This window comes from Balaenoptera musculus, chromosome 5 (assembly GCF_009873245.2).
Source record: "Balaenoptera musculus isolate JJ_BM4_2016_0621 chromosome 5, mBalMus1.pri.v3, whole genome shotgun sequence".
Lineage (NCBI taxonomy): Eukaryota > Metazoa > Chordata > Mammalia > Artiodactyla > Balaenopteridae > Balaenoptera > Balaenoptera musculus.
Genome location: NC_045789.1, coordinates 88,904,434 through 89,048,612, shown reverse-complemented (window position 1 = coordinate 89,048,612; position 144,179 = coordinate 88,904,434). Strand labels below are relative to the sequence as shown.

Genomic DNA, 144,179 nt, shown 5'->3' with positions numbered 1-144,179 from the left:
GGGAGCTCACCACCTCATGTGACAGCCCATTCCATTTTTAGGCAATTCTAATTACTAGGAAGACTCATAATGTGCTATTTGCCAGTCAGATGCACCTGCTATTTTCATTACAACTTCATACACCCTGATGAGGCTATCATTAAGACATCCTCAGCTGAAATCCTGACTCCATTACCTCCTGGACTTACAATAGGTCCCCAACACCATTGCCAAATAAAGTCCCCCCAGAACATCAGCGATGCAGACAAAGTCATGAAAGGGATGTTGATTGCTGCTTCAAATGAGTCTGGGATAGGTGATTAACTCTTCCTGAGAAAAGGTTTTTCTGCATGGGATGTATTGTCACTCGGGACAGAGGTATAGCATATATTGCAAAAGTTTAAAAATAATCAACACAATTCCTCGGTTAATTAAAGCGCTGCAAAAAACAATGAAAGCTGATTTTTGTACTTCTCCTTCTTCCTGGTTTTCAGCTTCTTTGGCAGTTTTCTGTTGAGTTGAAGGACAGTCAGCTCTAAACAATGAAAAATGAGCTAATGTCGCTAGCTTCCTGCACCATGACATTACTGTAAGATCCAACCGCTAATAATGGTGATTAAAAACGGATAATAATTAAGAAGGGGGTAACAAAGGTCTTCTGAGTGTGGGAGCTGTGCTCATCTGATTCTCCACGGGGGAAACAAAATACGTTTATGTGATTGTGCAAACTGCGGGAAACTGAAAGATGCCAGGGTCAGAAGAGCAATGCGGCTCCTGTGGGATTTCAGGTGGCAAATAGGATGGAGAATCTTAACTTTAATGAAGATAACAAAAATCACATAATTAACACACACTGTTAACACCTCATTAGTCTCCCGGGGCCTAAGTTATGCTAAAAATAATCAACACATTTTACTTAAATAGGGTGTTCCTACAGGTGATTGTGAAGGCTGCCTTGGCCATAGCAGAATGGGGCCATGGCTCTGCATGTTCTTCAGATGCTTTAAAGCAGGGCTTATCTTCATACCAAGGAAAGGATTATTAAAAACATATGTGGAATTACAGAGTGGAAATGAATGTGTTATGAAGAGCCTCTCTGACTCTGAGCCTGACTCCAAAATCTTGCATAACCCTATTTCACAACCCAGGTCCCTTAAGTCAGGGTTGTCTCATAAACGAATCTGCTGGGGGGCATTGGTACTGGCTACAAGTCAAGCTGTAAAAACAGGCCAGTTTTGTTCAGGGCCTTCTCTTCCTTGCGACAGTCTAAGCATGAAAACTCCTAAGCATTAGACATTTGCCTCCACCTAATCTGGTTTGGCCCATGACTGCTATGACCAATGGAATTTGGGGGCAGTGACGTTACAGGATTCTGAGCCCAGGCATTAAGAAGGCCTGAACCTTTTGCCGTGCCTTGAGCTCCCAAGTAAGAAGTTGGAGTAACCCAATCGGAAAACAAGGCCACATGGAGAGGCCTTGGAGGATGAGTCATCACGTGAAGGGCAGTCACATGGAAGAACACCCGGGGCTCAGATACCCAGCCTTGTTGCCCACTGACAGCAGTACGAGAGAGAAGCCAAGCGAGACCAGTAGAGGAACTGCCAGCAGCCAATCCCCAGCCAACCCACTATCCAAACCACCCACGAGACATGATAAAATGGTTGCTGGGGTGCATGCCGCAGGGCAATAAATAACCCAGAGACCTCCTCTCTGCCCCTCCCCTTGACAATGCCCCTGCTCACCCGCTCTTGAGCACCTCCCTGTGCATTTCCAAGGTATCTTCGAACGCATTTGGGAAAATCCTCTACACGTGTTCACACGTGCTCACGGAAGCAGTTCTCCCATTTCTTGGCAAAATAATCTTAGTCACTGGAATTCTTGGAGATGAGACAGCAGACTTCGTTGTCAGCTAAGAGAGAAATGCTAAGTTGCTCTTGCTTTTGTTTTCCCACTGTGTAAAAATAAGAGCACTAATATCCACGTGGGATTAAATAGCAAAACCCTGGGCTTGAGGGCTGGTGGCGCTGGTTGCGGAGAGGGGTGAGAGTCATCGGTTAATTATGCAGCCCTGGACATCTCCCTAAGTTTTAGAGTCAGTGATAGCTCTCCAAGGGGATTTTTCAAGTAATCCTCAACTTGAAAGCTCTTCTGTTCCTGTCAAAAGTCAGGGCAGATAGCAAAACTGCTCCTACTCACTCAGTGAAGATTGGAGCTTGCTCCAGAGAGTGGCAGGGAGGCAGAAAACAGCCATATAGCTCTGATAGACAGAAAGCAAAACAAAGAATTTTGTGAGCGTATTGAAGGAACATTGAACAGACCTGTGCAGTAGCCTTATCACTAGCAAAGCTAAAGTTTTAGAAGTATTTTTTTTTTTTACTTCCTCACGTCCCAACATGCTATTGTAGAGCCAGATGGCAAACAAAATAACATAAACACATAAACAGCAAAGCCAGATAAAAGAATATCCCTCTAAATTCAATCTAACAGTTGTAGAAGTATTGTTGACAAGACTCTGTACTTTGATTTTTAGAAAACTTATATTGAATAAATAAATGGACGGATAGATGGATCGCCGGATGTCCATGATGGGCAGAGAGAGTGCAATGTGCCCACCAGCTCTTCTAGAGGGAAACGGCCATATAACATTGTGAGACCCAGAGAAGGTCTGTGAATGGTGCAGAACCAGTATGATGAGAAAGGAAGATCTGGGTGAAACATTTCCTTTAGTTGCACCTGGTTAAGGTTTACATCACTCCCTTCAGGTAAGGAATATACAAGACTTTGTTGTTGTTTCTAGTCTGGGTCCTCTTTATGCATGCTTAAGTTAACTATAAGTAGTTAATTCCATGGAATGAGCTTGGTCCCTCTCATCTAATCTTCTTGCTGTCTTTGTAAAAAAATTAAAGAACCTCCTTAGTTTCTTAAAGAACGACAGATAAATATCTGAACTAGTGTTGCAGTCATTGTGAGCCGCCTACCTAATAAACATTCTCTTCCTTCTTAATAAGGAAAATTCAGTTTTGTTAGGGTAGCAGTATGTTAGGCTAAGAACAGTTACTTTGCCAGATTCCCATGAATCTAGGGATGCCCTGTGATACATTTCTCGCCATGAGACATAAATTGAAGGCAACTGGGAAACCTGCCAGTGCTGTCACTGGCCCCCTTCTCCTGAATCAGATGCACATCTGGAGGTATAAAAGCCAACTTGCAGCAATGAGGCAACAAGCATGAGGTCAGAAGTCTACGCACTGCTGATGAAGATGGAAAGGAAAGATGTGAACGCCCTGAGCCCGAAGGTAATGGAAAGCCACCCTACCAGTTGTGAACTTTTTGTTCCATGTGACAAACATCTAAATGTTTAAGCAAGTTTTTACCATATTTGCAGCCAAAAGCACTCTTGGCAGTTACTCTTGGGTTGATCTGATTGAAAATTACAGTCTGAGTTCTAGTGCCCAGAGTAGGTTAGGGAAGAAGCAGTCTTAATTGGACATTGCCTGAATAAAGGGCAATTCCTTACAGGGTATGGTACATTGTATTAGTTTGGGCTACAAATAAAAGAAACTCCTGACTTGCACTAACTTATATAACAAATCACAGAGTAGAAAGTCCAGAGGTAAAAAAGACACAGGTGAAGAACCATCACAGCCTTAGGAGTCCAGATTATTCCATCTCTCTGCTTGGCTATCCTTGGGGAACTCCATGTGCTAGTCGAAGTAGATTAATCAGGAACTATCCTTGGTGACCCCCTGAACCCTGTTGGGTAGAGTTAGATACTCGGACAAAATGTATGCCTATTAGAAAGGAAAAGCAGGGATTGATAATCATAGCAAACCAAAAGTGTCCACGACACACATGCTGGATAAATGCTTTGCAAGGTGTGGAAAGTCCCAAAGTACGAAATGATGATGATTCTACCAGCCTAGTGCCAGCATTGGTTTGAATACATTCTTCTGCTGCCACTTGAAAAAAAAGAGGGCTTGTTTTCTTGTCCATTCAGCTAACATTTATGGCTTCCAACTGAATGGTCTGATTCATTCATCCCATTTGACTGGTCTCATAACAGGAAGTAATTAAAATATCCCAAGGGATCAAACAGCCCACTTGTAAAATTGGAATATTTGAAAAAACACAAACAATTCCTTCCTTCTCTTCCTCCCAACTAAACCACCTTCACTGGTGGTATCGCATAAACCCAAACTCTGTTTAAATGAAAAGAAAGAGATTCCAGAGTTTGTTTAATAACAAGACATAGTCATGGATGCTTATTAGAAACAGTCTTTTTTCAGTGTGGAGCTAAGGTTCTTAAGAACTGGCACCTCACTGGGAATAGATGTGAAAACTGAGTGAAGGATCACGTGATGTGTAGGCAGCTTCACAGGAGTTCATTTCTCCTCAGAACACCAATCTGCTTGTGCGTAATCCACTGTGGTACTCAGTGTGGCATCCGTCGGGGAGAACAATTCCTAGTGCCGGGAACCACCTGCCAGACATACAGAATTTTGACAGAGTGGCATCTGTGTTTTCCTTTGGGGAGCTATGTCTTTCTCGTTCTCCCCATGTGGTTCTGGTGGTGCTGACCCAGCTCCTGGTAGGGGTGGGCCTATCACACAGTATTCCATCCTCATCCAGGCAGCAGCTGGTTATTCTGCTAATGTTTACAAATGTCTTTGCTTTTCAAATTTATTGAAGTACAATTTACAAGCAGTAAAATGCATGGTGTTTGACAAACATAAACTCTCATGTAAGCATCCCATATCGATATATAGAACATCTCTATCACCCCACTTCCATCATCCCAGAAAGATTTCTTATGTCTCTTTGTAGCTGATTCTGACACACATCCATACCCAGTGCCCCTTAACTCCCATCCTAGGAAGCCATTGTTCTGATTTCTATGACAATAGATTAGTTAACCTGTTCTAGAACTTCATTTCAATAGAATCATACAACATGTACTATTTTGTGTCTGGCTTCTTTCACTCTGGGTACTATCGTTGACATCAATCCACGTTGTTATATGTACTAGCAGTTTATTCCTTCTTATTTCTGAATAGCGTCCAATTATGGAAATACAACACAGATGATCTATGCACCTGCTCATGGACATTTGTGACGTTTCCAGTGGAACAATTATGAATAAAGTTCTTATGCATAGTCTTGTATAAGTCTTTGTGTGGACATGCATTCTCATTTCTCTTAAGTAAATATCTAGGAATGAAATTATTGGATCACATGTTAAGTGAATGTTTAACCCTATAAGAAACTTCTGAAGTCTCTTCCAAAGTGGTTCACCATTTTACACTCTCACCAGTAATGTAGGAGAGTTCTAGCTACTCCACATCCTCATCAACATTTACATCATCAGTCTTTTTCTTTTTAGCCAAGCATATTGAAGCACAGTGACATTCAGTTGTGGTTTTGTTTTGCATTTTCCTGATGACCAATGAAGATGCTTATTGGTCATTTGTACTGAAGCACTGGTTAAATTCTTTGATCCCATTTTTTAAACTGGGTTAGCTTTCTTCTTATTATTTCATTGTAAGCATTCTCTAAATATTCTGGATACAAGTCCTTTGACAGATATGTGTATTAATAATATTTTCTCCTGGTCTGTGGTTTGCCTTTTCAGTTTTGTAAAGGTGTCATTTGAAGAGCAAAAATTTTTAATTGTGATGAAATGGTATTTGTCCATTTTTTAAATGATTATGCTTTTTTGTTCTACTAAGCAAATTTTACCTACTTGAAGGTCACAAAGATTTATCTCTTATACTTTATTAATAGAGTTTTCTAATAGGTCTTGAAGTCAGGTAGTATAAGTCTTCTAACTTTTTTTCCCCAAAATTATTTTAGGTATTCTAGATCCTCTGCTTTCCCGCATACATTGTAGAATCACCTCTTCAATTTCTACAAGAAAGTCTGCTGGGCTTATGACTAGAATTGCATTGAATCTGAGATAACTGACATCTTAACAATACTGTATTTTATAACCCATGAATATGAAATACTTGTATATTTAGATCTACTTTAATATCTCTCAGAAACATTTTGTATTTTTGTACATTTTAAGGGTTGAGGTATTAAAATCTTTTTCTAAATTTATTACTGAATATTTTATTCTTGATGCGATTATAAATGGTATTTATTTCATTTTCAATTGTTTATTGCTAGTATATAAAAATCCAATTTATTTTTTTTACTGACTTTGTATTATGTGACCTTGTTAAATTCTTTTACTATTTACTTTTTTTAAACTGTCCTTGGAATTTTCTATGTAGACAATCAAAATGTTTGTATAATGTTTACTTTCTTTCTCCTCAATATCCATGCATTTTTTCTTGTCTTACTGCACGGGCAAGGACTTCCAGTACATTACTGAATGGAGGTAGGAAGAGCAGGTATCCTTGCCTTGTTCCCAATCTTAAGTGGAAAGCAGTCAGTATTTCTCCATTACGTACGCTGTTACCTGTAGGTTTTTCATAGCTGTCTTTAATGAAATTGAGGAGGTTCCCCTCTATTCCTCAGTTGATAAGAGTTCTTATCATGAATGGGGGTTGGATTTTGTCAAATATTTTTCTTCCATTATCAAGATAATCATGTGATTCTTCTCCTTTATTCTGTTAATGTGGTGAATTACATAAGCAAATTTTCAAGTGTTAAACCAATCTTGCATTTCTGAGATAAATTCTACTCGGTCATGATATATTTTCCATATTATATATTTTCTGGATTTGTTTTGCTAATATTTTGTTGAGGAAGTTTTCTCTATGTTCACGAAGAACATTGGTCTGTTAGGATTTTGGTTTCTGGTTTATGCTACTCTCATAAAATGAATTGAGAAGAATTTTCTCCTCTATTTTCTGAAAGAGATTGTGTAAGAGTGGTATTACTTCTTTCTTAAATATTTGATATCTGTTTGGTAGAGTTCACCAGTGAACCCATGTGGGCCTATACTTTTCTTTGTGGAAAGGATTTTTACATTACAAAATAGATTTTTAAAAAATGTATAGGGCCATTTAAACTATTCTTCTTGGGTCAATTTTGGTAAGAAGTGTTTTTCAAGAATTTTTCTAGTTTATCTCAGTTATTGAATTTATAAACATAAATTTGTTCAGAATATTTACTTACCCTGTTGATAGCTGTAGGATATGAAGTGATATGCCCTCTTTCATTTCTTATAACGGTAATTAGGATTTCTCTCTCTCTTTTTTTAGTTAGTCTTACTAGAACTTCATCAATTTCATTAATCTTTCCAAAGTATCTTCTTTTGGCTTTTTAAACTTTCTGTAAAGTTTATCTTGCAATTTCATTGATTTCTGTTCTTTATTATTTCTTTCTGTCTTCTTACATTGCTGTGATTTTTCTAGCTTCTTAACATTTAAACCTTTCTATTTTTCTAATATAGTTATATATTTTCCTCTAATAACTGCTTAGGCTGCATTCCACAAATTTTGATCTGTTGTTTTCATTACGATTCACTTGGAAATATGCTCTAATTTCCTTTATGGTTTCTTCTTTGACTCATGGATTATTTAGTGTGCCTTATTTAATTTCCATATATTTGGGGTTTCTAGATATCTCATCGCTATTGATTTGTATTTTTCTTTCATTGTAATCAGATAACATAGTCTATAAAGCTTTAACCTTTTAAAATATAATGAAACCAGGATAGACTAGGATATGATCTATCTTGGTGAAAATTTCATGTAAACTTGAAAAGAACATTTATTCTGCAATCGTTGGGAAAATATAACTTTAGTCATGTTGGTTGATAGTGTTGTTCAGATAATCTATATGCCAACTGCTTTGTCTATTTCTTCTATCAATTAATAAGAGAGTATGTTAAAAAATGTCCAACTATGATTATGTACTTATTTATTTTTCTCTTTAGTCACGTTTTTGTTAATGTATTTTAATGCCTTGTTATTGGGCATATAAACATTTAGCATTATTGTCTTCCTAGTAAATGTGCCTTTTATCATCATGAAATGTCCAGTTGCTGAGATTATCTACAGCAATCATCTTTGTCTTGCCATCTACTTTGTCTGACATTAATATAATCATGCTCGTCTTATGCTTACTGTTTGCATGGTAAATCTTTTTTCATCCTTTTACTGCCAATTTATCTGTATCTTTATATTTGATGTATATCTCTTACAGGCAGTAAATAACACTATTGAGCCATCATTTAAAAAACAAGAAATATCACATAGAAATGTGAATCTCTGGCCTCTCTTGAGATCTGGCAATAATAGGTAGCATTCCCATAGGCAACGTATGGTTGGGCAGCTGCTGCCCCCTATAGATTCAGAATGTTCTCTCCAGTCCCCACCCTTCTCCAGTGTTTCCCAGACACTGGGGCTGAGTTGCCATGTTTTAATGGGCTGTTGCTGTATTTCTCATAGAAAAGAAATATTTTTTCAGGCAAATATCTCCACTAGAATATGAAGACAAAATGTAGATAGGAAGGTTGTATGTTTAAAGACAAAAAGGAGATAACACGTACCTGGCCCACTTTATTCATGATGCGGCCTGTCTGGCTCCCGTAGGTGCCTGAGTTTTCAATTCCTGTTGTAGTAAATACTTAAGTTCCGTTTGAGATGATATAACTTTGAGCGTTAGAAATTCAAAAAAGAGAGGATGGTTTCAGCCTAGACATAGGCATTTTCTTTTACAAATGGCTATTCTCTCCTAGTAATGCATTTTAAAAACAATGTCAAGTCTATACTAGTATGTATATAATAAATATATGCTCACAAATAAGCAGATAACTTTATTCTGATCAATAATACCCAACAAGAAAAATGCTCTGATTATTAAAACACATCTCCATAAGTAAAATAAAGTAGTTGAGCCAATAGTTAGATCCCAGCTCTTCTGCCTTGGCCTTGAGGGAAATGGGCCAACGAGAGATAAACTCCTGCTTCTGATGCAAAAGTTTTGTGGAGAAAGACCAGTGTGAAAAGCTTCTGATGCTAAGATGGGCAAAAGCTGGAGACACATTCAAACAGTTCCATGCTTTGGTCCCCAGCTGGGGCTGCCAACAGCTCCTATTATATCCCCACTATAAGGAGGATGTCTTAAGACCCAACCCTACTCCTTCTGTTCTCTCCAAGAAGGGCAAGATGGATCCTGCACAGCTGGGCCTGGGCCCAGAAGAACAGTCAGGAGGTTGACTGCTTTATAAGATTGCTCCAAAATCCCGTGAAATGAAAATCAAAGTATACTATTAGGGCCCTAACGCAGGACCATCTAATCTTCCAGATGGTGCTGCCCCTCTGGATTTATCTCTGGGTGGCCTTGGTGGGTGATGGTGGTTTGGAGGCTGTGATGGGAGTTGCTACCCACTCCATTTGAGACCGTCACTTAAGAAGGGCCAGAACCCTACTGGATTCATTTTCTAAGTGAGACACATGGCTGCTTCTCTATTTTCCTCCCTGGGCTTCAAATCTGAGGCTTCTTGAATTCTGTCAGCATTTAGACTTCCTAATTCCTTTTCTAAAGTAGAGGCTGAGACAGAGGACCTCTTCTGTACAGTTTCTTCCAGCACCAATTATCTATAATCCTAGGAGTAAAGAATATTATATCACTTCTACCCCTAGATTCTATTCTCTACATGTTGCAGGTTTGTGCGTTTTGTACAAGCTCCCTGGGGGTTTTCTGTCCATCTTCTTTTGTTAGTTTGGTTGTTCTGAAGGTGTGGAGAAAAGGAACAGCGCCAGGCTGGCCATCTGAGCGCGGAGAGTTTTTCCTCCTCCTGGTGAGGTTTCAGGGTGTGTGTCTGAAGAGGCCAGCAGGGCAAAGGTGAAGAGATGGTCTATGAAGCCTCAGAACTGGTGAGGTGGAAGGTGACCAATCTGAAGGCTCAGTAAACTGGGCTCAAGTTCTTCCTCTGCACCTAACAGGTGTGACACTGGACAAGTCAATTAACCACCGTGGGTCTCAGTTTCGTTATTTGTAAAATATGGGAGTGACATTGGGGAGGATCTATGGTCCTTCATATATAGACCTCTTCAAATGGATTAGAAGCCACCTGAACTAAGGCTGTGATTTCTACATCTTCACAGTCATGATGCCCAGTGCAGAATCTGGCACATAATTGTATCAGTTAGGAATGAATTTGGCTGCTAGTAACGGAAACCCACTAATAGTGGAACACATTGAGGTTATAGTCTCCTGTTACAAGAAAATTACAACTGTACTGCTATTGGTTAAGGTGCTCAGTGAGACACTTTCCTTCCCTTTAGATTTAATTTTTTAATTTATTTTTTCAGTGGAGTTTTTGAGGACCGAGGTTCTTTCCTTCTTTTCCCCTTCATCCTGTGCATGTTGGCTTTTGTTCTCATTCTCACCGACTACAGTCCCAAGGGAGCTGCCACATTGCTAGGCATCAAAACCATGTTCAAGACAAGAGGAAGTGGAAGCAACCTAAGTGTCCATCAACAGATGAATGGATAAAGAAGATGTGGCACATATATACGATGGAATATTACTCAGCCATAAAAAGGGACGAAATTGGGTCATTTGTAGAGATGTGGCTGAACCTAGAGTCTGTCATACAGAGTGAAGTAAGTCAGAAAGAGAAAAACAAATACCGTACACTAACGCATATATATGGAATCTAAAAAAAAAAAAACAGGTCATGAAGAACCTAGGTGTAAGACGGGAATAAAGACACAGACCTACAAGAGAATGGACTTGAGGATATGGGGAGGGGGAAGGGTAAGCTGGGACGAAGTGAGAGAGTGGCATGGACATATATACACTAGCAAATGTAAAATAGATAGCTAGTGGGAAGCAGCCGCATAGCACAGGGAGGTCAGCTCGGTGCTTTGTGACCACCTAGAGGGGTGGGATAGGGAGGGTGGGAGGGAGGGAGACACAAGAGGGAAGAGATATGGGGATATATGTATATGTATAGCTGATTCACTTTGTTATAAAGCAGAAACTGACACACCATTGTAAAGCAATTATACTCCAATAAAGATGTTAAAAAAAAAAAAAAAGACAAGAGGAAGGAGAAAGAGGCAGCACCAACCATTTCTGTCTCTTTTATAATGAAAGTAAGAGCCTCCCCCAGAGCCACATCAGGTTATGTCTCATTGGCTATAACTGGGTGACATGACCACCGCTAGCTGAAAGGGATGCTGGGAAAGCACGTGCCTGGCTGTCCAGCTTCTATAGTGGGAGGCAGCAAGAAGAGGGGTCAATAGGGCCATTGGGTCAACAAATATTTTAAGATAAATACGACTAGAAAGTAAGCTGAAAAATGCTTCTCTTTTCCCAAGTGGAATGTACCATGTAATTATTTTGAGGAAAGAAGCGCTTCATTGGATATGCTTTTAAATTATTCATACTGCTGTTTTGTTTTTATGTGGCAAAACAGGAATGACCTACGTGTTCTCTCACAGGTATGGGCAGGAAGTGGAGCTAGAGGCAGGGTCAGAGTTCGTGAAGAACTTAGCTTGGAGGGATTTCACTCTGATGTTTTCCTGAGAGAATACTTCGCACACACTCACCTTATGATCAGAAAGGCATTGCTTTCGTGTGCTACAATTGGTCTTCTCCTCACATGGCCAGCCAAGTGCAACTAGTTGAGAAGTTCCTGGTTCTGACTGGTTTCCATTACCTTGTGATTCATGCACATTTGAACAGAAGGGTGACACATTCATGGTGAAAAGGAAATTTCCCAGAATGTGGCATGGACACAGAATGCAGTCTCTCTTCTTCACTGAAGCGCAGTGCTATTAACACAACGAAAAGGTGCATGAAAATCACTTAACAAGTGCCCGGCATGCAAGAGGCACTGAATACATGTGAGATGGTATGATTTTATGACTGTTAATAAGAATGATGTTTCTTTTCTCCCTGCCCACCTTGCCAATAGCATCTCCTTTTTTCCATATTACCCTGACGTGTTTGGACAAAATGATAGGATCCAAGATTGAACTACACAGGTCCCTGGTCCCACTCCTATTCTCTGGGGGCTTCTGAGAGAGCCTCAGGCAGGCAAGACACGCTTGAAGTTTTCTCAGGTATGTCTGAAGTACTCTGGTTGGATAAACTGTCATCACACAGAACCTGGCCTTCTAGGGATGCAACCTGCAACCCTAATTGTTGCTTTCAAAACTTTCTCCTCATGGTAACCGCTTTATTTCCTGGTAGAATTTAATCCTATCAGTTTTTTGAACACAATGAAAAGGAAGTTATTTACAATGGATATCCCTGCATAAAAGAACTACCAAGTTCTCTAGTAGAGATCTCTTCTATACAGATAGAAGTGCTTTTGAATGCATCTCCTAATAATGGCTGATTTACAATGTTTGCTTGATTTTCTGTTGTCTTATACATTAACACTGGGGAAAGAACAGAGGTCAGTGTAGGTGTCTTGTTTGCAAGGCGGTCACTGATGTTACAGAGATAACTGTGAGGTGTAGACTCATTTGTTGTTTCTAACTTTTCTTTCATCTCTCCTTTAGACTGGAAGGTAATAAAGTGTAATGATTAAGGGGCCAGGATTAGGAATCAGAGAATCTTGAGTTTAAATTTTGACTTTGCCATTTTATAGCTCTGAAACTTTGGGCCTATTACTTCTTTTTTTTTTTTAATTGAAGTATAACTGACCTATTATTCAGAAAGAATAATTATTCTCTCTGAACCTCCTTTCCTTATCTACAAAGTGGGCAAATTAACACCCATCCCACAAAATTATTGCAAGCATTAAATAAAGTGTTCACTTCCCAGTGCAGAAAATGCAACCCAAACAACTTAAGCAAAAAGAGAATGTATTTGACTCACATAATGAAAACAGAGTTTCAGGTACAGCTGGATCCAGGGGCTCAAACACTGCAATTAAGTCCAAATTTCACTCTACTTTTATTCCACTTCCCTCCATTGGCCCTATCCTCAGACAGATTCTCCCTTAGGGGCTGAAATAACTCCACTCTTTCTCCTCCAGTTTCAAGTCCACTGGGAAAGAGAAGATACCTCTCTTACAACAGTCCCAGCAAAAATGGCATTGAATCTCACTGGCTCTGAATGGATTATCCCAGAACCAATGCAATGTTATGACTGGTCAGGAGCCCACCTCTGGAGCAAGGGGTTCATCAACACCACTTGCATGGACTGAAAATGCAGTGGTTTCCAAGCAGGAAATTGAGGTGCAGTTGCCAGAGGAAAGGGCCATGCATGTTGGTGGGGTCGGGTGGGAGAAAAAGCAAATTTCCCCTAGGATGCCATAAAAAGGAAAGTGAATATGGACTTTAATGTCAATCCTAGAATACCATAATGGAGGAAATCTTCCTTGGCCCTTAAAAGAAATAAAATTAGGTTAAGTGAAGAAAGTGCCACTGGATACAGTAGTTACAAACAGATATAATGATTACTTCAAGAACTGAATGAAATACAGATTTTTTTTAGTTGGATGAAAGATTCACAAAGAGAAACCAGATGTTTCAGGGTGGGGCAGAGTGGCCGGCAGCATCTGGAACTCGGAAAAGTCATTAGTCAAAGGCACCTACGCCCATCAACAGAATGCAGAGAGGCATGGGTTGAGCTGACGATGCCTGAGTTCCCAGCGAGCCAGAAGGCCTGATGTCGGGACACAGGGCTGGAGGCTCTGAGTTCTCAGAAGTCTCCACCTTATCTTGCGAAATGTCTGCCCCAGGACAAAGATCTTTAGTTTTTCTTCCTGCCGAGTAGAGGTTCCCAAACCTGGTTGTACCCCAGAATAATCAGCTTTCAAAAAGATGATTCCAGAAAGCCCTTGCTGGCAATGGATTCACTCAGCCTGCGATGGTGCCTGGAAGTCTAGATTTTGAACAAGCTGTCCTGCGGCCAGGACTAATGTTTGGGTCTTTAGGGACCCTGTCCATCTCTCCCCAGCTGCAGTCCCCACTCTGTAGTGGATGGATCTGTTGACACCGCTGTTCCCCCCCCCCCAGAGTATGAACCCCAAAGGGCAGGGGCTCTCCCAGGTTTGGGTACCAGCACACAGTGGAGTGAGCACCCACTAAGCATTTATTGAAGGAAGGCTGGCAGGCAGACAAGCAGGCAGGCAAGCTGCCTTTTCCCATGTGGACTTTTCTGGGGAAAAAAGCTCCTTCTGGAAAGAGCTGCTGTGATTGAGAAAAGATCATGGCCGCAAAGGAAGAAAGGGCCTTGGGGGAGGGAAGGATTCATGGTTCTCTCAGACCACACTCTTTTAAAAAAGACTCTTCCATAACTTTAATAAGGAAGCGAGAACAGGATGCGCGTGATAACGTCTGGGGCATGGGGTTAGCCTCGCCTCCCCATTTTACAGATGATGAAACAGAGGCACAGGGAGTTGGTCCAGGAGCACGTCCTTAGGAAGTGACACAGCTGGGACTCCGCAGCCTGAGTCCCCACCTGCGTCTCACCTCTCACAGGTGTGGCCTCACAGTTCTGGAGGAAACATCACGCATATTTGCGGGCGTCCATTTCCATCTTAGATGCATCCAGCAAAAATAAATCAATAGCTGAGGAAATCAGGGGAGAGCAAAGGGCCTCTCAAGAAAGAGACCATTGTACATGTCTCCAAACAGGCTATTTTCGGTCTACTTTTTATTCCCCTGCTACACCCTGAAGGTCACTTGCTACGTCTGCACAAACCAGTGAAGTCACGAAAAGGAATACTTGGCTAGGGAACGCGGGGCTGTGGGGGGAGGTGACAGAGCTGGAGGAGGTGAGGCAATTCCACAACAAGGACTGCCTGGCCGGCTTCCCTCCCTAAACCGGCCCAATGACCTTCTTTCCTCGCGCTGACCACTCCCCCGAGGCTGCCCTGCACGGCCACAAACAGCCCGGGAGTCCGCTCCGTGTTCCTGCGACCGGCTGGCGGCTGGCTGGCGGGGTGCTGCTCCCCAGGTCCCAGGAGGGAAAGCTCTCTTGGAAGAGCTGGAAAGGTGAGTGCGAAGTCGCGGTTCATTTCGTTCTTCTCCGAGTGTGCTTATCGAGTTTGAAACTGGGGCGGGGCATCCCGTCTCTCCTAGGAGAAGGATATGATCATTTTCGTGGGAGAGAAACACGCTTCTTGACAGAGCCCAGCTGCTGTAAAGCAGGGGAGTGGGGAGGCGGGGAGAGGGGTGAGGAAGGCAACGGGGGAGGAGAAACTGACTGGTCTCGGATCTGCTGATGCCAGGCCAAGAGGCCCTCAGCGTCCTCCGGGTTAGAGAAAAAAGAAATCTGGAGTGAGGAAGGCGGATGTTTCTGGATGTTGCCTGGCATGGGTGGTGAGGAAATCCACCTGCTTAGGGGAGGCACAAAGGGAGGGCCTGGCTGGCTCAGGCGCACAGCCGGGACCCCTTCTCGGAGGGCACCCAGGCATTAGAACACACCGGAGCCTTCGCGGGGGCCTCAGCCTTCCCAGACCCGGACCCAGGAAGGAGGCACCGGCTCGGAGGCTTGCTTTGTCCCCTGTCTCTGATAACTATGTTCTCCCCTCTGGACCAAGCGGGCCCTCCAAACAACACTTGGTCATCCACAGCTCACACTGAGTGAGAGACTGAGCCAGAAGGGTGAGCCTTGTGCGGGCGGGCCTTGAGGGCTCGAGGTGAAAAGCTTAAGACCCAAGGAGTCAGGGTTTACCTGGGATTTAAGAAGAATTCTCTTTTTAAGAGAAAAACATCTCCTTCAAGTGTTCATTATGACCCAAGCATTCTTGGAAAAGAAAGCTTTGTGGACACATCCAAAACAATCTGTCTTTGCTGTTTGTTTTTAAGGAAATACCTCCCAATCGGCAGAGCCCTCCTGAGGGCCAGGACCGGTTCAGAAGGAGACGGGTGGTTGGTGATGATGGAGACCTTGAAGCCAAGGTCTGGCCTCAGGGATGCTCCTCCATTCCCACCCCCACTCCCTGGGGCTTCAGCGTAGTAACCAGGCCACATCAGAGGGGGTTCCCTTGATGTCACTTTCTGGACTTCTCCTCCTACCTGTCACTTCTTCTCGGAGCCTTTCCTGGCTACCTCCTCCTCCCACGGCTGCAATAGCATCTTTCAGCTGATGGTCCTGAAATCCCTATCAGCAGTTTCTCTCTGATAGCTAAGAGCTGCCATTTACTAGGAATTTTCTATGTAGCAGGCTCTGGGCTAAGTGCCTTGATGAGAGCTGTTCAGTGTGGTGCCTAAACCTTGGGCTTGGAGCAGACCACACCTTTTTCAAATCCTGCCTCAGCTATTATTGAATGTGTAACCACAGGCAAGACACTTGCCTTTCTGTGCCTCAGTTTCCTGCACTTTAGAATGGGCATAACAATGCACCCACCCCAGAGGGTTTTTGTGAGGCTTAAATGAATTAACACATGCTAAGTGCTTTTAACAGTGCCTTCACGTGTGTTCAGTAAATGCTGGCAATTCTAATTGTGTCTTTTAAGCTCACAGTAAGACTCCAAGGTAAGTATTATTATCTCTATCTGCGGATAAGAAAACTGAGGTTCAGAGAGGAGGGGGAGCCCAACTAGAGTTTGCAGTCCAGCATTTTCTCTGCTACTCTGCAACCAAAATAACAATTATGCTAACTCTTAAAGAGTAAGTAAAGTGGCAGAGTCAGGCTTCAGGTCCAGTGAGTTCCGGAATCCATTCTTTTAATCACCACACTAGACTGCCTTTCTGTAATGGTTATGGAAAGAATAAACACTCAACCCCAGAATTTAATTTTAAAATGGCACCTGCTTGGGGGTCAGAGAAGGCCTTTGAAAGTGCAGTTGACCCTCAAACCAGCTCTTTGGAGGTAGCATTGATCCCTGTGGGCAGACTGAAAAATGTGAAAATAGCCTGGCATCTCATATCTCGTTTACTCCTCCTGGTGGCCCTTGGTGGTCTTACCAGCCTTGTTTTACAGCTAAGAGAGAGTCAGTAACTTCCCCCATGATATTGCGGTTATGCAATATGGTATATGTGTCTCACCATAAAATTCCTGGTTGGGTCCCAGAATCTTTGATGGAGCTTAATCAAAACAAAGCAACTCATGCCCACTGAATCAGAATCTCTTAGGGTGGTGCCTGGGCGTCTGAATTTTAGGAACCAGAATCTGATGTGCAGCCAACACTGAGAACCCCTCCCAGTTACACTGCCTCTTCCAAAGGCCAGAAGCCCCATTTACAACCATCTGCTGAACATCCCACCTGGGATCTCGCATCTCAGCAGGCTCGGGTTGAACTTGCCCTCTCTCCCTTCTTCTCGGGGCCTGGTACCACCATCCATCACCCAGTCTCCCCTGCTGGGAACTCAGTCATCCTCAACTCCTCTTCCCCACTGCCAGTGGTACCCAAAATATCTCCTGTATCCATGCTGCCTCCACCTTGGTAAAAGCCTTCACCACTTCTGGTCTGGATCGCCGCTACTGCCTCCTCACTCATCACCCTCTGACTACCTCTATTTCTCCGCTGTGTCTCCATTTCTTCTTGTCCTTCTCCCCTGTCCTCTCCATCCCCCAAATCCAGCCCACATCCTTTCTCCTGCCAGACTTAATGAACTAAAAACTATCTCAACACTCACTTTTCTGCTTAAAAACTTCCACCAGCACTAGCCTCCTGGCTAATAACCACACACCTTAGCACAGAAAAGCCAGCCCTTCCATCCCTGGCTCAGCGTTCCCTCTTCAGCCTTGACTCCTCTCTGGTGGCACAGGCCATGTTCCAGCCACACTGAATTACCCCATCCCCAAAACGAACTGTGTCCCTTCACAGCCTGTGAACACATCATGTTGTGCCTCCTGCATGAAATGGACTTCTGACCTGGCTTGGCTGAAAAACTCCTACTTGTCTTGTGGGACCCTTAAAAGTCACCTCCTCTGGGAAGCCCTCCTGGAGTCTCCCAGGGAGATGGGCACTCCTTACTCTGTCCTTCCCCAGAACAAGGCTCCATCTTCAGTTACAGGATGACATTGGAATGATCTGATGACACATCTGTCTGTCAGTGAACTCCTCATTCAACATTCACATATTAAACATCTACTGCCAAGTGCAGGCCCAGATGCTGCAGATACTGATGAATCAAACTGAGTTTCTAGCTTTAGTCTACTGAGCATGGCAGAGAAGAGGGGATAGGGCACTCCAGAGAGAAGGCACAGCAAGTGCAAGAAGCGCGGCAGCAAGCCTTATGCTGCCTGTGTAAGAGAGGATGCAGAAAGAGAGCAGCAGGAGATGAGGGGCAGAGATGAGGAGAGGGAGGAGATCTGGAAGGGCCATGAGAGCCTCCCTCATGTATCCTGAGACAACCCCCCACCCCTGGGCCAATTGTCCTGGACTCCCCACGCTATGGAGATGGGACTTGGGAGGACCATCATCAGATTTGTGGCTCAGAAAGATCCTCCTGAGTTTCTTGAGATTATGTGCCATCCATCTTTACAACCACAGCACCTAACGCAGTTCCTGGAACGCAGCAGGCCCTGAAGAGACAGGGGCCGAAAGAACAAAAGGCACGCTAGGCAAGGAAGCCCCTTGGCGGGAAGGGTTTGGATTCAAGGGCACCGGGGTCCCTGGGATTCCAGGTTTCCAGTGACTAAGTCTCGCTCTGCCCCCACCCCCTGGGGGTGCCCGCAGGTGCCCGACTCCGGCCATGCTGGCGCTGCTCTGTGCCTACCTGCTCCTGACGGCCGGCGCCTCGGACGTCTCCACCTACCCGGACCTGGAGCAGCCCGGCTCCCGCATGGGGGAGCAGATCCGTGACATACACGCCAAAGTGACGGAGATCTGGCAGGAGCTGATGCAGCGGTGGGCGGCGGGCGGCGGCCAGGACGCCGCGCTCTACGCTGCCTGCCCGGTGCTGCCGTCGGCCACGCTGGACGCGGCGCAGCCCCGGGTGAGCGGCGTCGTGCTCTTCCGGCAGCTCCGGCCCGGCGCCTTGCTCGAGGCCTTCTTCCATCTGGAGGGGTTCCCGGCCGAGCCCAACGGCACCAGCCGCGCCATCCACGTGCACCAGTTCGGGGACCTGAGCCAGGGCTGCGACTCCACCGGCGCGCACTACAACCCGCTGGCCGTGCCGCACCCGCAGCACCCGGGCGACTTCGGCAACTTCGTGGTGCGCGACGGCCAAGTCTGGAAGTACCGCTCCGGCCTGGCCGCCTCGCTCTCCGGCCCGCACTCGATCGCGGGCCGCGCCGTGGTGATCCACGAGGGCGAGGACGACCTGGGCCGCGGTGGCAACCAGGCCAGCCTGGAGAATGGCAATGCGGGCCGCCGGCTCGCCTGCTGCGTGGTGGGCCTGTGCGGGCCGGGGCCCTGGGCGCGCCAGGCGCAGGAGCACGCGGAGCGCAAGAAGCGGCGGCGAGAGAGCGAGTGCAAGGCCAGCTGAGCCCCCCACCCCGGGCGGCCCGAGAGCTCCCTCCACGCCCCAGACCCATTCCATGTGCCCTGGGAGCCCCTCCACGCCCTGACACCCCTACAAGTGCCTGAGATCCCCCCCGAGTACCCCAAGACCCCTCTACGCCTGACACCTCTCCAAACTCCCGAGATTCCCTCCATGTGGCCCAGGCCCCCCTCTACGTGGATCTATCTGTGCTGTGACACCTCTTCCAAGCACCCTGAGACCCCTTCTACACCCTGACACCCCTCCAAGTGCCCCAGGATCCCCTCTACACCCTGACTGTCCTCCAAGCGCCCAAGATGCCCTCCATGTGACCCAGGACCTCTTCTACACATCCCAGGATCCCTCCATGCCTTGACACCACTCCAAGAACCCTGGGACACCTCTACACCCTGACACCTCTCCAAGTGCCCAAGATCCGCTCCGTGTGACCCGCGTCCCCACCCTCTTATCTTGATTTTTCTCTCTGTAGAGACACTCCCTACTCCGAGGTACCACTTCTGCCATGGCTGGGATCTCGCCGAAAATCCCCTCCACCCTGAGGTCTCCAACCATGTATACTGAGACACCCCCTTTCATCCTGAGGGCACCCGGAGCTCTGAGGACCCCCAGAGATACTGAAATATCCCCATTTACCCTGAGGGTCTTCCAGACTCCCCCCTTTCCACCCTGGCACCCTCGCCCTCACCCAGTGAGCCCTGAGATCCCTCAATGCCCTAAGAACCTACCTACCCCCACCCCCTTTAGGTTCCTCCTAGGCACTCTGAGACCCCTCTTGAGGTTTCCTCTCCCCCTACCCCTCCCCAGCATGTGCAGTGCAGCCTGCACTTAGGCGCCCCTGCCCCGTGTCTCCAGCTCTTCCCCCAACCCCACACCCCAGAGAGCTGCTCCTCTGTGGGCTGTTTGGCAGTCTTCGTGTTGCACATTAAAAACTTAGCAATTCAGTACTGCATGGGGGCCTTGGTTACTTTTTTGGTTTATTTGAGGCTTCTCTCCCCACTCAGCTGTTTTTTGGGGAATGGCAAAGATGCGTCCCAAACCTCTTAGGACTTCTCCTTCTCCCCTGCCCAGCTCTGCTGGCTGCAAGGCTCAGTCACTGATCATCATGCCTTTGGGGGTGTGGCTCGCAAGAGGGAGGAAACCAGGATCACTTAGGGAAATGGGGAAAAAAATACAGCTTCCTGGGCCACATGCCAGAGCTGTAGAATCCAAAGAGAGAGGAGAAAATCTATTTGCAACAAGCTTCCTGGTGATTCTGATGCTGGAGCCGCTGGCCTGGCATAGGCGGTACACCAACTCACTGGGCCCAGTGGCCTCTCACATCTGCCTCTGTGGGAAGCCTGAGGTCCATTTCCCACAGGGCGGAGACAGGGCCAGTGAGGCAGTGTGCCTGGGCAAGTTATAGGGAGGTTGGTGTTGGTATCTAAAGTTGTCAGCCTTCTCCACAAACAGGACAATGCTCTTCTTGACTTCTTGATACAAAAGCAGTTGGAAGCAGTGGGGTCCAAAGGCAGGTTGGTCTTGATTAAGGCTTGATGGAGGTTCTGCCTCTCTTTGTGAAAATTATAATCTATACACAGACTAGATCAGTCTTGTGTATTCACTTTCATTTATTGAATAGAAGTATCCATCCTGGGGTAGACCCACTTCCTAGCTGTGGCTTTCCCACCCTGGTTCCTCAGAGGCAGCTTCTGTTTCTCCCAAACTCTTAAGGCAGTGAGTCAAACTGAACCTTAGCCAGAAAGCCATCCCCAGTGGTTATTTTTACCTCTTACTAGGACTACTTTGTTATTTAAAACCCTTTCCTTGAGCCCAAGCGACAACTGGGAAGAAAGGCTATTGCCTGGTGAATTTGCTCCACCAACTGGTTCTCACTGGTTTTGAAACTGAGCAGGACTCTGCGAGGACTTCCCAGGGACAGACCCCTTGTGTCCCCCCCCCCACCCCACCAGTTTGTATAAAAGCTCTAGCCTCCTACGCCTTCCCCAGGTTCCAGAGAGCAAATTTAATCACAGAAGTGAGAAAATGCAGAAACAAAGGAAAACAGTCAAGCAAGACAATAATAGTCTAGTTATGAAACAAAGTCAAGGACCTCTAGTTCCTCCTCAAGTGCTATAGAGAATATCCTGAGCCATATCCTTGAGCTGTTTTGCAGATACTAAAACCCTCACCAGGTGGAAGAGGTTAACAGCATGCTGACCACCAGCACGTAGACCCCAGACTGGTTGGAACCAGAAGGTTGATGACTGAGATTCCTGAAACATCACCCTGTCCTCATCACCAACCAACCAGAAGGATGTCCACGAGCTGATCGTGCACCCTGTGACCCTCTCCCTCACCTTGCCTTTAACCCTTCCCCGAAAGCTATCAGGGCCTTTGGGTCTTTTGAGCATGAGCTGCTCATTCTCCTTGCTTGGCCCCATGTTGAGTGCCTTGCAGTAAACACTATACTTTCCTTCACCACGAGGCAGTGTCAGTAGATTGGCTTTACTGCATGTCAGGCGAGCGGTACCAACTTTGGTTCGGTGATGGTTTGAAATATTAGCTTGAAATGCACGGGTCAGCACTGAAAAGGGAATTAGCAAACTGAGTCTTTAAATATCCTGATTTCAAATAGAGGCATTTGCCTACCCCTGCAGTTAAAAGTTGTGAAAACAAGGCTGCAATTACGTAGGAACACACGATGGACAGGAATAAGAAGCCAACACCCCATCTTTGACTCTGCTGCCCAGATTATAGGTTAATTCAGGATCATCAAGGGAAGTTTGCACTTATTTTTCAGAAGGAGGCTGGTGCTTCTCATTGCTTGTCTTCTGTCTTGATCTGTTCGGGCTGCTATCACAAAACACTGCAGACTGGGTAGCTTATAAACAATAGAAATTTATCTCACAGTTCTGGAGACCGGGAGTCCAAGATCAGGGCGCCAGCATCGTCAGTGAGAGCCCTCTTTGGGACTCATAGCCCATACCTTTTTTGCAGTGTTCTCATGTGGTAGAAGGGGTGAGGGATCTCTTTCAAGCCTTTTTTAAGGCAGCAATCTCATCCATGAGGGCTCCCCCTTCATGACTTTGGGACCCCCCTACCAAAGGTCTCACCTTCTAATACCATCATATTTGGGGGTTAGGATTTCAACATATGAATTTTGGGGGGAACACAAACATTCAGACCACAGCACCTTCTGTTTTTAGTTTCTCTCTTCACTACCCTTGACCCCCCAGACTGAAGAAATACCCTCGCAGATCCGCTTCATTTCTGTCATGTCCATTCATGGGAGTGGGATTGATAAACTATTCTATGGGGCTCCAGAGCCAAGAAACAAAGAGAGGAAATAATAGAGGGGCACATTACAGTTCACTATAAGGGCCAGGAATGTATATAGCACAGGGGCTGACAGTTCAGGCTGAGGTAGAAAGGCCTGTTTGGAACCTCAGCTCAGCCACACTTACAAGCTGTGTGACCTGAGCAAGTCACTTCACCTCTCTGGGCCTGAGCTCTCTCATCCGTAAAATAAGACTATCACATTGGACTGTTGTGAAGATTAAATCAAGAGTTACTCATGAGAGGTGTATAGCATAGTGTGAAGGCCTAAGGATCTAATGAATGTCTAACTAATAACAATGGCTAAGGTCAAAAATAGCTACCTAGTCATGGATTGGATGACCTTGAAAGGTAGTGAGTGTCGTGTCACTAGAAGGATTCAAGTAAAGGCAAGGCTGCTACGTCTTCGGTTTGGAAGAAGGATTTCCGCATCCATTAAGAGGCCAGCTGAGATGAATTCTGTGATCCCAACTCTTGGGGGGAGGGGCCAAGATGAAGAAAAGACTGGCGCCCATAAGGGCAGGCATCTGGCTCCCACACAGAACCGGATGTGTGCCACCAGACCCGCCCACAGGACCCCATTTGGCCCCTGGAGGCTATTTTTACTCCTCTCCTCTTACAGATCTATTTTGTTAATCTTCTTATATTTGCTGTTTTGACTTCCCAGCCAGCTTGCTAATCAGTTTTCCTATTTGACTCACAGGGTTTGCGTTTGTCACTGAGACTTAAACACACACTTGTTTTGATTTCTTTTTGTAAAATTAGAAGCGTTTGATGTAATGACTCTACCTAGACGCAGCTGGTAAAGTGAGAATAATGCTCCAGTTTGCACAGTTTAAACACAATGTCGACAATAATTAGAAATGCTATCTTTAGATGTTTAGGATAAGCTTTTTCTCCGAATTGCAGTGAATTTTTCTTCCAAGTGGGGCTTTTCAGTGCATGTATATACAGAAATACTAAAAACGTAAGAAAATAGAGCAAATCAGTGAGTGCTTTGGTCAACTTGAAAGATGGCAGGAAATTAACTAACTGATTTTAGATCTGGCGTTTTTGACTGAATGCATAAAATCTTTACATTCTCCATATTTTTCACGACTAGCATATCATCTAATAATTTTAGGGACGGATTGCAAGTGATAAGTTGCTACAATATGCTAGAAGCTATGCTCAGCCTAGCCTTGGCCTTCGGCGAGGGTGGGAGAAGGATAATGTAAATAATACCGATGATTGACCACCTACATCAGGAAAATTACATTTTAATTTCAGGTAACAAAAAAGATATAGTTATGATACATGACGATCATAGACGCACTAAATCAAGGTCTACAACTGAATAGAAGTTACTTTGTTTAAATCAAATTACAAAACAGCAGCTGATCTGCTTTTTTTTTTTTAAGTCCGTTGTTTTAAATTTAATAGGCTATCACTGGCCTTCGCCAAGATCCCAAAATACATTCCTGGGCTCATATAGATTCCAGAAAATCATACTTGTCAGTATTATGCAAACTCTCCCTAAGAATCCGAAAAAAATCCTCATTTGGTAAAGAGGTGCTATGAAATGTAAGGCGGAACATCTATATCTAACATTTTAAATTACCTTCAGGCTGTATCAACTTGTTTTGTTTTGTTTTTGTGAACAACTGTAATATCGAGAGATGGGTCCTTCTTATTTTTCTGCTTATTTCTAATTAGATTCACTGCCTAGCTCGCTACTGCATCTCTCGAATGTTCAAATTTTTCTCTGTTCAGAAAGACATCTGGAAAACAAGGAATATATTAATGTAGTGAGTTGAGGGGAATCGTCTGGCTTTTTGACATCCTAACTGAGTCATATGAAGGTACCCTCAGTATTATTAAGGAGGAAGATTGTTCCAAAGGGAGGCTTCCAAAATGAAAGCAGAGGGCAGAGAGGGAAGGGACTCAAATAGAGAACTTCTTCAAAGAGAAATAAGGTATCAAGTCACAGGGCTACAGGAAACAATCCAGCCAGGAGAGAGCCACAGGTTTTAGAGGAAACCAAGAGCGGCAAAGGCATGCTGTGATTTGAAAGAGACAGAAAAGGTAACCCTAATGAGCAAGTAGCTGGTCTTCGAAATTCTTTAGAGAGAAGATTGGACGTCCATTTGGAACAATTCAGATGGTGAACTGGGGTGCAAATGCTCCCAGAAGGAATAACACATCCCCAAATTCACTCCAACACATGAATGACTGATACTAGAACTCTTTTTGTAGAGCTTCAAGTCATGATGGTGGTGTGTGTCTGGGAGTGAGGGCACAGAAAGAGGAAAAATGATGGGAAAATGAATTTCGCTTCCTTAAGACTGCCAACTAGGAGCAGGTTCCAGCAGGGATTGAGCTGAATACCATTGGGGGCCTCCTAACCACAGAGGCTGTTCCAGGAGAAGGAGAAAGGGGGAGGGGGAGAGGAAGGTGCAGAGGAGGCATGGAAAGAGGAGTTAGGGATGAGAAATGTCTGGTTTACAAAAACCGATCCATTTCCACAGGCCTTAATTAAAAGAATGACAAACACTCATATGTAAAAATCCACACCTAAAGGCTCTCAGGTACAGAGCGATCACAAGAAATGCAGAGTGTGCAAACAAGCTTTCATTAAGAGACCTGTCAGCTCGGTTTCATTTATCCAGACTGTTCAGCATTCTGCTGGCAACTGAGCTGGAAAAATAATGGAAGGACAGATACACTTGAAGAGGTAAACAAAGGTGGGAACGTTTCAGCTGCAAAATAGGACAGATAATAAAGAAGTCAGGGAATGGGAGAGATGAGATGGCGTTTTTCTTAACAAACAAACAAATAACAACCACCCCTCCCTCAATTCCACACTCATCAGTAATGTAATATTCTGGCTTTTAAAAGAAAAAATAAAACAAGAACAGACATGTGGGGTTCAGAGACAATGCTATTGGTGGCCTACTCAAATCTACTCAAATCTATTCCCCGCTCTGCTACACTTCCCAAGACCTGATTTTGTTTTAGTGTTCACCCTTTTAGAGTCTACATGTCCAGGGACAAGGCTCCTTCCCCAATTCAGAGGATGATCTTGATGAACCTAAGCCCATCAGAGTAATTTCATCTTCCTTGCTTGCAGACTGTTTTAGACATAGACATGTGACATGGTCACATAGGCATGTGACAATTCTGACCAATGAAATGTGACAAGAACTGGGTTACTTGCTCTTAAAACACACACACACACAGAGAAACTTCCTTCTGCCTTTGGACACAGATGTGAGAACAGGTGATGGCTGGAGCTGTTGCAGCCATCTTGTTAGCATGAAGGAGTAGATGACACCGAGGCAGGCAGAGCAGGAAGACAGAAACTCAGATCCTTGATAACTTTCTTGAATGAACTAGCCCTGCCTGGCATTCCCTACTTCTTAACTTCTTGTTATGCAATATAATTCATTTCCTTATTGTTTAAGTTTCTTAAAGTGTGAACTGTAGCTGAGAGTACCCCAACTGATGCAGGGTTATCTGGTGGAGTAGGGGACAGAATGCAATACATTTTCACAATGACTCTTAAAAAAGACAAAAGACAACCATAAGTAATTGCTGAAACTCTTTTTAATGTCTGTGGAACAGAAGAACCATGTTGAGTTGGGATAGCAGAGGTGGGACAGTGTCACATGTATGTACAGGGCAATGTCAAGATTACAAATATGATAGGATCACCTCATTGGCTCCAATTCCATCTAACACAAGACCCCCCCCAGGCTGATTGGATACACAGAGCTTAGGTTATCGCTCCCTATGACCCTCTGCCCTGAACCCCATACTCTGGGACTCATGGCAGTTTTCTTGCCCATGATAGAATGTGTAGGAGTTTATTATAAGCCCTGCTTTCCAGAAGGTTATGAATGGGCCCTAAAGACATGCGCCTGGCCAATTGTGTGTCAAAACCAAGGCTTCCGTGGGGAGAGATTTTTCTTTTTATTATCATTGTATTAAATCTGGCTGTGTTTTCCTTTGGTGGCTTTGGCGTCCCATGCAGTAGTGTTAAACATTTGCAGAGAGTTTAGGCCTGGTGCAGCAGGAAGATGATTTCTGTGGCCGCTGGCCTGGGCAAGCTTTGCAGCTGCAGAAGCGACCTCCCTGGAGGGGAAGGTGAGGGGATGAGTCTGGGAAGGGGGAGAGGCTGGAGCATCGAGGGCTGAATGGGGCATTGGGGCCTGACGGGCAGGGGTAGATGTCGTGTCCTGCTCACCGGAAGCCACGGTGCTCTGACTCAGGCGCGCCTGCATCCCGCTAGGTGATGAGGGTGAACTCAGGTGAGTGGGAAGAAAGCAGCTGGAGGTCCACCCAGGGTGCATTTGGCAGAGGATGGGACCCTCTGGTCTGCATCTTGCCCTCCTTCAGAGCAAGACAGTGCAAAGTCTGATGGATCCCACCCAGCTGGCAGAGTGATGTCAGGAGATAAATGTGGCAGGGAAGTTTTGGGGGCGGGGTGGGGGGGGGGGGCAGCTGGCCACCCACGTGCCTGCAGGATTCACACCTGGGATCCCAAGCCTGGTCTAAACCTCTGATTTCTAGGATGAATTGATGAATTTTCTACCCCTCCCACCTTGGGAACTTCTCTTTTCCCTGCAGGAGAGTCTCTCAAAGGAGTCCTTCTGGTTCTCAGGGACGTTTTGAGCTTTGGGATCTAGTTTTAGGTCTTCTTGGAGAAATGAACTGCGTTCAGCACAAAGAAAGGTCTGTCATTTGATGAGGCTTCAACGTGCTGCAGCGCCAGATGCCGCCTAGAAAAGTTAATTTTATCCCTAAGGAAAGAAGCAGGTGGGGGTGACCACTCTCTGCTTTCCCACTCTTGGAGCTTGAACTTGGTTCCCTAGTCCCCTCCCCTCCCCATCATTACAAAGGCTGTAATGACGTTACTTTGTTTTTCCCTTTCTTTCCACTCTAGGGCCACAAGCTCTGTCTTTAAAACCCCAGTAGCCGGCAGCACAGGGGGAAGCAGCCGCAGCATTCTGTTGGAGGAATGATGCTACAGGTTTCAGGTGGTGGGGATTCTGGGTTGGCCCCTAAGCCGCTATATCTTGCCCCAACCCTACAGGACCATAAAACCACAAAACCCTATATGTAGCCCGGGATGAAGGGAGAGAACCAGCATTCCCAGGTTCTGGCTCTCATCTCATCTCAGAAACAAAACATCAAAACACCACTGGAGTCCCCATCCTCCCTGCGTATCCACAGCCCCCCACCCCCACCCCACTAGTCACTCCAGGTCGATTAATCCTCTAGAATTACAGGCTGGAAAATTCAGCTCTAGTAGTCAGCAGACAGGTCTCAACAGGGGCTGTGGATTTCAGACCGGAAGCCTAACCTTCTGAGCCCACTTAAGCCCCTTTCCGCCTGCCAGTCAATGCCACTACAGACAGCGCTGCGGGCAGGATGCCAAGAACACCCACGCTGGGAGGTCCTCCCGGGCCCTGACGTGATGGAGAGGAGCCGGGGGCAGGGGGGGGGTCCCTCTGGACCCATTGTGCTTAATTACACCTTACCCTACAGCCTCCTAATCATTACAAAGACGGGGATCTGATTAAAAATCACATCCGTTTCAAGCCCTTCCCATAATTTTGATCAACAACTTTAAACGCTAATAGAAAAACATCTTATCTCTAATAAAACAAGTGCTGACAGAAAGATGGATGTCGAAAACCAGCCATATGGCCGACACGATTCCGTGCCTGGCCACGTGCACAGCGTGCAGCTCCCCGCAGAAAGAGCCGACACTGAGAAGCTTGAGGACGCGCATTTAATAAATCGAACTGTGCTGGCATCATCAGAATATTCACAGTTTGCAACAGGAGCTGTGTGTCCTTTTTCGCTTGCAGACTCGGAGGTGTTTTAGGAGAAAGTGACTTCGGTGAGCTGTCCTGATGCTTAATTCTTTACCATCCCGGGTGCCTTCAATGTGTCATCATGCCTGACCTCGTTCCCCTTCAAGTTTTCATGGTGTTCCTCCTACCTCCACTCTCTGGGGCCTCTCCTTGCCATCTTCCAGGGTGGGAGCTTCTGCTGCAGGCTGGCTGGACTCAGCAGAGTCCGGGCAAGGTTTGGGGCACGACCCACTGGCGGCCAGGCCTGGCGGGGATGGCCCCATCTCGTCCCTCCGACTCTCCACGGGACTCTCTCTTGTGACCCCTTCTGGTTTGGCAGCTGCCTGCTCCTCTGTCGGTTTCACGATTTCCCTTCCAAGCCTGTTTACTTCTTCTTCCTCAGAAGGTAGCTGGGGTAACGAGGGATGAAAGTGCTTGCGTTGGCTCCTGTGGCTCTGATTTGCTGGGGAGCTAACGGCGGGCCTCCCAGCGTCCTCCCGCACTGTCAACGCCTCGGCAGCGGCACGACTTTCATCTCGTTCTTGCTTCTGAGCCGCCCCTGAAACAGACCAGGGACAGCATCAGGGACAGTCAGCCCTTACTTCCCTCTCCTCCCAACCTCGGGCCCGCTGCTGCGAGGCCTCCGACATAGAAGATGCTGCTGAAGGAAACACAGGACCCACAAAAAGGAAAGCAGCCACTCTGGTGATTCCTGTGTCATTAATGGAGGGAAAGGGATCACATGGGCCACGTCTGTAACCCCTCCTTTCCAGGCGCCTGGTTATCGCCTGCTTCGCTCTCTGACGGTGGTTCCTTGTGCCCATGAAATATTTAACCTGAGGACAAAGGTTTTGTAGGTTCTGTAGCTCAGGGAAGATCTGGGGCTCTTTAGCAATGAAACGAGGTTCTGGCTGCTCTCTGTGTGGGAAACAGAAGGAGAGTTAGGGAGGGATTGAGCACCTCCACCCCCATCTCCATCAGCACCTCATTCTTTGATGCAGACCGCTTGTGCTTTCTCACTTTCAATAAACTGCTATATGCAAAAGCAACTTCAAGCTCCCTACCCCGCCTCACTAAACTGTTCTTTCTAAACCTGTACAACAGAAATTCTCTAGCTGCAACTGGAGGGGGATGGGAGAGAACATGGGGCCCTGAGAGCTAGCATCCAGCCCCCATTTTCCTATTTGCTTGCTTTGTGATCAGGATGACCTGTTTGGCCTTCTTTTTTTTTTTTTTTTAACATCTTTATTGCAGTATACTTGCTTTACATTGTTGTGCTAGTTTCTGCTGTATAACAAAGCGAATCAGCTATATGCATATGTATATCCCCATATCCCCTCCCTCATGCGTCTCCCTCCCACCCACCCTATCCCACCACTCTAGGTGGTTGCAAAGCACCCAGCTGATCTCCCTGTGCTATGCAGCTGCTTCCCACTAGCTATCTATTTTACGTTTGGTAGTGTAGATATGTCCATGCCACTCTCTCACTTCGTCCCAGCTTACCCTTCCCCCTCCCCGTGTCCTCAAGTCCATTCTCTACGTCTGTGTCTTTATTCCTGTCCTGCCCTTAGGTTCATCAGAACCCTTTTATTTTTAGATTCCATATATATGTGTTAGCATACGGTATTTGTTTTTCTCTTTCTGACTTACTTCACTCTGTATGACAGACTCTAGGTCCATCCACCTCACTACAAATAACTCAATTTTGTTTCTTTTTATGGCTGAGTAATATTCCATTGTATGTATGTGCCACGTCTTCTTTATCCATTCATCTGTCGATGGACATTTAGGTTGCTTCCATGTCCTGGCTATTGTAAATAGAGCTGCAATGAACATTGTGGTACAGGACTCTTTTTGAATTATGGTTTTCTCAGGGTATATGCTCAGTAGTGGGATTGCTGGGTCGTATGGTAGTTCTATTTTTAGCTTTTTAAGGAACCTCCATACTGTTCTCCAGAGTGGCTGTATCAATTTACATTCCCACCAACAGTGCAAGAGGGTTCCCTTTTCTCCACACCCTCTCCAGCATTTATTGTTTGTAGATTTTTTGATGATGGCCATTCTGACCGGTGTGAGGTGATACCTCATTGTAGTTTTGATTTGCATTCTCTAATGATTAGTGATGTTGAGCATCTTTTCATGTGTTTTTTGGCAATCTGTATGTCTTCTTTGGAGAAATGTCTATTTAGGTCTTCTGACCATTTTTGGATTGGGTTGTTTGTTTTTTTGATATTGAGCTGCATGAGCTGCTTGTGAATTGGAGATTAATCCTTTGACAGTTGCTTCATTTGCAAATATTTTCTCCCATTCTGAGGGTTGTCTTTTTGTCTTGTTTATGGTTTCCTTTGTTGTGCAAAAGCTTTTAAGTTTCATTAGGTCCCATTTGTTTATTTTTGTTTTTATTTCCTTTCTCTAGGAGGTGGGTCAAAAAGGATCTTGCTGTGATTTATGTCATAGAGTGTTCTGCCTATGTTTTCCTCTAAGAGGTTTATAGTGTCTGGCCTTACATTTAAGTCTTTAATCCATTTTGAGTTTATTTTTGTGTATGGTGTTAGGGAGTGTTCTAATTTCATTCTTTTATATGTAGCTGTCCAGTTTTCCCAGCATCACTTATTGAAGAGGCTGCCATTTCTCCATTGTATTCTCTTGCCTCCTTTGTCAAAGATAAGGTAACCGTATGTGTGTGGGTTTATCTCTGGGCTTTCTATCCTGTTCCATTGATCTGTATTTCTGTTTTTGTGCCAGTACCATACTGTCTTGATTACTGTAGGTTTGTAGTATAGTCCAAAGTCTGGGAGCCTGATTCCTCCCACTCCATTTTTCTTTCTCAAGATTGCTTTGGCTATTTGGGGTCTTTTGTGTTTCCATACAAATTTTGAAACTTTTTGTTCTAGTTCTGTGAAAAATGCCATTGGTAGTTTGATAGAGATTGCACTGAATCTGTAGATTGCTTTGGGTAGTATAGTCATTTTCACAATGTTGATTCTTCCAATCCAAGAACACAGTATATCTCTCCATCTGTTTGTGTCATCTTTAATTTCTTTCATCAGTGTCTTATAAGTTTCTGCATACAGGCCTTTTGTCTCTGTAGGTAGGTTTATTCCTAGGTATTTTATTCTTTTTGTTGCAGTGGCAAATGGGAGTGTTGCCTTAATTTCTCTTTCAGATTTTTCATCATTAGTGTATAGGAATGCAAGAGATTTCTGTGCATTAATTTTGTATCCTGGTACTCTACCAAATTCACTGATTAGCTCTAGTAGTTTTCTGGTAGCAGGGCCTTCTTTTTTTCAGATACAAAATGAGGGGCAGGACTCTCTGATGTCCCTTCCGGACCTAACAAGCAAAAGAGGCTCTGCATGCCTGGGAAGCACTTGGGGAGTGAACTCTTGGCACCCAGACATGTGTGTTCAACACTAGACTCTGTGGTTCCCAGAAGTCAAGGCAGACCTTGACTGCTGTCCCCACACCCCAGGCCTCTAGTTCTGATACAGATTTGCTTCTCACATTCAAAAGAAGCCATTTTCCTTCTCTTAAGTCCTTTTAATGACCATAGAAATTTCCTGGGGACAGACATTCGATCAAACCTTGTATATACTCTAAAGCCTGTATTTAGTCATGGACCACTATGTATTACTCTCCTAAGAGCTCATTGACTTCAGTAAGTATTGTACCTGAAAATGAGACCATTACTTGTGCTTAAATGAAATTCATGAATATATAAATGAGTAAAGCAAGCCTTGATTTTTAAAAAAGTAACTACTCAGATCTGTTCAGCCAGGATAACGTACGTTAGTTCCTAATAGGTTCCCGTGCTCCTCCTGCTCTAATCCAACCTATCAGGAGAGGAACCTTCCCTAAGGCTTTGCTACTAAAAGTGGGGTCCGTGGACCAGCAGCAGTGGCATCACCTGGCAGTTTGTTGGACATGCAGTGTCCTACCCCAGACCTACTGGTTCAGAATCTGCATTTTAGTAAGATCGCAGGCGATGTGGCTGCACATTACAGTGTGAGAAACACTAGAGCGGAAGCACAAATATGACTATGCCTTTCCCCAGCTCTCAGACCTCCAAAGGCTGCCACCACCCTGAGAACAAAGCCCAAGCTTCTCCTGACATTCAAGACCTTCAGTGACCCAACATCCATTTACCTGCCATGCCAACTCTTCTCCTCGTGTCCTTATACTCCAGCCACACCGAACCCTTCATGGCACCCAGCCCTGCCCTCTGCGTCTTTGCTTACATGGTTGATGCCTCCGTGACCACCATTCCTTGATGCGTCAAGATGACCGACTTCAAGAGTGAGCCCCACCCCCACCTCCTCCGTGAAGGCTGTTTGATTAAATCCTTCCACTGTCCTAATCCCCACAAGGTTGTGTCTGAATCTCCAAGGGAACTTCATACTTTTTACTTTTTTAACCCTTAAATTGTTACTTATGTATAATTAGCTTATAAAACGCACCTGAAGTATAAAATCTTACCTGATTAATTTTTTACCTTTGCCAGTGTTTTATAGCAGGGGCTCTGTAAATAGCTTATTAAATGTTTGAATCTATAGACATATACATGAATGCATGAATAAATGAATATATTAGTACATATATTTCAATACCATCCATAAATAAATGAAAGCAGTCCTTGAATTTATTTGTTCCAGGTTCAGGTTGTTAAAAGTTCTTAAAATGGCACTTTGAGAAAAAAAGATTTCTAACTCACACAATCATTTAGCTACATCTGTGGTAGCTCAGGGAAGCAATCACATAATTTTCATACTAACAAATGAAAAAATGTTATAGTGGTTATACAGGAGACACGGGGAAACACGGAGTCAAAATGAGCCAGTTTCCAGCATAGTGCAAGAAGCTTTATTCAAAAGGAATAAATTATGGTCCTTTCTGCGGCTAAATTTTTCACCAACGTGAGATGAATAAACTCCTTCTGGAAATTACTCTTATGAAATTACTTCTTCCAGGACACTTAATAGTATATTCTGGTGCCCCTGAAAAATTAATTAACCTTATCCATAACAACCTAACGCCTAAACCATTTGCGCTGTTTTTACTGTAGGTCAGGTTAATCTTCTCTACCTTAATTTACATTTAAGGGAGGGTGGTCTAAATTACACTGGGGCCTTTTGGTTCGCCGGTCCTTTGCCTTGTGCCATTTTTTTAGATGACATTCCGCTCACATCCAAATGTATGAATCTTTTTTAAAATGGCAAACCTCTGAGATTACCAGGGAGAACTTCTCAACTTTTGGGGGGTGAGGGGAACAGGGGCCACACTGCTGTCATCATTATAGGTCAAGGCACAGTCGCAATAAGGGGATGGACATGGCTGTAATTCTCTTGTCTGGTCCTATTGCGGATTTTTTTGTTTTGTTTTTTCCGAGAAAGCCTAGATTTTCAGAGTCTCAGGACCGTAAACATATAGGGACCAGGCTCTGAAACTGGTTTATGGTTCAACAGCAGGATTTGCCAATCCTCTTCTCGCTTTTGTTCATCCAAAAGATATCTAAAAAGTATACTCAAGTAGTGATCAGAAGAGAAAGAAAAGTTACTGAAATACCACAACTCTTGAGCTAATTAGGAGGACCTCTGGTTATTTGCTGTGGGAGCAGAATCTTCCTTTAACTCTGTGATTCTGGAATGTTGACTCTTAAGCTGTGGGAGTTTTATTTCTCCTTTGAGAACAGACACATAGCATTGCCATTTCCATAAAAGAAAGATTTCTGAATTGGCTCAGAATTGGAAAATATTATTACCCCCCAAATAGTAATTATTCCGTGCTGCTTTAGCACACAGAATTAGTATCATTAATACTTATTAATAACAATATACATATCAATAATGATGAGGCAATCAACTGACACAAATGCATTAGGACACAAATAGCGCAGAAAGAAAAAATATTTTCTCTAAAAGAAAAAAACAGTAGCTCTTTGTAGAAAGGATTGCTGGTCTTCTAAAAATGGGTTCCCTCCCCCCTAACATTGGCCCGAAGGGCACATTCATCTTCTTTTGTTAACTGGTCTCTGATGGGCTTTGTCCTCCTGAGTGTGAGCTGCTTTCAGTTGGAATTAATCAGAGATGCAGCGGTGATGAGGGCATCCCAGACACTGACAGCAGTTACATAAATGCTTCCTTGTTGCCACCCGTGCTGGCGAAGGACAGGGTTGGAACAATGAGAGCTAACGATGGAACTCTGAAAGCTATCATTTTGAATCAGGCCATTACTTACGCCACCCTTCTGAAAATCAAGCCAGGCTCAGACTGCATGTCAGGTTAGCAGGCTTGGGCCTGCCCGGGGGCTCAGCAGGCCATAGCAGACAGAGGGCTTTGGATCTCCATGGGGACACTGGATGCTGGCGTGGGATGACCACCAGCCAAGGCATGTTCCAGACTGCACAGTGGGCTATGGTACGTTACAGGCCAGCCTTGCAAACAGCCACATGCTGCTGGCTAGAAAGTCCCAGCCTTGTCTTCTGGCCAGTGTGGGAACCACACAAGTCAGGGGCTCTCTCCAGGAATTCTTCCCGCATGTGCTTGGGGAACCTCTCTGTTGAAATCCTAGACCTGTCCAGGCTTCTCTTCTTACCATTCCATGCACTAATATGAGTGATCTGGATAGGCTTCAAAACACAGCTGTACAGAAGCAGGAGTGAGCCTTGCTGAACCCAGCTCAGATTAGCAGAACCACCCATCTGATCCAAAGACTCAGGATAAATAATACATAGTTGTTGCTTTAAGTTCTAAGTTTTGGGGTGTTTTATTATACAACAGCTAACAATAGACAGTTGGGAGCCACTTGAGATTTCTGAGCAGAGTACAACCATGATGGAAAGCAGTGCTCCAGAAGCTTCATCACACAGCAGCAGGATGAAGACGGGAAGGGAGTAAGGAGATTCTGGGAGGCAGGCAAACCAGGATGGAAGCCTTGCCAAGAAGGTCAAGAGGGCCTAAACCAAGCCAGAGGTGGTAGGAATGGAGATACAAGAAACTCTGAAGAAATAGTAGCAGCAGACTAGATACGGATGGAGAAGGAAAGTGGACGGTGGTTGATGATGACTCTGCTGGATAGCTAAGTGACAAAAAGGAGAGGAAGCAGGAAGAGTTGTGATGTCATACTTGAGAAGTCCATAGAATATGCAGGTGGGAAAATTTGTGCTTTGGGAAATATGGGACTGTAATTCTGCAGACGGGACCCACTGGGAAAAAATTTCAAAAATATTTTCATAGAGGTGTGGTTGAAGGCATGACTCTGAGCAAGAGAAGATGGAGAGGAAATGTAGCAATCCAGGAAAGAAGCATGACTCCCGTGTGCTGGGTATATTAGTTATCTAATGCTGTACAACAAATTACCTCAAAACTTAGCAGCTTAAGACTCAGGAGCCTGGGAGCAGTTCATCTGGGTGGTTCTTGCTAATGGTCTCTAATGTGGTTGTCATCAAAATGTTAAACAGGGCTGTTGTCATCTGAAGGCTTGACTGGGGCTGGAGAATCTGCTTCCAAGATGGCACACTCACATGGCTGATGGCTGGAAGCCTCAGTTCCAGGCCACATGAAGATCATGTAGGGCTGCTCAAGAATCCTCAGGGCATGGCAGCCAGCTTCCTCCAGAGTGAATGATCCAAGGTAGAGACAGCAAGGCAGACTCCACATGTCTTTCATAACTTGGCCTCAGAAGTCACATACCATCACTTCTGCTGTAATCCATCAGTCACACAGACCAACGCTGATACAGTGTGGGAGAGGACTACACAAGGGCACAAATGACAGGAAGTGGAGCTCAATTGGGGCCATCTTGGAAGCTGGTAACCACACTGGGGGTGGAGGGAGAAGATGAGCAAAACTCAGGAAGATGTGAAAGATAGTTTAGTCAGGGAAATGAGACTGCCACCTGGGAAGAGGTCTGGTTCTCGACCCTGTTGCTTCATCTGGCACCTTAAGTGGGCCCTTGATCCCCTTCAAAACACACTGCCTCCAGAAAGTGTGCCTGGTAAAGAAGTTTTTTTCTCCATCCAACTGATTCCTAGACCACTTACCACATTGCCAGGCAAATGTGCCAAAATTTCCCTGACGTTGGTACCACATCTCACCATCTTACAGGTAGGGAAACTGAGGCTGAAGTTACCAGTCCAAGTTCTCACAGCCAGTGTGACGTGGGGCTGGAGTACGAACCCAGGTTGCTCAAATCCTGAGCCCTCACTCTTAACCTCTATGCCACCATGCTGAGAGTGCAGGGATGCTTGTTCTTCTGCAGGAAGCTCCAAACAAGACAAACCCACACAGGCAACAAGAAGAAACATGAGGGATGACCCAACAGTGCCACAGAAGCTGCAGGAAGGTGAAGGACTGATGTCCACCAAGCCCCTGTGCCAGGCACAGGCCAGGCAAAGAGTAAGAAATCAAGGGCTGCTTACCATCCTTGGGACTCGCTTTGTTCTCAGCGAGCTGCTCGACGAACTTGAGCAGTGGGGATCTCGACCTCTGCGTGGTGGGAAGAGCGGGGTCACCAAACAGTATGGTGTCTTTGCCTCCTGTCATGGAAAAGAGGAAAATAGACATATTATGTCACCACTGGAGTCATGGTCACACTCATCCCACACAAGGGACTGGCTGTTTGGGTGAACAAGGCACCTTCTGCAATCGTAGGGAGCGCTGTGGGAGGGAAAGGGCCAGCATTGCCCTCTCTGCAGTGTGAGGACCCGGCAGAAAGGTCCAGGGCCAGCTGTCTATGAGTCCTAGAGTCTGCTCAGGACCTGGCTGCCCACAAATGCCACCGTTAAGGGGTAGCCTGCTATGTCTGCCAAAAACTGAGTGGCTTTGATCTGGGTGAGACAATAACAGTAATAACGACAGCAGTAGAGTGCTTTGAGCGCAGGCTCTGGAGCCATGCTGCAGTGCTTGTGTCCTGGACCCCATCGCTTGCTAGCTGGGTGGCCTTGGGCAAGTCACTGAACCTCTCTGAGCCTGTAAAGTGAGGAAGAATAACAGCACCCACCTCATGGGGTGGTGGCGATAAAATGAACTGATTCATGTCAAGCACTTAGGCATTTCATCAGCGCTCAATAAATTTCACACGTTGAAATGATTACTTTATGGTGGAGGCAGAACTGCCATACACATATCTCTGATTTAATTAGCTTTGGTCATTTAGATCGAATCATAAGTATGTCATAAGGCAGGTAGCATCAGGTTCCCTAAATGATCACAGCTAAACTCTACTTAGGACATAGAGACCTGCACCAGCCAAACCCTTTTATGGATTCACACGGACTCCCTAAGTGGATAGAGAAAGCCTGAGGCAAAGAGAAGGACGGAAGGAAAACCATTCCAACTCTACTTTTGAGGCCATGGCAAGGTATGGGGGTGAGGATCAGGGAAGCGCGGCTTTGAAACACGAGCTTGATGAGCACAGACACAACACACGTACACAGAAAGTGACGCTGCCCAGTGATGAGGAGAGCCCTGCAGGGAGGACTGGATCCCAGACTCCTGCCCATGAGCCCTGAAGATTCTCTCGGCGGGAACCACCATGCCAACAGCGAAAACCCTGGGGGGCCATGGCCCAGCCCGTGCTCCAGCCTCAACTCTCTGACTTTGGGTGAGACCTTATCTGAAGCCAAGTCACTTGAACGTCTCTGGGGCTCAGATCAGAGGCTCTAAAGTTCTCTACTCAGTTTCAGGTTCGGCAGAGCACAGAATGGTATTTGGGTCGAGATGTCCACGCCCTTGGATAGCCAGGCGAACCTTGGCCTGTACCTTGGAGCCCTCAACTTGTTTATAATACTACCCTCCCTGTAGGCCGTGCATGTCTTATTAACTTGATTTCCAAGACTGTAGCAGAGAGTTCGGTGTATGGCAGGTGCTTCATAAACAGCTGGTAACTGAGCATAAATGGCTGATGCGTTCTTGGAAATCCTGATGTCTTGGTGGGCATGGGTGCCTGCAGCTGCCCAGGCAGATGGAATATGTTACTAGCAGCCATTGCTCTCTGGTTTCCGCTATATGAGGGTCATCCCAGAAGAGAAATCTGATAAGACCTGACCCTGAGGTTCTCCACCAGCACAGCTATTATCTCAAGTGGGAAAAAGTCCCGAACTCTTCAGGACCACAGTCTGGAGAGGTTTCCCAAGGAGAACCATTTGAGCTATACCTTGGGATATTTTAAGAGGCTCTCAGGATGAAGTCAACCCAGTCAGGTCTCCTCTTGTGCTGCAAAGATAAAATCTAGAAACACCATGAGGAACTAATGGTTGTTATGAAGCCATAGCAGATGCCTCAGGTGGGCTTCTTTTGTTTCTCTCCACCAAGGCAACAGTTACTGGCCTCAAGTCAGGGACGGGACTGCAATTCCTGACCCATCTTTCTCTAGCAGGTAGGCTGGAAGCTCTCTAACCTTAAGGGGACTCAGGAAGAGGCACACTCTGCACTCTGTGTCCCAACAAGCCTTCCAAGTCCCCTCTGCCCTGTGGCCAAGGAATCAGAATTATGGGCAGAGTTGGGAGCTGGCTGCAGCCGAGTGACTAAGGCACCAGGTGGATGGTGCGGGGAGCCTCAGCCCTTCCTATTGTGAGGAATTCTCTAGGGCAGGATGTCTCCGTGGCTGTTTCCAACCACAGGGATTATCCACTCCGCAATGGCTCCTCAAAAACACTGGTACCAGCACATAAAACTTCTCCAAGAATCTGAGCAACAGGCATGCAGACAAGGGAAATAGAAGCTGCCATTCATCCATATCCAGTCAAAGTAGGGGCTGGGGAGAAGTTAAATACCTCCCTAAATCCCTGCCTGCAGAGATCATTTCCTTATCTGATGGTAAAATGCCAAGATTTGGTTTTTGCAAAATATTTGAAGAATTCAAAGACCTTCCTTAGAAGGCTCTCAGTTCTGTTGTTTCTAACTAAGCCCGGAGTCTATCTGTGTTGACTAAATTGAGCTCTAAACTGATGGCCTTCTGTCTCCTAGTTGCACTTTGGTTCTTGGGACTGGGGAGTGGGGTGAGGGTGGTCCACGAACTAGATTTGAGCCACAACCAATGTAGGTCACACAGGCCCTTCCATTCAACTGGTGTTTGAGTTTCTGGAAGCCCTCCTGATTCCCTGTAACACAACGTCCCTCGTCCCCTTCTCCAAAATGTGCCAGTTACTTTCAAAATGCACATTTTCCTCCTCAGGCTGATGTTGAGAGTGGAGAACAGAGAATTCAAATAAAAAGCTCAAAGAGCCAGGCTCTGCTCTTGCCAGATTTTTTTCTGGCTTTCAGTATTTCTTTTCAGAGCATGAGCATATCCAGGAAATCTCCCCTCAGTCCCCCCCTTCCCCCCAGGCATCATTCTCACCTGCAGACTCCAGCAAAAGGCTGGGAGAATGAGGCAGACAGGTAGGGGCTGAGGAAGGTGGAGGGTCATTCCTTCCTGAAGGGCATGGCCAACCAGCCCACCCCCTGGCTTCCTCAAAATAGCCCCGTGCCTTTCCCACTTCTCAGGGACCCGTTAAACAGTCTGGAGTACACTCTACTTTCCAGATGATTTTTCCATGTGGGCTGTGACATCTGTTACACTTGTCTACTTCCCAGCAAGATCACACATTTGCCCCAACTTTATCAGACACCATCTAGAGCTATATATTGTTGGCTGAGAGAGTGAGGAGGGAGGGAGAAGAGAGTCAAAGGAAAATCATAGCATGCTCCAAGTCCAAGAGTAATTCTGCCTTATAGTAATGAGTGATGGGCTCCTTCACAATGGTCCTTTAAAGTCTCAGGATAGATGGTTCCAGCTTCTGAATTTTTCTTCTCCAATTCAACTTGCTTTGAGAACCAATCCCCAGCTGATCTAATCTACACTCTACACCCCCCACCCCCTGTGTGTGCCCCTCTTCTCTGAATTGTACTTCCCCAGTGCAGGTGGAGCACTGAAATGAAGATCTGAACACCTGAGTTCAGCCTCTGTGGTCTTAGGTATCACCTAACTTCCTGAGCTTCTGTTTCCTTACCTAAAATGAGGGGATAAGACTAGATCAGGAAAGGGAAAAGTGTTTTCTCTCACATATCTACTCTGACCAAGAGGTGGCTTCTTGGAAAGCAAAAATGGAAGACTGTTTTTAGGGCCACATGTGAGATCAGCAAGGAGTGATGTGATTGATTAGCAATGCCTGCCACTGGCATGAGAATGGTGTTGGTTATATACACCAAGCATTTGCCATCCTTGAACTTTTTGCTCTCATCTGTCCTTCTAAGTCCAGCATACGATGACTTGTCACATTATTCCCTCACACACTAACATCTTTATCATTTAATTGATACTTAATTATGTAATATTTTGTGCTTTCCTTTCACTGTTTGGTGCATATTCATCTTACTTCCCTAGTGGGACTGTCGATTCTTGGAGGGGGCGAGGGGCATGTCTAGAATGCCTGGTACAGGACTGAATTCACAAAGCTGATGCTCAAAAAGGTATCAGTATATTATGGGTTGATTTATTAGAGGAGACACTGATCCTTTCAAGATGCTGGTAAATACGAGAGAGCTAGCAATTCTCTGAAACCACTGGGACTCAATCCCAACTCCAGTTGGCTGAAATCCTATGATTTGGCTCTTACTTGGGGAAGGAGGAAGAGGAAGAAGAGAAGAGAAAAGTGGAATAAGAAGAGGAAAAGGAGGTGGAAGAGGAGGAGGAGGAGGAAGAGGAAGAAGAGAAGGAAAAAAGAACATACTTCCTCTTGCTCCGCTATTCAGAAGGTTAAATGGAGACCACAGAACAATGAGCAGACAGGAGAGACTGGTCTGATTTGCTCTAAAGGAGGCCACTCCCCACCCCCCAATCTCACCATGGTTTGAAAATGATCATAAGGTGACACCTCATGGCAACCCCCTTCATCCCTGCACCAGGGCAATGCTATCGCCATTACATAAACTGTGTCAGATTAGGGGGAATTGCCACTCTTTATTTCTGTCCTCCCACTTTGCATCTACGTGGAGGCCAGAGATTAGAACAAACATGGCTGGGGCGTAAAATCCATTCAGTTACTGCCGTTCAAACTAATTTTACCGTTTAATATTTGCTTTGTGCTAATTGAATTCTCTATTTCAATTGGCTGTTCTAATCAGAAAAGTGCAAGGATACATAGAGAGTGCATTTCTATTTATTTACATGCAGGGATGATATTAATGCATTGCTATTAGCCACAAACAAAGATATTTCAAACAGAACATACTCCCAAATCCTACGGAAACATTGTAGCTCAGGCCTTCAGGCAGCAAAAAAAAAAAAGGAAAGAAACAATTGTTATTGCATAATAGCCATTCTAACCTAGACCAAACAACAGCAGAGATAGGAAATTCTCAGCATTCTTTCATTTATTCCACTTCCATCTTTTTACATAAGTTGTAGAAATAAAACATTGTGAAATCTCACTAAGTCATCTGGAGAGAAAAAGAAAAATCCAAACTCCAGTACATGCACAGAAATAGCAATCTGACTGCACAAATAAACGATAAATTTGCCTGACTGTGTTGAAATTCAATGCAATAAAAGAAAGGCCTTCAAAGGAGATAAGGTTTTAACTGCATCAAAATGTTCTTGTGCAAAATGGATCATTCAAATCCCCAGGATGGCACTTGCCACTAATTAGGTCTGTTAGGTCTTTTGACATCAAGTTCAAGGAATCTCTACTAAAAATTCCAATTTATGAAACACACTTCCAGGCAACCTAAGGTGGCTATTCAGATTTATGTTAAGAAAACATGTGGTTTTGTCCATGTCCCCGTGGCAATGTTCATTTCTCATCCATTACAAGGAAGCAACCAATATGATTCAAGGGTAGAGAAGGGTTTGTGCAGAAAGGTTAAGTAACTAAAAATATTCGTACAAAGTTGTTTCCAGGGAAAGAGGAGGTGGTGGAAATGATAAATATAAGTTTCTGGAGAGTGTAAAGAGAAAGAAGAATAGCTGACGGGGGTCTCATGAAGGGGGTATTTTACCAGGACAAATGAGTAAATATAGCTAATTAAAGTGAAACATCAGTTTCTTCACACCCTGTACCACTGCAAAAAATAATCTCCAGAGGAGGTTTTGATTTTCGATCTCTGTAACAAATGGGATGGGGGGTGGCGCGGAGAGAGAAGGAGGTTATAAAGTGCATTTGGGATAGACAATTGTTGGTTCTTATATTCATTTTTAGGACTGATGATTAAATTGAACAAGTCTTTGTAAGTTTGTACATTCATTTTTAGAACTGATGATTAACTAGAATAAATTTTTGTCAGTTCCTATATTCATTTTTAGGGGTGATGATTAAATTGAATACATCTCTATAACACACCTACAGGGAAAAAAATGAAGCAATTTACCATACTCATAAAAGTTAAAAATAAAATATATACAGACATATACAATGACAATTTCAGAATTTAGATTAGCAAAACTTCATAGTTCACCTTGCATATTTATTATTTTTTTCTGATTTCCTCCAAAATGATGGCTTCTAAGTTTAAAACACTTGTAGATTTCTCAGCAACGATCATCAAATAAAAGAACATTAAAAAGGTAAAGTCTGCTCTGCAAATTTTCAAAAAAAGAAATTTTTTTTTCAAAAAAAGAAAATTTTCATGAAGTTCTACTTACCTGGAAGACTCCACAAACCAGAAACTTCCAGAGTTCTTAATTTTTTCTCCAGTTCAGCCACCCGATTCCCTAGGATTCTGGAAAAGGGGAGAGAATGACAAAAAACACCAATGAACATCGATCTCATCAGCTCTCAGGGCTGTGAGCAGGATACTTGGGAAGCCCCCTAGTGCCCTAATAGAGAGAACATGTTTTGAGACTTAAGATATATGCTAAAAACTGTGTGTGTGTGTTTGCTCCACACACACATACTCTATTGAAAGTACATATGAAAATATAAAGTGAATAATTAAAAATGATTTTAAAATTACCGAAATGTTGTCATTCAAGTGAATCTTCTCCCACAAAGGTAGCTGCACAGCCAAACAATGATTCTACCATTGCCCAGACACCTTACATCATTTCTATTTGCTCAATGCTAAAGATGACACTTAATTTTGAATACTCTTACAAGTATCACACCCTGATTCTTTGAGGGGGGATCTGAGTTTCAGAAACAACCAAGTCTAACAAATAATATGGAAGAACATGCTTGGTAATGTTACTTAGAGGTAATAAAATAATAAGATCTGCCTTCTTAGACCTAAACTATAGCTTACAGATGTCTATATCCTTGGTATCTAGCATAATGTCTGGTAGATGGTAGGTGCTCAATAAATATATTTGATTAAATAAATGCTTTCCTTTTTTTCATGGCTTGTAATGATATCCGGAGAGAATTAAAAAATAGGCATCTCAAAAACTTTTCAGAAATTACAGAATCACTAGAATAATTACATTGCCTTCCAAGGTGCCCATTCTGACTCACTGTGATGTATAAGATCTAGAATGTGTATTTGAACAGATTACTCTGCTTACTTGGAAGCCAAACTTTGTCTATATGCATGGAAAGACATAAATGTGGGCATATATTTTCCCTCCTTCACTCTACACAAAATTAAATATAGTTGGGAAATGATTTGATAGTCATCTAAAACTTCAATCATTTTCCATTGGCCCGGAAATTGAAAAACCAGTCTTTATCTTTGGGGGATATTCTTGGCATTGCTGTGCTAAAATGATGTGGAAATCACCTTAATAGCCAAGTTTCAAATCCTTTCAGCAGGAGAAACCAGAATGCCAGAATTGTTCTTCTACCTCTCTTTATATTCCAGACATAGCTGCACACACCCACATACATACCGAGACATGAATATGTATATATCTGCACATATATATGTGGCTTTGAATTCATCTTTATTTTACCTGAATTCACTTGCGGCGTCTTACTTAATTAATATTCCCTTTGAGTTCACAGAAAACTCTTTGACGTGACTCTATGTGGTTTTGTTCATCTAGGTACTTAGAGTTTTCTTTTCTTCTTTTCCTTAAGTCTTAAATTCTGCATAGTCGTTATCAATTACTTTCAATTTTCACTCTATGTGTTGGGTCTATTCTGCTTTCATGTCTCTGACCCCTCAACAAACACCTCTTTTCGTAATCTCACTTTCAATATTTTGCTCAGACCCTCTGATCCGAGCTCCCTTTTCACCAGCTGATGGGTCTGAGATGCAATCACAGCAGTGTTCAAGTTGATGCCTGCTTCTTAGCGAGATCAGATCATCTGTACGTGGCTGCTTCTTGGAAACAAAAGATAAGGCTTAACTCTTCTGTGGACAATGAAGGATGCCGTCAGGGCAACGTTCAAAGGCGTGGTGCAGAGACATTTGGCTGCATTTTTTCTGATGGTCCTGGATAACGAAGCCATGTCTCCCAGAAATGCGCTGAGGTGAATTTGTTGGGGTCCCTAACAGCCTACTCTCAGGGACTCTGCCTAAGTTTGTCAGGGCTGACTGCTTTCTTCTTTAGCCTGACATAAGCATCTGATGCAGGGCTAGAGGTGATAAAATGAACCCAGCAGAAGTTGTGGTAGTAGTAATAGTAACAATAATGACATCAATAACAATAACAACTACACTACAGTTAACACAAATAGCAACTAATCTTTCCTGAGTCCCAGGTCTGAGTCAGAGACTATGCCAAACACCTACTAAATATGCATTTTTTTATCTGACCTGACAAAAACTCTGCAGCGTAGACTGTATTTTTATCCTCCTTTTACACATGTGAACTCTAACAAACAGAGAGGTTAAGCAACTTGTCCAAGGACACACAGTTCATCTCAAAGCTGTGTCTTTTCCCAACCCTCAGTGTTCTCACCCACCACACTCGACTCCTCCCACTAGAAAACAGAGGCAGGGAAGTTAGTTAACTTAACCAAAACCACATGTAGGACTCAGCTGGTGATGAGTCTGGATTTTTAACCTATACCTCAGTTTGCCTCCCAAGTGCATGCTCTTAACCAATAACCCCCTAATGGCACTAGAAAACCAGCATTCTCACACCTAAAGCAAGTTCTCTTTAAAACCGTTCATAACTGATATATGGATGCAGCCATAGTTGGACTTGCAAAATATAACCCAAGATATTTCAAATGACAGAGAGTCTTCTAACTGGCCTCACACTGAACAGATATGGCAGCTGGTCCACTGAACGTGGTGTGACGCAGCCCACAGAGAGAAGGGGGTTTTCTGAGTCTCAGTAGCTGGCAGTGTTCATAGATGGAGACAGCAGAAGTACAAACAGGGTCTGTTCAAAGAAGTTCAACCAATCCAACAATTATTGAGGCTGTAGGGGACACTGAAGAGAAGCAGACCCTGTCCCTACGTTTAGGGACTAAAATTCTGGTGGGAGACAGACAGATGCACACAAACAGACACACACAAGTACAGTGCCAGTGGAAGGCTTTAATAACAGTTGATATTTATTAATCACTTGTTCTGTACCAGGTATTACTCTAAGCCTTGCACAAATATTATCTCCCTTAGCCCCTTGTGACAATAGATGAGGTAGCTCTTATTACGTTTATTAGAGGCCAACTAACTTGCCCTGGGTGACAGAGCTGGTAAGTGGAGGGTCCAGAATCAAAACCCGAGCCTGCAAATACACAAGTCCTTCAGTAGAACTGTGGAGAAGACGTGAAGATTAAACGAAAGATGAATCCAGAGCGGCTTGTAGGGACCGAGATCATGAATGATCTTGCTGCCAGATTGAGAATGGTGAGACTTTTATTCATTGGCCACAAGGAGACAATGAAGGGTTGTAAGCAGAGAAGCAGCATAAGGAAGTTTAGGAAAACTGTTTTGGACGTGGGGTTGAGAATGAACTGGAAGGAGGATGAGTAGAAACAGAAAGACCAGTTAGGAGAGTGTTGCACTGGGCAGTGATGACGATGGCTCAAAGGAGCCAGAGGGGATGCAGGGAAGCCAAAGGAATGGAGTAATAATACGGAGGAAGACGAGCAGTTGGAGCTGCCTACAGGATATCGGGGTAGACAGCTGCACACCCGGGAGACAGGAGGAGCTGGGAGAGCAAAGATGAGAGTACACGCTGGGGGTGGGTCTGCTCCCCAGCACAGCGTGAGGAGTCAGAAGAACAGAGGGCCAGAGCACCACCTGCGGAAGGTGAGAAAGGACCAGAGAAGCGCAGGTGGAGAGGGAAGAGGCACGCCAGGGCCACGTGGGGAAGGGGAGAGAAGGCTCCCGGTGGGGCAGCGTGGTCAGTATCGTCTTATTCTAGAAGGTGGTCACACAGGATGAAAAAGGCCACTAAAGGGGCTTCCGTGGTGGCGCAGTGGTTGAGAATGTGCCTGCTAATGCAGGGGATGCGGGTTCGAGCCCTGGTCTGGGGAGATCCCACATGCCACGGAGCAACTAGGCCCATGAGCCACAACTACTGAGCTTGCGCTCCGCAACAAGAGAGGCCGCGATAGTGAGAGGCCCGCGCACCACGATGAAGAGTGGCCCCCGCTTGCCGCAACTAGAGAAAGCCCTCGCACAGAAACGAAGACCCAACACAGCCAAAAAAAAATTAAAAATAAAAAAATAAAATATAAAAAAAAAAAAAGAAAAAGAAAAAGTCCACTAAGAAGACATGCCCCACCCTTGAGAGAGCTGTTACAAGACAGAGGAAGGGGTGAAATCCAGAATCCAAGTGACAGGGGTGGGAAAAGCAGCCTATGAGAAGGTTGAAGCAGTGAATATAGATGACTCTTCAAGTAGTTTAGCAGGGAATCCAAGGAGACAGCCAGGGCAGTAGCCTGAGGCATAAACAGGCTTGAGAGAGATTTTTTTTTTTTGTAGGACGGGGGAGATTTTAAAATAAAGTTTTTATTTAGCGGTGGCTTGTTTTAGGATAGGGGAGATCTCAGCATATGTCTACCCAGTAGTCTAGAAAAATCCTCCAGATGCCAGGCTTCTGGAGAGATTTTCAGTAGTAGTTTCCGATGATAGCAACCACAGGAAATCTGCAAAGACAGAACGAACCCAGGAGCTGGCCACCACTGTGCCTCTGTCCTTGCTCTCTGGACAACACAGCAAGCAAGAATCTCTGAGTGAGGGTCCTGGGGGGACCCCGATCCCAAAGAGGAAGAGGTGGCCATGGCCTCACACAGACTGGAGAGAACCGTGCCCCCCTACCTCCACCCCAGGGGACCTTCTTTTGAATCTCTGCTCTGATCCCCGACAGCTCCCGCTGCTTCCAAGACCTTGAACTTCCAAGCTACCTACCACCGGCCAGGGAGTGGGGAGAGCAGTGAAGAGTTTTAGGCAAAGCACAGAGGGTAGTGAAAGGCCAGCGTATCCTCACGTACTGACCACCGCGGCTACCACCCCAGCACTGGCAGAGTGATGGCTTGTTGGGCAGGGCTGGAGGACCAGAGGTGCTGTGCTGTGAGGCATACTTTTTTTTTTTTTTTTAATTGAGTTATTTGTTTTTTGTGTGTGTGTGTATGGTTTTTTTAAAATTTTATTTATTTATTTATTTTTGGCTGTGTTGGGTTTTCGCTTCTGCGTGAGGGCTTTCTCTAGTTGCATTAAGTGGGGGCCACTCTTCATCGCGGTGCGCGGGCCTCTCACTATCGCGGCCTCTCTTGTTGCGGAGCACAGGCTCCAGACACGCAGGCTCAGTAATTGTGGCTCACGGGCCCAGTTGCTCCACGGCATGTGGGATCTTCCCAGACCAGGGCTCGAACCCGTGTCCTCTGCACTGGCAGGCAGATTCTCAACCACTGCACCACGAGGGAAGCCCAAGACAGACTCTTAACGTCTGTCTCTTCATTAATGCTTTGCCACCTGTTTCTAAGACACATGAAGCCCGTCCCGTCTTTAACCATAGCTAGACAACTGCAAACTCACAAGAAGTCCCTCAGGCAAAATGCTTATCAATTGAACTTCCTCTCCAAATATAAAGTCCTAGGTTTATTCATCAGTTCTTCAAGATGGCTCCCATTGGGCCTTATCAGCGTGGGGGTGGGGTGGGGGGGTGTGCATGTGGGGAGGGGGTAGGAGGGTAAGCGCCGGTAGGGGGAGCACACGCTTACAGAACGGAGCACCTGCATTCCTACTTCTAACGCTCCACGCAAACAAAGCTATTTTTAAATCTTAGGTACAAAAGGCTAAATCATGGGGGACAAGAGCAAGCAGACCAAATGCACATTTTATTCTGAGCTCCCACTCCTTCTGTTGTATCATTCGTTTCTTTCCATACCCCCGAATAAAACACTTACTGAAAGTGTGAAACTTAAAACCCTCAAAGTATTAAAAATGGCACATTAGGTACTTTATGTACTGATATGAGGCAATCTTCAAGATCTATTGTTATGAGAGAAAAAAGCAAGGTGGAAGACAGTGAAAAAAACTTTTTCTGATGAATACTAGCTACCATTTGTAAAAAAAAAAAAAACTAAAAAAAAAAAAAAAAAGAAAATCTATGTCTATATAAATATATATGAGTTTTTATGTGTGTCTATATAAATGTACTATGCGTTTGCTTATATATGCATCCTTGGAGAGGATACATAAAAAAGGAGGAATGGTGGTTTCTTCCAGGCAGGGGAATTGGCTGGCTGAGAGATAACAGTAGTTTGGAGATATATTGTTGCTCAACCTTTTAAAATGTAAATCAACAGATGGTTCAAAATTATTAAAGAGTAGTTAAAGATGGAAAGGTACATTAAAAAAATAAAGGCAGCAAAATGAAAATGTCTATCTCTCTCAACAGAGGGTGAGAGCCCATGGCACCTGGGGATGTGTGTGGTTGCAGTGGAGTATGGGAGGAATGTATAAGGAAATCAATCTGTCACAAGAGGCGGGAGTGTCAGGCCAGCAGCTTGGGGATACTGAGTTTGGCAGGCGGTGGGACTCAGCTGGGCTTTTCGGTGGAGGCTTGTGTTGTGATAGGCACTGTAGCTGGCAGGTGGGTCTGAGTGTAGCCGGGCAAGCAGTGAGCTGGGGTCTGAGGATGGAGGGTTGACGGGAGGATCTTCCCAAGGACAAGGTAATGGTCTGGTGGGAAGGAAGAAGAAGGGGCAGGTAGGAGATGTACACTGAAGGACCTTGGCAAGCACTCAGGAAATATATATTGAATAAGTGAATGAATGCATGAAAACCATAAAACTTAATGCCTGTTTGCATGTCAGTATTAAGGGAACAGGAACAAAGGTTTAGAGGACATTCAATCATCCATTCATCAAATAATCACGAGCACCCACTGTGGACCCAGCACTATCCGACATACTGGGAGAGAACAGTGACCAAAATGGACAAACATACTGGCCCTGGGACAGCTTCAACCTGAGTGATGTGGAAGTTGGTCAAACCTAGGTATTAGGATGGTGAGCAGGGCACGTTAAATATTCTTCAAATCACGCTTTAAATGGCTGCATGATGTTGTGCCTTATGGATTTACTGTAATCTTAACCATTCTCCAATTTAAAAATATTTGGCTTGTTTCCATTTTTTTCACTCTTATAAATGAATCCACAGTGAACCACCTTATGTATAAATCTAGGGCATCATTCTGATTTTTTTCTTTAGGATACATTCCTAGAAGCAGACCCTCTGGGTCAAAGGGCACAAGCATTTTAAAGTATTTAAGATGTACTAAGGGATGGATGCTCCAGACTCTAGACTCATTGAATTTGAGGAGCTGAAAAAATATCAGGGGAAACTGTCAACCTAGCAGATGGAAATGTGGGTCTTGCTCTCAATGGCGAGGTGGGGACAAGAGTGCTAGGAAGAGTCTGCAGAGAACAAGAAGCAAAGACAGAGGGCGTGAGGTCCCCCAAGTGGGGGAAGAAGATAGGAGACCAAAGAAAAGAGGAGGAGGAGGAGAAGGTGGCCTGGGGTGGAGGGAGGGGGAAGAGGAGGAGGAATCCAAGAAGATGGGTTTCAAGACGGGAATTGGGATGAAGAGAAATTATAGATGAAAGAGACTCAGAAAGTGGGGTTTGGGGGTACTGGTGACCTTCAAAGGAAGATTGCTATGGAAAATTCAGAAGAGGTCTTGGGAGGTATTGAAGCGAGGTGATCTTTTGTTCCTGCCCATGGCATCACTGGGGGCTTGCTAAAATCCAGAAGCCTGATATTCCCTCCAGAAAGCCCCCTAAATCTGCATTTCTAAACAAGCACCCCATCCAAGTAATTCTAACACAGGTGCCCCCCAGAACACACGTTGAGGGGGTGGCTATTGAAGAAGTAGAGGTGGCCTCTTGTTCACAAAGATTGGAGGTGAGTGGAATTCACGGGAACCCTTTGCGGGGTTCAGGAAGATCTGGGAGGTTTCTGGGTGAAGATGCAGAAGCAGGACGAGGGGCAGAAGTTGAAGAGGTTGAAAGAGGAGGTCACAGGAGAGCTGGGCCCCAAAGGAGGGAGGATGGTGTGGACCAACAGGACAGTGTGTTGGTGTGTTTCCCAGAGACGAGGGATAGGATGGAAGACATTGGTTTGGCGGGAGCAGTAAGCCTTGTGGCTCAGGATAGGCAGGCTTTGTTTTCTCAGTAAAAGAGGAGCTGAGGTCACCTGCTGGGAACAGACTAGGGTTTAGAAGACCTGAGGAGGTTTGAAAGAGCCCCAGTGGGTGCCTTACAGGGAGCTGGTGAGGACAGAGAAGGCTCCTGGGGACACTGCCGGGTGCAGGGGATTCTACCTGAATAAAACAGACCTCGTACCTCTTCTGGGGAGACTCCCGTTTCTTCGTCCTCCCACCGAGGCATATCTCCATTTTAGCAACTGGCTGTTTCAGTTCTTGATTAAGATTTCTTTTAAAGGAATTTTTAAAACTTCTTCTGTCAATAAATTACCCCTGTCATCCCTCTGAGATTGCCCAGACTCCCTCCACTGCTCTCTGCCTTCTTTTATATATATCTTAATCTCTTGCTCAATCTTCCCTTCACTCCCGGCCTCTCTTTTTGTTATTTTGTTTTTACAATACTCTCCATCATTTTCCAGTTGCCTCTCTCCTTGCACCCCGCCTCTCCAGGCCCCCGATTCCCTGACCCCTCCCTGTTCTTGCTGGAAGCCCAGCCTTGGGCACTTGCTCCTGTATTCCATGCTTAAATTTTGCTTCCACATGTAGGTCTTATAAGCAGGACCAGCTACGTAATTTGCAGAGCTCAGCGCAAAATGAAAATTCAGGGCCCCCTTATTCAAAAAAGATTAAGATTTTCAAGATGGTGACGCAAAGCATTGATTAGACCAAGTGCAGGGACCTTCTGAGCACTGGGCCATGTGTGACTGCATGAGTCGCTGGTCCTCAAAGCTGGCCCTGTTTGCAATGTTTTTTGCTTTAATTTATTGTTAATTCTCTGAACACTTCCAATTTTGCTTCTGTCATCTTGACCTGCTACTTTAACTTGCTTGACTTTGCCCAACATAGTCACCATATTTATAGTAACCAAATAAGACATTCTGTTTTAATTATTGTTTCTTTTCACCATCTTTTTTGCTGATCTGGAAAACTGGCACGAGACTCCATTCTAGGCCCAGCTGCCTGTAAGTTGATGCTTGGGTGTTCCTGCTATTCAGAGCCCGAGAAAGCTGTGCTGTGAGGTTAAAATGGCACGAGGAGGTGCCTCCCCTAGAGAAGATGTGGAGGAGAGTAGATTAAGTTCCCCGGGCAAGCATACCATCAAAATCAGCCAGGTAATATGCATTACTCTGTGAGTGGCTCAGAGTAAGCATTCAATAAGCAAGAACCAGTATTATTTCCATGTTGGTTCCAGCCGAGAGCCAAGATGCTGTCATAATGCAGAAGCACAGTTCTAGCTCAGTAAGTTTCCCTCCAGATTTAAGGGCTCTTCTCTTCTTCCCTTAAGGCCGGCAGACCCACCCCCTGGTTACCACCCACTGCTGATAGTCGTCTCACACATCTCCCGCCCGCCCTGCACCCCAGGGTCCAGCCACCTACTTGTTGGTCTGCCTCTGGTGCTGGATCACCATGTTTTTCTCATGGATTGTCTCCAACAGGGCTGTTGCCAGAGATTTCAGATCAGAAATGGACTGTGGAGTGGCTGGGAGACTGCACCCGTGGTCCTCAGATAACAGATCCTGAACTGGGTGGGATATAAAATTTACAACTCAGTCTTAAATCCTTCTGGAACGTTGGGATGCAAACCAGTGTCAGTTCTTCCTGGATAATGAAGCTGGGATCAGTTCCCGGCTTCCACCCGCTACTGTGTTGTAATTGAAGGGTCCACTTCAAGTGTCAAAAGTGAAAAAAAAAATAAAATTTAGTGTGAGGGTTAAACAGAAAGGAGGAAGTACTCATGGACTTTTAGCAACACCTTTTCTTTAAAGGATAATAATTTTTTGCATTTGTCCAGTATTTTATGCTTTTGAAACACTCACGCTGACTAACTCATTTGAGGCTTCAAATTTTAAAAAGAACCTGGAAAATGTTATTTATTCCCATTTCATGGACAGAAGAGCAAGGTGCTGATGGATTAACAACATTAGCTGAAGGTCACACAGCAATGCAAATGAAAATGACTCTAGTCCTGAGCTCCTGGCTTTATATCACAGCTTCCCACAGTACCCTTGGTGGGTGGTAAGATAATGTAGGAGATTATTTAGAATACAAAATATATTTTGTATATGCATGTTTTTAGAAACTAAGAGATAACCCCAAAAGACCACAACCACTTGTATTCCTATGAGACAGAAAAAAGAAGAAATAATATAAATCTCTCATTATATATCTTTGAACACCATTTCCTATATGCCTATATGTAGACACACAAATTCACACTTTTCTCTCCAAAAATGGGAAAAAGCTCTGCTTTTTTTCACTTAACCTTATGTCTCATCATGAATATCTACTAAAATATAAAATGTAACGGCTGCTTAGTAGTCCATGCATAGATCTACAGTAATTTATTTAATTACTCCTGGACAATTATGTTGTTTCCAATGTTTTTGATTATAACTAATGTAGGAAGAACTTTCTTGAAGCAAAATGCTTGCATATGTCTGTAATCATTTCTTGTTGGCTCAAAGGGGATCAGTTTAAGGCTTTTTATAACAGAGAACCAAATGGTTCTCTAGAAAGGTTGTGCCTGGTTGACTGCTCTGCCAGCGTGTTTGAGCGTGGCTAGCGTGTCCCAGGTCGGTGACAGGACGGGGTCTCAACATTCAAACATTCAACGTTCGAAGGCTATCAAGGGTATCCAGAGCTATACTTAGATGGGCTACTTCACGTTTCTATAGAGTACTGTAGTTTTCTTTTTAAAAGTAATCCTAGGGTGTCCTTTTCTAGTTGAGTGAAAAAGAAAAAAAAAGAAGTTGCTTGGAAAAGTGCCTTGATTATTAGGTAGGCTGGAGATTCAGCAATTTTTTTTAATCCCCCGTAGCTCTGATGAGGACTGACACGTGATCCTTGCTGGTCTGCACTGCCAACAAGCCCAAAGCAGGCCAGCCCAGCACGGTCTACTTGAGGATGATGTTTAGGACTGAATTCCCAAATATTAAGTGTCAGAAGCAAGCTCTCTGCTATTTATTCCCCCTGACTGTTCCTGGAAGATCATTATTTTTCATCGGAATTGACAAGAAGGAGGAACAAAATTGCAATCAATAAAAGCTTCTTTGAAAAAGGCACATGTGCCATGGTAAAATGATTTCAGCAGCTGTGAGACTTTTCTAGTCTGATCATAGAGGCCAGGAAAAGGAGAAACTCAATGAGGATGGAACGGACACTTGGAGATGCTAACCTCGTGATTACAGAAGGGAAAACATTCTGGAAAGAGGAGCATAGTTAGGGGAATAGATGCAAATGGGGTCCAGTCATTAGAGAGACCTCTAATGCAGCGGCTCTCAAAGCAGGGTCCCTGAACCAGCATCAGCATTATCTGGGAACTTTTTAGAAATGCATATTCTCCGGGCTCACCCTAGACCTACTAAATCAGAAACTCTGAGGTGGGACCCAGTAATCTGTGTGTTAATAAGCCCTCCAGGCAATCCTGATGCAGGTGGAAGTTTGGGGGTGACTGCTCTAAGAATCACTTCCATTCCCAGTTCAGAAAACGAGATGTGGACCCACAGTGCTAGCATTCTGTGATCGTAGGTGGTCCCTCCCAGAAAATGACCCCTACCTTGCTTTGCAGACAGGACTCCAGTCAGAGCACTGCTGCTGGATTTACCCTGGCCTTTTGAGTTTTTCCGTCTCTCAAGAGCATTCTAAAGCAGCATTGGGAGAAAACAAAAACCTCTGTCAGAAAAGCCAATAATGGAAAAATACCTAATTCCGGTAGATGCAGCCTCCCATCCAGCACACAAGAACTCTTTACAAACTCCAAATGCTAGCCCAACTTTTAAAATTCAGAGTCCCTGCCAGGGAGTTATGATTTTTATGGACCTGGTAAAGAGGTTTTTTTTTTTTTTTAAGTTGGTGCCCAGCAGAATTACAGCAATTATATCCTCCTATATATAGAAGGTACTCAATGCATATTCGTTAAATTAAATCAAATCTGAAGCAAGAACTCAGTCTAATGTGTGAAGTCACTAGTTATGGAAACTCCTTCCAAACAGACATGAGATGGAGACTAGGTTTACTTTCATGGAGCAATGCCAAAAGATCATTAGTGGTGTCTGGAAGGTTTCTGTGGCTGGGCTGGAAGAAAAGCCATGATTGATTAATGAAATCTGCCATAGACTCAAGATTAAGGAAGTGCATATGTGTCACTCCTAGAACAGAACGTTACATTAAAATTGATATGTGCTATACAGCCAGTGCTTGGCACATAGAAGAACTGAATAAATGTTGTTAAGTGAATGCATATACACATTTTTTAAATTATGTATTAATTATACAACTTTAAGAGCTGTATTCTTCTTTGGCTGTGTGTGTATATATAGATGGGTGTAAACTCAAGTGGAGCCCCCCCCCCCCGCCCCAGAATGGAAAAGGAAGAACAGCATGGAGACTTCTGAGAAAAAAGTGAACGTCAAAAGCCAGGAATATGAGATGGCTGCCCCAATAGAGATGGCTATAAAACTTCACCCTCAGGAAGAGAAATCAATCTATTTTCAAAGCAGAGAAACCCAGGAGATTTTGCTAATTATAACACGTACAACTAACATCTGCAGAAACAGATATTATCTAACTAATGGCACTGGAATTAGACTAAATAACAGCGGGGAGAATTTAAACATTCTGTCCTTTTAGTGTGACGTGAACATTATCGTTTAGATTGTGATTTCCCAATCTTTGTTCCTTCATTGCTCGGAAATCATTTTCTTATGGATGATTAGGAGACAAAGAACATCTGATGACAGAACACTTTATAGAAAAGCTGGGTAGGAAACCTAATTTAATATAGACTGAGGCTGTATAGTGGTCACATCCAGATTCTGGTGGTGTCAGTGTGCCCTGTCCAGACAATGGAAGGAGCTCTTGCAAAACCTGTTTTTGTTGTGTTTGCTGTTTGGGGTTTAATTCTTACTGGTTCCTCAGTTAAAGCTCTTATTGAACTATCTGGGAGGGCAGGCAAGCACTAGAGTATCTTTGGCACATAAAAGGGAATTAAAATAGAATGACATTTAGATGTACAATAGTGAATCATCACCGTCACCGTCATGATTTTCTACCTTGTATTTGGCAATGTTAGATTTCAAGAGGTTGACCTCTTCATGAAGTTGCTTTAATCTCTCTTGAAGGTACCTGAAAAAGAATATATACAACTAGGAAGAGTTTGGAGGCAAAATAAAAAACATACACTCAAGTAGGAGAGGAAAAAAAGAAAACCACACACCCAAAGAGCCACCTTTTACATACAATGCCTTCCCACCACCGAAAGCAGAAAAAGTGCATCTTGGTGACCTCTTCTTAAATGGATGTGATCAAGGTCAAATACGCCCAAATCACTGAAACCTCACTTTAGGACAGCCCTCTGCAGAGATCCCCTAAGGGATATCAACACAGTTTTCACATAATTCTCATTAAGATGATTCCACTGGGAAGCAAGGCAGAAAGAGGCAATACCAGACACAGCATTAAGTTAGTCACATACACACACTGAAATTTGCCTCTGGGAAAAGAAACAGCTAAGGGAATTTCTCTATTTATTTTCTTATTCTTTTCTGTCCTCTTGATAGCAATAATAAGCAGCTTTCACTGGTTCCCTACCCTTCTCACCCAACCGGGGAGGGCAGGGGGAAAGAGGGCATGGATATAGGCATGTAAGCATGTGGTTCTTCTTTTCTTACTTCTACAACTAATGTGTGACATTAATATCACTGTTTTAGGGTTGAGACTTTCCTTTCACTGTAAGGCTATTTTCTTAAATGTAAATAGGGCTGCAAATAACTCCCAGCCTGCAGGCAAGTGGAGAGCCAGCATCCTACCCGAGTGCGGGCCTGGGACTGGTCACTTGCCTGTTCTCCATACACAGGGCATCCACGTCAATGATTCGGTTCTCGTGGCCGCTCAGGATGTGGTTTAGCTCCTGGTTGAGCCTCTCGACTTTGTCCTGGTAGGAAGACCGCTCTTCTTTAACATCCTGAAGCTCGTCCATAGAGGCCTGCAGGTCATGCTCCAGAGACTCAATCTGAAACCAAAGAAGTGCCCTTACTCAAGGTGTTCTGCAGACATCAGCTTTATGGTTAGAGACGAGCCTTCCACTTGGCTGACTGACTTTTAGAGAGCTTATCAATACCAGCACCTGCTATAAAACCATAAGCGCCACACATCGGAATATGAGAAAAGCTAAAAGCAAGGAACAACTTCCGGCCAGACACTTACTATATCCAAGATGAGATGGATTGCAGCAGTTTGGAAACACAGAACCGATCACTTACCAACTGCAGCCTGCCCTAAAGCCAGGGGCTCGGAGAGGGCAAATCCAGATATTGGGAACAACAGCCAGTGTCTTACAAATACATACTTTTTCAAACCACTCTAGACCCAGAAATCATGTTCTGCTCTTCAAAACCAATTAGTGAGAGAAGAAAAATGAAGTCTAGGCTCTCTAAGCTGTTCCCTAACTAGGGCTCGGTACCCGTTGAGATTTTGCCTAAAAAGCATCCACTCAGCATTTCAGCGGAAACTTGCAAATTAAGGCCAGTGTGTCATGTTTGTTCTCTCCCTGTCTATCCTGGTTATGGGGGAGGTTTCTCGTTGTGTTCAGAACAATGGCACCCAAAGTAAGAGAGCAGACCTGCTGGAAGACAGAAATGCAAAAGGCTGCTTGGGAACTTAGCAGAGAACAGAGGGAGTAAATGCATTCAAACTGCATCTTCCTTCCTCCTCTGACCGCGTTCCAAGCACCCCACAGTCTCTGAGAAATTGGGGCACAGTCTACTCTTCTCTGTGTCATGCTCAGCTGTGCAAACATATCCCCCACTCATAACAGATGTTGGCGGTAACCTGTTCCTTTGCTCTCTCCAGCTGCTGAACCAAATCTTCACGCTCATGGGCTGCAAAGTGCCGCACGCCGATTTCTTCGTCTCCCAGCCTCTGTTTGGCAATTGTCATTCTCAAGAGCTGCATTTTCCATTGGTAGAAAAAGAAGAGAGAGAGGGAGAGAGAGTTAAAATGAATAGATCCAAACAAAACCCCAAGCATACTAGGCAGAAAGTGTTGGAAGTTAAGATTTTCCAAGAAATATTGGAGAAAGGCACAAGATAAAGAAATTTCTTGCCAATATCATTAATTAAAAAAAAATTAAAAATCCATATTGCCTGTACAGACACACGTGTGCACACATACACCTATAAGGCTAACGGGAACACAGGCCTGGGCATCTGAAGGGGGATAGCCTGTTTAGCCCTGCCATAGTGAGGGAAAAATCTCTGTGTCTCTTTTAAACTTAGCAAAGATTAAAAAATGATAACACAGTGTTGTAAAGTATCTGTTAAGATGGGCATGCTCCCACATTCTTAACAATTAGGCTATGTTATCAAGAGCCTTAAAAATGTCCCTATCTGACTCTTGCATCCGATTGCTAATTCAGATTTAAGCCTAAGTAACCTCATCGCCTCTCACCCCATGAATGTTGACAATGGATGAAATACTTTGCTGTAGTTCTGGACTAAAACGCTGGGGAAGAAAGTTAATTTTCTTTTTTGCACAACTCAGGAAAACAGCTACTGTGCAGAGTTTCCTTTCTGACCTCAGCAGATGAACTGGACTGATAGTGTTAATTCAGATTTAAGAAATTATCTGAATCTTGGTTTGAGTAGATTCGGGATCTACATGCAATATTAACTAGATCGGATACCTTTTATATTTTCACATGTATACATAGGCTCTCCTCACCCTCATCAACATCCATTAGTTACTGTACTCTGTGAGCTGGCACTGAAACATTACAATGTTTTGTTGCTCCGGTTTTGTAAAGTTTTACAGTGCAATACCTGTTAATTTTCAGAGACAAACCAGAGGTTAATTTCTCTAGGTTCTTGCTGTTTGCTTTAGCAGCATTTGATGGAGGATCTTTATATATATATATATATATATATATACATTTGTAATAGATGAAAAATAAACCAGATTTCAAATCCCTTTTTTTTTTTGGAGCGAACAATGTACCAGGTTTTTGGTCCAAATTGTGTAGGATAAGTTAAATTGCATTCTATTAACCCATATGAACGTATCTCTGTACCCATAGTTATGTTGAAATAAAGTTTTAAAAAGCAAAAAAAAAAAAAAAAAAAAAAGTGTCCCTATCCAAGGATCCAGTAACTCTACTTCTGACAGTCTGGGCTAAAAATAATCCCAGACATGGACTAGCTTTAGGAAAAAAGAAAAAAGTAGATTGTGCTGTTATTTTAGAAACAGTAAGAAAAAAAATAGAAACAATGTCCAACAACAGTGGAATGGCTAGCAAATGATAATGCAATCAATCAACTGATTGATTGTTTGATCAATCAATCAAATAGCAAGTTTCCAGCTGTTTAAAATGAGGTTGATGTGAACTATGTAGTACCATGGACATGCGGATGCTGCTACACTAAGTGGGAAAAAAAGCAGAAAACTAACTTGAATACACAGTTTGGGGACTTCTCTGCCAGTCCAGTGGTTAGGACTCCATGCTTCCACAGCTGGGGGCCTGGGTTCAATCCCTGGTCAGGGAACTAAGATCCCACAAGCCACACAGTGTGACCAGAAAATAAATAAATAAATAATTTTAAAAAATGTTTAAATAAAGGCACTTTCCTGGCAGTCCAGTGGTTAAGACTCCGAGTTTCCAGTACAGGGGGTGCAGGGGGCACGGGTTTGATCACTGGTCGGGGAACTAAGATCCCACATGATGTGCGGCACAGCCGAAACAAAAATATGCAGTATGATTGAAATTATACTAAGAACCCACACACAAAAGAAAAAAATTACCAAATACACTAAAACCCTTAAATGTTTAAGTTTAGGTGATGCAAGACTGTATGCTCTCTGTTCTTTGTTTTCTAACTTTTAAAATAAGTATACATGACTTTCATAACGTACTTTTAAAATATTTTTAAGTCCCTAGGAACTAAATTCTAGTCCTAAAAAGGTAATTTTCCAAAGGATCCCTGCAGAACCCTTGGCTTTCCCAGTCTCTGGGGCCGAGCTCCATGTGCAGCTCCAAACCTTCCAGTAGGGCCATGATGGAAACTATGTTAGAGACTCCAGGAAGGTCCAGTGGTCCCAGAGCATCCCCTACATGCCCATCAGTGCCAAGCAGGTGGCCATTAGAGTGCTTTTTTAGTTTTACAGCACTGCTTCCTGATGCTTCTTCAAAAGAGGTTGTAAGACTGATTCCTCCACCTCCCTGTAGGGTGTGTGCAGATGGGCTTCATATATGGATGAAATCCTGGGGACAGTTTTTTGCTGCCACACAGATCCAACCCATCCAGGAATACCTGCTGGGGTATGCTCTTCCTCGTTCCTGTGTGGATCCTAAGGGATTTGTTGCCAATAGAGAGAATAGCTTTATTTTTCAAGTCCCTAAGGATTTAGGGGCAGGTGAGAAAGTTAAAAGCCAAGGTAGAATATTACTATATAGGAATAATAAATAATAGCAATGAACTGTGCAGGAAATGATGACTACTGAAAAGTAAAGAGCATTTTCAAATGACATATATTTGGGGTCCTTATTTGAAAACTAGTCAGATGAACTGGACGTATATTTACTGTGCACCTACTATGAGCAAATGCATCATTAGGATCAGCACACAGTGTTCCAGGCAGGTGGAATAGCTTGTACAAAGGCCTAGCAGAGGACACACGGCACTTAGGTACACAGATGGCTGTGCTTAATGGAATCCCCATTCCAAAGCTCAAGGATTCTGTATTTGTATACTTGCATAATGCAAATTTATTTGTAACCTCGAAATCAGCATTCATAGTGCTTTTGCATCATGAGGGGACATGTGCAGATAAACACAGAGTTGCAAAAAATGGGAAGCACCCCACAGGAACGTTCCCAGCTAAAGTCGAACAAGGCAATGTTCTGCTTTCTTGATTTAGCTCATACTGTAAACAAGTGTCCTTTTCATGGTTTCTTTCGTGCCACTTTTTTTCACATTTTTGTGCTTTCTGTTGGTGTTTTGCCATTTAGAATGGCCCTCCTGTGCAGTGCTGGAGTGTTGTCTCATGTTCCTGAGCACGAGAGGCCATGATGTGCCTTACGGAGAATAGACGTGTGTTAGATGAGCTTCCTTCAGGCACGAGTTACAGTGCTATTGGCTGTGAGTTCAATGTTAAAGAATCAACAGTATAAATTAAATAAGGTGACTTTAAACAGAAACACACAGAAAACAGTTATATATTGATCAGGTGACAAAAATACTGTGACCAGAGGCTCAGAGGAACCTAATCTCCTATTTCCCCTAGGAACAATGGTTCAATATTCCCTAATTCAGTGTTTGCAGTGACGTTAGAGAATGTAACTATAGCAAATGTCAAGAATCGGCTGTACTGGGGGGGAACGGAGTTTATGTCAGAACTGGTTAATTTACCTGAAAGCCGATATGTGAAAACATCTTTCACATCACAGTCTTGGCTCAGGACTTTCAGAACGCCAGGTGAATACACAGAAAGACAAACAGCTAACCAAGTAAGAAACATTTCTCAGATGAAAGGGTCTAGGAACAAGAAGGCCTGTGCCGTTTTTGTCATGAGGCAACAGGAGGTCTGCGACAGGGCTTTGAAAGCAGGGCGCTTTTCTTCGTATGTGAAAAGCCAGACTGACAGCCTGAACTTTAAGTAATAAAACACCACTGAGGTTTTCCATTCACAGTACGCTTCGCCGAACACTTAATTTAGAATCACACAATTATGTTTGCTTAATGCCAATTAATTATTAAACATGTTTATTGAGGTCTGACAGCCATATAAGAGAGTCATCTTTTATATACTGGATGCCTGTTAAGCTTCAATAAACATGTTAACAATCATTTGGTGTTTAATGTGCATACAATATCGGCTATTAAATCTCAGGGCTGGACTGGATGAAACACTTATTTTTAAAAGTGAGGCCCAAGTTGGTAAAAGCTGGATCACTGGTTGGGTCTGAACTCAAGTTCAATCAGCTGAAGGGGCCCAAGGAGGCCATCGTAACAGGGATGGCAGCCCCAGGGAGAGTTCTCTTGCCTTCCCAGCTGACAGCTGACGGGCTCTGGAGTCCACCTGCCGGGGGGTGGGGGGGTGTCCTGGGGCCAAGTTCGAGAGCTGTGCAATCTCAGGTATATGCCTAAACTTCTCTGAGTCTTAGTGTCCTTCACTGTAAGAATACGACAGTAACAGTACAGCTTTTTACTGTCCAAGGTTGCTGTAACTGTTGGGGCCCAGAGTAGGCTGCCCCCAAATGTGCCTCAATGGCATATTTATTATTTTGAATTAAAGTTACTTAAGAAATGGCCAACACACAAGGGACACTCTGACCCTTCTTTCTGTCACCCTGAAAGCAGGAAAAAAAAATCTCTCGTGTGAAGGGTGCCCTCCTGCATCTGGAGGTAGAAGGATGCCCTTATCGCCAGAGATGGGGATTTGGGCGAGAAACCAGTATAAACAAACCCTGTTACTGCTTTAATTTACTACCCCAAGCCCAAACTCGGTTTAGATTCTTCACTAATTGGGCACCCCGAACCTAAGTTTCTTTGTCCTGTCAACTCCTCCCAAATTTATTATTTCTTTGTCTAAAAAGTATAAAAGTTATCTGCTTTGGGCATTTCTTAGGTCCCATGTCTATGGGACCAGCATGAATTAAAAAGTGTATCTTTTTCTCCTGTTAATCTGTCTCATGTCCAACCACAAGAAATCAAGAAGGGGGGAATTCCCTATTGGTCCAGTGGTTAGGACTCCACTCTTCCACTTCAGGGTTCAATCCCTGGTTGGGGAACTAAGATCCTGCATGTCGTGTGGGACCGCCAAAAAAAAAAAAAACAAACAGAGAGAAATCAAGAGGAGTAGAGGGGGCAATTTCCCCTACCCAACATTAAACACGAAGTAAGAGAGTGAAGTTGTATTAAATGAGCATTTAACTTAGGGAAATTCAAATGTATGTGTTTGGCAAAAAGATGAGGGGGAGAACCAAGAGGAGGAAGAGAGAGATGGAGAAGAGGGGATGGGAGAGAAATAAAAATTTTAAAAATTGGTGGCTCTACCCACCCCTGCTTTCAATGTCCCAGACTGAGAGCAAGGTGGGAGAGGGACTGATAATACATTTAGACAAAATCATACTGTTCATATTTATACATAAGACTCCTGTTCAGGAGACACATGGCCACTTGCCCAGAACTTTATGGACAATTTAAGAGACCATCAAGGTGAATTTCTGCTAGACACAAGTTTTTGCCTCTTACCCGCTGACTTTAGAACCTAGTCCCAAGCAAGAGAAGGTGAGATTTCTCTACCATACTTAGCACAGCCCCTGGAACATAAAAAGTGCTTGATCAATGTCAGCTGCTATTACGATTACTGCTGTGACCACTGGTGTCCTCCTCCACGTGAGTTTCCCCACACATATGCCCACTGGGGAAGTCCGATCTTTCTTCTAAGCTGGAGGCGGCCGAGCTGCTGAGCCAACCTTATCTGTAGACTGCGGGCAATGAGGCTGATTTCCCACCTTGGAAGCTCTATGAAGCAACTGCTCAGAGCGCTTGATTTCCTCCAATGGGGCCATCAAAACTGCACGGCTAGCCTCCCTGTGCCAACGCTTGAAGTGGATCAGTGCCCTGAGAGGCACGCGCATGGCCACCAGGAGATGCATCCATTTGCTGATTTAGATGGAAATAAACGTTTATGAATGAATTATGGGTGTGAGTCGTCCACTTATGGATGAGGTGCAGCTGCAGCTGGGATGTGGCTGAGGGACAGGGCTGCAAAACAATGCGACAAAAGGCTCTTGGGCGCTCTTCCCCCACCCTGCCGATGGAGTCCAACTCCTCTGCCAAAGCCCTGCTCAAACTCTGGTCCCGCCAAGGCCCCCCAGTCGGAATGCCTCGCTTCTTCCTTGATCTCTTCTTGGGCTTCGTCCCTCATAGCCCTCAACAGTCTCTCCCTCATCTTGTTTTCATTTGCCTGAATCCATTTTCCCCAACAGACAGTGGGAGGAAGGCAGCTGGCAGCAGGAGCAGCTATTATTCTCCAGGTGTCATCTGTGTTCAGATCCTGTATCTGCTGGTCCTAGTCACATGTCTTTGGCTGTCGTCTAGCCTCACTGAGCCCCAGGTGACTTTAGTGTTTTCGAAAGTGGAGATTGCCTTAGTCCATTCAGGCTGCTATAACAGACTACCATCGACTGCATGGCTTATAAACAACCAACATTTATTTCTCATAGTTCTAGATGCTGGGAAGTCTAAGATCAAGGTGCTAGCAGATTGGGTGTCTGGTGAGAGCCTACTTCCTAGTTCATAGACGGCTGTCTTTTTTCTGTGTCCTCACATGGAGGAAGGGGTGAGAGAGCTCTCTAGGGTCCCTTTTATAAGGGCACTAATCCCATTCATGAGAGCTCCACCTTCATGATCTAATCACCTCCCAAAGGCTCCCACCTCCAAATACCATCACACTGGGGATGAGGTTTCAACATATGAATTTTTGGGAGGGGACACAGTCTATAGCATTCCACCCTTGATTATCCCCAAATTCATGTTCTTCTTACACGTGAAATACATTTACTCTATCCCAATAACCCCCAAAGAATTAACTGGTTCCAGCATCAACTCTTAAGTCTAAAGTCCAAAACCTCATCTAAATATCATCTAAATCAGGTATGGGTGAGACTCGAGGTGAGCTGCATCCTGAGGCAAACTCCTCTCCACCTGTGAAATTGTGAAACCTAGCAAGTTATGTGCTTCCAAAATACAAAGGTGGGACACACGCAGGAGCGACATTCCCATTCCAAAAGGCAGAAATAGGAAAGAAGGAAGGGGTGACAGGTCTCAAGTAAGTCCAAAACCTAACACATCAAACAACGTTAAATGTTAAGGCTCAGGACTAATCCTCTGGCTCGATGCTCTGCCTTCCAGGCCCACTGGCAACATCACCGCCAAGGCTTGGCAGGACAGCCCTGCAGTGGCTCTGCTCTGGTGCCCTGCAGCTCTACCGGGCTGGGGTCTCAGCCCTGGGGCTCTGGGAGGCCCCCTCCATTCTAACCCAGGTGAAGGCAATCTGTCCCCCAGAGCCATGCACTCTAGGCCTGAGGCGGGAGTGGCAGCCTTGCTGGGCTCTGAATTACCTTCCGTGTCATTCTTCTCTTGCCCTGAAAAATAGCGCCCGGCCTCTAATCCATACTAATCTCCTTACCAAATGGCTGTTTGGCCAACATCCTTAGCGTTCTCATTTTTTGCAATATGGACAGGCTGAGAATTTTCCAAATCTTTAAATTCTGGTTCCTTTTTGCTGAACAATTCCATCTTCAAATCATCTCTCTCTTCTCACATTTTATAAGCAGTCAGGAGAAACCAGCCTGCTCCTTCAACACATTTTTTAGAAATTTCCTCAGCTAAATATCCAGTTTCATTGCTCACAAGTTCTACCTTCCACAAAACAATAGAACTCAATCACAGTTCAGCCAGATTGTTGCCACTTTATAACAAGGATGGCCTTTTCCCCAGCATCCAATAACGTGTTCCTCATTTCCATCTGAGGCCTCATCAGAATGGCCTTTACTGTCCATATTTCTACCAACATTCTGTTCAGGATGACTTAAGTATTCTCCAAGAAGATGGACGCTTTCTCCACAGCTCTCTTTTTTTTTTTTTCTGAGTCCTCACCAGAATTGCCCTTAATGGTCCATTCACAGCAATGCTGTGAAGGACAACAGGCTTTTTCAAGCAGGAACCTCAAAACTCTTCCAGCCTCTACCCACTACCCAGTTCCAAAGCTGCTTCCACATTTTAGGTATTTGTTATAGCAGCAGCCCACTTCTTAGTACCAACTCCTGTCTTAGTCTGTTTAGGTTGCTATAACAGAATACCATAGACTGAGTAGATTATAAACAACAAACATTTACTTCTCACACTTGGAGTCTAGGATGTCCAAGATCAAGACACTGGTAGGTTCGTGGTCTAGTGAGGGCCCACTTCCCGGTTCATAGTCAGCTGTCGTCTCACCGTGTCCTCACTTGGTAGAGGCGGCAAAATTGCTCACTGGGGTCTCTTTTATGAGGGCACTAATCCCATTCATGAGAGCTCTGCTGTCATGACCTAATCACTTCCCAAAGCCCCCACCTCCTAATACCATCACATTTCGGATCAGGTTTCAACATATGAATTTGGGGTGGGGGCACATTCAGTCTACAGTAAGAATAAAAGCTATCTTGTAGACAGAACAGCTATGTACGGCTGCCCAGCCTGTGCACTGCACAACTCCAGCTCTGGGGGTTTCCATCCTTGGAATGTGAAGATACAATGCAATAATCACTCTCTGAAGAGCTTTAAAAGTACAATCCCCAGTTATAGCTGGTATGTTATAATTCTTATACAGTGACTCTCTATTTGTCAGAGTTACTAGGAAGATCAGATGCAAGAATTAATAGGAGTGGATGTTAGCCCTTCCTCACCCCCCTCCCCGGTCCTTGTGTACTGCTGCAAATAGCACGCCTAGGGAGAGGTCAACACCAAAAGCCATTTATCAAACATTCATTTGCCAGTGTTGTGCTGGGCGACTTAATAAACAAGGTCCTGCCTATCTTTTCTTTACTTTTCCTGTTGGTTTTCTCCACATCCTCTCCAACTGCCCCCTGACCTTTTGAAATACCCTTGATAAAATTAGACAGGAGAGCTTTAAAAGGCTCCAAGTAGGCAACTCTATTGTGTATACCAAAGTTCAAATTCCTAAACCTATATGACAAATCCAGTTCTAGCCTGAAACAAAAGAATTTGTCACTTAAAAAAGAAACCCAGCAGTTTTCATATTCTTCCTCCCAGGCTCTGGAGATTATCATGCACACACTCATTAATGTGTGTCAGTGTTTCCCAGTTAACGAGCACCCAACTTGGGCCAAACAACATGCTAGAATAAGCTCAAATATGGTGTCCGAGACCAAATTCATTTGTCTAATTCATCTGACAATAAAACACTAGGAAATGCTGAACTAGTCTGGCTGTTTGCTGAACTGAGCGTTGCCTGTGTTTCACCATCAAGATCCCAGTTAGAATACGATATGATGGGGCTGGAGCAGGTGAAGGGCCCTTATCACTCATTTTAATTCTTTGTAATTAATTTCTATAATGCCCCGAGGTGAGAGCTTTTCATTAGAGTGCCCTCTTCATGTGGGTTTCCCACAAGCTAGGACATGTCCCCGCTCCTCTGAAGCATAAAGAGGAAATGTTTACAAAGAGCTCTCTGATCCCTCATCCTGGACTGTTACAAACGTCCAAGCTGAACACTTTTTTTTTTAACAGAGTATACTTCAATTAGTCACCTGCATGCTCATTGGTCTGCCTGTATTGGCCGGTGGCTTTGACTTAATTGGTTTGCTTGCTGAATCCTTCCAAAAGTCTCACGTCAATAGAGGTACGTTCACAGAAGGGGTCTATCATTTTATGGGGCCAACACCAGATAAAACAGAGGCACTTAAAGACCTTCAGCTGGTGTAACATAAAGCTCATTATTAAGGGCCAAAGCGCGTGTTTATGCACGACTGCAAACAGTTACATTTAAATTGGCCAGCAGGGGCCCAGGAAATGTGGGGGCCCAGCCTGACACTGTCCACCTGAAGTTCCTTGCTTTTGAGTACTTCGCATTGCATTATCGTTCTTCTGCACTTAAAGTGCCATAATCTGTAAAATGAAGGAAAAATAAAAGCAGGCAGACAAGGAAACCCAGCAGGAACATGAGATGCTGCTCCTGGCCTGTTCTATTAGGTGCTTATTCCACAAGGGTACACAAAATGCAAGGAAGCTTCTGGGAGCTCGACACCAAAGCAATAATGTTTGGGGGGGTGATAAATAATAAAGTCGGGTGGTGATAAGGAGGGCTGAGTTTGGGGGATCCATCTGCCAGATGCCAGGCTTCTTACCCCCAATCTCTGTCTCTGTGGGGAGGCACGTACCCCCGGGGTTCACTGGAAACAGTCGATCAACAGAAAGGAAGACCTTGAGATTCCTGGTGGAACTCTTATACAAGACGACACTAAGCCGATCTGGGCCCAGGTTGTGCTAAAGATACCAGCAATGTTTACCCTTTATGGAGTGCTTACTGGATGCCAGGTACCATGCTACACCCTTTATAAACATAATATTGCATGCACACACACACTCCCAACCATTAAATCTCCTGCTTTCTTTTCTTCCCGGCACTAACCACTGTCTGATGATCTTACATAAGTATTTTATTTTCTTATTCTCTGTCTCCCCAACTAGACTATAGGCTCTGTGAGAACAGGCACCTTGTCTTTCTTATACCTTGACGTAGTCACAGCTCCTAGAGCATTAATCAGCACACAGTGAGTCCCCAATTATGCATTGATGAATAATGATGAAACCTGACAGCAATTCTATGTGAGGTATCATTACTCCCATTTTACAGATGAGGAAACTGGGGTCTAGACAGACAACTGACTTGCTCAAGGCCACACAGATAATAACTGGCAGAGTTAGAATATAAACCTGGGCCTAGCAGTTTCCAAAGATGGACCTCTTGGACTATTCTAGATTATACCACTTGGCAGTGGGAGGCTGCAGCTAGCTCTTTCTGGAGTGCCAAGCTTTCTAGCTCCCAGTTCAGTGACTTCACTTTGCTAGCCTGATATTTAAATGCCATGGCATCAGTATTTACACCACGGAAATTGGTAAAGTGCTACCAGCCAGGCTTCCTCTTCAGAAGAGCTGGTTCACCAGCTCACCTCTGGATATCTGTGATTCCAGTGTGCTCTGCCAGTTTTGTGGATTGCCTCTTACTGATCCTTAACTTCTCAGAGGCCTCCTTTCCCCCACCCCGGTCCCCTTTCCCTGAATCCACTCTTTTCTTAATGCCCAGAAGAGGAAGCAGGCATACCTCTGGGGCAAGAAGGGGAGCTGTAATTCTCTCGGTGGGCTGCTCTCCACACTTGAGGCCCTAGCATTGCCTGGGTTTTCCACGTAATTGGTCCTTATTCCTCACAGACGGCCACACAAAGAACCCTGGGCAGTCCACCCTCATGAAAAGCTTTCCCCAGGGTGATTTGTAGAGGTGTGAGTCCTCCCTTCCCTCGTGAACCTTTCAGAGCTATAATTAGCAAGGAAGGGAAGGGTGTCTACTAGGCTTCCCTTTTCCCACCTCTCGTCTGGTTTGAACTGGGGCTTTGTGTCTGTCCAGGAGCCTCGAGAAATTCTTGGGCGCTGCTCAGGGAGATAATAGGTTTGTTGATCATGGAATCCCACCCTCCACCTCCAACCCTGTGTGAGTGCTAAGCTGCTTGTAAGATGGGGTGGCAACAAATCTTTCAAGAGGCTGTTTGAAAATGCTTTATGGCACGTCGTAGGGTTACAAGGCTCTAGCTGAACAAATGGAAAAATTAGTCTACCTTAAAATAGCCAAGGCAAGTAATTTCCTATCACCTTGTTTCTTAAATGTACTTAACATCTAGAATCTGGGCTTCCCAAAATATGGCTAAGGGTCATCAGTTAAAATGGCAACTTGGAGATAAAAAGCTTCCACTTTAATAGTTGCTCATAAAGTGATGCCACAAGCCCTTCTGTTTGGAATGGGGGGAGTTAGGAATCCCACAACATCCATTATTAAGTATTATTGAATTTAACAGGCTTGAGCCAGCCTAGGAGCAGGACCCTTACCCCACATCCACTAAGGCTCAGCATCAGACCCCCTGACCTTTCCAGGGGCTTCCTAAGGTCTCACACCTTAGGTTTGGCTTTCTTCTGCTTTTTCTTGGATGGAATGGCTTGCTTTTCTAACTCCTTTCTCCAGGTTTCTAAACTACTCCTTACCCCCCAAGGAGAGTTAGTGATGACAACCGGAGGGGCAGTCAGTCTGCTATTTTCTTGTGTTCTTCCTTTTTCTTTTCCTCTTCCTTTTTATTGAACGTTTTTGCTCCTTCTTGCATTCCCTTTATTCATTCACTCATTCATTCATTTATCCTAGTCCATTCCTTCAATAAAGATCTATTAAATAATGTCTGTGTATCACGAACTAAGATGCTAATTCCTACGGATACAGGAATTCTGCCTGCAAAGAGTTTACCTTTGGGGAAGGGGTGCCAAACAAGTACAAGCGGAGGGAAAAGAGTAGGGCACTGTGGGTGTATGCAGGACCTGCCCCTGGGAGTTGGAGAAGGCTACATTTGACCTATGACCTGAAAGATGAGCAGGAGTTTATGGAAGTAAAGGGGAAGAGTGTTCCAGAGAACAGACAGCAGGTGCAAAGGCCCTGAGGCACAACACAGTATGGCTCAGCTAAGGGGCTGAAATTAGCCCTGCAGGGCTGAAGTGTGAGGCGACTAATGGCAACAGATGTGGCTGGAAAAATCAGGAGGGGCCAGATAATGGAGGGCCAAGCACACCATGGTAAGGAGGTGGGACTAGATTCCGAAGGCGATGGAAAGGTTGGAGCTGTGAGTGACACGATGAATAAAAGAGCAAAGGAAGGGTTAACCCATTCTCCACCACACAGTCACAGCCACCCTTCAAGAGAGGCCTCTGAGTTTCTCAAGATGGCTGGTGTCATTACTGAATGAGTCATCCGGCCTTAATGTTGATGACTGGGGGTGGGGTTGGGGGGGGAGGATGACCGTGACTCACAGGGGGATGAAAATAAACCAGCCTTATAACTTTAGATGCAAATGAGAATAAACAGAATCTCTGGGGCTCACTGCAGTTGGTCTTTTTTGAGGAGGAGAGGACTGGATACTGAGATACAGGGTCTACTGAATATTTTAACATCTTGCCTGCATCTGTTGGCAGGCAAATTACTTCACAGGCCATGAATATGAGTCACTAAATTCTAAACCTTGAGTGAGAAAACCAAGTTTGATAAATGTGTCCAGCTACTGGAATAAAGACCCAGAATGCAAGCAAATCATGAAGCTCAGATGGTGCCAATGCAAAAGCAGCCCCAGACCTGCGCTTACTGTTACACTCACACACACACTCATGCACACATACCCTCCCTTTCTTTCCTCGAAATATCAGTTGCAAATGTCAATTCCTAAAATATCTCAGGCCTACAAGGCGATACAATTAAAAGTGACCAAAAGATGAGGCAGAGGTGTGTTTAGGACAGTTGGAGGTGGGGGGGGGGGTACCTCAGAAAATAAAAAGAAAAGAAAAGAAGAAGAAAAAAAAAATCAGTCAAGAAGAATCATGACTCCAAAAATCACATTTCAATATGTTTCAGTATTTTCTGGATTTATAACTTCTCCAAAATTCCTGCAGTATTCTTATGGGTTTAAAAGGAAATGATTGCACATACTTGATTTTACTCTCTAGAAAAACTTGCCCTGATGCTATCATTTGATAACACCTAAGAAGGCCTGGCCTTTAATTATTGACCAAACACCTAGGTTACAGAGCGTAAGTCCTTTTGAGAGGCCCAATTAGCTTGTCCAGGGTTAATTAGCACCCTTCTTAGCATTCTTGCCCACTCCCTATTTCATGATGGAGAATAGTCATGAAATATTTTTCAAATATAGTATGTTAAATCCAAGAGGTTTAAAAAAAATTTTTTAAAGGCAGACTAAGTGGACAAGAGGCTATGTAAAGAAGACTTCCCAGTATGTCCCTATTTTTATTTTTATTTTTTTTTTACTTTTTGACCACACCTCGTGACATGCGGGATCCTAGTTTCCTGACCAGGGATCGAACCTGTCCCCCCTGCAGTGGAAGCATGGTTTCAACTGCTGGACCACCAGGGAAGTCCCACCAGTACGCCCTTAGATTGAGCCCCTTAAGCCAGCAGTAAGCACACAATCCTCTCTGCTCTTTGTCGTGGAAGAGTTCTCGAGATAATCCAGACACTTCCATGCATTTTTTTTTTTTTTTTTTAAAGAATAAGCATCTTTCAAAATGGCGCCTTCCAATAACCAGTGACTCCCAGGAACAACAAACATCCCCATCATTTGTCAGGGAATTTGGTGCCATTCAAAAGACATTGCCCAAGAAAGCACCTCCTCCCCGCCATGTAGTTTGCTTGAGTGAAACTCCAAAGGCCATCCCTGTTGGGAAAGCTGGCTCTGGCAAGAAGTTGAAATTGAATCTATTGGCAAAATGGGAAATTATTTGGGGGCGACGGAATTAAACTTCTGTAGTTTTTCTTCCTTTTCTCAATTGTACTTTTGTTCACAGCTTCAGCTGGGAGAGACAGTGTTCACATTTAGTTTGGAGTTTATGAGTTCATATTTTATAATTAACGTTGCCAACAGGGGAGTTTGATTAATACCAAGCAGTGGATTTTGAGCAATGTTCCATACAAATTGCCAAATTTAGCAATAAAATAAATCGGTGATGTGAACATAATTAGTAGGATGACTACTTAAAATTCAAAACTGAATGTGAATAATTCCAAATCATCTGAGCCACAAATCCATTATTTGTATAGAAGGGAGAAAGTATAGCATTTGGGTTTTATTTTGCCCTCAACCACAATGTTATTCAGCACCAAGCTGAACATAATGAAACTTCTACAATGGGTTGTGACAATATTTTAGAGCAACCCAGAAACATACACAGATGCGTGTGCATGCACACACACGAAGGGAAGGTAATAAGGATAAGAAATGCTAAACTGTGAATTTTCATTGCAAATGTAAAAATCTATAACAAATTTTTCTGCAAATGCTGCATTACATTCTTCTGATGCACCATACATAAACCTCTGGCACAGAATTACTCAGGAGAGGTTTTTGCCTTTAAATATTCACGGTACCTTATTGTCGCCCTGGACTTCTCCAAGCCTTTGCTGAAGTTCTTTAATTTCTTCTCCCAGATGTTTATTTCGGTCCTGAGAATCTCTCAATAGTTGTGCAAGATTAGCCTGCAAACTGACAAAGGATTAATCTCCAAAATTTACAAGCAGCTCATGCAGCTCAATATCAAAAAACAAAAAACCCAATCCAAAAATGGGCAGAAGACCTAAATTGACATTTCTCCAAAGAAGATATACAGATTGCCAACAAACACATGAAAGAATGCTCAACATCACTAATCATTAGAGAAATGCAAATCAAAACTACATCAGTCAGAATGGCCATCATCAAAAAATCTACAAACAGTAAATGCCGGAGAGGGTGTGGAGAAAAGGGAACCCTCTTGCACTGTTGGTGGGAATGTAAATTGATACAGCTACTATGGAGAACAGTATGGATGTTCCTTAAAAAACTAAAAATAGAACCACCATACGACCCAGCAATCCCACTACTGGGCATATACCCTGAGAAAACCATAATTCAAAAAGAGTCATGTACCACAATGTTCATTGCAGTTCTATTTACAATAGCCAGGACATGGAAGCAACCTAAGTGTCCATCAACAGATGAATGGATAAAGATGTGGCACATATATACAATGGAATATTACTCAGCCATAAAAAGAAATGAAACTGAGTTATTTGTAGTGAGGTGGATGAACCTAGAGTCTGTCATACAGAGTGAAGTAAGTCAGAAAGAGAAAAACAAGTACCCTATGCTAACACATATATATGGAATCTAAAAAAAAAAAAAAAAAAGATGGTCATGGAGAACCTAGGGGCAAGACGGGAATAAAGACACAGACCTACTAGAGAATGGACTTGAGGACACAGGGAGGGGGAAGGTAAGCTGGAACAAAGTGAGAGAGTGGTATTGACATATATGCACTACCAAATGCAAAATAGAGAGCTAGTGGGAAGCAGCCGCATAGCACAGGGAGATCAGCTCGGTGCTCTGTGACCACCTAGAGGGGTGGGATAGGGAGGGTGGGAGGGAGATGCAAGAGGGAGGAGATACGGGGATATATGTATACGTATGCTGATTCACTTTGTTATACAGCAGAAACTAACACAACATTGTAAAGCAAGTATACTCCAATAAAGATGTTAAAAAAAAATAAAAATAAAACGTAGATTTCAAAAAAAAAAAAGATTAGCCTGCAAATATTAACACATTATGAAATATAATCAGAAACGGAGGAGTGGAGAAATGCGGGGCTTTCTTAGGCTTATTGCAGCCAGCATCCAAGCCCAGCTGAACCATTAGAATAAACACATGTACGAATAAAGCAAGTGTGCAAATCACACCACTACAACTGCATGGAGAGAAGTAAAGTTGGCCATGAACCTCAATTTGGGGATGTTCTTTGTTTCCAGAATGGCTCACAGACAAGTGATGGAGGAACTGGTCTTTTTTTTTTTTTTTTTTTTAATTTAAGAGCTCCTCACAAAAACTCTTGCAAGTGGTCTTAGTTCAATTCTAACTTTGGGTCAACAATATAGGAAAAATTTCATTTCCTTGTTTGGATAGTTTTTTTTTTTTCTTCAAATAGATCGTGTTTAATGAACTTTTCTTTGCCACCTTAATGCCCAGAATTTTGATCAAAATTGTCAGCCAGAGAAGAGACCAGTGAGGTGTCACGATTTCAGACATCAGGATCCAGAGGTAATTCAACAGTCTCCTGGGCTGTTTTTCTCACCTCCTTATTCCCCTGTTCTAGTTCCTAGAGTACCAAACAGCCAGGGTGAGTGCTTTCCAGTCCATCTTCATGATGTCATCCCTTCCTTCAGATTTCCTCCTGCTCAGAGCAGATCCCTCTGGCCCCGTGCGCAGTTCTCCCCCAGGCCCCCTCCCCCTCTCAGTCCAGCTTCATCGACACATCTCGGCCCCTTTCCCGGGAGCACGCAAGCACCCTTTACCATGCTCCCACCCTTCTCAGGTTCCCTGAACCTGAACTTGCATATGCTCCCAAACTATCTACACGCTTTTATCCACTCAAGCCTCTAACTTACTATTCCACTTTACCTCCCATGGCTGCTGCTTCTATACTATTTGAATTTTGCTCTAATTCTCACCTTGCTTATTGCACTCTTATCTAACCTCAGCAAGAAGAAATGAGCTATCGAAAGGCAGAGATTCTTTTTTTCTCCCTCCTCAGCCTCCACGTACATTGCTCCAGGAAGTGCTCTTGTTCCAGCGAATGTTTTAAAGACCCACGATGAATAAACGGAGGAAGGAAGGAGGGAGGGAGGCAAGCCAGCAATCGGAATACGACTCCTAAAACGGAATCTTTCAGAAACAGTCGCACAAGGGATTTGAAAGTTATCTTTTAGATTCCCTCCATGTGATAGCTGAAGAAACCCAAAGCCAGAGACACTGCAGACGAGTGCAACTATAGTGGCTAAATCTCCAAAGACTTTGATGTTAATACTTTCGGGAATACTGAGTTATGTTAGGTAATCAAAAGGGAATGAAGTGAAAGAATGTCAAGATTAAACCTTGGCTTAACCTTGACTCCTCACTTTGTCTCATGTCCCATATTCCATCCATCGGGATATCCAGTGTCTCCACCGTCAAGGTAGCCCCCCATTCAGCTCCCCCGAAGCTCACCTCCTGGCTGTTCCCCACGTGTACCGGGCAGGAGCCCATCTCAGCGCTGCTCTCTCTGCCTTTTCTCCGGACTGCACTGCTCCCCCTCCAGGATACCGCTTGGCTCACTCCCTTGCCCTTTTCAGGTCTTAGTTCAAACTGCACCGTTTCAGCGGGGCCCACCTGGACCACTTGATCTAAACTGCCATCTGGCCACCCCCCCACTGAACGCCCAAGCCCTTTCCCCTACGCTACTTTTTATTTCCATAGCACTTACCATCTCTTAATATACCACGTAATTTACTTTATAGTTTATTGCCATATGTTTACATATGTTTATTACTTACTGTTTATTTCCTGTCTCTCTCTCCCTACTAAGACAGAAGTTCCATGAAGGGCAAGGAACTTTGTTCTCTCTACTGGTCTACCCCAAGCACCTAGTGGATGCCCCATAAATATATCTTAAGTGAAAGATAATATGCTGAGTCTGGAGGTTGTGGTCTCAGCCTAGGGAAATATCTGGAATAATAAAATACTGAAACCAGTGCCTGGCACGCAGCGTTGCATAGAAACCCCACTCATCCCCACTGGCTGGATTTAATCTAGCTCTGATTTCCACTCACTTATTTGTGAACATTACTCAGTAATGTGATCTAATTCTCAGCCCCATATTTGCAAAGCTCATCTCTTGTAATAGTTGTGTTTCAATTGTCCCAGATTTCCATTCTCATCAGATAAAAATTTGGTGAAGGATGAGGAAAATTCATCCCCATTTTACAGGCAGGAAAGCAAAAAGACAAGAGGCGCTGTGATCCACTGACTTCTTTGGGAAATTTCCAAATTTCTTTTTGGAATCAGATAGACTAAGTTGGATCCCAGTTCTGCCACTTACTGGGCTGGGTGACCTTGGGTAACTTTATTAACCTCTTGAGTTTCCCCACCTGTAAAATGGAGCTAACCATACATACTTCATGTAGTAATTTGATCCTTACATTGAATAATGAACCTAGGACGCCTACCACAGTGCTTGGTATACAGTAGGCACTGGTTAAATGCTGGTCACCTCCCCTTGACTCTGCCCTTCCAGTGGCTCCAATTCGATCACTCAGTGGACAGTTGGATGGATCTGGCCGAATGGCTCCTTGGACACAGCTGGCTCCCTTGTCATCCTGCCCCTTCACTTATTCATCCATTCATTTATACAACAAATATTTATGGAGTGCCTACTATGTGTCAGGCACTGTTTTCAATTCTGGAGATACAGCAGTGAGACATACAGACAAAGCCTCTTGCCCTCGTAAACTTACATTTTAATAGATGATATTATATTAATTACGTTATATTACAACAAAATGAATAATGACCGAGGAGCTGGATGGTAAGTACTATGGAAACAAATACAGCAGGTAAAGGAAACAGTGTGTGCTGGGGAAAGGCCACAGAAGGTGTCACAGCGAAGGCCACACTTCAAGTCTTAAACCAAGACTTGAAAAAGGAGAGAGAGTGAGCGTGAGCCTTGTGGATATCCCGGAGAAAGTTCCAGGTAGGTGCAAAGGCAACCGGCTTCCCTCTCTCCTTCTCCCCCTCACATCACAAGATGTTCACGTTGGAAAGCAGTTCAAGGCCACTAGAGCAGGCGGACCCCAGGGACTGCAGTGAAGTGGAGAGATGATTCAATTCTCAATTTTCTTTTCCTGGTTCCTCCCCTCTGTCCTGCAGCTCTCCTGCCTTAGCACAAGGTATCACAGGTGGGCAACCTCTCCTTTTCCTTCCGGGAACTCCAGAACACTTCCCAGACATTAGCTCAGCAAGCATAATCCCTCCCCCAGGTGGAGGGACAGAGCCCCCAGGCTGGAGGGACTGGCCCAGAGGTGGGGCAGGAGGAGCCACCCGGGGCAGGTGCTGGCATGTGGCTAAAAGTGGCCTCAGCGAGCCTGCTGCCACCTGAACACGGCATCTCAGCACCCCATCTGCAGGAGACACAGCAAAATTCACCTTCACAGGAGCCTGCTTTTCTTAAACAGTGGAAGAGATGTTCAGAAAGAAATGTTTGTAAGAGCAACAGTGAAAAATTTAACGAAAGACCAAAAGAAAAAAAAAAAAAATCTGAAGCGTCCCTACCTTCCCTTTCTGAATCAACAATGGCTTGAGCCCCTCAGGTGGGTGGGAAGACCCTGACATTTGCTCACCAATGTAACCACAATAGCTAAACCCGTACAACTCAAACTATCAGTGGTGAAAGACCTCGACCTCCGATCTGTCACAGATCAGTACTTGTGCAAAATACAATAAAAATCAATCCCTAGGAAAACAAATTTAAGAAGACATCAAGGCCCCAAGTGTTTGTTAGATTCACCTGACGTAAAATCATACATAACTGTCAGATTGCTATAAAAGTTTCCGAGCCCTGCCTCTCAATTTCTGCACTCATCTTGTCGCAGGGACCGGAAAGGGCAGCTTGCAGCCTGGCACTGGTCCTCAGGCCCCACTTTGAATAGCACTGAGCCCAGCAATACTCCCCGGTACTTGGATGTTACAGCAAAGCAGGCACCCACCTGTTATATATCAAAGGTCCCAGTGACACGTGAAGCAAAGGACAGCGCTGCTTTAGGAGACAGCGAGTCAGAGACCCAGTGATGTGACTGTCAAACGTTATTTACTCTGCAGCCTGGCCGAAAAGAAATCTACCCAAATAAAGTCAAGCATTTCTACGGTAGCTGCAAAGCAATGGTTAATTAGAATCACATCGCCTCCAAGGGGATTCACTGTAAATCTACCGCAGATTTCAAACTGACCCCCTGGGGTAGGGTAGGGTGAGGGAGACCCCCCTTTTAAAGCAGGTGACTGTAATTTTCTTTCACATTTCACAGGCTGGCTTACTTGTCAACACACAATTCTTTTCTATTCAGTCCTTCCACCTCCTCAACTCCCAAACAATAACTTTGAAAACTAGAAAATGACTACTCTGATACGGTGCCTAGTTCCTTGACATATACCTTAAAGAACAAAAAAAAAAAAGAAGGAAAGAAAGAAAAGAAAAGAAAGAAAAGTAGTACATTTCAAAGCACTCAAAATAGAGGAGAAAAGTTCACATAATTCTTTTGACCAAAAATAACACCCATGACTCACACACGTTCACTATAACCATCCATCAAGCTAACACACGGCGCCTGCTTCTAATTTATCAGCTATGCAGACCGTTTTGTCTCTGTGTTATTGAGAAGGACTCTGTGACCATCAGTTTAGAATAGCAGCACTATGTAAAGGAAATGTCAGGGAAAAAGTGGCAGACCGTCTAACACTCGAAAGGATTTCACAGGGAAGGAAAACAAAACCTAGAGATTATTTCCTCTAAATCTCTGGGGCAGGGTGGGTAGCATAAATAGCAAAACATGAAAAGCTTTCAAAAGAAGCCTCTTTTAAATATTCAGATATAGCCAGGGCTGACGTTAAAAGGTTGACATTTTCTCTCAGATAATAGTGGGATGTTGAATATCCTGGAGTATATTGTAGAATCTGTATACTTAAGTCACTCTTTCTAGCTCGGAGTTTATCTATTAAAATTGTGATGGGGAAGGGAGAGAAGACAGATTTGATGAAAACATAGCTGGGAGGCCCAAGGCCAAAAGGACATTACAGCTGTCCATTCCAACACACGTTCCTTTGTCAAGGATCAAGTCAACCCCCAATTACAACGGATGTCTGCAGAAGTATGCCGCCAAGGCCAGCCCCTGGTGTGGGGACCATGAGGCTCGGGGAAATTCTCTCTGCACAGAGATGAAGACTACACGTCCTGACAGCTGCTGCAAAGGCAGAGATCTGGGAGTTGAGAGAACTGTGTGCATCTCGCCCCAACCTCTCTGCCTTTTTGTGGACATTCTCACTGAGGCAGATTAGTAACGGGGACGAGGGGATCTGTTCTTCTCCCTTTCTGCAGGTCCTGCTACATCCTAAACTCTAGATCTTGCCTCTACCACTGTATTTGAATTCCTTTATGAATGAATGTCACAAAATACATCCAAGTTTATACTATAGATGCAATACATTTTTGAAACTTGTAAGAAGTGGTAGGAGATTTTTTTTAATGGTACATCACATTTGGCAATGACAGTCTCTGTGAAGGAACTCTGTTTTCAATGATCAACTAACCAAGACTGGTTTACAAGGAAGGGGGAGTTCAGGATACCAGTTGTAAGAAACAGCCCTAAATCTTTTAGATGGGGAGAAAAGGATCCACTATATACCATTTTCCTCCCTGATGTAATAAATGAAAAGCTGGATATGATAAGATCAGAATATGCCATGAGGGTTATTTTGATCGGAAGGCAATTGAGAATCAGAAGATACAGAGAATATTCTTCCCTCCCCTTTTCAGCCTAAAAATAAGGGCATACATTTCCCTTTGTGAGTTGTCCCATCCCCTCCGTACCAGGAAGAGAATAGCAACTTTAATCACCGGACACAGAGCGTTGGTACCATGATGAGTCTGCATAAACAAACCTAACTAAAATAAAACCCTATCTTCCATTAGTTTCCCATATACCTCCTAGTCACTTTCCCACAATTTATCACCCCTTGAGGCCCAAACCCCCTCTCTTTTATTAAAATGCTATATAAGGGCTTCCCAGGTGGTGCAGTGGTTAAGAATCCGCCTGCCAATGCGGGGGACACGGGTTCAAGCCCTGATCCGGGAAGATCCTATGTGCCGGGGAGCAACTAAGCCCGTGTGCTACAACTACTGAGCCTGTGCTCTAGAGCCCGAGAGCCACAACTACTAAAGTCCTCGAGCCTAGAGCCCGTGCTCCACAACAAGAGAAGCCACTGCAATAAGAAGCTCACACAACCCAACGAAGACCCAATGCAGCCAAAAGTAAATAAATAAATAAATTTTTTTAAAAAATGCTATATAAGCCCCCGAGTCTAAACACTTCTTTGAGTTTCACTTCTTCTCTGTGAACTCCTGTGCATGTAAAATATTCATGAAATTGTTTGCTTTTTTCTCCTGTTAATCAGTCTTTTGTCAGTTAAATTTGCAGGCCTCCATGTACTGAACCTAAGAGGGTAGAGGGAAAGCTTTTCCTCTCCAACAGACAAAAATAAAATGAAAGAAAGTGATGAAAAGTTTAAGATTAACCTTCCAACCTTGCACTAACCAGACACTGGGAAGGGCAGTAAAACGGGCAGGCCATGTGTTTTCTCCTAAGTCCTTAAATAATTCAGCCCAGACACCAGGAGGGGAAAGGGGCAACATTCCGGTTACTATGCCTCAAGTCACCCTGAAACCTTTGTAATTTATTAGATATACACCACTTCAGTAACCTAGCCATGGAAAAGTCATTCTCCATCATAATGTAAAAATGATGTATACCAGAAAATCCTGTAACTTCCTTCTCAACTTGCTGACATATTAAAACTCAATTCAAAAATGGGAGGAGAAAAAAATAAGAGAGAGACAAGTAAAACCTTGGCCTAGGCACTTCCTCAAGGAGAGTTGTTTGTTTGTTTTATTTTAAAAAAAAAGAGCGTGAGAGAGAAAAAGAGACCAGATTTAGAAAATGCTCCTCAACTACATGGTGTTGACCCCTGAATCCTTTAAACTCACACCTTCAATAGGGTAAAGTACTCGATTAAGCAAGAATATGTGAAAAAAAAATGTTTGACAAAACGTGGAGTGTACTTGAGCGGTGTGATTGATAGCAAATTTAATTGCAATTTCTACTCCGCTGCTTTGGTCTACGGCGACTTCTGTGTTAATAGTAATAGAGTGAAACTTGCTTTGCTGAGCAAGCGCCCCCTGTTCATAGCAACTGCCCAAGCGATGACCTCTGCTACAGCGACAGCTTTCTTATTTACAAGAAACAACCACCCGAGAGCTCATTCCACACACAGTTTTTGGCTGTGCAAGGAGCCCTCGGCAGCCTACTCTCACCCCACTATCTCCAAGCACACACTTGCCAATGCAGGCATTTCCAGGCCCACAGGCAAATGCTCTTCAGTAGGTTTAGGAGGTTGCTATTTAAATAAATGTTTGCTTAATCTTGGCCATTATGGCTCCGCATCTGCCACTTAGTGGCTCCCTTAATAGTTCCCAAGTTCTTTAGACTCACTGAGCCTAAATTCCCCCATGTTTAAGTTGGGGGATGCTCTCACCTTGCTGACAAAAAATCACTGCAAGGATTCGAAGGGCTTCTGAGCAGGAGGTGTGAATGCTCAGAATGAAATTACTGTTATTATGATTTGGGAGGACTCCCGCAGGCTGAACCCTGGATTTCTTCCCAGCTTCCCTGGTGTGACAGTGAAGTTGTACTGTTCGAAGTGTTATAAAAAGAAACATCCCAAAGCACTTGAGATCTTTGAAGGAAGTTTTAGGTTCTGAGCATCAAACCGAGATGCATATACAAAGTTGCTCTGATTTGTGGTCACGGGGGACTAAACTAAGATTGACCAAGAAGACTTTTCTATTGAAGTAAAAGGCTCCCTCCCATCCCACAAAGGGCCACTCTGTGCTCTGATTTCTCCAGGGTTGTCATCCTGGTGCATGTCACCGTCTAAATAAGCCATCACTTTTTAAGGGAAGAAAGCAAAGACTCCCTCCTGGACCAGGAGGAATACCTCCCGTGGTACCTCGGCTTGAAATCAAAACAGGGAAAGACGGAGATGTGTTTGATTGTTTATTCAAGGAGGAGTTTGCATGGGGAAAAATGTGTTGCTGTGACCCCAAAGAATCCCAACTTATAAGAAGATTAACCCAGGATAATTTAAATTCCCCTTTATCTCCTTTGGAGGAACTGCTTGTTTCGCAAAAAAAAAAATATTTAAAGGGTTGTTTGAGATCTTTTGGTGATCTCTCACTGCAGTGCAGAGAGGTGTTCTGTGTACGGTTCTGCCTGGAGTATCAGGAAGAAATTTTCATTTCAATATCCCACGAGAAGCCATTAGTGAAATCACTGTTGTCACGATTTCTTCACAGCTTCTTTAACGGATGATTTGCCATTGGAAATTGAGTTGTTTTAAGAAGGATTCTAAATTCTAAAAGAGAGCCTCGATCGACAACCATATTTCCAGAACTACAACCATGAAAGTTCTGGCTGTCCTGTAAGGAGGAGACAAAAAAGCAGGAAGACATTACGGCCAGATACTGGCTGCCACAGGAAAGAACACTGGCCTAACGGGTAAAGACTCCTAGCTCAGCGTCTGCTTCTCAACCCCTCCTAAGCAGAGGGTTTTGGATAAAGCACTTCATCTTTGAACTTCCAAAATGGGTGGATTAAATGTTGACTATGCTTCTTCCCCATTCAAACAGACTAAGAGTTAAATATGGAACCAAACCCTGAACTAAAACACTGAACTACAAGTGAGCAGATTTGGATTTTTAGGCCTGCTCTATTAACCTGCTGTGTGACCTTGGACAAGTCACAGGAAAAATAAAAAATAGCCAGCACCCATTGAGCACTCACTAAGTAGAAGGCAATGGGCATTATAAGCATTATCACACCGATTCTTACAAAAACTTTATGAATATATCTCATGCTTTTGTTCATTTTGGAGAGGAGGAAATTGAGACTCAGAAAGGTAACACAGCTTGCCCCGGATCACCCAGCCAGCAAGTGGAAGTGTTATATTTGAATCCACAAAATTGGATGCCAGAACCCAAGCTTTTATCTACTGCCATCCATGACGCTGCCTTGAGACTTTACGAAAGACCTAACTTGCAGTGTGGCCGCAGAAGACAGCTGGGAGATGACACACATACATAGATATATACGTGCATACACACATTCATACATGGTCTCTGAAAAGCACAAAGCGCTGCCAAGACTGAGGATGGGGTATTGTTTCTACTTATATTTGAGAAGAACCCTCAATACATTTATAGTCAGCTTGAGCTGCTACAACAAAACACCATAGACTGGGTGGCTTATAAACAACAGAAATTTATTTCTCATAGTTCTAGAGGCTGCAAATCTGAGATCACGGTGTCGGCACAGTTAGGCTCTGGGAAGGGCCCTCTTTCAGGTTGCAGATTTCTTGTTTTGTCCTCACACAGCGGAGAGCAGAGCAGAGAAAGCAAGTTCTCTCGTGACTCTTATAAGGGCACTGAACCCCCTCGTGAGGACTCCACCCTCATGACCTCATCTAATCCTAACTCCCTCCCAGAGGCCCCACCTCCTAATACCATCACATTGAGGACCGGAGTTTCAACATATGAATTTGGGGGGATGTAAACATTCAGTCCATAACAGAGTGATGATAGTCATCTCTCCTGAGCTGAGAAATGAACAGGGGAGGAGTCCATAGCAATTCCTCCTTCAAGTCAAGAATAGGAAGCCAAGGTTTCAAGGCTGATGGGCAACAAGATGCTCAATGCGGCATCTTTTCCTTTTCCAATATGTGGATCTTTTGACCCCCAGGTCCCATCTGTTACCCCAGCAGCTGGTTCTCGTTCCAGTGCCTTCCGCTTACACAAGGTACATTTGCTTTGCAGCTGGAGGGGTAAATACTTCACCTACTGTTTTGCCTTCGGGATAAACATGTGATATAAGACAGGAGACACCAGGTCAGGGTGCACGCTTCTACCCCTGTTCCTGCTGATGAAAGAGTTAAGAAGGTAGTTGTGCCTCTCCTTTCCAGTACCGGATACACGGATGCCAAAGCTGCCTGCTTCAGCCTAAATGGAAAGTTTCATTGTAACCAGTGCCTGCAAATTTAATGGTGCATTTTCTTCCCCACACTGAGCTAATGAAGAGGACGTCTTAACACTCCCCCTCACTCATCCAAAAACCAACCCCATGCTTTCATAAATAAACTAACTATATGTAAATAAAATTTGAAAACATATATTTTAAACAGGTAAGATTATTTTTCCAAATACTGGAATTATTTTCCTCCACTGTTAATCAAGACATTTCTTCCATTACTAAGCCAGAATTCCCTCCCTGGCTTTGGGCTATATTTTTCTCTCCACTGCACTGGTTACCATTTAACATCCTATATATTTTAATCATTTTGTTTATTGTCTGCTCATAGCATCCCTACTAGAATTAAGGTGACTATTATTTATCATTCAAACCAAGACACTTTGGAGAGGACAAGGAGCACTAATACAAATTATGCCAGGACGAGAGGTGAAAATGGCAATGATCCTGAGTAAACAGAAGGCCTGGTCACCCTAACCACAAGGCGAGTTCTGAGCATGAGCTCTGAGTGGACTGCACGACTTTGAACTCTGGCTCCACCGATTACTTACGTTATTTCCCTTGGGTAATTTACTTGACCATCATAGGCCTAAATTTCCTCATTTGTCTGATGGCAACAATAATAATAACCCCCAGCTCCCATGGTTGTGTGGGAATTAAACGGGATCGTCCACAGTGCAGTGCTGGGCACAGGGTCTGACAGACTGCAAGAGTGAGCACACAGAAACACTGGCTGCCATCGTCATTATTTGTCATTCCAAGACTCTCTCAAGAAGGCATGTACAGCAGATGGTTAACACACGGTCTACCCAGCACCCCGTCAACATGACAACAGCAGAAGCTGCCTTGTATCTACAGGATGCCTGGCCATGCCCAGCTGCCCTGGCCTGAGCCTGGCCTCGGGGCGCTCTCCCCTGGGATTCAGGGAGCAGCTTTTTCCTACAGGTCAAAGACATGGGGTCTGTAGCCCTCATGAGGTCAGCAGCCGCGTTTCCTGTTCTACAGAGAAAGCAGGTCCAGAAAAAGAAATGGCAGCTGACACAGAGAATGCTGAGGGCAGAGGAGAGAGCTGGGGGCACCTGAGTCCGGGTGGTAGCTGGTCCTGAGGCCTGGCTGCATTTCCGACTCCCAAGGTTGCTGCTTACCCAACCCTTCTGCGGTCCTAGGAGCCAGGAACTTCTTCTTTGGCCCAAGCTATTTCACGCTGCCAAGGGTAATCAAAAGGGTCCTGACAACAGCACACTAATATATAATCAATTTAAAAAGAAAGGGATGATAAGGAAGAGGAGAAGATGATAAATAATTATTGACGCTCACCCGGTGCCAGGCACCGTGCTGAGGACTCTACTTGCGTACGTTATCTCCTTTGTTGCTCACAGCCACACTATGTGGTGGGTACCATATTTATTCCCACTTTGTAGATGTGAAAGCTGAGTCTCAGACACCCAAAGGAATCTTCCCAAGGCCACACAATTAGTTTGGCGGGTGTCATTGCTGGCTCCCTAAGCCCTTCTATCCCAGGTGATTAATCTAAGCCAATTAATGTATAGTACCCTCCCAGTGAATGTTAGTAGACCAGGAATGGGAGTACGTCCTACACTGGCCCAGTGAAACTGGAGGGAAGGACTCATATTCCATGGCTGGGTTTTCTGCCTTTCCTGCTTCGAGGAAAGCTGATGTTAAGTTCAAGAGGAAGCTGACGTTAAAATTGGCATAATGGTAGAGTGGTCAGATAAAATATAGGATGCCCAGCTCAATGTGAATTTCAGATAAATAATCAATAATGTTTTAGCATAAGTGTGTCGCGAATATTGCATGGTACATACTCTTCTACTAAAAAAGTATTCATTGTCTATCTGAAATTCAGATTCACCTGGGTATCCTGTATTTTTCTTTGCTAAGTGTGGTAGAGAGGAGAGAATGAGCACACGACGACAGTACAGCATCTGAGACCTGCACTACCTCTCAACTTGTGGCTATGCAAGGGCATCGATTCCTTTATTGATTAAGCAGTTTAGAATTTCTGTCACTTGCACCCCCGTCTGTCCTATGTCATCCATCCCAGGCAGGAAGAATGCAGAGCAAGCTCACACCACCACACTAAATCCTAAAGGGACAGAAACTAAATGCCATATTAAAAGCTACAAAGCCAGCGCTTAGGACATTGAACTTGTTTTGTTTGTTTGTTTGTTTTTTAGAGCTGTAAGAATGCAGCTTGACAGACTTACTGGAATTCATCAGATTCTCTTCAGTCAATGTAAATTTTTTATTATAAAGTCACAGAACGTGAATCCACTTACACTGTAAAACTCCTTCATGAATACTAACAAACTCTGAAATCGCAGCAAAGATGATGCCTCATAGCCACCAAAAACACAGAAACAAAAACATTAGCAATTCCACATTAAGGATCCCAATTTTTAAACATTTACGCTAAATTTCTGTGTCATTTTGTTTAGGAAAAAAAAAAAACATCAATTAGCTCCATAGAAAATTTTGACTTTAAATCAAACATGGAGCATTACAAAATAATCAAATAAAGTAGGAAAGGAGTGTGGGAGTGAGCAGAACTGAATGACTGAAAGCATAGCCATAGGACTGAGTTGTTATTTAAGGGTGAACGTCGTATGTGTGTGTGTGTGTGTGTGTGTGTGTGTGTGTGTGCATATGTGCACGTGCGCGTCTACTGTTTACTCAGCATCGAAAATCACAAGGTAATAAATCTAAGGAGTTTATATGCTGTGCCAGGTATTTGATCAATGAACAAAAACAGGATGTTGTCTTAGCCTTTACAGCTATGAAGACAGCAAACAATTCCTGTGTCCTTATTTTCATCCACCAGTTTTGAAGTCCAGTTCTGGTGCAGAGCATTTCCCATAACATGGTACACACAGCATTAATATCACCATCATCCAGGCTCCCCTCAAGCCCGTAAAAGGCTGTAAGTCAGGGTATGTCAGTACAGAACGATTGTAAAGTTGAGGAAAGTGTTGAAAAGCAATATATCTATATATATGCATGCAACTGGATTAAAAAATTTGATGTACGATATTCCTGGACATAATGCTATAAAAGTATTAACTGTCCCTATATTGATCTATACATTTAACAAAACCCCAATCAAAATACCAATAGGTATGGGTTTGGGGCGGGGGGTGGGAATCAGAGGAGGACTTGATAAAATATTTGTCAGTTATATCTAAAAAAAGAAACAAGAAACATCTGAAAAGAAAGAGCAAAGGGAAGGAGAATAGCCCAAACAGGTATTGAAAGTATTATAAACAAAAACAGAATAATGTGGTACAAACAGGACAATACAGGAAGCTCAGTGGAACAGAACAGAAAGTCCAGAAAGACACACACACACACACACGGATTTGTCCATTGCTAAAAGTGGGCATCTAAAATCCGTGGGGAAAATGGATACTCAATAAACGATGTTGGTTACCACTTAGGAGAAAAGAACATAAATGGCTTATGAGTTTTGTTAGTGAGATGCCTTTTAAAAGTCTGAAGCGGCAGAAGCTAAATAGCAGAACGGCATCCATCCACAGAACAGTAAGCTAAAGTCCTCTAGCAGTGTGCTCTCAGCTCGTGGTTTTCTAAAAGGATTCCCAACAAGAAAGGGAGCACAGTCAACTGGAGTGCCTTCTTCCATCCTGTTAGACTTCACTGCGTTTCCTTCACCCAATCCTTAGGCCCTCTCTGTAGGCAGCATTTCTGTACCACCCACTCTCTCCAGTAATACAAAGTGCTTCTGGGAAGTTAGAAGATTTCTCTATACATTTTTTGGGATTCCCTAATCCCCCAGTTGTTGTAAGGCATCAATACGAACATTCTGAGAGTTGTCAAAGATCAGGAATAAGTCTTACCTGTTTCCTCTTTTCAGGGGGAAGTGAGGGATCTCCATCCTACAAAGAAACCAATGTTACATTTTATTTTTTAAAACTTAGATGTGTGTAGATTCAAGAAATTGAACCGAACTATGAACTAAGTTCAGACCCTCCCCTCTCCCGCCCCCTGCAACCAACAATGTGCTGAACCAAACTCAAATATACTTAAAAAATTTTAAACTATAAACTGAACCAGAGTTATTTTGGGAAAACCTCTAAGGAATCACTTCCAATTAGGACCAATCTATATATTTTCTAAACCTATGTGAGCCAAATAAATAAACTGGATTTATCAAAATTACTTTTGAGCAGAGCCTAAACAGAAATAATATTTCATTTGGTTTGAGTTGAGCTCCTTTTAAATAGATCCAAAGGAATAGTAATGGACACATACAATGCACACACATACTTGAGTTTTCTCTATGGGCAGAACAATTTGGGGGGTGGGGATAGGCTATGCTCAAAATAAAAGAAAACTAACTGAGAACTTCTAGTCCTATCAGACTTTTTATCTTAAAAGGATTCAATTCCTCTCCCTCGTGTGCCATCTGGGAATACATAAATATGTCAGGTGAATGATAAATGCTCAGGAAATAGTACTTCTCTATCTGATGCTGTCCACATATAAGTCAACATGATTTTAACCTCAGGAATCTTTCTACTGTACTTCTGTTCCAGGACAGTTCAATGACCCCAGCACAGACGGTTAAATGCAAGCAATAGTGTCAGCACTTAAAAAAGAGATGGCATCAGTGAGAAAAAAATAAGTGAGAATGCAAAATAGCACTATGCAGTTGGTATCCTCCATTTCAGTAAAATTTGCATCCTTAAAAATCTTGCCATATGAAAACTAGAGAAAATCTAATTGCCCAGGAAAGGGAAAGGTTTAAAAATTATGGAAATATTACTATGCACTGTTTTAAAAAAATGAGTTAAATCTGTATATATGGCCTAGAGAGATGTCCAAAATAAAGTGCTGAGCGGAAAGAGCGAGTTTTAGAACAACATTTATATAAAGCTGTCCAATAGAACTCTCCGCAATGAGGGACATGTCCTCCAGCTAACTGTCCAATATAACAGCCACCATGGAGATGTTCTATATCAACACAGTCCCATACGGTAGCCGCCAGCACCCCGTGGCGATTGAGGGCATGAGATGTGATAAGTGAGACAGTTTTCAATTTTATTTAATTCTAATTAATTCAAAATGAAATTTAAATAACCACACGCAGCTAGTGGCTTCTGTATTAGTGCAGATGTATAACACAAATCCTCTTTAAAAAAAAAAACACCTCCATACAGTTTTAAGTAAATAGGCACACCCAGACACATTCAGATATGTGTGTTAAGTTCACGGGTGCCAGAGCAAGAATCCGGAAGCGTGGACTTATCAGCTAGCAAGTGGGACTGGATCGTGGAGGAAGTAGGGTGATGACTTTCACGTCTTAATTTTTCCACTGTGGAACTCTTTGTGACGTAATACGTACAATCAGCTCACGGTACTTCTTCTTTAGGGACTGGTGGCGCTCTCGAAGCTGATTGGCCATGAGTTTGTACTGGTCCCTTTCCTGCTGGCATGTGTCCAGCTCCTTGGAAAGGATCAGCAGGGCTTCCTTCTTACTCTCCAGCTTTCTTTTACACACCAGGTACTGCGGAACAAACACATGCAGGCGACGGCTCAGAACCGTCAACAGGCCTCCCTCCTCTCACCCGCGCTGGGGTTCACACACCCCGCAGAGTTGGTTTTGTTGCCTTTTTTGTTTTCAGAGATTGTATACCTAGAATCATTTGTCAGTCAATGACATGTGAGCCTAAAGGCTGCTACTGTACCTGACATAGTCCCCTCGTGACAGAACCAAAACCTTGGACATTCATGAACTTTGGCCAGCCGAGACAGGAAAAATAATTGATAAATAAGTTAAAAAGCAGAATCCTTTTTTAACAATTACACAGATAGCTAAATAAATAGATAGTTGGACCCAAAATTTTATTTAAAAAAGGATTTAGCTATCCAGGTAAGATGATGTAAAGTTCTATTAAAATCTTACCAAATGATATAACACGGAAAGATTTAATAAAAATTGTATATATTACTAACAATTATCTCTTGGGAGCAAAATTATTTGCATTTTTTTTTTATTCTTTATACTCTTCTGTGTTTTCTAAATGTTATAGACTACACCTATATGGCTTCTATAATAAAGAAAAGTACAAAAAATGTAATGAAAGATAATTTAATTGAACCATAAATTACTGCAATAGATTGTACCCACCCATGCAACCCAGCAGACATTTTCTCACTCGAGAATTTTTGTTCAATAAACTCGGTCAGAGGTGTGCACCTTCTCCTATGATTCCAATGCAGACACCCACCACCCAGAGACCAATTTTACGAGCTAAGTATTTTAGTCACACTCTGAATTATCCCCCCAAAGTCGGGTGTGTCTTGCTGGAACTCGTCCTCAGAGCTGTGGGATATCTTCGTCCCTCCATCTCCCCGCTCCCCACACTGTGACCGACCCTCACCTGACAATCACCCACCACCTGACCAGTGTGAGCCCGACTGGGCTTCTGTCCTTTTATTGGATCTATAGCACCGTCTGGTGTTATTCACATATGTGAAATGTGGAACTAAATACCTTTTGAATTTGCCCCATAAAAGACCAAATTCAGAGCATTCACGAAAACAATTTATAGTTTCATTATACACTCTGACATGAGCACTTTGTCATTACGGATGCTCACACAGAGCAGAGAGGACCAGCACTCCCATACCGTTTGAGTCAATGCTCTTTTATGGACAAAAAGCATTACTCATATATAGTGCTTGCTTGGAACTGACTTTCTTAAGTTCACTTTCAAATAAATGAAAGGGGAAAAAGAGAGTTTTGTGCATTAGCACATTTTTTTTCCTTAAAAAAAAAAAAAAAAGTAATTGCTTAGCTTCAAAAACAAAGGGGAAAGAAAAGCCATTCTGAGATGGATTTGAGTTCCAAGAGAGGACACTTGCACCTTGGATGAATCTTATTCCTGGCAGTAATGAGGTTGGAATCCTGCCTTAAAACATCCTGGATTTTAAGACTTTGACATCGTCTTCGTGGAGGCAAACAGTTCTGTTGCCACAGTGATTTCTCAAGAGTAAAATCCCCAACGAGTAAATATCAGAGGAGAGTAGCCCAAAAACCTGAACTGCAATGTCCTAAGGGAGGTATCGAGATTTCACAGGAAAAAATACCATTTACACACAGTTTAACAGAGCTGCCCTTGTGCCTTCAGTTCTTTGCCTGTGATCAGCAGCCTCGGCTGGCAGTGCTATTAGCATTGGTGGCACAAAAACAGTCACCTTTGTCCCTTCAGTGTATCAGATCCAAATCTAAGGCCTCAAAAATATTCCGTGTCTTCCAACTTTGGGGAAGAAAATTGCAATGGTGTGGAGACGTTGTACAGTACAGCAGGCAAGATTAGAGTCACATCCAGTTTACTGAAGGGGACCAGGTAAGGGTCACCACTTATTGGCAAAGTAGAACTCAAGTTCCCTGACCTTGAACTGCAATCTCTTACGGTCCAAGAGAGAAGCCGTTTCTCTCCCAAGGCGTGGTCCAAACAGGGCCTTGGAAGCTGTTTAAAGGGCAGCAATAGGCCTCCATTCCCTCTGGGTCTAAGACACCTGGTAGATGAACAGGCATAGAGTCCTGTGCTAAGACCCAGTGACCTGGGATTTGAGGAGCATCTTCACTGCTCTTCGGGTCTCCTTAGGGCACGGAAAACAGGACAATTATCAGCTCCATCAAAGGGTAAGAAACTGATTCTGTATAGAAGATGAAGCCACACCAAGAAAAGGGTGGTCTTTAGAAAGCCACTGCTGGATTGCTCTTTCTTTTGCTTAGTATGGTCTAGAACAGTGAATTTCAAAAATGTTATTCGACGTCATTTATTTTTATCAGCACAACAAACCTTAGGCTGAAGCCTCATTTATAAACAGCTCAAAGTGGCGGGGCTCTGGCTGAAGATGGGACACCTCTCCTGTAGTCCTGCCGCCCTCGCGTGGCAGCATCAACAGGGAGCCCTGCTCTACATCACCCTGGGATGCTTGTGAACATGCAGATTCCTGGGTCCCAGCTCAGACTACTCACCCTCAGCTCACCCCCATACTGCCTGAATCATGAATCTCTGGTGGCTGGCTCAGAAATCTGCAGTTAGCACATGGCACAGGTGATTCTTACTCCATCTATACTTTGAAAACCCAAGCACTGGAGGCCTCCAGCTTCATGGTGTCTCAAAAGTTAGAAACAATTAAAATAGTCTGGAGGGACTGATAGGCCAGCGGCAGCTCAGAAGCTCAGGGCAAGGCTCCGTCTCTGAGCCATTCCAGGGTTGTCGGAGCCACCTTTTATAGCACAGAGGGGTTCTGAACAAGTACAAGCACAGACTACATTTTACCATCTGGCCAAAGCGCCTAAACATGCAGAGTCTCATTAAAATATGAATAGAAACTCTGGGATGTGTATGTGGCGGGGGGGGGGGGGGGGTGGGCAGTGGGAGTGGTACCAGAGAATAGGATGGAATTTCTTGTTATTATTCTAAAATGGTGACAGTTTAGTCCCTGTGGTGGCGACTGCTAAATTGTCCCATTTTCTATCCCTCCAACTGGAAACAAACAAGCAAAAAACTGGAAAGAGAGAAAAAGGTGTTGAAGATCCTTCTCCGCTGGCAGCTCTGGACAACCAGCAAATGCATGGACCCAGCCTCAGCCTTAGAAGGGACCGGAAATAGAACAGAAAGCGAGACAAGCCAAGTCACTGTGCTTGGGACGTTTCCGCTTCTAAAGGAGGATGAGTAAGTGTAGACGATGGAGGGGGTGGACAGCAGAAAACCACCAGGCAGAGTCGGGAGGCCTCTGTCCAGATGTAAGTCTAGCAATGGGCTAATCATGAACCGCTGGGACCCTGGGAAAGCCACAGAACGCAAGGAACAAAACAAAGTCACGCTGCCTGGGCCTCAGTTTCCACACTTGGACAATGAGTGGGGTTCCCAGAGTGCCCTCCAACTTGAGAAACCCATGATTTTAACATCCCATCCAATATCACTGGGGTGCTGGGGAGAACACTGCGGGGAGGGGCTCCAGGCCAGGAGGTATGACTCACTTCAAGCACCTGGAAGTGGCTTCCTCTGCCTGGTCTAGGGCAGAGCCAGCTCAATGATTTCCAAAGATCACCTGCAGCCGTGGCAGTTCCGGAATCTCCAGACAAGCTGCGGCTTCAGGACATCCACCTGGTTGGAAAGGGTGCTGGGGCCGAAGCTGTGTTTGCAATAACAATTTACAATAGAGGGAGAAAAGGCTAAACGTCTGAGTGGTCAACATCAGTGCCTCTCTCCAGTATTTCTAGTTCTCCTTTCCTTGCAGGCGCTCGGAAGGACTATTCTTCCCCATTGCTCTGGAGTAAGGCAGAGCCATGTATCTTGCTTTACCCAATAGAGAGGGACTGCAAGGAACGTGAGTCACTTCCAGGGTAGAAGCTCCCAAGAGCCAAGGGATGAACCACCAGCCGAACCTGGATCATGGAACCAGCACAGCAGACAATTGCCCTGAAGAGTCATCTGGGTGCACAGAGAAATTTGTGTGATCCAGAAATAAACTTTTGTCCTGTTAAGGTACAAAGATTTCGGGGGTGTTTGTTATCAGAGCATAACTTAGCCCAAGCTGACTAATACAGTCCATAGCAAAGTGTAAGGGTGGGGAGGCTGATAGAGATCATATCTGCCCCTGCTCTGTGCTTCTACTGAGTTACCACAATGATGAAGAGGATTAACATTATCACTATTATTATTACCATTAATAACAAAAATGAAAGTTGTATGGCAAATGCTTTCCATGTATAATCTCCTTTAATCCTCACAAAACCATAATGGGGTTACTGTGTTATTAGCATGTACCTTTTCTAAATGAGAAAGTGAGACTGAAAGAGTTTATGTAATCTGCCAAGGGTTTGGCAGAGCTAGAATTCGAACCCAGGTTTTTGTACAGCCAAGCCTGTGGAACCCCGATTCCTGACAAACCAAGCACTCAGTGAAAAAACAATCAGAATATTCATGGAATTGGTTACTACATCTAGTTGGTATTTTCAGCATAGGGAAGCTAAGAAAAGGGAATTTTAAATTTGGCTACTTTTTATACCTAGAATCTCTTGACCCACCCCCTTCTAAAACTAGATGCAAGGCCTGAAGGAAGAAGGAAAAAATAAACAAAGAATCCACCAGCATCTCTCCCCTCTGCTCCTCCTGAGGGAGCCAAGTAGAGGCAACAAGGTTTCCATCCACTTAAATGACATGGGATAAAACTAGAGGCTGTTTTCTCAAAAGCAGCTTGGGCCTAACAATTTTCTATACGCTGTAGCTGCTCTCAATCATTCATTCAACAAATATTTTCTGGGTGCCTTCTATGTGTTAGGCACTGAGCCAAGCATTTGGTCTCCTAAAGGGATAAATGGTCCTAGGGATTTTGAAAAGGAAAAACATGATACTTGGATAACAAAATATAATTTCCACAATTCCTTATGGGTTTTTCTGAAACCCCCAAAGTTTTGAAAACTGAAAATGTGTTTGCATCCTGTTAGTGACCTCAGCCTATGTGAGGGTTTTTATTGTCTTTATGCCACTGATTGTGAATATTCATACATTTGCTGAAGACAAATCAATGTGTTTGATTTCCAGCTGCTGCCCAGAACTCTGCTGGGGTTGATACACAATATACAGTATACTTATTACATTTCCTTTCAGACGCCAAAACTCCTGCCTCTAAAACATATCTGGGGCCCAAGGATTTCAGATATGGAACCTGCCTATTATTTGAAAGTCACCCTTGCAAATCTCTGTATAGTATCAAAGACATATTGGTGACTAAAATCAAATCTTTCTCAAACAGCAATTGTCCAAAACCTAAGAATTTATTAGATTTTGACTTCCTCATGTAGGCCAGGAAAAACTAAAAGTGTGTTACATGCAGTAAATGTTCAAGCTGCCACAGTGCTTACGTGCCTATTCCCATCACCTCACAATGTCTTTATTCTTGAGAATTAGCATGAATGCTGGAGTGGAAAAAAAACCTCCCAGATAACCCAAGTGACTTGCCCAATTGCAAAGAATAAGGTTCCCAGCTGCCAGCATCTTCCATAATAGTGTCTTCCAAACTGTGGGTCACGATACATTAGTCTGGGTAGTGAAATCAATTCAATTGCAACCCTCATTTTCTTTAAAAAAAAAAAAAGAACAGAAAATAGCGTGAATCCCATGTAGTATAGGTAAGCATTGCTTCATGAAACTTTTCTTTTTGCATATGTGTATATGAATAAACATACATATATGCATGTTTTCACACATTTATGGTAGACTGCCATTTTAAAAGTTTGGAAATGACTCTTCTATAATAAGCCACTTTGCACATTTATTTATTCATTCATTCAACAAATAGTTAGTAAAAGGCACCAAGAGAGGCAAGAGTGGGGCTGGGGGGTAGGTATTGGGCAGGCAAGAAAAGCTACACAGAGGAGATCATCCTTGAAATGAATTTTGAGAGATGAGCAGGTATAAAAGGCACCCGAATAAAAGCCATTATGTAATAGAAATAATTAACCAGTTCTTTGGGATTGAAGCACAATTCTGATTAATTAATACCTGCTCTGCCCACCTCACTGAGATTACCGTGAGCTTGAAATTCAACGTACTATGCTAAAATTTGGCTTTGGAAATGTTCTCAAAATTAAAGGCATTATTTTTTTTTTTTTTTTTTTTTTTTTTAATGTCTGAAACATTTATATTAACATATTTCCATACATATTTCCATACAAATACAAATATAAGATTTTTAGAAATTTCATGTAATGTCTGAAACATTTATATTAATATATTTCCATACATATTTCCATACAAATACAAATATAAGATTTTTAGAAATTTCATGTAATGTCTGAAACATTTATATTAACATATTTCCATACAAATAACCCAATGAAAGTTTAGTATTAGTTGTTTTGTTTGTTTTTTTATACTGCAGGTTCTTATTAGGCATCAGTTTTATACACATCAGTGTATACATGTCAATCCCAATTGCCCAATTCAGCACACCACCATCCCCACCTCACCGCAGTTTTCCCCCCTTGGTGTCCATATGACCATTCTCTACATTTGTGTCTCAACTTCTGCCCTGCAAACTGGCTCATCTGTACCATTTTCCTAGGTTCCGCATACATGCATTAATATACGATATTTGTTTTTCTCTTTCTGACTTACTTCACTCTGTATGACAGTCTCTAGATCCATCCATGTCTCAACAAATGACTCAATTTCGTTCCTTTTTATGGCTGAGTAATATTCCATTGTATATATGTACCACAACTTCTTTATCCATTCGTCTGTTGATGGGCATTTAGGTTGCTTCCATGACCTGGCTATTGTAAATAGTGCTGCAATGAACATTCGGGTGCATGTGTCTTTTTGAATTACGGTTTTCTCTGGGTATATGCCCAGTAGTGGGATTGCTGGGTCATATGGTAATTCTATTTTTAGTTTTTTAAGGAACCTCCATACTGTTCTCCATAGTGGCTGTATCAATTTACATTCCCACCAACAGTGCAAGAGGGTTCCCTTTTCTCCACACCCTCTCCAGCATTTGTTGTTTGTAGATTTTCTGATGATGCCCATTCTAACAGGAGTGAGGTGATACCTCATTGTAGTTTTGATTTGCATTTCTCTAATAATTAGTGATGTTGAGCATCTTTTCATGTGCTTCGTGGCCATCTGTATGTCTTCTTTGGAGAAATGTCTATTTAGGTCTTCTGCCCATTTTTGGATTGGGGTGTTTGTTTCTTTGATATTGAGCTGAATGAGCTGTTTATATATTTTGGAGATTAAGCCTTTGTCCGTTGATTCATTTGCAAATATTTTCTCCCATTCTGAGGGTTGTCTTTTCGTCTTGTTTATGGTTTCCTTTGCTGTGCAAAAGCTTTGAAGTTTCATTAGGTCCCATTTGTTTATTTTTGTTTTTATTTCCATTACTCTAGGAGGTGGATCAAAAAAGATCTTGCTGTGATTTATGTCAAAGAGTGTTCTTCCTATGTTTTCCTCTAAGAGTTTTATAGTGTCCAGTCTTATATTTAGGTCTCTAATCCATTTTGAGTTTATTTTTGTGTATGGTGTTAGGGAGTATTCTAATTTCATTCTTTTACATGTAGCTGTCCAGTTTTCCCAGCACCACTTATTGAAGAGACTGTCTTTTCTCCATTGTATATCTTTGCCTCCTTTGTCATAGATTAGTTGACCATAGGTGCGTGGGTTAATCTCTGGGAGCTAATTAATGAATATGGTAAAGTTGCAGGATACAAAATTAATGCACAGAAATCTCTTGCATTCCTATACACTAATGATGAAAAATCTGAAAGAGAAATTATGGAAACACTCCCATTTACCATTGCAACAAAAAGAATAAAATACCTAGGAATAAACCTACCTAGGGAGACGAAAGACCTGTATGCAGAAAACTATAAGACACTGATGAAAGAAATTAAAGATGATACCAACAGATGGAGAGATATACCATGTTCTTGGATTGGAAGAATCAACATTGTGAAAATGAGTATACTACCCAAAGCAATCTACAGATTCAATGCAATCCCTATCAAATTACCAATGGCATTTTTTACGGAGCTAGAACAAATCATCTTAAAATTTGTATGGAGACACAAAAGACCCCGAATAGCCAAAGCAGTCTTGAGGGAAAAAAATGGAGCTGGAGGAATCAGACTCCCTGACTTCAGACTATACTACAAAGCTACAGTAATCAAGACAGTATGGTACTGGCACAAAAACAGAAACATAGATCAATGGAACAAGATAGAAAGCCCAGAGATTAACCCACGCACCTATGGTCAACTAATCTATGACAAAGGAGGCAAAGATATACAATGGAGTAAAGGCATTATTTTTACAGCAGTTAAAACTTACAAAACATTTTCCCAAAGACTCTCTCGTTCGATAGCCAACACTATATGACAAGTGTGACAAAAACTGCTTTTCCCATTTTACAGACAAGATAGCTGAGATTGTCTTTCCCAGAGTCACAAAGCTAACAACTGTCAGCTCAAACTAGGGCTCTTAACTACAAATTCCAGGCTGTTTTTAGTATTCTATACTGGTACCAATTAAATTATTAGCAATTCCACAAATTACCTCTCTTGGGTCAAACTATATTTTTAACAAGACACTCTAGGAGATCATTGTGTAACTGAAAGCAATGCATTTTAATTCATAGTGTTTTGAGACCCTGTTTGGAAGACAGGCAGCCCTCCTGGGGCCTTTTCAATCATATTCCATGGGGAGTGGCTGAGGAGATACAGGCTACCTGCAGCCCTGCTCAGCAGTCAGCCAACTCCATGTCCCAAGTGCTCTGGCCAGCCGAGTGTCGGCTGATGGGCAGTTCACCACGCTGGGGTCTCAATCAGCTGAATCATGGGCATGAGACACTTTATTTTTCAAAGAGCACTTGAACTCCTAATTGTCTAAGTTGTGACTCAGGCCCTAGCCCTCTTGGCTACCTTGAATTCTACCCGTGCCCAGCCCTGCAACAAGGTGATCTCATACGGTCCAATGACTTTCACTCTCACCTCTGTGCTGATTTCACCCAAACTGATATCACAGCTCAGACCTCTCATCTGTACTTCTTGCTCTGCTATCCAATGTGTAACTCTATCTGAACATCTCAGAGGCATCTTAGACTGAACCCTTGATATTCCCTCGGACCTGCCCCGCCCCGAAACTTCCCTCTTGGTAAATAAATGGTACAAACCATATTTGGTTTTCCATGAAAACCTTGGAATCATCCTTGCCTCTTCTCTTTCTTTGCCAGCCCTCATTTAATTCATCAGCAAATCCTATGGGCACTACCTTCATAAGACATATTGAATTCAAATACTTCTCACCCACTTCTACCACTGTCACCCTCCTTCAAGCCACCATTATCTCTTGATTGGACTGTGGCCTTAGCCTCCTATTTCTACCTCCTGCTTCTACCCACCTACAGTCTATTTTCCAAGTAGTGACGAGAAAGATGCTTTTCAAATGATGGCAACATGTGGTAGCTCAAAATCCCCCATGGCCTCCCATCACCTTTAAAGCAAAATCCAAAGTCCTTCCACTCCCCCTTGCTCACTGCTCTCCACCCTCACTAGCCTCCTTGCTACCTTTGACCACGTCAAGCCAATTCCAACCTCAGGACCTTTGCACTGCCCTCTGCTTAGATTGTGTGGCTTCCTCCCTGGATTCATTCAAATCTCTGTTGTAATGTCTCCTTCTCAGGAAGCTCTGCCACCACGCAGACTCTCAATCCCCTTCTATTGTGCTACCTTCCTTCATAGCACTTATTACTTGACCTTGAGTTACATAACTAATTATTGATTTACTTTCAACATCTCCCGCTCCATGGCAGCAAGAATTGTGCTGTTTCATCCCAGATCCCCAGTGCTGAGAACAGCGCATAGTGCATAGCTGGTGAATGAGAAAATTCAGTCTTAATACATCTTCAACATACCTGTGACACACGTGGTATGGTACCCATTTTACAGATTCTCAAACTCACAGCTAGTGAAGACCTCAGGAATGATCTAAGTCAGGCCCCTCATTCTACAGATGAGGAAACTGGGACTCAGAATGGTGAACTGACTTATCCAAGGCTGGCTAGTAGGCCCCAGAGTTAAAACCTAAACTGAGGATTCTTCTCATTCCAAGTTCAGCACAACTTTCACATTACCAAGTTGAGGTACACATTCCTGGCTGAGGAGACATAAATGTCTATAAACTTACAATGGTACCTGGTACTTTTTTATAGTCATAATAATTATTACAATAAAATAGATAATAATAGATGATAGTAAGTAGCCAAATCATCATTCATGAATACTTACTAACTACAGTATGTTAAATTCTACAAAGAGGTGAAAACAAAGCTCCCAGAACACAGAGAAAAGCAGTTTAGAGTAATGGTTGGGAGCATGGCAGAAAGAGCTGGAATGCCTGAGTTCAAATCTTGGCTTTGCCACTCACTAGCTATCAATTACTTAGCCTCTCCATGCCTCAGTTTCCCCATTTATTAAATGGGTATCATTGCAGTATCTTCACAGGGCAGATGTGAGAATTAAAATAATTTGCATATGTAAAACATTTAAAATAGTAAGTGCTGTATCCGCATTCATTGTTATTACTACTATTTTTATCACGAGGCAACTGATCATAGCTTGGCAAAGAAGGTACTCAAAGAGTTGGAGCAAGATGTGAACATTTGAAATGGATTCCGAAGAATAGGTGGAAGGATGTGTTTTGTTTGGGGATAGATGGAGTTGTGACAGGTAGTGGTGATGAGAAAACAATACTCCTGGCAGGGAAAGAGCCACAGCAAAGCACAAAGGTGAGAAGTAGGAAGACATATTGTCAGAACAGCAAGCAACGAGCAACACGCTGGGCTGGCTTCGGTGGAGGGGTGGGAATAAAAGCTGTGTGAGATAAAGCTAGAAGGAGAGATAGATGTTGGCCAGGTCAGAAAGGGCCTGGAAGTGTTGCTGAGGAGTACAAATTTTATTCTGTCAGCAAGCAGGAGCCCCGAGGGTTTCTGAATAGGGGAGTGACATTAAGAATCCTTTTAGGAAGACAGTTTCGTCCTGACACCATGTGGTGTAAATTATCTTGGACTATACAGCTTGGGTAGAATTGGTTGCCAAGCTCACAGGGGAAGGGAAAGGATTTGAGGTTCAGGGTCCCCTGTGTAGACACAACTCTGGATCCTGCGCTTTGCTCCAAACTCTCAGGCCTACAAAGAACACACTGGCTTTGCTGTTTCTTAATGTGGGGTCTGCTATCGCCTTGTCTAATGCAATACTGATAGGCAGGCTGCTACCCAGGCAACCAGATGCACTCATGGGTTTGGCCTCAGCCTCAGCCTCAGCAGCTGGTATCAGAATCACATCAGTGGGCGAGTGGGTGCCCAACCACACTCCAAAGGGCTGAGCTGAACAGGCAAATGCAGCACTTTTTGGTCACTCGGGTGGGACCAAGGGATACACACTGGGTTCTCCTTAGGCCTCCATTTTTGCTCTACAGTTAAGGTATAATTCAGCTTGTCAAGTTCATGTGTAGTGTACAGACCAGGATACTTGCTCCCTTCTCTACCCTGGAAAAGGAGGGTTTGTTTTCAGGAGAGGGGAGGCAGAAAACAAATTAGTATTTTTTTGAATGTCTTCTATGTGCTAGACACTGTTAGGAGTAATAATAATGAGAAGAAGACCTTTATCTGATTATAAAAGTGGAGCAGCCACTACTTAGTGAACATTACTATTTTCCAAATTGTGCCAAATGCTCTATTTGAAACATCCTATTTAACCCTGTGAAATAGGTTGTTTGATTAGCCCCATTTTGAGCTGAGGACACTGAAGCCCTCAAAGAGGTCAATTTATCCTTCATCATGAAGGTAATAAGTAGCAGAGCAGACTGTCCTCTGCAAATATCTGTTAGGATCCTTCGGTTGTAGGCAACAGTAACTCACACTCTCTCATAGGAACATGTTGGAAGGATACTGGAACTCACAGAATTGGCAGGAAGACAGAGAAGTAGACCTAGAAACAGGTAGGCACTGAGGTGACTCTGGAGGCAGGACCAGGAACCACCAGGTCTCAGTGCAAGTAAGCTTGGGTTAGAGACTACTGAATGGGGTAGAGATGAACTCCGTTATGTTTCAGATTCCTTGTCTCTCTCCTCAAGCGTTTCTCCAACTGGCCTAATGCTGATCACGTGCCATCCTTTGCCTGGGGGACAGGACACCCAGACTGTATCCCTCCAACCTGTCCCTCCAGATTATATCCAGTGCTAAAACCATCCAAACTGGGGTGCTGTTGAGAAAGACAAATGAATGCTGGGAAGTGAGAAAACAGCCAATGTTCACCACAGTAACCTAGTGTTGGTCTGCTCCCCGCAGGCCCATAAGACCAAAGAAAGAACCCGGAGTCAGCAACAGAGACCTCAGTGGTTTAATGGAAGCAGGCGCATACACATCTGAAGCAAGGTCCTGGAGCGACACCCCGTGTGCAGCAGCTGGCAGGCAGGACTTGGCGGCAGGCTTCGTTCCGAGGGGGAAGGGGGAGATTGCCAGTTACAGGGGGAAGTGATGTCAGGTTGGCTCATCGGTTACCAGGGAAACCAGGAGAGGGGCACATCCCTCACCACTCCTTTGATAAGAACAATCACTGGCTGGGACCTGGGGCAAGTATGTAGGAAGGTCAGTCCTGTGAGGAGGGTATAGGTGAAGCAGGCACTGGTTGGGCAGGGGATGCACAGAGAGCAAGAGAACAGCCATCTTGAGTGGCCTGACCATACACCTAGGTAGATCCATCCTACTGAGCTTATTTCTCAACCTTGCTAAGGTTCCCCTTCCAGTGCTTCATGAAGAAAGGTTGGAAAAGAAATGGTGGGCATTTAGGGAGGTCCCTGGTGGCCCAGTGGTTAGGACTTGGCACTCTGACTGCTGAGGGCCCGGGTTCAATTCCTGGTCAGGGAACTAAGATCCTACAAGCCTCGTAGCAACCAAAAAAAAAAAAAAAAAATGGTGAGCATTTAATAGCAACTTTTATTTCAACTAACCTCTGAGCCTCTACTCATCATATACAGAAACACATATACAGTGGTGAAGTTTATATGGCTCCAGTGGGGTATATAAACCTACCAATGGGAGAAAGGAAAAAAAAAAAAAAACACACCACCAAGTACAATGGGTAATCAGCGAAACATGAATGGAATAAACTTGGTAAAATATGCCCAGTTTTTGGCATGTATACTAGATATCATGAAATGTTTTTATTATCCTCTCAAAAACAGATTTCTTTTGAATTGCATTTCAATTATATTTTTGAAGCAGAGCTTATAGCTCATTTGTCGATGTTAATTCATGCCCACACGCAAACACTTGAAGGTAGCCTTGTGCTTCTCAAGAACCCAAACTCACCGTTTTCACCACTGAGTGGCTTTTATCTACCCATTTACTGTTATCTGCAATAAAGCAAGTCATAATTGCTACAACGAAGATCATAATAATTAAATGACTATCTGACATACTACATTACTATTTGGATGGCTTTACAACCAGATAATGGCTGAGAGAGATGAAGGTAGCCTGGGCGTCAGGGAGGGGACCTCTCCGCCAAGTGACCCTCTCTGTCAAACAATGACTCATGGTCCTTGGCGGCTTTTACTGATGGGATCAGGCTAGCTCTCATTAACTGCTGCAAGAACATGGCTTGCTAATCCAGAAAGGCTTCTCAGCGTGATGATAAACACGTGTGGCTGAAGGGTTCATGTTCAGGAATAATTTAGAAACTTCTCAACAGCACACTCACTCTTAGTCTGAGAGGTATTTCCTCCCCTGGTCCTCCTCCGCTTTCTACTGTTACTTTCCTCTCTCCCCGATTCAGGGGTACCTCCACCCCCATCCACTAAGTAGTGCCAGGTAAACAGTATTCAACAATCAACAGACCTTCTCCAACCTCAAAAAGCTACTCCCTCCATTCCTGGCACCTCTACTCTGTGCTGCTCAGTGATCGCTAGCTGGGACCATCATTTGTCTGCCTACCTGTCTAGTCTAGGTACCAGTCCCTTTGAAAACCATAACTGGGACCTGCCACTCTTCTTTAAAAATATCTCCATTAAGGAGAGTGGCAACCAAGAGCCCTTCACCGTCTGGCTGAAACCCAGTTCCCTGACTTTTCCCGCCCACTATGTTTCTATCAAGGCCCACTTACTGCTACCCCAAACTCGCTCTCCCTAACCTCTCTCTTTTCTTGTCAGCTCCTGGACCCAGCTCACAAGTCCCTGACTGGGAAGCCCTCTGCCATCCCCAGGCAGAGTAAGAGCTGGCTCCTGGTGGCCACACGGCATTCTGGGTACACCTTGATCAGAGTATCACACGCTGCATCACTGTCACCTGCCCGCCCACCTGCCTCCCCACAGACCGAGGTCTCTTTGCAGCCAGAGTCCAACTCATTCACCTTTGCATCTCCAGAGCCAAGCACAGCTCCTGACCCAGAGTGAATACCCACAAAGTATTTGAGAAATAAATGAATTTCAGTTCCCATGAAGCTGAAAAATATTTATATACATATTATCTATAAATTTATTTATAGATATTTATAATATATATTTTTAGCAAGATAGCCATCAATTTTTATTAAGCTTAAATCTCTAAATCCCATTTTAGCACCACGTTTGGGGGAAAAAAGTCCAGTTTTATATAAACTCGATGTGTATGGAGAGGGCACAGGATAGCTCCTATAGAATTATCAGAATGGTGTTTGTATGTAACCTCATTCTTATCACTTCAAATGAGCACTTCCCTACATCATCTGGGCATATACTCCATTCACCACCTTTATTCTTTGAAGTCTTGCAGAATCACTGCTCTAGATAGAATACAAGACTGTGACCTGCAGATACACGTGTGTACACTTATTACTCCACCAGACCAAGTTTGGGCATCTACAGGGTACATGCCATTTGGGGCCCACCATACGCTGGTGTCCACTTGGCTGAAGTCCTCCAGCTGCGGCGACCCCAGCCATGCACCGCTAACCCGCTGGTGCCTTCGTGTGAGTCTTTCCCGTCCATGCCTATCTCCTGTCTCCAATTGTACAGCTCCCTGAGCATTCTACAGCCTTCTTCTAAATCTGCATTCGCTTCTGTGATTTTTAGATAACATTTCAGCAATTTCAAGTTTGTAACCTAATGATTCTAATGCCCTTTTCTAAGATGACTTTTTTTTTTTTATGATCTACCTTTCTCGGAGTCACCATGGCAGTTTCCCCTCTCTGGTATTACTTTCTCGACAGGCAAGCTTTGATTATTTGAATGCCCCAAGGGATGTGCTGAAATTTAAGTTAAGTGAGATTTCAGGTAATTGGAAGAGTTTATAATGTGAACCATTGTAGCTGGGGGATATGTGAAATTCACTGACAGTCTTGGTTAACTGCAGTTTTGAATAACAAAGCTTTGCCTGAATATCTATTTCAATCCTTTCACTCCTGTTATTTCTCCTTTCCCTCCCTCTGCCCATCTTCTCACTCTCCAAAGAGTGTATTCTTATTCTTTTCAGGCCGGTAAAGATGAGAAAAAAGCAAGGGAAGAAGATTGGGTTTCCTTATAGTTGGCCATACGTGGGCTAGGAAACCCCTTCCCATTTGCTGAAGAGAGCATATGTTTTTAAAAATCATCGCTTGCCTGGAGTGAATTTGCTCTCTCCCCTGTGCTAGGCGGATCCGACCTTGCCTCGGGCCGAGATGCTGAGGGTGGAGCATGCAACTCTGGTTGTTTCAGAGACTGGGTGTTCAGGATGGAGCACAAAAATTACCTGTGCATCTGAGGCTCTCCCTTTTCCATCCAGGTTGCCAAGAGCCTGGGATATGCTGGATGAAGGTGACAGCGCATGTCACCAACCCTCACATATGCAATGACCCATTATAACATATAACAGTCACATATGGAATGTAATGATAGATTCGCTGGTTACGTCATTATATGATAATAATTCGATTCAGTTGCAGAGGGCTCCCCCTGTGGGCTGGGTGGCAGCAAAAAGCCAGCAAAGCATGGACAACATTTTGGTCAAACTGCCTTTCAAAGCTGTAAAAATGCTGTGGCTCTACTTCCCCTTGTCTCAAAAAAGAAATCATAAAAAACCCTAACATTTCCCAATACGGCGCCCCCTTGTATATCTGTCAGCTCTTAACCTCTCAGCTCTGCCCCCAGACACCAGGAGCAGAGGGACCTGTGGCCATGTCTTCACTTTATAGATGAGGTGCTGAGAGGACTAAGTGGTGGCATTTGCAGAACTAGAATTGATTCCTGGACCATCCTTTAACAAGAGGGAATTCGGGAGATACAGAGACAAAGGAGCCATGAATAGAAGCAACGTGGCACGTGGGATTTAGACTGAAATGTGGGTTTCACTGCCATCACCTACCACTGGGCCATGGGAAGCCCCGCACCCACTCTGAGCTTCAGTTTCCTCTTTTATAAATGATGATATGAATAACCACCATCATTTGTGGAAGCTACTCAGTGCCCAAAGATGATTCATCATTTCACATATATAAATCATTAATCCTTATCACAACTCCAAAAGGTAGATGTCATTACCCCCTTTTACACATACAGAATCTGAGGCTCTAAGAGGTTAAAAAAAAAGGCGTGCAGCCTGTAAGTGACAAAGGTGGGATGTGAACACAGGTCTGCCCCATGTCCTTTCTGTTGCAGTGCACTGCCTCTCTCACAGAAGAGTCTAAGGGTTTTATAAGGCAATGCATGTTAAAAAAAAAAAAAAAAAGCACTCAATAAAGTCTAAAGGCATCAATCTTATTATCACAGTATCAAAAGAATCAAGAGAACTGTGTCTGCCCTATTCAAAGAAAGAAAACAATCTCCATTCCTAAGTTTGTCAGCAGACCTTGCCTTTCTGAAAAATATTATCTCCCTGCTGGGATGAATAGTTCCATAAGAGGGCCAGAGTACTCAAGATGAAGAGTCAACTCAAGATGGCGCGTTTTGTGGGACTATTCCCTGGCTCCCTTCTCTCTGCTACTTGAGTCAGGTGCAGATGCTCTAAAGCAAGGAGGTGTTCCATCCCTGTCTGCCCCAGAAGGCAGTCATCTGCAAACTAGAGATCTTGAAAGCAGCCATGCAAATCCATCACCATTTTAATTATCCAAGTAAATAGAGCTCTTACCACCATCTGCCAAGATTTCAACCAGTCGTGATCATTAAGCTCCCCCAGCAGTTCTTTCTGGATGAGAACCATGGAGTCATTGCTAAAGGGCCACTTGGGCCCAAATTTCCGCCTACAGGATGAAGGTGTCCCCAGCTGAAGCGTGTGTCTCGGAGCTGTTTTTTCCCCTCTCTACACCTTGCTCATATTTTTCTGAAAGCCGTTAATTTGCTCCTTCAAAGTAACTTCATCTTTGTTGTTCTTACTTCCTTTCCACCAACTCCAGGCAGTACTGATTAGTGAGAAATTTTCCTCCACAAGAACTGTCAGCTCAGAATTCAGCCCCACAGCAAAAAGTGAGGTGGAGATTCATTCTGGAACACGGGTGGGTGTGTAATCCTGGTGATTCGAATCACCAGAGATTTCAGAGACCAGACTAAATTGTAGATGCTTCTTAGGGCGGGGACTCTGTCCAGGTCTGTTTCTCTGGCTGATGACTGTGCAAATGAGTTGATCATGTTAGTGAAAGGCTCCCTGGGCGACCTGAGTTAATTATGGCTTTCAGGGAAGATGGCAAAATCCTCACTAGCTACAAATCACCAATGGACCACAAGGCAGTGTTGGGTATAATTGTACTTGCTCTCCTTGACAGTCAGTTGGTCCACCAACACCACTACCTCTGTCATCACCGTTCCTCAAGATAGCATTTAAATGACAATAAAGTGATTACTCTTCTCCTAGTACAGAATTAAGACCTGACACTCAAAATATTCCTTGGAGAAGGACACACAGACATCACTGATGCAGGTAATGTCAAAGTTTGGGCATTTCTCTTTCATTAAAGAAAATTCAGTGATAATCAGGATCACCACAGACAGCAGCAACAAATTGCTAATTGCTAAATATATGATCGGGCTGACCGCTCCAAAAGGCGATGACATTTCAGAGGCAGAGAGACCTAGAAGTATATGGAGGGCAGTGGATATGCTGAGTAAGACCCTGGGCTTGAGACCCAGATATGACCATGGAAGCGTCAGTCAAACACAGAGGGCAGACCCTCCTCTACCAGTGACGGTGTACCAGGCACTTTACACACATTAGCTCATTTGTCCTCACCATGAGACCCTACAAGGTAGGTACTATTATGATCCCCTATATACATATAAAGTGCTGGTCAGTAAGATGGAAGCAGAAGTGTCCTTTGGGACTTCTGGGAAGTTTCCTTAAGGGGGGGGGTCCCCAACCCCTGTACCAGTCCACACCTGTTAGGAACCAGGACTGCAGAGCAGGAGGTGAGTGGGGGGCGAGCAAGCGAAGCTTCATCTGCTGCTACCCAACCTCCCCCAACCCTGTCCGTGGAAAAACTGTCTTCCACGAAACCAGTCCCTGGTGCCAAAAAGGTTGGGGACTGCTGCCTTAAGGGGAGAGGTACACTCTTGCATGTCTTCCTCATCCTGAAATATATGGGCCACAAAATAGAAAACCCTACTCTTGGAATGGAGCAGTAGAGCAGAGAAAGGGAAGGTGCCTGGATCCCTGAAAAACAGTGAGCTGCCATATCAGCCCAAACTGTCTACATCCAAATTTATTGTACATGTGTGTGTATGGCTGTTAGCATAACTGAGGCAATCTTGGGCACTTAAAGTTTCTCCTGTCCTTTTGCTGACCCTACCCAGGACTGTACTGTGCAGTAAGTCACTTCTCTGTCATCAAGGGCTTTGTATTGATAGTTAATAGATATTGTTTAATAATCATTAGGACCAGGTGGCCTCTATGCTCTGTTAGTCCCCAAACAATGATGAAAACCTTCACTGACGTATTCCTTGTGCCCATGAGACTAGTTACTCATTCACGAATCTTGACTTAGAAATGCACGTCCTGTTTCCCAGCACCTACCCCAATACCCCTTTAACTATAAAATTGTCCCCATGGCCCCTAGGCAGTGCAGGTGCAGCTGTGAATGCTTCCAGATCATTGTCCCCTATCCCATCCCACCGTGTGAGTAAATTACCCTATAATAAACTGATCCATTGACTGTATGGAGCTGTTTGCCTCATTTTTTTTTTTTTTTTTTTGGTCCCCAGATGCCTTCTCAATTCGGTGGGCACTTTTTGTTCCCTCTGACCTTCAACAATGTGAGTGAGAAATACAGATAATTCTATCTTATTTAAACCACTGTTATTTCTATTACATTAAAATTAATCCTAAATAATATACTGATATGCCAAACAACTGATATTGAGGAAATTTCAGAAGGAAACTACTAAAACAATCCCATTTACAATCTCATCAAAACTAATAAAATAGCTAATCTAAATAAGGAGGTAAAAAACCTGTACTTGGAAACCTGTAAGACACTGATGAAAGAAATTGGAGACAACACAAATGGATGGAAAGATAGACCGTGTTCATGGATTGGAAGAATTAACACTTAAAATGACTATACTACCCAAAGCAATCTATAGATTCAATGCAAGCCCTACCAAAATACTAATGGCATTTTTCACAGAACTAGGACAATTCTAAAATTTGTATGGAAACACAAAAGACCCTGAATAGCCAAAACAATTTTGAGAAAGAACAAAGGTGATTTCAAACTATACTACAAAGCTACATCATCAAAACTATATGGTACTGGCAAAAAACAGACACATAGGTCAATGGAACAGAATAGACAGCCCAGAAATGAACCCACACTTATATGGGCAGTTAATCTATAGTAAAGGAGGCAAGAATTTACAATGGAGAAAAGACAGCCTGCTCAATAAATGGTGTTGGGGAAACTGGACAACTACATGCAAAAGAATCAAACTGGACTACTTCCTCTCACCATATGCAAAATAAATTCAAAATGGACTAAAGACTTAAGTATAAGACCTGAAACCACAACATTTCGAGAAGAAAACATAGGCAGTACTCACTCTTGGAATGGAGTGATAGAGTAGAGAGACAGAAGGTGCCTGGATCCCTGACAAATGGTGCGCCCTCATATCACATATCTATATTTTCCAAATCTGGCGTGGAGGGGTGCAGTGAACTCAGATTACTTGGATATTTAAAGTTACATCCACCACGACTCAAGGTTTTATCATCTCTAGGCATCAATAATACCTTCAGCCACTCAGTTTTCTTCCCCAACCTTTCCTCGTTCACAGATTCAGGTCATCAAGGGCAGGGACTCGCTGCTGCGATGAGGACACTCTGTGATGGGGGTGAACAGGCAGGGGTGGAAGGCTGGAGTCCCTCACTTCCACAGAGCCGGTGCTTGGACAGGGCTGGGTCACCTGGCACACCTGCCTTCCACCCACAGCACAGAGGTGGTGTCCTGCCCGTCCTTCAGGATGTGGTTACGACTGCAGGTCTCCTGACACCACTTTTGCTCAACTTCCAACTGAAATTGAAGTCATGGCAGGAGTCTGGAACCAGACCCAAAAAGGCTCTTTTTCAGCTCAGGGTTTTAGGCTTAGAGCAAGGTCAGCTGACGTGAGTGTACAGAGGGTCTGAACCCAAGGCTCCCAGAGGGAAAACCTTCTAACCTTCAAGTTTAAAAGCATAGCTCCACACACTTGCTTCTTTTTGAGTGACCATAAAAAAGGACTCTGAATTTCTGAATATTTCATAAACAGTCTGAATTTCCATCTCTTCATCTATAAAATAAAGACACTAACCCCTGTTCATTCTAACTGGTAAAGCAGTTATAAGAAATTGATTAAGGAATACAGAGGAAGGTGACAACATCGTGTAGCATTTTGTACCCCAACTTTTAGCAAAGTGCCTGGGACGTAGTTAATCATCTTAAATATCAGTGGAGGGAAGACAAATTAAGGAATTACTTTTATTTGTTACTGCTCATGATGAGAAAATGGCCATAGGGACCAAAAAAAAAAAAATAATCGCACAATTTCTTTGCATGAGAGTCAACCATGGGTGGCAAATAACCTTGGAACAAACTTAGATTCTAGTCCAGAGCAGAGTTAAAGGCTGGCATCTGTTCAGACACACTATAGTACAGGTCAGAGTCCATTACAGAAAGTAGCTTTTTATAACCAAATGATTTCCCACCCGCAGCTTCTGCCTGACTCTTTTCAAGAAACATATCTGATAGAGTAAAATTCCAGTTTGGAAGAAAGGAAGGAAGAGAAGGGAAGGTGGGAGGGAGAGTGGGAGGGACTTGACTTCTAGTAAATTCATAAATCCCTTAGAGCTTATTAAAAGGAAATTTGACTTACTACCTTTAAAAGATCACAATCTATATTTTGAGAGTCAGAAGGCCTGTAAGATCAAATGGAGATAAGAGGACTTGGGGGGGAAAAAAGAGATAAGAATATTGTTCTGACAAAAAAAAAAAAAAGATATCCTTGTTTTAATTCAGCAGTTTTTCAATTCAAGTATTAGCTGAGAATCCAGTGGGGTTGTCATCTCTTTTACGTTTGTTCATTACATGCAGCACATTGTTCTGGGCACAGTGGGAAATTAAAAAATGAATTTACCCATCCTGCGTTGAGTAACTCCAGGCTGGAGGCAAGACTTACATAAATAATTCCAAAGTGAGGCAACCCGGGAGATGCTGGTCACAGAGGTGTGTCTAGACGCTTGGGATTGCAGAAGGCCAGAGACCTTTCAGGTGGGGGTCAAGGTGGTCATGACAAAGCCTTGAAAGAAGAGTGAGGAGAAGTGAGAGAACAAGAGTTCCTGGCAGAGGGCACAGTTTGAGCAAAGGCCAGGTGCACGGAAACACAGGCTTCCAGCAAAGACCCCAAAGTGGTTCTGTTTGCCAGGAATACAGGACATGTGAAAAGGAGAAATGCAAAATAAGGCTGGAATGTTTGGTTTGGATGAAAGTAAGAAAGGCCTTAAATGACAGTGGAGTCCGAGCCAAAGGCAGAGCCAATAGGGCCGTGGAGGGCTTTGAGCGAGGAAGGTCAGACCTTCCAGACACTTGACCAGGCAGGGATAGCCTGGAAGGAAAGGCAGAAAGAGATGCAGGAGACAGGGAGGCTGATGAGGAGGCACCTGCAAGAAGCCAGGGCGGGGAGCTGACTGCTGGTTCTTTGTGAGCAAGTGCTGGGTCTTGGGCACTGAAATCAGCTGAATATGAGGCTTACTCAAAACCCCAACAAATGAGGAAGGTAGAGTGGTCAGCAGGAGACTGGACTGAGGGAGAGTGAGAAGGGTGCAAAGTCAGAAGGTGAATAAGGTGAGCGCAGAAGAGGCCACGGGATGGAAGTTGCCCAGGAATTGATCGAGCAGTGTGCAAACACATTAGAAGGTCTGGCAAAGCTGGAGACCGTTGGGAGAGCAGAAAAGGTTACAGATTGACCCTGACAGCATTCACCAGTCTGGAGCAAATTAAAAAGCAAATTGGAACTGGCTTAAATAAAAGGGAGTCCCATCGCTGCCACCTCCAATATCTCCTTGGTCGTGGGGTCTACAGATGGCAGAGCAAGCAGGTACGTCAATCTGCACCTCATCAATATGAATTTTCAATGGCATCATGTTGACAGCGGCAGCTGACACATCACCTCCCTCGGCTGAACCATCCCTGAAGCCCTGAGAAGCCTCTTCCTAAAGCCCAGGCAAGGACAGGACCACCCCCTCAGCCGTAGAGGGTCGGGGACTTTAAAACACACTTTCACGTACATCATCTCACTTTATCCTCATCTTAGATGAGAGACACAAGGCAGGTACTGTTATCTTCATTGTACAAAGTCCAGAGAAACTGAGGTCTGGACAAGTAAGGTGATTTGCCCAAGACCATGTAGCTACGTAGTGGTGGAGCTTGATGACTTACATAACCCACTGCTGCCTGAGAAAGGAAGCTGCCCAGGACACCAGGCATCTGCCAGGCCATGTGGACACTCACAGCCCAGCTCCTGGTCAGCCCGGGGAGACGCTGCAAGTGGGGCACACTGGCAGGTGAGTAGGGCTGGCTTCAGAGAGAATGTTGAAAATGGCGAGGTGAACTGTTTCTCCTTCCTTGTTTCCTTCTCTTCATTCCTTCCCTCCTTCCCTTCCTTTCTTCCACAAGTGCCTGCCAAGGATCATGTGCCAGGCACTGTGCTAGACATTGGAGACCACCCACCCCTCTGAAGGTCCCTCATCCTCAGGAACCCCAGTTGCCATACCTGCTCGCAAAGCCCCACACTGTCTTCCCAACTGAAATATACCATCCACTTCCCAATCTCTTGAGACCCACAAGAGGTAGGAAACCCACATGGAGGCTATGACATTTGAGCTGGGCTGTAAAGTGTGAGTAGGAGATCATCTTTGGACATAAGCAAAGGCTTAGAGATGTCTCAGGGTACGGAATGATCTGGTAACAGGAATTCTATAGAGCGTGAGGGAGGTGGTAGCATAAGCGGTACAGAGGAGTTACTGAAGATGAGGACAGAGCAGGCCCTTGGAGGCCACCTGAGGAATGGCTTTCACTCTGCGGGCCCTGGAAAGCCAGCGGGGGCTTTAGTGGTAAATCATTTCAGCGCTTGGAATGACAACTCAAGTAACTGCAGGGAATAAAGAAGATCTTAGAGGGTCTTTATGCAGATATTCTGGGAAGAGTGGATGAGAACCTGGGCCATGGTGGGATAGTAGGAAAGGTGACACAGAGCCCTTATTAAGGACTTGTACCAAAGCAGAAAATATGGGTCTTTGTAGATAATTAGATGGGTGTGGGGTAAGTTGGGAAGAAGAATCAAGGAAGATTCCATAGTGATATCATTCATTGATATGGGATAGAAGAAGGGAAGAGAGGTAGGAAGGGCTGAAGGCAGAGGGAGGGTAAATTCAGTTCAGGGCACGCTGAGTGCCAGGTGCCTGGGGGACACATCCAGGAGCCCTGCGGAGGGATGCAAAGCCCAGTGTGTAGGGCGAGAACAGTGGAGTGTCAGAGGCTGCACAGCCAGCTGTCAAGTAGGTAGAGGACTGAAGAAAGACCGCCGTATGTGGCAAGTAGGAGTCTGGTCTTGGGTGGTCTTGGCAAGAGCATTTTCAGGAGTAAAAATGGGGTGGAAGGCAGGCTCAGGTGGGTTGAGAGTGGATGAGGACAAGGGCACAGAGGGACTGGTGCAGGTACAGGGGGCCTCCTGGGTCCTGCTCAGCTCTCATCCCCAGGCAACCTCTCCCTGTTCAAAGCGTACAGTCATGCCCTTTGAGCTGCCTCTAGAATGAAGGCCACTCAGGACCCCAGCACTCTCTAGACAGCTAACTGGGCATTCAAGATCAGCCTAACAATCATCACCTGATGCCCCACTGTGTGTCTCCAATCAGAGAAACACTTCTGGGATTTCCCAAACAAGCCCTGTATTTTGCCATCTCTGCACTTTTGCTATCTCCATTCCCTCTGCCTAGAACACCTTTCCTTTACATTTTCACTTGCAGAAATCCTGCCTAACCTTCCTGGCCCAAGTGCTACCCTCATCAAGAACCTTCCTCAATCCCCCAATCCAAATGAACTTCCCTGCAAAGCACAAGGCTATGCACACAACATAGTTGTGTGCAACACAACACAACATAGTTGACCTTCTTCTTTGCTATCCACCTGTCCCACTGAAATACCTCCAGGCTGTGTTTCATTCTTCTTTCATGCCAACCGACCAACCTATCACAGTGATGGATCCATCCTGCCATCACTGACCCCCCACCTGTGTGTCTGCCACTAATAAACTATAGGTGGGCAGGCACGTCCAAGATTCTCTTCCCATAAATGAGAATGTGAAATCAAAGTCGAGGCCCTGCAAATGGGCCAGAACTAGGTCATTTGGGGGATGTTCTCTCAGTATCCTCACTCAGGTCCTGCACCTCTTGAGTCATAGCATGAAGCCTCATCATTCTAGAACTCCTGTCTCCTACCCCAACACAGGCGGTCACGGTCTCTCCTCTTAGGAGCTCACTAATTTGTGTAGGAGTTAAGATCCACACACAGAGAAGGTCCTTTCCTTTCTCAGGGAGCACGTAAGTTCTACATGAGTGGTTTGTAACCTACACTACATAAGGCAACAGGATGAAGAGCTCGCTTCAAGCTTGGGTGGTCATGGATGATTTTATGAAGGATGTTGGTGTCTACTCCATCTTGAAGGACTGGTAAAGGCTGTGGTCAGGGAAGAAGTGGAAGGCCCACCCAGATGAGGTCAGGATAATAAAGTAGAAGCCAGAATGCAGAACAGATCAGTTTGGCTGGAACAACTAATTTATGAGGGAAAATGAGGCATAAGGCTAGAAAGATAGGCCAGCTTGGGGCAGGCCTTGAATAGCCAGTAATGGGGAGCCACTGAAGGCTTCTGAGTAAGAGGTCCTGGTGAAGTGTCTTTTTTAAGGTCGTTTAATAGGCTAGTCATATAGAAGGTATATTGGCTTGAAGAAGATCTGATATTTTGAACAAACTTAAGATGTTCATTACAATAAAAATACCATAAGATAATGGAAACAGAGTAGCCTAGAAGAAGTGAAATGAAAATGAGAAGACTTCAAAATAAAAAATCTGCCAAAGGTTTGTGTTTCTTGGGGACCAGGTGTCCCCTACCACTGGTGCCATTTTACCTGAAGGACCAGAAAGAGATGCAGACCCTCAACTAAGCGAAGTCCTCTGCCAGGAGGTACCCAAAGCCCCACTATGGTTTTATTGGTGGAAAACCAGGCAATGGGTAAGAAACGTTGCTCACTCTGGTCATTTTCATTCAGGGACTAGCCAAAGTCCTCTTCCTATCTTCAGCCAATGTATTTTATTCAATGTGAAAGTCACTAAATTAATTTTTTTAACATGATAAGAGTAGCAATTGTCAATTTTAGAAGCACATATGCGAATTTCCCTGCACAGGAGATAACATGAATCCCATTAGTTAAAAATAGCAGTTGTGCTCACTTTCCCCCACATGCTAATTTTAATAAACTTACTCTAAAATTAGCCTGCCACTATGAGGATAGCTGCTCATCAAAAATGTTCCCAGGAAGCACTAAGTTTGCCTCGCAAGAGTTCAAGCACTCCTAGGAAACTCTGAACAATGCAGAGCTCTAAGCAGAACTTGTCCTCTTCTCACCAGACTCAGTCACCCCCAACCCTCTGTCAGACCAATCACCACCACTCTCTAGCCACACTTCGAGGGTCATCTTGGACTCATGCTATTGCATCTTCCCGATCCAATTGGCTATGAAATCCTGTATGGGTCTTCCTTTAAAATCTGTCTCATAGCCATCCCTTTTTCTCTCTCTCCACTGATGCCATAACTCCTTATCACTTCATTTATTCAAATATTCAAGCATTCACATATTCTACACTCACTGAGTACCTACAAAGGGCAAGGTACAGTGTGAAGTGTTAAGGTCACAAATTAATAACATATGGTCCCTACCCTCAAGGAGTTCAAGATCTCCTGGGCCCAGTGGAGAGAGAGACAAGTCAAGGGTTAGTCAAAGAACCATATGATAAGTGGTATGACCTAGGTGCAATAGGGGTAATTGGGAATATTGATGGTGACAGAAAAGACTAGATTACTGGTAGCTCATCTTCACTTGTCTTTCCCTGATTCCTGGGAGAGCTACTGAATTTGTCTTTATATTCCCGCTGCCTGGCACAGTGCCTTGTGAATGACAAAGGCTCAGTGATTACTGAGTTCCGTGGAAATGAATCTTCCCCAAGTATTTTCATCAACTTACACTCTAGCTAAAAAAGCTTTCAGAGGCTATTACCAGCTACATTAGAGTACACCCTTCTGTCTTGCTTTTGAAGTTGTTCACCATCTGGTCTACCCTGGCTATCCAACCTCCATCTCTGCTATACCTCATCTCACTAGTTTCAGGCTTTATCTGGAGCATTTCCTCAAAGGCCAACCACCAGTCCAGTGCTCAGGCCTGCTTCCTGTCACCACCACCATGCCCTCTTCAGCCAAAGCGGAGGGACCCAGCTCAAGTTCTACCTCTTCTAAGAAGCTTTTCTCCACTTCTTCAGCTTCGCCAACTGCCTACATATGTATCTAAGATATATTGTTCATTATTGTGCACTGTTTTTTCATTTAATATTATGAATGTGAATAATGCTTTGAAATATTAAATGGTACTCTATTTACCTTGCCTCAAATTCTTATAACTCCTACCCTGTTTCTCTCCACATATCCCTCTCCCTTTTATTTTTTATTTATTTATTTATTTAAATAAATTTATTTATTTTACTTTTGGCTGCATTGGGTCTTCGTTGCTGCGCGCAGGCTTTCTCTAGTTGTGGTGAGCGGGGGCTAGTCTTCATTGCAGTGTGCAGGCTTCTCATTGCAGTGGCTTCTCTTGTTGCAGAGCACAGGCTCTAGGCACACAGGCTTCAGTAGTTGTGGCATGCGGGCTCAGCAGTTGTGGCTCACGGGCTCTAGAGCACAGGCTCAGTAGTTGTGGCGCACGGGCTTAGTTGCTCCATGGCATGTGGGATCTTCCCAGACCAGGGCTCGAACCCGTGTCCCCTGCATTGGCGGGTGGATTCTTAACCACTGCGCCACCAGGGAAGTCCCCCTCTCCCTTTTAAAAGCCAGACATTTTGCCTTCTCCAAGGAAGAGAGTGCTCAGTAGAACACTGGTAGCAAAGTGACTGGCTTTTCAGTTTTGAAGGCCTTGTCCTTCACCAGAAGATACCAGAGCAAAGAAGAGTCTCCCCATAACTCCCTCCCCCACGACCCTCCAAAAGACTAGAAAAGATCTCCAAATTTGAGGAAAAGGCAGACAGAGTGCAAGGAAAGAGAGCCTGGTTACCAGTGAGTGTCTAAGAATGAACACTAATCAGCCTGGTGTCAGGAGAGTGGAGTAAGGACTGTGGGACTGAGATGTAGGGGGCGTGGCTAATTGTGACGGAAACCTGATGAGTTGGGGAATCAGAGAGGTAAAGAGTAAAGCTCTCTATAGCGATGACTGTCTTCAATATCCATTCCCCCCCTTTTTAAAGACAAGTTTATTGAGGTATAATTTACATAGAGAAAAAAATCACCCTTTTGAGGTGTACAGATCTATGGATTTTAACAAACTTATACAATCATGTAGCCATCAACTCAGTCGAGGCATAGACTATGTCCCTCACTCTAAAAAGCTCCCTCGTATTCCCCTGCAGTCAATCTGTTCACTCACTCCAGGCTCTGGCAACCACTGATTGGTTTTTCTGTCCTTTACGTTGTGCCTTTTCAAGAATTTCATATAAGTGGAATCTTACATTCGGTGCATTTGAGTCTCTGCCTTCTCTCACTTGACATGTTTTTGCATGCATCAGTAGTCTGTTCCATCTTAACGCTAAGCAGGAGTCTATGATGTGGATGTAGCAATTTATCCACTTGCCAGTTAGTGGACACTGTTGTGTTTCCAGTTTTCAGCAATTATAAATAAAACTGCTGTAAACATTCACATACAGGATTTTGTGTGGACACGTGTCTTCCTTTCTCTTGGGTCAACACCTATGAGCAGGATTGCTGCGTTGTTGGGTTTAGTGTAGGTTTGACTTTATGAGAAGTTGTAAAACTGTTTTCAGAAGTGGTTGTACCATTTTATATTCCTCTAGCGATGTAGGAGACTTGCAGTCACTCTGCATCCTTATCAGCACTTGGTTTTCCCATTTTTTATTTCTGTGTCTGTTTTTCCATTCTAACAGATGTGTTGTGGCATCTTATTGGGGCTTTAACTTACATTTTCCTGATGGCTGATGATGCTGAGTATCTGTTCATGTGCTTATTCACCATCTGAATCTCTTCTTTAGTGCAGTGTCTATTTAACTCTTTTGCCCATTTTTAAAATTAGATTGTTTTCTTACTATTGTGTTATGAGAGTTCTTTGTATATTCTGGATGTAAGATATGTGTTCTGCACAAAATTTCTCATCTGTGGCTTGTCTTTTCATTTTTTTTAACAGAGTCTTTCAAAGAGCAGACATTTTTTTATTTTGATAAAGTCCAATTTATCCTTTTTCTCCTTTTATAAGTTTGTGTTTTTCCTGTCCTGTATACCTTTCTAACTTTTTAATAGAACCCTCCCAAATTTAAGTTGGGCATACCCAGCTTAAGATGACATTTCCTAGCCTCCCTTGCAGCTACATGTGCCCATGTGACTACACTCAGACAAATGGGATGTGAGAAGTGATACGTATAGCTCTCTAGTCATCCCTAATTAAAGAAAAGCCCTTTGCCCTGGACTTTCCCTTTCTCTCTTTCCCCTTTCCATGGGCTGGGACAAAACATGGCACTAACCTAGCTTTAACTATACAGTTGAGGACCATCCCCTAAGAAACAGTAGAGAAACATGATGGGAGGAACCTGGGCTCTTAAACGACTCCTGGAGCAGGGCTGATCTCCCAGCCTGGACCACCACACTATGACACGAAAGAGACCTAAATATCTACCTCACTGAAACCAACATATTTTGGGAGTAGGTATCTTTGTTAAGTGGCTTAGACTTTACCCTAACAAATATACCCTTCTTTCTTAGGAAGTAAAAAATAATCCCCAATTCCCTGGACCCAGCCTGGTGTGGTGTGGTGTGTCTATGCAGAAAATTGCACCATGGTTTCTCAAAGTTTCCCTCAGCTCAGGAGTGATTCAGAGACAGCAGAACATGACTGAATTCCCCCACCTTGGGCAAGGGAGCAAAGCCCCCCCATGCCCAGAGTAGTGAAGTAGCAGTATATCACCTTGTTCTTCATTCACCCAAAGTAGCATGGGTCTGGTACAGACACCAAAGGGTCAGAAGCGGGGAACAAGGGCAGACACAACAGTGACTGACATGACCAATGACCAGATGCTAGACTGAAATGAGGAGAGTGTGGTTAAACAAAAATAGCCCAGACCAGTTGTGTGCCCCCTACCCCATCACCCCTGCCAATGGCTGAGTACTACTTACCACCCCTAGAACTCAAATACAAGTTCAGGCAGAGGGGTGATTCCAATCCAGATTACGTTCCCCCCGCCTTACAATGGGAGTTTGTAACCATAACTAAGGTGTTATAGCAAAATAAAGTTTTCAGTTTGTGAACACCTGAGTTTGTGCCCTGAGCTCCACCCTCACTGTACTAATGTTTGCTGAACATTTACTGCTTGCCAGGCAGACAGCAAAACACTAACAAGCATGATTTCACTGGATCCTCACAATAAGAGCACCTATGAGTAGGTGCTTTATGATCCTGTTTAAAGATGAGAAAAATGAGGCTCGTAGGAGTCGCACGGCACGGCGATTCTCTCAACACCCATTCCCCTTCTTCTGGCAATCGTTCCCACCCCCCTAACCCACTCTCAGTGCATGTGGCCTGGGCAGGGCCCCGTGCACAACTGCGGGCCTGAGACAGGTCACTACGCTCCTGAGTTAACTTCTTCCAGGGCAGGTGAGGGATCTAAGTGGGTGCAAAGGGAGTGATTCCTGGGGTTCTATGGGGTCTCCTGCAAAAGAGTTTCTGTCTTCCCCTCTGGACTTGAGCTTGAGAGGGTGGGAGGCTGAGACTGAAGTCAGGCACCAAGCAGAGCCAAAGATGGAAAGGAAGCATCTGTCTGAGCGCTGAATCCAGCTGTGCCCCACACCACCCCTATCTTGGAATGATTAGTCACGGCAGCTGTGTTAGTTTGCTAGAGGCTGCTGTAACAAACTGCATAAACTGGGTGGCTTGAAACAATAGAAATTAATTTCTGACCGTCCTGGAGGTCAGAGGTTCAAAATCAAAGTGTTGATAGGGCCAGGATCCCTAATAAGACTCTAGGGGAAGACCCTTCCTTGCCTCCTCCTAGCTTCTGGTAGCTGCCAGCAATCTTTGGCTTTCCCTGGCTTGTGGTAGCATAACTCCAATCTCTGCCTCTGTCATCACCCGGCCTTCTTTCCTCTGTGTCTTCACATCGTCTTCCCTTTGTGCACCTCTGCATCCAAATTTCCCTCTTCTTATAAGGACACTGGTCATTGGATTAGGAACCCACTCAAATGACCTCATCTTGAGTACATCTGCAAGATCCTGTTTCCAAATAGGGTCATATTCACAGGTATTGGGGGGAGGAGGTTAGGACTTGAACATATCTTTTCGGGGACACAATTCAACCCACAATATCAGCTGATAAATTCCCTTTGAGCTGAACCTGCTTGGGTTGGGTTTTGCACCGAGAAAGAAGTAGAGCCAAGACTTACTCTCAGTTCTCAGTCAACAAACAAGACCCAAAGCTGCGCCCTTATCCACAGGCTCAGACTGCAAGCCTGTTCAGCTTCCCTCCCCAAATGTCAGCGGCTCTACTTTGGGCAGAGGCCCAGGTTTAACCATCTTCTATATCTGCCTCCTAGTCACTGCATACAGCATGCTCAAGGAATACAGGACTGATTGCTATCTAATTAATCAACCAAAATTCAAATAGTGAAACTGAATTAGTCATGGTTTATCACAGGGCAGTAGGCTGAGAGATGACCAGGATTTTTATCTTCGAAATAAAGTTATGGTCTGTCTGCACGACTGCATTTCAAGATTTCCCCCTGATTTGAAAGATCACCTCAGGTGGTGATGAGAAGAATGCTTCCCCCTCCCCAGACATTTAATTTCCAGAACAGAACAGAAGCCACACTCCTTTCCCATGCATGGCCGTGTTTACTTCAGGGCCTGAGAGAAGGCTGTAATTTCAGCTTGTTATGCTAAAAATGTGAAAATAAAACTGATCTCTATAGGATCATTTAAATGAAAACTGCTTCCTAGAGGCAAGCCGAGGAAGCAAACCGATTGAAAGAGAGCGCAGGGCTCCGGGCAGGAAGGGCAATGGAGTGTGGACCCAGGGTGGGAGGTAGAACCGGGGACTTCTGTAGAAACAGACTGGAGCCCATTTGACCCAGGTCACATGTGTGGTGATGCCTTCCCCAGTTCCTTCCACTGGCTTCCAAAGTCACTTTCAAACGCCACTAGCCACGGACCATTCTCTTCCTTGAATCCTACTTGCCTAGGGCCCACACGATTTCTCCACGCCCACGGAAGCCCAGGCAGCTGAACTTGACTGTGCAGGGGAATCCCCTGTGAGCTCCCTTTGCGACAAAAGCAGATTTGGGGCTACACCCCTAGGCACTTTCATGAAGTAAGGTAATTCGTTTCTTGTGGTTACCACAGCAAATCACTACAAACTGGGTGGCTTATAACACAGAAATTTATTCTCTCACAGTTGTGGAGGCCAGAAGTCCAAAATCAAGGTGTCAGCAGGATTGGTTCCTTCTGGAAGCTCTGAGGGAGAATCTATTCCAAGCCTCTCCCAGCTTCTGGTGGCTGCTGGCAGCCCTTGGCATCCCTTGGCTGTTGCTGCCCATCTCCAGTTTTTGCCTCTTCATGTGGACTTCCTCTCTGTGTGTCTCTGCTTCCCCATAGCCTTCTCCCTTGTATCTCTGTGTCTCAAATCTATCTTTACTTTCTCATAAGAACACTAATCATTAGATTTAGGGCCCATCCTAAATCCAGGATGATCTCATTTTGAGATCCTTAGCTTGATTATATCTGCAAAGACCCTGTTTCCAAATAAGGTCTTATTATAGCTACTGGGACATCAGGACTTAGATGTATCCATGGGGGGAAGAACACAATTCAGTGCACTACTGTAGATTTGGGGAGAGACCCAGGAACTTGCATTTTTTCCCCCAAATGCCAAGTGACTCTTTGTACTCTTTGCTCCCAAAATGACTCTGATGATCTGTAAATCATACTCTGAGCAACAGTGATCCAGTTGCTGAGGATTCAAAGATGAATAAGACATAGACCCCCCGCTTTGAGAATCTGCTGTCTAGGGAAGATACACACAGATAAACTGGTGATTAAGATACAAAGTGTGGCCTAATGATCCCAAGATCTGGAGTCAGGCACCAGGGTTCAAGTTCTGCCCCCTCCAGATGTGAGGCTCTGAGCCAGTTCCTTAGCATGTTTGGGCCACAGTTTCCTTATCTGTAAAATAAGAAATAATTCCTACCTTATACCATTGTGAGTATGAGGCTGTGTAAATGTTAAATATGAAGGATGGACTTGAGGAATGGCCGTTAGCTATTATGAAGGTGGGAAGCACCTTGCATTCATTTTCACATCCCACAGCCCCAAGCTGTGCGCCCTCTGCATCCTAAGCTTTAATGAATGTCTGAAGGCAAGACAGCATTACTCTGGAGATACAGGGCTGGGATAGGCAGGACAACTCCGGAAAGACCCATATCCAGATCTTGACTTGTTCTACAAGCATTTTTTGAGCACCTGCTGTGTATGGAGCTCAGCATGTAGGCACCTGGAACAAAGCCAAATAAAACACACAGCCTAGTGGGGAGACCATTAGACTGCAATACTGTGTGGTCAGGGCAAGACAGAGGCACCCTCGGTCCAGGGACAGCCATGCCAATAAGAACTTCCTTCTTAGGTTTCCCATCCTTCCCAGTACACCCTTTAGGATTCTCTTAGTGTTTATGGTGTGACTCTCCTTCCACACTATACCATATGCTTCAGGAGTTCTTTGAGGGCAGAAGGGGTCATCTGTCTTCTTGGCCATTGTATCCCAAATACCGAGCAATGTACCTGACTCCTAACAGGCATTCGACAAGTATTTGCTGGAGTAGTGAACATTCTGCTATTTCAGAGCCCAGCACTGGACTTCCATGAAGAACCACCTCCAGCTTCCTTGACCACTGGGTATGATTCTTGACGAGCCAAGAGAAAAGATCCCCAGAGGATCTATCCCTTAACATAAAGCCTGATAGAGGAGATGGGGACAGGCTGCATGACAACATATCATAATACTGTCCAGTTATTACATACAGATCAAGAGGGAACAAACTAAACTTGGGGAGAAGATATGACAGTCCATTCCTCTTCAGAAATACAATGCTTTGCATACACTGGACATTAAGTACTGTTATCAGACTGACCTGGAGGCCCAGGAAATGGTTAAAGGAGAAAGACGGTACAAGGTTTCCCTTCCAGCACCCAACATGGGAAGGAAGCCAGCAAACCATTACACCCTGTACTGTGCGTATAGAAGTAAGAAAACGGAGGCCCAAGCTGGCCTTGGGGATGCGGATGGGGATGGGGAAGGGGATGGGGATGGTTCTCAGGAGGGAGAGAATGGAGAATTTCCGGGGCGTGGTCAGCACACCTGGGTAAGTGGCTAACCGCCATCACAAATGGTGGTAAGTCAGGACGAACAACTTACCTGTGACAGGGAGACACCAGCACTCTCTCTCACCTGGAGAAGTCAGGCAGCCCCTCCCAGGCCAAACCATTCTTAGGGTGGGCTGAAGAGGGAATAGCATAAGAGTCCAAAAGCCGACCCCAGGGGTGTTTCTGACAAAATCGTTGGGCCGGGGCGGGGGAGGGCACGGTATTCTCTGCTTCCACAAATCGAATGACTTCTGCACCAGTGTTTCACTCCTTTGATAAACGGCGCGCCACCTTACACACAGAAGGCCCACGGTAAACGTGTTGACTGAATTGAATAACTGAATGAACGAAGGCTACAGAGGACCCTATGGAACTCCCCTCCCCCCCAAACCTCCGCTGCAGGTGACTCCACCTGGCCCGGGCGTGGCCCCAGGACCCGGATTTCCCCCTGGCACCACCTTTCCGCTTCAGCACTGGGCGTCCAATCGCTTGGCTCCAAAACAGCGGCAACTGAGAAGGCAGGTGGGGCTTGGCTCTCACTCCCGGATCCCCGCGCTCCGCTCGCCAATCCAGTGCCCAGCCCTGCCCGGAGGGAAGGCCCCTCCCCAGAGGCTGGCACCAGCTGGCGTGGAAGAAAGTGGCGCCCGGGCAGACCGCAAAGGGCGGGAGGAACGGCGCACCTGGCGGGGCGCGTGGGGGCAGCTAGCCGAGGCCGCGGGGTGCGCGTCCCCCGCGAGTCCCCGCCCGGCTCGGCCACCCGGGGGGCGCGGGCTCGGGGCTGGCGACCGCTCGGCCCGGCCCATCCCGCCCGGCCGGCGCCTCGGCCTCACCTCGCTCACCAGCCCCTGCCAGTCGCTCTCGGTCCGGTCGCCGTTCATGGCCTCCTCCTCCAGGCACGGGCCGGCCTCATGGACGCCGCCCTCCTCCTCTGCGGCCTCCTCCTGCCTCCGCGCCGCCGCCGTCGCCTCCTCCACTCGGGCCCCGCGCGGCCCCGAGAGGCCCCGGCGCCTCCGAGCCGCCGCGCCGCCGCCTTCTGCGGCCGCCCGCGCTGTTGACTCAACGTCAGCCTCCGCGGGAGGAAGGGGAGGAGGAGCCGCGGTCGGTGCCGGGCCGCAGCCGCCGCCGAGCCGGCCTGGGACCGCGCCACGAAGCCCCCGGGCCCCGCGCAGCCCCGGACCCCGCATAGCACCCCGGGCCCCGCGCAGCCCCGGACCCCGCATAGCACCCCGGGCCCCGCGCAGCCCCCGGACCCCGCGCTCGTGGCGGCCGAGGTCCTGACCGCAGGATTACTGCTCTCCAGGCGGGAGGCGGCTCGGCGTCCCCCACCAGAAGTAAATCCCCAAATCCAGCCATTCCCTGACCACTATCGCGGCTCTCACCACTAGAATGTAAGCCCCACCTGGGCAGGGGGTTGCTTCCCTCTCGGATGAATGTTGGGTACAGGGCCTGGCACACAGTAGGTGCCCTACAAATATTTGTTGAACCTATGGATGAATGAACCACATGTTATTACATATTTAATATGGTTTTTTAAGCTACTCATGTTTATTTCTATTTCTTAAATTGTCAGCTGTCATAAATAAAAACATTGAAAATAAAACGGTAATGAATTCTAAATAGGACCGAAAGCTCTGAGTGTGATGCTTAACATGGGTCAAGAGAGGTGTTGAAGACATATTAGCATCAAACTGAGACTTTCTCCTAAGAGGAAGGACTAAAAGGGAATTACATTACAGAGGACAGGGGAATCTTCACACATGAGTCAATATTATTCAAGGTGGTTTTCCCCAGTCACCTAAAATCCTGTCCTGAACCACTACCAGTAGTGAGCTTTCCATACTTGCAGAAGCACTGCCTGTAGAGATGAGCATGTAGGTTGAGAAGTTGTGAACCCATTTTAGTTGTGGACGCATCGCAGCCAACATTTATTTGTTTTAGTCCCTGTTGATCCTGAATCAATCCTGCAGGATGGATGTTACCTCCATTTATCAGAAAAGGAGGAGAAACAGAGACTCAACTAAGGATTCCTAACTCCTAGAGACACTTCCCAGCATCTTGGAAACCTGAAAATGAAGTATTACCCCTGGGAGTTGGAAATATTGCATTCTATCGTTGGCCTTGTTTTACTGGCTGTTTGCAAAATGGTGTCAATAATTCCCATGTCGCAGCCACTGTCTTTGACTCTAGGCTCAGCCATGTGACTTGCTCTGGCTAACGTGGTGTTTGCAAGTGTGCTACACAAAGAGGCTTGTAAAATATCTGTGCAGTAGGGTTTATTCTTGCTTACGCTCTTAGGAACCTGTGATCACCACCATAGAAACAAACCCAGAAGAGCTTGCTGGATGATGAAGGACTCATGGCCAACAACCAGCCAACTGCCACATGTGAGTGAGGCCACTGACCCCCAGTGGCCACAGATGCCTGCATTAGTCCAGCTGAGGTCAGCAGAAGAACGACCCAGCTGAGCCTTGCCCAATTTGCTGCCCTATAGAGGACGTGCTAAATAAGCTGTTGTCGTTTTAAGCCCCTAAGTTTTGGGGTGGTTTACTATATAACAATAGATAACTGATATAAGTGGCGACACCACTGATGAGGAGCCTGGATGGCCTGGACTCTCCCTGGCATCGTGACTTGTTGGGTCCTCATCTAAAGAAGATTCTACAGCAGATTCTGGCAGACCAGGGGCTACAGGAAGGAGCCAGTCTAGTAGGTAGCACTTTTATTCAGTGCCTGTTGTGTACAAATCCTGTACTCATCCTGAACACATTCAATAACATTGCAGACCACGGTCTCTGTCCTAGAGGATTTGCAAGCCTTACCATTAAAGTTTTGCAAACAAGTGCTCTAGGGAACAAGAGAAAAAGAAGAGGCTAGAATACAGCTAATGCTTCTGGTATTCTGACCAGCTGGGCCACCTAATCCATTCTTTGTAATCCAAGAGGGTGGAAAGAAGGTCATCCCTGAGTTGAATGTCTAGGGTTAACTCAGCACAAACCACTTGTTCCTAACAGCCTGATCGACGTCTCATGCTAAGAAGAAAGGTACTGTCTGCCAATATATTGCCCTCTGGCAAACCATCTGGTTTCATTCCAACCTGTCAATGAGATAGACTTTAGGAAGAGTGGGCATAACTTGGTCCATCTGCCTTCCACTGCCTCGAGGTCTGCGCCTTGCTCTCGGCTGGCATTCAGGTGGGAAAGCAGCCCGCCCCTTCCAGTTACTATGTTTAGCTGAGGCTTTCAGTACTGCTGTGGCTTTGGAGCCTTCACTGGTATTTCAGGCAGCGGGACAATCAGCAAGCTGTTGGGAGCCAGGGAATCCTCACGTGAGGGATCATGTACCTTTACGACAACTCTCTGGGAGACTTTATTGCGCCTACTTGCTTTCCTTCTCTGAAGTAAGTCAGCCAGTTGTTAAGGTGTTTAAAAATAAAACTGGGGAGGAAAATCAAAGAGCGGCAAGCCTCTACCCTCCCCAGTATGTGGAGGAACTTTCAACTCAGTTAAAACGGCATCTCCAGTTGCCTGGGTTTCCCTTAGAGGTTTCATGCCCCAAGTGCCAGCTCGAACCTGCTTAGCTTGTGAGATGTGATGAAATCACAAACCAAGGCAATGTAGCTGTGAGCGATTCTTTTTTATCTCTTTTCATTTATGTAGCCTGACATTGAGTAATAATAATAATTAAACGCAGTTTAAGCTTTTAGGCACCTATACCAGAAGGCCTCTAGACACCTCATCAACAGCAGCCCAGGCTGACAAAAACAAAGCTAATAGTATTGTGGTTTACCTTTTTCAAAGGAAAAAATGAAACTGCTCATCAACTGTCCTCACCTCTGATAAAAGCAGTACATTAAATGTTCCATCCCACAGTCCATTTGCATGGGACCAGTTTAAAACCAGGGGCCCTGGTCTTAAATTTGCTACCCTGGCACTAACTGTTGAAACATTGTTTTCAGCCTCTATTTTCACATCCCCTTAACTCTCTGACAGATCTCTAGGGACCCAATATTTCTCTCTATATATTCAGAGCCCCAGGGCCAATTCTATCAATATTTATTTATTTATATGCACGTGTAGTTAGAAGAAAGTGCTTAGGTGCTTTTGAGCGATGCTTTAAACTTTCAAAAGTTTGGGAGGGTTTTAGATATGGAAACTCCAAAATTGCTTAATCTAAGAAATTGAACTAGCAGATACTGATGAAAACAAAACAAAACAAATCTCTGGAGAGATTGGGAAAGAAAGGATGGTTTGAAGTTATTGTTAGAAACATAGCCTCCTCTTATGGGTTCTCTATTGACTTGCAAGGTAACTTTGGCCAAGTTTCAGCAGCCCCAGACACATGGGAAAGCCCTAAAGCTTTTTTTTTTTTTTTAAACATCTTTATTGAAGTATAATTGCTTCACAATGGTGTGTTAGTTTCTGCTTTATAACAAAGTGAATCAGCTACACATATACACACGTTCCCATATCTCCTCCCTCCTGCATCTCCCTCCCTCCCACCCTCCCCATCCCACCCCCCCAGGCGGTCACAAAGCACCGAGCTGATCTCCCTGTGCTATGCAGCTGCTCCCCACTAGCTAGCTATTTTACGTTTGGTAGTGTATATATGTCCATGAGCCCTAAAGCTTTTGATACAACTTCTCCAGACAGCATTTTCAGTTCAAATTCTGGCCGCCCAAGCCATAATGTCAGCATTCTCATTAAAGGAAACTGAGCAAACCTCCAGTAGAGATTTTTGGCTCAGCTTTTCTCTGAACTGTACAATTGGGGCAATATTCGTGGCCACTCATTTCTCCAGTCACTTTTCTCCTGCCTGAATTAGGAAACCCAGTCTGATGAGCCTGGGAAGAAAATGATTCTTAATGACTGTGGTTTATAATGGTATATATATGTGTGTGTGTGTGTGTGTGTGTGTGTGTGTGTGTGTGTGTGTGTATGTAATGTATATATTAATTAGCTCTATATGAGCCAAGATCCCCAATTCTTTCTCTTGTCAAGGGAGGGCTGTTTTGACAGGTCCTGCCAGGAGTCCCCATGACCCTGTTGCTAAATGGCTTCCTTTGCTCGTGACTTTAACCCAGGGCAGGGAACTGCAGGTCCCAGTGTGCACTGCACTCAGGCCTCCTGCAGAGCCCTGAGATCCGAGGTCCCCTGGGCCACTGGCCTCAATTCTGTAAAAGATAAGCCTCTTCCCTTCCCTTCTTTTCCCCTACCTGGGGATACTCTGCAAAGGGCCTCATCCATCATTTCCCTACCAGGGCCCACAGCCAGACACCAGACAGACAGACAGGGGATTCTGGCTGGGTTCCTGACTCAGAGCATTCTCTGTCTCTTAGCCCCCTGAGCTCCTGGCCCGTCTCTGTGCCGCCACCAAGCCCTCCCCGCCCAGCAGCAAACAATCAGTTGCATGCTACTCCTCCCCACCCTGCCCCCCAGCCCAGCTGGCTGCCAATCAGCCGGGCAGCAGAGGGGGGAAGGAAGTTCCACTCCCTGCTGAATCTCCTCTGAGGTGCTCAAAATGACTCAGTCGGGCTGATGATGGCCCGTCAGGCCTGGGACCCGCAATTGCCATCCCCGGAACGGGCGAAGTGTGATTGACTGGCGTGTTGCGGGCAGGAGGCTGGGGACCGGCGGAGGCAGACGGGCAGCGTTTTTCTCTGCCTGTGAAAGGGTCCCGATAAGGGGGAGGAAGATTTCAGGAGGAAAGGGCCCTGAGCTGGAGAAGAAAAAGGAAGAAAAGGAGAGACAGAGGGAGACTCAAGGCTTGCGCTCCGGATAAGAGGCCAAGAAATCAACTAGAGAAATCAATTAGAGATGATCATACTAAGTGAAGTCAGTCAGAAAGAGAAAGACAAATCTCATATGATATCCCTTTTATGTGGAATCTAAAATATGGCACAAATGAACCTATCTACGAAGCAGAAAGAGAGTCACAGACACAGAGAACAGATTTGTGGTTGCCAAGGGGGGTGGCGGAGGGATGGACTGGAGTTTGGGGTTAGTAGATGCAAACTATTGCATATAGAATGGATAGACAACAAGGTCCTACTGTATAGCACAGGGAACTATATTCAACGTCCTGGGATGAGCCATAATGGAAAAGAATATAAAAAAGAATGTATATATGCATTAAAAAAAAAAAAACCCACAAGAGAAGAGCGGAAAACTTTGGACACAGCAGTAGATGGGGGTAAATCCAACCCTGGCCCACGGGGGGAGTGGAGTGAGCTGTAGCCCAAGGAAGCAGTTAAATGGAAAAGAAGACAGGGAAAGTCAGTCTGCTCTCAGATTATTCAAATTTGTTGTACTTATTGATAATGTATTTCATTTCTTCTGCATGGGGGGCTATGACTCAGCACAAATTTGATGTAAATTTATGGAAATGGAAATGCATAGAGCGGCTGCAGGCCCGTGCTGCTGGCGGGTTTGCAGCTCGGCCCTCACCCAGGCGGGAGGTTACCACTCTCTGGACTTGGGGAGCTGAAAATAGAAACGTCTGACTTGGGGGCCACTGGCCTCTCCTACAGGCCAAGAGAGGGACTGACCCTGTCGCTCTGCAAGGCTTAGTTAAAAAAAAAAAGGGCTGATGACTGTCTAAAATAGGATCACCTACACTGTCTTCCTATCTAATTTTTGTCTTAGGGTGGGGGGAAGAATTTTTACCCAGTGGAGAAGAGCAGGCTTATTTCAATGAAAAGGGAGGAAAACAAAGAAGAGAATTAACATTATCTAGGACCTACTGTGTGCACGGAGCTCGCTAGTGAAGTGACACAGGTGTTTTTCCTCCTGTACTGTGGAAGAATCAGGGGGCTGGGGTTAAAAAAAGAAAAAGAAAAAGAAAAAGAAAGAAAGAAAGAAAGAAAACAATTTGCTAGAGAGGGTGAAAAGGTGGCATTCCATACAAATGGATGGAGCTGGTCAAACATTTATTGTCCATTAGGCTGTCCTTCAGAACACTGGATGTTGATTTCTATCTTTCCCCCTCATACCAGGTCATGGCATTTGTCTAATGATGTGCCTCTCCCAGTTGGCAGCAGCCTCTCTGGCTTGGCCGTGACCCTGACAGCCAAGAGAACTTTTCACAGCTTAGGAATAGCTTCTCTGAGCCAGGCCTTACTCTGCAACTTGCAGTTGCAATGAGACAGGAAATTCAAGAGACCAAGATACAAAGCCAGACCAAATGGTTTTAGTGCCCCTTCATTCCCGTTAGAGATAAAGTTTACTGGCACTGGTTCTTGCTTTCCACCAAAGGAGCGATTCCTTTCAATATCCAAACAGTTGTGAGGTCCCGAGCTGCCGTGCTCAGCTGGTCTGGGGGCAGACAGAGGCGTTTGCCTACAGCCCACAGCCATGGTTTGTGGGTGTATTTGAGCAAATGTTTCCAAGGATGGCAGTGATCTGCTCACTTGTATTACATCCACGGGGTAGAAACTGTCAGCCCTTGGTGACACTGTTTATAATGCTTTGACCTCATTCAGTCACCGAAGGGCACATTTCTCTTTGTTCTCTAACAGGAACACAACATGGCAAGTAAACATGATGTCTAAAGAGAGACTGTCAACAAGGGCATTTACGAGCTTATCGTGCCCCTGCTGTTCCGCTGAGTAGTTTACCTTTGGGGAGAGAGGCACATATATGCCCCTTATACGCCCACATGTGACACAATGATTGCCGTTTATTAACACTGTTTGTTCCCACGAGACAGGAAAAATAATCTTAAGGTGATACAAGTGAGTCTGAGGAGGATCTCCCTTAACATGCAGGGTTGTTTATTCACTCGACAAACATTTCTTGAGCTTGTCCTAAATGCTGAGCTAGTCAGTGGAGAGGACAACGAGGCTAAGACCCACTCCATCCTCGAGGCTCCTAGTCTAGTAGCCGAGTTCCCCAAGCAGCTGAACACTGCAGAACATGGAGAAATATTCCAGAATTGGACCGTTCAACTATGATACATCATATAGTCAGTAACTTCAGGAACTTGGAATGAACCATGAAACCAGGTCCATTTGGTACGCTTATAATGGTTAAAATGGCAATTTTTATATTATATATATTTTACCATAATAAAAAAAAGTTTAAAAAATACTTGAAAAAATAAAAAACACAAAAAAGAAAAACCAGGTCCATTTGGAAAGCTGGGAGAGGGCAAGATCAAAGGCGACAAAGACACAGAAAGCATGAGTTGGTGAGTTTACTCATCAAGTCCCAGAACATTTGAAAAACAAGAAGCAGTGACCCCTTTCCAAGGTTAAGGAAAGTTTTAATTGGACAAAAAAAACTTTCAGAAGGGAGCAGTGGGTTGGATCAGTGACCCTGGGAGCTGGGGTACCTTCATCTCTCTGTGACTTAACTGTACAATGAGCAGATCAGGCCAGATGACCTTGAAGGTCTGTGACGCCACGAAATTAAGCCTAGTTTTACATTTGGGTGGAACTCTGTACAAAAGGGTAGTGAAGGTACTGTTAATACCATCGAAGAAAGATTACAGCACCATAAAGTGTTACAAAGACAAGGAATCTTAAGATAGCTGGACCCCTTACTATACAAGAGAAGAAGTAGAGGCCCAGAGTGATAAAACACTGTGCCCAAGGTCACAGAGCTTGTTAGGGACAGAGCTGTGGCCAGAGTCCAGAACTTCCAATTCCCATGCTCTGGCTGCTTCACAATGCTCTAAAGCTTGAGGTTCCTGAAGAGCAGAATTCTGGTTATCTATTACTATGCAACAAACCATAATAGGCGCTTAATAAGTGTGTTTTGAGCTCTATTTAAATACCATTCTTCTCAGTAATAATGTAAGCTAGCATTTATTGAGCAATTACCATATTCCAGGCACTTTGCTAAATACTTGACATGTGTCACCTCATCTGATCTTCACAAAACTGTATAATTATCTGTAATTATCCCAGGCCTGATATTCAGTAGGTAAAAGCCAGGAAGGCCCTATTAGTTGTTGAAATTGTAAAATACTTCCATACGAGTTGGTAAATAACAGCTGCTCTGTGCCCCTGAAATAAACCACTGACCTTTATACCTCTTCCCCACTGAACACCCCAGACCAAGAGGGACCCAGGTGGGGGCACAGCCAAGGCGGAACCCCCATCATGTCTGAAGCCCTGTATGCTTCCCCCACCTTGGCTCCCACCCCTACGTGTCTCCCTCTTCTGAGCTGACCGCATGCTGAAGGGGTAGACAGAGCTTGGTAGCTGTGTTGGTGCCTCAGCAGGTAAGTGCTTGGTGCCCATCTAACCAAGAATCTTCAAGAATGAATGAATGGATGGATGGATAGATGGATGGATCTTCAAGAACTAATGTGCTGGAGGCACTGTGGCCACTTATGGGATTGGCAGCCTCTACAGAGTGCTTTATGGGCCGTTAGGTATTTTGAATATCACTCTTGATTACCTGCATTTGATAGAAAAAGAAGCTGAGAATTTTAAAGAGTTTTTAAATGACTTGACCAAAGTCACATAGCTAGTGAGGGGTGGATCCAGGACTAAACTGCCTTCTAGCTCCACGCGCTCTGCTATTGTACTAAGCTACTATATTAGTATTTTAGGGCTGCTCTAACAAAGGACCACAGACTGGGTGGCTTTAACAACAGAGCTTTATTGTCTAGCAGAACTGGAGGCCAGAAGTGTGAAATCAAAATCAGCTGTGTTGGTTCCGTCCGAGGACTGTGAGGGAAAGATCTGTTCCAGGCCTCCTTCCTTGGCTTTAGAGGCCATTCCCTCCCTGTGTCTCTTCACACCATCTTCCTTCCATGCCTGTCTGTCTCTGTGTCCAAAATTTTCCTTTTCATAAGGACACCAGTCATATTGGATTAGGAGTCCACCCTACTCCAGTATGACCCTATCTTAACTAATTGCAGTTGCAATGACCCTATTTCCAAATAAGGTCACATTCTGAGGTACTGCGGGTTAGGACTTCAAACATAGGAATTTGGGGGGAGGAACACAATTTTTTTTTAATGCGACTTCCTCATCTCTGTGTAACAAAGTCAATTAGGTGTCTACATAAATTATCTGGAGAAAGTTCATGATGTATAGGTCAACTAGCTCCCCAATTCATGCTTCACCATTGCCAAGGCCCCCTTTACTTCAATCAGAAGTAGTGTGAATTGATACTGACTCAGCGACGTTTGTCCTTCTCCCCACGCAGTCCATATCTTTCCATTATGCCAACCCCTTCTGATGTCCAGTTGCAGGCTCTGAGACGAGGTGTTCTTTGCTCATTTTTATTCTTTTTCACGCTATTTCAGTGTCCTTGGGCCCTTGCTGTTTCTGCAATCCCTGCCGGATGCATGAGGTCAGTCCTTGTCCCTTCAGCCGTTCAGTGAACTCTGCAGTTCGAGAGACCCTGGAACTGCAGTTCATGTATAATGAGCCCCTTCTTAGTCTCAAGGAGTTACTGCAAAGGCCTTTCCCAGGAAGTGCTATCTGAAACTCTTTTCTCACTGGGAGCTTTAGTTCTACTCTCTGTATGTGAGATGGTCGTCTGGTCTGCTTTCGTACATGCCTTTGAAACAGACAGTAACCTTGGTTTCAGATGCAGTGTCCTCAGACTGGGAAACTCATTGGACCAAAAATGTCTACAACTTATTTTTCCCCTTAGATTTTCTTTTTTTTATTGATTTTCCATTTTTAGCACAAGATTGATCACCAGCAAAATACCAATTTACATACAGATTCTGCTAAACTCAGCATCCTATATACTTGGGACTTTTTCATCCATAAACCAATTTTTTAAAGAGAGAGATTCTATTATCAGAAGTATCCCTGACAACAGTCAAGATGGCCTGTAGAGAGCAAACTCGGGAGGCCCATAGCCTGGTAGGGGTGAGCTCAGCTGATTTGTGAGCGTAATAACTATGAAGCCAAGGTCGTAACTTGATACCCATATGGGCAGTTTCATCTTTTGCTTACTTCTCTGGCCACAAGCCTAAACTGCAAAACTTGGTCAGCTATCTTACAAGTTCATTCAATAAAATTCAACAAATACTCTTTGAGTACCTACTATGTGCCAGGCACAGTTTAGAAACTGGGAATAGAGCAAGAAACAAGAAGGACATGAGCCTTGTCCCTATGATGTCTACAATGTCATAGTGAAGCAAATATCAAACAGCTATGCAAAGGATTATTTAAGTAGCAAGGTGGTAAGTGCTATGAAAGAAAAATACAGGGATGCTTTGAGAGAACATGATAGGGAATCTAAGTTAAGTGTCATTTAAAGCAAGACCTTGAGGGTGTGTAAAAGTTAGCTAGGCAAGAGGATGTGCCAACCATGCAGAGACAACAGCATGAGAACAAAAGAACTTCATACAGTTGGCTTAACCAAAGAGCAGGGAAGTGAGTGACAGGAGATCTGGCTAGAGGCAGGACCAGAGCCTTAGCCATGTTAAGGATGTTGGCATTTGTCACACAAGCACTGGGAGTCCTTGAAGGGTGTATTAGGATTAAAGTGAAGCTTCAGTCCCAGAGACCCAAATACATGGTGGCTTGAATAAGAAAGAATTTAATTTCTCCTGCACATGACAGGCTGTCAGGTAGCCCTGCTCCCAAAGCCATTCAGGGCCCTGGGTTCCTTACATGTTATGGTTCTTCCTTCACCTAGGACACCATCCTCAAGTGCAGGTTTGAAGCTGAGTTGCTGGCCTAACTGTGTTCCAGCTTGTGGGAAGGGAAAAAAGTCCAGGGCCTGTGATTTTTTTCTAAGCAAGTGAGAGGGCATTGGTAGATATCCATTCTACTCATGTTCCCTCAATGAGAACTTAGAATCATGGTCACGTACCACTGTAAAGGAGCCTGGGAAATAACAGAGGGGTCATGTGACCATAAAGAAGAAAACAGATTTGGGGTGAGGGGAACAGCCAGCAATCTGACCCAAAGGCTTTTAAGCCATATAGTGATAAGATCAGATTTTCAAGTTCTTATAACTGAAAAAGGATCTTGCAAGTCATGTAGACCAAATTCTTCAAATTACAAATGTGAAAACAAAACGGGGTCCGGGGCTCTCTTGCAGCAGTCACTGTTGCTGCAAGACAAACCATCCCAAACTTAGTGATGTAAAACATGTCATTATGTTCACGGATTCTGTGTTCAGGGATTCAGAAAGGGCACAGCAGGGCCAGCTTGTTCTCCTCCGTGATGCCTGGGGTCTCAGCTGGAGAGATTCAAAGGCAGAGTGACTCAACAGTGGGTCAGATATCATCTGAAGGCTCATTCTTTTGCATGCCTGAGTCTTAGTCCTCTAAGACTAAGTCCTCTAGTCTTAGAGGACTAGGGTCCCCTAAGGCTCTAGTCTTAGAGTCTTAGAGGACTCTAAGACTAAGACTGTTGACCAGAGTGCCTACATGTGGTCTCTCCGTGTAGATTTTCTTTCTCATAGCACGGCAGCCTCAGGGTGGGGATTTCTCACATGGGGCTGTGGAGTTGCAAGGATGACTATTCCAGCAAACATGGTGGAAATACAGTGACCACACCCACTGGCCACAATGCCCATTGCACATGCAAAATGGATCACCTCTCTCCCAAGATGCACAAAGTCATATCCCATTATTGCATCAGTTGTATAAGTCCAGAATCTCATCTTAAAAGTCAAGTCCAAGTGTGGATTGATGCTCCTCAGGTACAGTTTTTAAGGTGACCTCCTTAAGTACCAATCCTCTTAAACTGTACATCTATGAACTAAAGAGATGAGTTGTCTCTCCCACATACAAGCAGCATACAAGAGTAGGACAGGTGTTGTATAACTGCTGTCAACATTCCCATTCAAAAGTAGGGAAAACAGAAGGCATCAGTGGTCACTGGTCCATAACAATTCTGAAATCTGGGCTCATATCAGGACTTAGCTCTACTCTCTGGGTTTTTCTTTGTGGCTCTTGGTTCTGCCCTCTGAGTTATCCCTCCTTTTCCATAAGGAATGACTTGTGCATGAATTTGAATAGCCTTTTCAGCCTGCTTCTTGTCCTTAAAAGATTGCAAGTCAAAAAAACCTCTTTTCATTTTATACTCTCTCTATTCCTTTCAGTCAAAGCTGCATAGTTTTAAAAAAACTTCGTGGGGTTTTTTGGTATCAAATATATAACTTGTATGTGTGTATCAATATGTAATCTACTGCATTAGACAAAACCACATTTACAAATCTCTTTTAGTCAGGCCCTTCTCTCTCGGGCCCTTGTGTGGCTATTGTGAGACAATACCCTCAAGATTCTTAGAAGTCTTATTTTTTAATGAAGAAGTTCTACAAGATACACAGTAAGATCCTTAGAAGGACTTTTATCTTCCTGGAAGAATCTCTGAGGTAGCACCTTAGATCTTTCTGAGATTTAAACAAAGGATCTTATAGCCACGTCTTGAATCTATATTTTCCCAGAAGCCACTTCTTACTTTGACATACTTTCTAGCTGAAGAGGCTATTCTGGGACCTCTATATAGTCTCCAAATTACACTTGAAAACTTAAGAATTTATTCTTTAGCCTATCTCACTCCTCTCTCATTTTGTTATCGGCAACTAGAAGAAGTCAGGCAGCACCCTCAGTACGCTGCCTGGAAATCAATTTACTAGATATATTTTTTACTTTATACATTATCACAGGGAACAGTTTTGCTGAAATTCTTCCACTGCATAACAAGGATCTCCTTTCCTTCAGTTTCTGATAACATGTCCCTCAGTTTCCTTTAAACCCTCATCAGCGCTCTCCTTGAGGCCCTTCCAGCTTGCCCTAACTGCCTTCAGAAGGGACTTCTGGGACCCATCTGCCACTGGGTCCCGAAGCTAATGCCACAGGTTTTAGTTTTTTGTTACAGTAGCCCCCATTTCCAGATTCCAAATTTTCTGTTTCTATTGATGCCAATTCTATTCCTATTACTTCCAAATTTAGGGGCATAAAATACTATGCCAACGGATAATTTGGGTCAGGGATTCAGAAAGGGCATGGCAGGGATAGCTTGTCTCCTGCGTGTCTGGAGCCCCAACTGGAAATACCTGAAGGTTGGGAGTTACTCCATGACTGGGAGTTGGATTGTCTGCAGGCTTCTTCAATCATATGTCTGTCACCTGGGCTGGCAGAACGCAAAGACCAGGACCTTTAACTGGAGGGTCCACATGTGGCTACTGCACACTGCTTAGCTCCCTCACAGCATGGCAGCCTTAGGATAGTCAACTTCTTACATGGCAGCCTGGCTCCAGGTACAAATTCTCTGGTGAACAGGCAGGAGCTGCACTGCCTTTTGTGACACAGTTTCAGAAGTCATGTATGGGCACTTCTGCCACATTCCATTGGTTATAAGGAAGTCACAGCCCATTTGGTTTCTAAAGGAAAGGACATAGACTCTTCCTCTTGATGGGAGAGTGTCAAGGTCACATGGTAAAGGAGTACATGGGAGGTGAGATTTTTGAGGCCATCTTTTGAAAATGTAATCTGCCATCCAGTAAGGTCATTCCTGATGCAGCAGAACTGAAATTTGGTTTTTAAGCCCAGACCCCCGTTCTTTTGCTGTACCATGCTGATGAGTCAATAGCATTATTTGCATGAATGAAGGTCCTTATGTTATTTAAAAGAAAAGTTGAAACATAAGGCAAGACGCCAAATTCAGTCTCAATTGAACATTCTCTATATCACAAATGCAGCATAAATATATGTTTTCCACAGCTCTCACAGAGCAAACAGCTGCATTTATTTGGGTCCAAAAACATGGAAAAATTCCAAACTATAAGCAAAGGGAAGGAATTCGAGAAAACTACTCAAACTTCTATAAGTGTAAATCTTCATAAAAATAGTAGTAAGGTTGATTAAAGCAGGTGCTGAAACCTCCTAGTCTGAAGTGTTCCACTTACAAACAATCCCCTTCCCATATAATGACATCATTCTCTAGGTACCGCTTCTATATTTGGCTAAGCAGTCAAATGCCTGTTCAACTTTCTTGATCCAGCCCCCCTGCCCGCCTCCCCCAACCTCTTCCGTCCCCTGATCTCCAACATACAAGAACTCAGTCTCTCCTCCCTCCACATGCACACACTCGCATACACAAACCTTCCTATATCCCCTTGGAGCCCTTTAGAATTCCTTAGATCCTTTATAGAAAAGGTATATTTTCCATAGCTAAGACTTGGCTTGGACAAAAGTCAGGGCACATACACCTGTGGACATCCATGAAGTCTATTTTACTCTGTGTGAATTTCTTCCTTTTGCCCCATGAATACAGATTTCATCTGGAAGAAGAATGGAACCAAAAAGATCCTTATAAAACTGCTCATCACTTTCCCCCCTTTCCCCCCTTGATCATATTCTATCTCTGGTCTGGGAAGCTGAAAATGTCAGGAATGCATTCTTGCCTACGACTTATCATTAGCAAGAGAGCTCTTTGTAAGGATGCTGTTACATCTTTATGTCTTTGCACATAAACTAGGTCTTCTCTGAAAACTCAGTTCCAATTTGATTTGCAGTGAAAATCCCTACACTTGTGGTAAGAAGGGAAACACCATTCAGTGCTTAATGTGTCTATAGCAACGTGCTAGGTGTTTTTCTAGACATATGTGCCTCGGATGGTTTGGTATAAAAGAGATCAAGAGGTGTCCTGTGTGTAGATGGGGCAGATGCCCAGCAAGGAGGAGGTGATGGAAGAGAAGGGGGGGAGGGGGCAGAAGCAGGGGAGGTGGGCGCAGGCTGGTTTGGAAGGATGCCGAGGAATTCCCACAGAGTGGATGCTATGTGTAAAGAAAGGAGGCTTGGCCTTGACGTCCTGAATTTCTCTCCCTTTCTTAATGAACTCCCTGACTCCTCATCACCGCCCGTGTGGGAACCTGACCAGTACTGGGCAACACAGAACTCTCACCTCAGCTCTCACTGCTCTTATTCTCTTTCTCTGCTCCAGTCACCTGGCCAGGCACGCTCCCACCTCAGCGCCTCGGCATTTTTGTTCCTCCTGCTTTGAATGCTCTTCCAAAACTGTGAGAGAATAAATTGCTGTGGTTTTCAGTCCCCCAGTTAGTGGTACTTTGCTGTGACAGCCCCAGAAAACTCATACAGATGTGCCATGATCTTCACAGAATAGAGATGTTTTCCTGTCATTCCCTAACATGTCTGGGAGCTGAACTGAGTCTAGAAAGCAAGGAAGGCAAAGAACAAGAGGAATAGGCTGCTCTCCACATAGCAGCCTGGGCAGCAAACACCCTTTTTTTAAATTGGAATATAGTTGATTTACAATGTTGTGTTAGTTTCAGGTGTACAGCAAAGTGAATCAGTTATCCATATACATATATCCACTTTTTTTAGATTCTTTTCCCATATGGGCCATTACAGAGTATTGAATGGAGTTCCCTGTGCTATACAGTAGGGCCTTATTAGTTATCTACTTTACATATAGTAGTGTATATATGTCAATCCCAATCTCCCAATTTATCCCTCCCCCCGCTTCCCCCCTGGTAACCATAGGTTTGTCTTTTACATCTGTAACTCTATTTCAGCAGACACCCTTTTGTTAGGTGACATTTGTGGTCTACGGAAATGATCTTGAATTATTGCTAAGCTTCATCTGCCAGGTAGCTACAGTGCCATGCACTTAGCTGGTCTGCCTGCCTAATTTAAATGAATAAGCACCCTTATTAGCATAGCGCTCTTTGGTGCTTTTTTGAAAGGCTGATGGTGGAGGAAACCAGTCTCAACAGCAGTGGTTTTCAGTCCCATCAGACACGAAGATGTTTGTTCCCCTTCAGACCTGACCTGAGTGTGCCGTTTTGTGACTTCTGTGTTCTCCAGATGGATTGCCAAGCAGCCCTGCTCTGCTGATTCTCAAAAGCAGTCCAGAATCTGCTGCACGTTTTCTCATGTGGGCTCCCAGGGAGCGGAAATAGGCCCACGGCAGTTCATGAATGATGATCTCAAGGATTCTTCTCAGAGTGAGATGGAAAGATTTCTGGGTAGATTAGGAAATTTTACAGAATCTCTCCTCCCGCCTAATCATTAGCACCACCACTACTATCATTTTCATAATCATCTTTATAATTATTTGAAGTGGAAAGGAAGCAGGGTACCTGCTTAATGAAAAATAATTGGGGAAAAAATAGAAACTGTGAAGATAGGTGATTGAGTAACCTCTCTCAGAAATGCACATGATCGTATGTGATTAGTGAGAATTAGAGGGCATTCTTGGACCCCAAGAAACTTTTCCAACTGAAACTTGCTCTCTCGTCTTCTTACACCCTTCAGTCCAGTCAAACTGAATCTCTGACTTCCTACCATAAGGACTCCCTGATCACCTACCTCTGTGACTCTGCTTCTGCTTTGCCTGTAGTATTCCACTCCCATCACAGACTCCTCCAACTGTCTCCTCTTCTGAACGCCCAAAAAGCCCTATCTGAACCTCTCTTGGAGCTTTTGTCATTGTCTGCCATAGATATTGATAGACAGATAGATGGATACATAGATAGATAGGCAGATAGATAGACAGAGCTAGCTAGCTAGCTAAAGATATAGATAGATAAAGATATAGATAGACACATAGATAGATAGATAGAAGATAGATAGATATAGATAGATATAGATATAGATATAGTTTTTTCCTTCTACTAGATTATTAACTCCTTGAAAGACATTCTTTGCATTCTTCTCTGCATCCCCCTTGCCCAAGCCAGCAAGCATGTGCTTTGAACAGAGTAGGTGTTCCATAAATGCCTGTTGAAAGAATGAGAAACCAGAAGTTTACTAACTCATTGTTTTAATAGACATAAGTCAAGAGGAAAGGTCTTGGGGGGGGGGGGCAATACCAGCTGTGGCAGAGCCTGCTATTATTCCCCAAACATCTTTCCTCTCCTTCCTGGACACACAGGTCAATGACATTTACCTGCCTATTTTGCAGTTAGAAGAAACCCGATTACTAAGTTCTGGTCAGTGTAATTTGAGCAGAAATGCTGTGTACCACTTCAAGACGTGGCCCACTAAAGCTCCATGTATGACCCTCCGTTCTCTTTCCCCTTCTGCCAGCTTGATACAAATTAGCACAGTGACCTTGGAAACCAGCTTGTTTATCACAAAGCCACAATTTAGAAGGAGCCTGGGTTCTTGAATCATTACGTGGAGAGAAGTCCCCCTACCAGTCAGGAACACCGTTTTGGGATTTTGTGTAAGAAATAAATGTCTACCATATTTGAGCCATTACTCAGTTTGGGGTTTATTTGTTATAGTAGCTAGGTTTACCTTAACCAATATAATAGGTTTTTCTAGAAAAAAACTACAAAAACCATGATTCTTGGTGGTACTTAAGCAACTTGGTTTCCCACTTTGGGCACAAACATGTCCGCTTTCAAGTTTGGTTGTGGAGGGAGGTATTTAAAGACCACTCCATTTCCAGACACGTGCTCACTCAGCAATGCTCCCACCCAATGAAGCGAAGCATGACAGTTTGGGGTCACTCTTCCTAGAAGCTGCCATACTGAGATGTTGTCCCAGTTTGGAAAGCAAACGCAGAGAGGGTTCCTTCTACTGTGGACAGGGAAAGTTTATGGAGACGGGTGAGGAATCATGATAAAAAATTTCCATCTTAGAGATCGTAAAACCCAATTCTTTTTAGTATTGACTTACAGAACAAACGTCTAGTGTTTGGGAAAGGGAGGAACCCTCTGGCTCAAGCAGGCACCACCTGAAACTATTGGACTTCATGAAAGCCTCTTGCTCTTCAAAGAGCTCTCTCTGCTACTGTCTGCCCAATGTAATTATCCCAGGAAACAGACTTCATTGTTCCCTGTTGCCTTATGGATTAAAGTCTGAACTCTTTAGCCTGGAATTTAAGGCCCTCCATGATCTGACCCCAGTTTTTCTTTCCAGTCAAACAAAGATTTGTCCAATAAGCTGGACTTTGCCCTGTTTCCATTCTTTTCTTGGGCTCAGCGCCATCATATATGTATGATGTTATGTGTATAAGGTTAATGAACATTTATATCTATTATATAAGGATATATACATGTATATATAAAACCTTAGTCAAGACAGATTAGGTTACACTAGAGTGACTAACTAAGCACAAAGCCCCAGTGGCTTAGCATATAAAAGGTATATATTTTGCTCATGCTTTACATCCATTATGGGAGTTGTGTATGAGTGTTTGGGTTGGAGGAGGCATCCCTACTCCCCACCAGCCCTCAGGTACCCAGGCAGATGGCCTTTCCACCATTTACAGCCGCAGCATCTGGGATGGGTGGCCTTCTCTTTCACTGCAGCAGGAGAGGAGAGACCAAATAAACCCAGCATTTTCACACATATCTCGACTTCTCATGTGACCCTGACAAAAGAGCGGGAAAGTAGATGAAGCAAATGTAATACTGAGTGAACATTAATGTCTTTGCCATTCTTCCAGGAAGCCTCCCTGGTCCCCTCCATCTGCAAACAATGTCTCCTGCCTCTGAATTCTGAGAGCACTATACGTGTCCCTTTCTTGTAATAAGTATTTTCTACATTGTATGGATACTGACACGCATATCCACATCCATATCTATATAAAATAGAAATCACTGACTACATGTCAGACACTCTCCTCTTGACATTTCTTAACTCATTTAAATCCCCATAATAACCCTACGAGGTAGCTACTCTTACTGTCTCTGATTTACAAGTGAGGAAACTAAAGCACAGAAAGACTAAGTATTCTAACAGGATTCTAGCCCAGCCAGTTTACTTCAACACGTCTGCTTTTAGTAGTTCCACTTTCTGCATTGCTGGATTGCTTCTAAGGTTATCAGGAAGCATCTTAGGAGATGCAGTTGTTTCTCCTTAAACAGCTACAGGTCTTCAAGAAGATAGAAGGGGGTCTTTGGGGACATCTAGGGGACAGCAAGACAGAAGGCCGCAGAAGTTAAGGTAAGACACTCAGGAAAGACTCGAGCCACTTTATTTATGTTGTGTTTGATTTTGTGCTTAAGAGACCGTTACATTGCTGCAGGGAGGGTAGCTCCTCAGTCTATGTGGTCCTCATTTGAGCCCCCAAACCCCGTAAATAAATCTGCATCCCCAGAGGGGACTTTCCTTTGCTTAAATATGGATTCCTCGTAAACTGTAATCCCCTTCCACTGGCCGTGAACCTTCTACAAACTAAATTTAGAAAAATTAAATTACAGCCAAGCAATGTGGCTCCCTAAATGAAATGTATAAGGCAGAGTACCTGAAAACACGGGGGAAAATGTTCATCAGAGGGAAGTGGCAGGGACCCTTGATCAATCTCACACATCTACAATCAGAAAGGCAAAGATCTTGTTCATTTAGAAAGAAATAGGATTGTGCGAACCAATTTAGAAGCATCAGAGCAATGAGCTGGGAGAAGAGCCTCATTCTAATTATGACTCTGTGTTCCAACCAGGCATGAAAGAAATCACAGTAAAACCTATTC

At 44.3% G+C, this 144,179-nt stretch overlaps 2 protein-coding genes and 1 non-coding gene across 5 annotated transcripts; 2 read left to right on the top strand and 1 right to left on the bottom strand.

Moving 5' to 3' along the window:
- The first annotated feature begins 14,742 nt into the window (after positions 1-14,742).
- On the top strand, positions 14,743-20,242 carry SOD3 (superoxide dismutase 3). The gene is made up of 2 exons (XM_036853865.1): positions 14,743-14,900; positions 18,536-20,242. Exon 2 carries the CDS (start codon positions 18,552-18,554, stop codon positions 19,284-19,286), a length of 735 nt encoding a protein of 244 aa, XP_036709760.1. The 5' UTR covers positions 14,743-14,900; positions 18,536-18,551; the 3' UTR covers positions 19,287-20,242.
- An 8,136-nt stretch (positions 20,243-28,378) lies between these two features.
- CCDC149 (coiled-coil domain containing 149) lies at positions 28,379-124,845 on the bottom strand. 3 transcript variants are annotated; one of them, XM_036853475.1, is made up of 13 exons: positions 124,636-124,841; positions 89,433-89,594; positions 87,925-87,963; positions 72,728-72,835; positions 57,812-57,928; positions 56,821-56,993; positions 56,035-56,107; positions 54,540-54,624; positions 52,361-52,505; positions 43,076-43,152; positions 41,667-41,699; positions 36,873-36,989; positions 28,379-29,015 (listed from the first exon to the last, which is right to left on the bottom strand). In XM_036853475.1, the coding sequence occupies exons 1-13, from the start codon at positions 124,681-124,683 to the stop codon at positions 28,588-28,590; spliced, it is 1,605 nt and encodes a 534-aa protein (XP_036709370.1). In that variant the 5' UTR covers positions 124,684-124,841; the 3' UTR covers positions 28,379-28,587. The 3 variants fall into 3 exon arrangements, with proteins under 3 accessions (XP_036709370.1, XP_036709371.1, XP_036709372.1); XM_036853476.1 differs by lacking the exon at positions 72,728-72,835 and having other exon boundaries at positions 124,636-124,845; XM_036853477.1 differs by lacking the exon at positions 124,636-124,841 and having other exon boundaries at positions 72,728-72,842; positions 89,433-89,570.
- On the top strand, positions 102,463-102,535 carry TRNAQ-CUG. Its single transcript has one exon. It is a non-coding gene; the product is annotated as a tRNA-Gln (tRNA).
- Positions 124,846-144,179: the final 19,334 nt, after the last annotated feature.

Coding starts and splice junctions, on each gene's coding strand:
- CCDC149 (XM_036853475.1), bottom strand. CDS start 124,683: ATGAACGGCGACCGGACCGAGAGCGACTGGCAGGGGCTGGTGAGCGAG. Junction 52,506..54,539: donor AGTCCTGTCTGCAAAGCAAG/GTAGGGGTCATT, acceptor TATCCCACCCAG/TTCAGGATCTGTTATCTGAG. Junction 36,990..41,666: donor TGTTTCCGTAGGATTTGGGA/GTATGTTCTGTT, acceptor TTTCCATGACAG/GAGGCAAAGACACCATACTG.
- SOD3 (XM_036853865.1), top strand. CDS start 18,552: ATGCTGGCGCTGCTCTGTGCCTACCTGCTCCTGACGGCCGGCGCCTCG.